The 114,886-nt window shown below is 39.0% G+C and overlaps 10 protein-coding genes, 2 long non-coding RNA genes and 3 pseudogenes across 14 annotated transcripts; 11 read left to right on the forward strand and 4 right to left on the reverse strand.

Moving 5' to 3' along the window:
• Positions 1-7,694: 7,694 nt before the first annotated feature.
• On the forward strand, positions 7,695-21,627 carry si:ch1073-220m6.1 (uncharacterized). 2 transcript variants are annotated; one of them, XM_058783308.1, is made up of 7 exons: positions 7,695-7,820; positions 8,700-8,779; positions 9,895-10,194; positions 10,303-10,572; positions 20,400-20,551; positions 20,642-20,779; positions 20,907-21,627. In XM_058783308.1, the coding sequence occupies exons 1-7, from the start codon at positions 7,726-7,728 to the stop codon at positions 21,069-21,071; spliced, it is 1,200 nt and encodes a 399-aa protein (XP_058639291.1). In that variant the 5' UTR covers positions 7,695-7,725; the 3' UTR covers positions 21,072-21,627. The 2 variants fall into 2 exon arrangements, with proteins under 2 accessions (XP_058639291.1, XP_058639292.1); XM_058783309.1 differs by having other exon boundaries at positions 20,854-20,980.
• A 2,908-nt stretch (positions 21,628-24,535) lies between these two features.
• LOC131544823 (low affinity immunoglobulin gamma Fc region receptor II-like) lies at positions 24,536-30,252 on the reverse strand. 2 transcript variants are annotated; one of them, XM_058783318.1, is made up of 9 exons: positions 30,221-30,252; positions 29,309-29,344; positions 28,483-28,725; positions 28,103-28,375; positions 27,756-27,884; positions 27,490-27,588; positions 27,093-27,182; positions 26,938-26,982; positions 24,537-26,831 (listed from the first exon to the last, which is right to left on the reverse strand). In XM_058783318.1, the coding sequence occupies exons 1-8, from the start codon at positions 30,249-30,251 to the stop codon at positions 26,939-26,941; spliced, it is 945 nt and encodes a 314-aa protein (XP_058639301.1). In that variant the 5' UTR covers position 30,252; the 3' UTR covers positions 24,537-26,831; position 26,938. The 2 variants fall into 2 exon arrangements, with proteins under 2 accessions (XP_058639300.1, XP_058639301.1); XM_058783317.1 differs by having other exon boundaries at positions 24,536-27,182.
• Positions 30,253-33,291: 3,039 nt separating this feature from the next.
• Positions 33,292-34,349, forward strand: LOC131544849 (histone H1-like). Its single transcript, XM_058783346.1, has one exon. It carries the CDS (start codon positions 33,296-33,298, stop codon positions 33,911-33,913), a length of 618 nt encoding a protein of 205 aa, XP_058639329.1. The 5' UTR covers positions 33,292-33,295; the 3' UTR covers positions 33,914-34,349.
• A 919-nt stretch (positions 34,350-35,268) lies between these two features.
• On the forward strand, positions 35,269-49,901 carry LOC131544850 (histone H2AX-like; annotated as a pseudogene).
• Positions 36,411-36,893, forward strand: LOC131544837 (histone H3-like). Its single transcript, XM_058783334.1, has one exon. The coding sequence runs from the start codon at positions 36,432-36,434 to the stop codon at positions 36,840-36,842; it is 411 nt and encodes a 136-aa protein (XP_058639317.1). The 5' UTR covers positions 36,411-36,431; the 3' UTR covers positions 36,843-36,893.
• Positions 37,425-39,020, forward strand: LOC131544844 (histone H4). The gene has a single exon (XM_058783341.1). The coding sequence runs from the start codon at positions 37,631-37,633 to the stop codon at positions 37,940-37,942; it is 312 nt and encodes a 103-aa protein (XP_058639324.1). The 5' UTR covers positions 37,425-37,630; the 3' UTR covers positions 37,943-39,020.
• Positions 39,442-44,076, forward strand: LOC131544839 (histone H2B-like). Its single transcript, XM_058783337.1, has 2 exons — positions 39,442-39,847; positions 43,958-44,076. Exons 1-2 carry the CDS (start codon positions 39,477-39,479, stop codon positions 43,992-43,994), a joined length of 408 nt encoding a protein of 135 aa, XP_058639320.1. The 5' UTR covers positions 39,442-39,476; the 3' UTR covers positions 43,995-44,076.
• On the reverse strand, positions 42,447-47,013 carry LOC131544867 (uncharacterized). The gene is made up of 3 exons (XR_009272257.1): positions 46,528-47,013; positions 43,908-44,153; positions 42,447-43,462 (listed from the first exon to the last, which is right to left on the reverse strand). It is a non-coding gene; the product is annotated as an uncharacterized LOC131544867 (long non-coding RNA).
• On the forward strand, positions 47,597-49,029 carry LOC131544829 (histone H1-like). The gene has a single exon (XM_058783325.1). The coding sequence runs from the start codon at positions 48,165-48,167 to the stop codon at positions 48,780-48,782; it is 618 nt and encodes a 205-aa protein (XP_058639308.1). The 5' UTR covers positions 47,597-48,164; the 3' UTR covers positions 48,783-49,029.
• Positions 49,902-50,449: 548 nt separating the features above from the next.
• Positions 50,450-50,937, forward strand: LOC131544836 (histone H3-like). Its single transcript, XM_058783333.1, has one exon. The coding sequence runs from the start codon at positions 50,477-50,479 to the stop codon at positions 50,885-50,887; it is 411 nt and encodes a 136-aa protein (XP_058639316.1). The 5' UTR covers positions 50,450-50,476; the 3' UTR covers positions 50,888-50,937.
• Positions 50,938-52,011: 1,074 nt separating this feature from the next.
• On the forward strand, positions 52,012-54,655 carry LOC131544868 (uncharacterized). Its single transcript, XR_009272258.1, has 3 exons — positions 52,012-52,048; positions 52,301-52,408; positions 54,606-54,655. It is a non-coding gene; the product is annotated as an uncharacterized LOC131544868 (long non-coding RNA).
• A 1,573-nt stretch (positions 54,656-56,228) lies between these two features.
• Positions 56,229-56,613, forward strand: LOC131544846 (histone H4-like; annotated as a pseudogene).
• A 363-nt stretch (positions 56,614-56,976) lies between these two features.
• LOC131544843 (histone H2B) lies at positions 56,977-57,381 on the forward strand. Its single transcript, XM_058783340.1, has one exon. The coding sequence runs from the start codon at positions 56,983-56,985 to the stop codon at positions 57,355-57,357; it is 375 nt and encodes a 124-aa protein (XP_058639323.1). The 5' UTR covers positions 56,977-56,982; the 3' UTR covers positions 57,358-57,381.
• A 281-nt stretch (positions 57,382-57,662) lies between these two features.
• Positions 57,663-68,974, reverse strand: LOC131543880 (carcinoembryonic antigen-related cell adhesion molecule 5-like; annotated as a pseudogene).
• A 15,787-nt stretch (positions 68,975-84,761) lies between these two features.
• On the reverse strand, positions 84,762-113,271 carry LOC131543881 (Fc receptor-like protein 5). Its single transcript, XM_058781690.1, has 12 exons — positions 113,239-113,271; positions 109,425-109,647; positions 108,866-109,144; positions 107,892-108,167; positions 92,434-92,709; positions 89,785-90,057; positions 89,337-89,681; positions 88,984-89,262; positions 87,908-88,171; positions 86,053-86,298; positions 85,320-85,424; positions 84,762-85,179 (listed from the first exon to the last, which is right to left on the reverse strand). The coding sequence occupies exons 1-12, from the start codon at positions 113,269-113,271 to the stop codon at positions 85,124-85,126; spliced, it is 2,655 nt and encodes an 884-aa protein (XP_058637673.1). The 3' UTR covers positions 84,762-85,123.
• Between the last annotated feature and the right edge of the window lie 1,615 nt (positions 113,272-114,886).

Here is a 114,886-nt window from a genome sequence, read left to right on the forward strand (position 1 = left end):
TTGTACTTGATCTAATTTTGGCAACAGGCTACGAACATTTAAGTGTACAATGCCAAGGCCTGATCTATTTGAGAAATCCAAAGGAGTTGAAACAATTCCAACTGGACCCGGATTTGGATTAATACCGGCCATTAAGAGCAGCAACATTATTAGATATCGCTGCCTTAGATTTTTTTTGGTGGAGAACTACATTGTTCATTACAAGAGTCCAATATAGAGTTCGACAAGAAAAGAGGATTCTTAGGGATGAAAATAAAGATGAGTGAGTTCTTTATCCCTGTATCCATTAACACGGAATTAATAACAACCCGAAATATGAAGGTAGTGTCCGTATGTTTTGATGGGAGATGCATATGGAGACGCGACAATTGAATCGCTTTGTCTTCCGTCATCCTTGGTATGTCCCATAGTCCGAGCATGTAGATTACCGCACAGAAAAGCAGCACCTTCATGATACCAGCGTTGAAGTGAAAATCGCACAGACAAGCTCCGAAACAAGCTTGCACAGACAGCTCCACGACCCCAACAGAAGAGCAGACAGCAGAACGATAGTGTGGAAGATGCAGGCCTTGTTTACGGGCGAGCCACAGCTGGAGAGATCAGACAAGGCGAGAAAAACATCACCGACCTTAACTGCAAGTATCCCCACCGCCGCGATGGTCTGTGAGCTCCAGTTAGTTTAATATCCGGGGGTTTCTTCAAGGAACAGCCGTGAATTTCCGATCGCCGTTATTAACGCAAACGCTTTCCAAAGCGAAAACGTAGTGATGGATGGCGACCCAGGATAGTGCAACAGGTAAGCACGCTTCACCCAACACAGAACAGGTTGTAGGTAATTAAAAGTCCGTTAAAACAGGTCTGACTTTATTCCAGACTCGATACAGGATAGAGCCCAATTTTAAAACACTTTCTGAAAATAAAACACGCAACATTTAAATGTACAAAAAAAGACTGCAGTTCAGCAGATCAGACAAGACAAACACAGTGCTGCCATCTTGGATTCCGTGTCTAATCGATATAGAGCGTTGTCGCCGTTTCCTAGAATGCGGATCGACTGTTTTAATCCACGACGGTCCAGGCCTTGTGCAATTCCAATTTCGGCTTCAATTTCCGGTTTATGGTTCAGATCCACCGAAGCCTTGTTAATTGAAAAATTGCAGAGTGCTCAGACAAATTGGATTGTTGGAGCTGATTCTGTTGGTCCATATACTGTAGATAATGTTTTGATCAACAAGATGTTGCAGTAGCTCCGTTGACCGTGCTGTCAGGATCTACGAAAGTACACGATAACTGTAGAGTTTATCCAGAACAGCAGCTCTTCGCACACAGGGGTCGCGATGTAGTATAGCCGTAGTATAGCCTTTTAGCGAAATAAATTGTTGGGGATGAGGTTTTTACGTTTCGGCTGTTGGTGGGTTGGTTGTTGAGATGGGGGTGTTGCCCTCAAGGGGCCTGTTTAGGGATTTGCTTCGATCGGCGAAACCTCACAATTTTACAAATATATATTTTTTAAATAAATTAAATAAAAATAATTTTATGAGATAACTCGGTCATTTATTAGGATTTTTGTTGGTATTGGTATTGTGGCTTGGGAAAACTCAACCCAATAGCCAATTATTAAACAATTAAACATACAGCAAGGAACACATAGATGGGTGAGTAAACGCTGAAAAAGAAACATTACAATATCATAGTTCAGCTTTTGATTATACCGAATACACAATTATACTGAATACCCAGCCTGATTATTCGGTTTAAAATAAATTTAACTTGACTGAAACAGCTCGTCTATCTTTGAAAAAATGGTGTTTAACACAGGTACGTCGCTTTGCTCGAAATATAGACTCTTTTTGCAGCATTCGAAAGGGTTGACCTCAGGAAGAGGCCAGTCTCGATCATACTCATCAGAGTCAGACTCATCGCTGCTTTGAGACAAAACGCTTGTTTCCGAGTCCTCCGACGCTTATTTACCAGCATAAGATAATTTTGGTCATGAAGTGTTTTGTTCCAACAGGATGATATGGATATGTAGTCTGGCGGCTTGCTCGCATTATACCTCATGCCAGGCATTGAACCATCCCACTGGAAATTGTACCAAATTTTTTAATCCATAACAAAGTTGCTCCAAATTTGATTGTAGAAGTATGTCCAGTCTATGGCGGTCAAAAGCATGTAGGAGCATTCGGGTGTATATTCATCGTAAGATTCCAAAACGTAGAGTTTCACAATCTGCAACTCTTTGTCAAACACAAATTTCCCCACACGATCGCAAGACACGGTGAAATCTTGTTTCACAATATCTTCATCTTCAATGAGAACCTTTCTTAGGCTCTTCCCTTGATTTTTCCTTGGTGCTAAAGTCAGCTCCTCTCTCATTTCAACAGAACTTCTTGGCGGTGTTACACACATCATTCTTCTAGATGTTTCAGGACTGTTTGGAGCAGCAGCAGCCATTGTAACAGGAGACTGCAATGTCTTCTCCGGTTAACTATGTGGCCGCTAAACCTTATTTAAATACCAAATTCTGAATGTATGCATTAAAATCAGCATTAAAACTTTAACAAATTTAGAAGAGAGGATTTCAGCATTAGGTATTTGTTATACTGATACATATTTCTGTTGTGCAAACATATTTCCTGTATAAACGACTATGTCTATAACCTTTTCAAAGGGGATGTAGTGTAATGTTATGGTTCTTAATAGCCGTCACATTACCTATGCTTTAATGTCGAGCGGAAATGTTGAAACGAGTACGACGAATAAAATGTGCACATCTGAGCAAGAACTCTAGATGTAGTGGCGTAAGAAAAAAGTAATTTAAAACAACATTTACAAAAATATACCCAGATGATCACGAGTGTGTTTTCTGTATTCATATGATATTTACTTAGTGACTCTTGAGTTACATAGCGAGCACTAAAAAATGCCTTGATATTTTGTGTCTGTAGCCTTTTCAAGACCTCAAACTTTACTGAATGTGTAGCTTTGAGCACAATGGTAAGATATGTCAATTCAGTTGTAAGTGTAAAACAGCACGCCTTAATTTTTGTGTCGATACTTAATGGGGTCTCACATCAAATAGATGAATAATCGTCCTAAAAAGAAATAACGACTTAGTCAAACACCCAAGTAGACATTTTCATTTATTTATATAAACAGTGAATGCTGATGGCTCTCAGAGAGAGAGAGAGAGAGAGAGAGAAGGCCTCACCTACAGTACAGTCATAGTAGTGACATAAACGGTCCAACAAACAAAATGTGTACAGTATCATCCGTAATCCTGATCATTTGACGAAGTAAAACGCCGGTCATAATAGATCGAGAGGGGGGTTTCTGTATTCTGAATGCATTGTGGCGCTTTTATTAAATGGTGCTAACTAGGTCTCTTGAATTTACAATTGTGCATGGTGGTCTGTAAAGGGGAAAAGCATGGATGATAAGGTTATTCTACACCTATTCTATATGCGAATAAAATAATAACCTAAGAAAATGGTAATAAACAGCTGAAACAACTGATACAACTCTTTAATTTCATGTTGGATACTGAAAAAAATCCACATTCTGATGCGTCTAAAGCGTCAGACAAGCCTTTAAAAAAAAAAAAGGCATGAACCCATGGTACTCGTGCAAAATATAAAAAAAATGTTGAATGAATGTGAAAAATATGTTTTCTTTGTTCGGTTAAGAAGCTGCATCTGTAGCCCTGTATTGGAACTTAGAAAATAAGAGCTATTCCGCTGGATGTGAAACGCCTCAGGGCAAATTACTTGAAACGTAGGTTTGTAAAAAGAAAAACTAATCCGTCGTCTGGTTTAGTTGTATTTTAAAACATCCCTTTCTTAAAAACATTGTGTAAAACTTATTTGGTACCACGATTATTGTTTCATCATGTATTGACCGCATATTTATTAGACTGATAAAAGTACTGTAGCATGAACCTTTGTAGAAATAATAAAAGTAAATCTTATAAATTAAAGAGAATCGGTTGATGACATTGTGTCAAAACAAAACGGTTATGAAGATACATTTGTCAACCTTTTATTCAAATGTCCAAGCTACATTAAAAAGTATAAAATGGACAATATATGATTTTGGGGAGATGGAGCACTTGAAAAATTTGGAAAACTAGCTTTTAGCGCTCAGTGCATACCTAGACTGTTGACCTTTCTGAATGGTGTCAGTGTGTGTGTGTGTGTGTGTGTGCTGTGTCTGTACTTGTTTATATGATTTATCAAGACAATTGTATGATTATATGTGTTTAAAATGCTATAATTACATAAATGCAGTTTATGAGGATATTTCTTGAGTCATTATAATTAAAATATTTACAAACATACTAAACAATGTTTTATTTAAAATGGGGTCTTTGGGGAATTGGGTAAGTTTTGACATACCCTGACATTTGTGTTTTTCAGTATCTTAAAAATATAATAATGGCTAAAGTCTGATTATACTGTATTTGCCACAAACTGGGCTACAATAATATGTGAGCAGCATGAATCTACATGTTTGTGTTTTTGTTATTGAGAAAACAACGTTTATGTGTGGTTAGTGAAAAACTAAAATTTGTGTTTAAAATGTATGATAAATGGCTTGCTTTGCTCGAGTAACATGTTTGTTACTATGATGTCATATATAAATCTATATTTTATTTATTTCCATATTCTTTAAAATAGAGATAAGTCTCTTTTTAGCTTGAAATGTTTATGTATGTGTGTACTTGTTTATATGATTTCTCAGAACACAAATTTGTATAATAACATGGGTATTAGACTGATATAACATTGCAAATGTGGTTTGAAATTTCTCTTAAAAAATGGAATCGTGTGCAGAAATTTTTGTGTGATGGGTAGGTTTAGAATCTGTAAAGTAAAAAAACAAAACAAAACAAAACATTAATTACGTCTGTATGGAGTGTCCCCCAAACCATATGTGTAGTAATAGTCCAAATGATTGACCTCTGCAAAATTTGTCTCCATGAGCATAACGACTTTTTAAATGATAAATTATACAAAATGATGTTTTTGAACATTTTAATGAAAAATAAATGTAGAAAGTTTACTGTGATGGATAGGTTTACTGTAGGTAATGATGGAGAATTAAAATCACTACATCTATGGCAAGTCCAGACATGTCCGGGACAATAGCTCTTATCCTTTGGCCTACTTATATATATATATATATTATTTTATTTTTATTTTATTTTTTGCCATTTGGTGTTTATAATCTATAAATTTATAATTGATCCTAACCCTAACACGACAATCTCTTTTCCCGCTCCTGGAAAAATGTACATTTTTATATTTTTAGCGTCGCCTAAAACTAGTGTAAGTGTTTGAACCTCTATAATTAATCAAGGAGTAAGCCAAGCAGCTGCCAGATGACCGGTGATGTTTTTCAAATATTTTTTATCCCCAACGTTACTCAATATTTTCCATATTTGACTCTTGGTTCCTATAGTCTGGTATAGTTTGCCTGAGCGTGTGTGTGTGTGTGTGTGTGTGTGTGTGTGACGGCTGGTCCACCTCCCCCTCACCTGCCTCTCATTTCACTGAACGATGGGAAAGTACTCTGCACTCAGATAATTTCTAATTTAGCTTTCTAATTTCTAACTATCTGCAAGCCTTTTATTTGAGGATCTGCTGTCAATGTGTAAAGACGTAATTTCAACCTCCTGAAAATGTAAGTCATTTTCATTGTACTCAAAGTTTTTATTGCAATATTTATTTTATTCCTTAAGCTAAGTTTTTAATTCTTTATTATAATGCTGAGAATACAAACAATAGAATGTGTGTGTGTGTGTGTGTGTGTGTGTTTGTGTGTTTGTGTGTTTGTGAGAGAGAGAGGACCCCTGGTTCCTCTAGTCTGGTATATCTGCCTGAGTGTGTGTGTGTGTGTGTGTGTGTGTGTGAGAGAGAGAGAGAGAGAGGATCCCCTGCTTCCTCTAGTCTGGTATATCTGCCTGAGTGTGTGTGTGTGTGTGTGTGTGTGTGTGTGTGAGAGAGAGAGAGAGAGAGGATCCCCTGCTTCCTCTAGTCTGGTATATCTGCCTGTGTGTGTGTGTGTGTGTGTGTGAGAGAGTTATTTTCCTCTCATTATTACTCAATTATTGACCCCTTTAGTGATGTAATTTTATTTTAGACATCTAAAATGTATTGTCAGCACTGTCCATAACAATAAATCACATTGAATTTTAAGAACTATCTCTTGTCCTTATATCTTGTCCTTAAACCAATATCTCTTTCTCACATCCATGCAGGCTGACCGAAACCTATGGGATGGCGTGACACCACATAAGAGCACCTGCTGCCCCATCAGTCCGATTTAAACACATGTCGCGTTACAAACCGGAGGTCTATACCACAAACAACAGCTGTACATTAACAAGCAATGTAACCGCTGTCTTATTTCAGGATACATAAACAGGATATATTACAAACACATGTTGCGTTACAAATCGGAGGTCCGGCATGCTATATCCCAAACAGCTGCTCCGCATTAACAAACAATGTAACCGCTCTCTTATTTCACAGATGAGGATACATAAATATAATATATTACAAACACGTGTCATACCACCTGTCATAACACATGTCATAACACAGCTGCGATCATTAAAAGGTCATAAAGTTAATCCCTAAGGTCAAAGGTCAACAGCTGTCGGTCATCAATCAAAATCGTTGACATTGTGTGGCTTCCCATTACTACTATGGCAACACAAGAAGTGTCAGTCAATGCATGGGAAACGAAGTAACTGGTGTTACTTATTTGAAAAAGTAACTTTACTTTACTAGTTACTTAAAAAAAGTAATCTGATTACGTAACTCCCGTTACTTGTAATGCGTTACTCCCAACACTGCCAATGACACATTATTATTATTATTATTATTATTATTATTATTATTCAGATGGTTTATGTTGTTGAAAAAGAATGAATTTGGTTTTGTCTTTAGCACATTTTGCCTGTCTTCAACTGTGGCTGTAAGGAAACATCTGTTTCATGAATTTCCTTTTGTGTTTCATAAGTGGACTTTCACTTTACCTTCTAATGATCTCAAATGACTGTTTTTAAGAAATTTGGAAGCAGTTGCACAGTAATTTTATCAATGTGTTCAATGAACAGTGTTAAAATCAGGTTTCATAACACCTGGTGTGATTTTGTGGTGAGTGTTAAAAACACCCGGCGTTTATTCCCTAGAATTCCCAGCATCATGAAAATGAAAGATGAAATTGTGATGCAGATCCATCTGTGATGAATTCAGCCTTCAGAGGCACTCTACAGTATATACAGTATTTTACTTTGAGTTACTGTATGCAGTCACATACACACACAGAGAATCAAAACACTCAAGATTGTAGTAGTTCTCTACTGAATATTTATTACTTTATTGTCCTGGCAGCGCTTATTGAATTATGTGTGCCGATGACTAGGACCTTTCAAAAGGTACTAATATGTACACTTTAGGGTACAAATATGTTCTTTTAAGGTACTATGCACTTATAAAGTACTAATACGCACTTCAGGGTAGTATGAAGTAATATGTACACTTTAGGTACTATAATGGGAAAAATAAAGTTAAAAAATTTACCTTTAAGCATTTGAGTACCTCAGTGACAGCTTGATAGGTAGATAGATAGATAGATAGATATGATCTATTAATCATAGTTTCCATATGACATCACTTGGGTTAAAACTAAAACTAAACCGTGTCACTTGTTTCCAACATGCAAATGAACAGGAAGACTTTACTTTTGAGTTTGAGAGTGGAAACCGTTGCATCTCATCCTGTTCAAGACATTTACTACAACAGATCTTGCAGGTAAGGACTTAGGCTCTAGTATGTGATCAATTTCTTGCTTTTATACATTTGACATGTAATGAGTGATACGTTAATGCATGCATATTCTGTTTCATTTGAATTCATATTGAAATAGACTGAGTTTTGTGTGCACAGCTGTTGCTATCTGAATGTACAATGTCTGCAGCTCTGCAATTTTGGATTTAATATGCACTTTCGACAATATGCCAGTTGTTTTGTGGTTACATTAAAGTTAAAATGACTGGATAAAGCAAGTGTTCCCTCGTCAGGCAGGTTTAGCTGCTTGTGGATTACTCTGATTATTTCTGTGTAAAAAGGTGGACACGCAATTACGAGAGCATACATTTCCATTGTAATCTTTAGGATTTCATTTAGAACGTATAATATGTGCATGTGGAGTACATATAGGCAAGACTTTAATTCTGAAATTCCATTTGAATTAATTTCAGACTTGTTTGTTAGAGTGTGTGTGTTGGTGGAGATGACCTTTTCTGTTGTCTGTGACTCATTGTGAAAAAACACTGAAATATTTTGTCAAGCTCAGAGGAGATTCAAACTTTCCACCAGATTGGGTGAAATGTTACGCTGATATGCTCTGCTAACTGCATAACTAAACACACATGCGCACCCACCCATCCACAAACACCCACATATATTTACAGTAATCACTCATATTCTATTTTGTTGAGCTTTACAGAAGTACAGAAGTCTGAGCCTATTGTGAAAATAAGTTATTAGTGGACATAAGAAAGTTGGTCTTAAACAGTTGGTTGAGGTAGACTTATTCACTCATTTAGCTCTGTACGTAAAACTTGTTTTGCAGAAGAATTGCACTGCTGACATTCACTTTTCTGTTTCTTTCATGTTTCCGGCCTGCAGGTGCTCGACAGGAAATCTGATGTGTTTCGAGCTGACAGCTATGAAACTCATTTTGCAGTGGTATTTTTTCTTCAGTTTTGGTACGTATCTTTTTTCCAGCTCAAAACATAATCTAAAGATTCCCTTGCAGGCTCTTGTTAAGCATTGAAAAAGTATATTTCTCACAAAACACCCTTGTGGTATTCCAAACTCATATGATTTTCTATTATCTTTGGTACAAAAAGAAGATATTTGAAAGAATTCCCAGGCTTATTTTTCTTTAATTTGAAAACAGACAGCATCAGAACCCTATAAAAGTAGTCCATACAACTTGTGCACTATATTTCACGGGCCGTATTCACAATGCATCTCAAAGGGATAGTTGAAAAATGAAAATTCTGTCATTAATTACACACCCTCATGTCGTTCCAAACCCGTAAGACCTTCGTTCATCTTCGGAACACAAATGAAGATATTTTTGATAAAATCTTAGCGCTTTCTGATTTTACAAAGCTACGAAGCTTCAAAGCCACCATACAAGCGAATGCCAAAATCCAGAATGGCATCTGACATATTAATCCACTTCGTCATTGCTTGAAGACTACTGTATTGTTTTGCTAATGTTTTTTGCAAATTTTGTTTTAGGATGACAAAAAATACACAAAAACGCATACGAAAATTTCGGACTCAGTGTGCAAGGACCTTTAAGGTTGCACACAGAGTCAGAAATTTTTGCACGTTAAAAAATAAATACGACCTCACATTGTGTCAATCACGTTAACACACTGCCTCCGAAACTTTCGTCTGTCATAAAAAAAAAAAAATCGGATCGGGTTACATTTTCTGTGTTTTTCGCATCCATAGCACTCTCCTTCCTCTCTAAACTATCTCAGGATTGGATGGACCCAACATTTACTCTTTCTTTTTCTCTTTCTAAGAGAGAGACAGGACAACAAAACCCTCCTCACTGCCTGAAGACTCCATTTTGTATTGTTTTGTGAATTTCATCACAACGGATTAATTAATATGCATCGGACTGAGTGTGCAAGGTTTCTGCGTGTTACAAATATTTAGGATGACGAATACGAAAAAACGCATACGAAAATTTCAGACTCTAAAATAAAATGCTTTGCGTATATGGCCCCTGATCTTCAACATATTGAAAGGTTATGTATGACCATAATAATATGACTCATAACATTTTTTTTTAATGCAGGTTTTGTCATTGATTGCCAAGAGAATCGTTATGGATTGAAAGGAAGCTCAATCCAACTGAGTATCAGTCCCAGAAATCAGTCACATCAGCAAGGTAATGTTAAATGGCGACGATTCAATAGGAGAGACTATCTCGGAGACAAAGATGGAGTTCCCCCTAGATTTAAGAAAAGAATGAGCTTAAACAACTCCGACTGGTCTTTGACCATACAAGACCTGCAGGAAGATGACGGTGGACTATATGAGGCCCTTTCAAAACATGAGGATGTAATTTTGGCTGCATTCACACTTATAGTGGAGAGTAAGCTCTAGCCACCTATCTCATTTAACACTGTATGCTTATAACATGATATATATAATTCAGTATCTCAGCTCAGATGTTGATAACTTATCTGTGCTCCTTTTTCAGACACTGTCTCTAAGCCTATAATCAAAGTGAATCAATATGATTTTAATTCATCTGCTGCATGTCGGGCCACAGTGAACTGTTCGGCTGATGGGAGCTGGGCCACATATGACTGTGACCAAAATTTCTGTGCGGCAGCACAAGCCTCTCAATCCTCCCAATCCTCCCAATCCTCCATTAACATCACTGTCACTGCAGTGGACAGCAGCGGCATCAAATGTAATGCGAAAAACCACGTGAGCAAGAATCACTCTACAGCTCCTAACATTAGGTGTAAGCATGAATTTTTTTTAATACTCATCTTGTGTCATGAACACTGTTTGTACTTAACCCATGTAATCATTCATCCATTCATCATCAAGTCAAGTTTGGGACTGTACACACTGTATATTCGTAAACCCAGAGTTAAAGTGCCCCTATTATGGGTAATGAAAGGTTCATATTTTGGTTTTGGGAGTCCCCAACAACAGGTTGACTTGCATGTGTAACACTCCAATAAAAATCAAAGGAGAGAGCAAAAGGGTCCGGACTGGACAACGTAATTTATTTGGGCACCAATAGCAAGAAGATTCAACCACACAACATTAGTGGATACAAAAATACAACACTTTTATCCTCATACAATAAGACAAATATTAAAACCTCAAGAGGGCAAAGCAGCAGGTTGAGATGATTGTCACATATGTATTTCAATTAGTAATGTATTTGACAAATGACAAGTTACTCAGGACAAATAAGCAACGTGCAGCAAGGTATTCAGCAGAGGGTTTCAACACATTCAAGTTAATTCATGTGCCCACCAATTATACACAGTTTCATTACACAGCAAACACTAAAGGTACAACAAGTCATAGGTGCATTAAATACCACACGTCAATACACACTAAAAGAAAAATCACTCAATACATGCCAAAACCACTCTGGCTAACTACTTAGCCATCCTCAAGATAAAATAGAGGATGGCACATGAAGGACAACCTGCACTACCCAACACTGCACTCCCAAACGATTCGCTCAATGATTCATTTTTCCAAACCCCTCCTTTGCGTGACACTAATCTGCGGTGATTGGTCTCATTTTCATTACATCATGCCTGTAATGCCTGATAAAGCAGCATTTATGAGTGCAGTGCTGCTTTGTGTACAGCGTTACCGGGAAACCGCTATTTTACCGCTCCAAAAGTGGCACCTATTGGCAAAGAATGAATTTGCATTTTCATTCAGTCCAATGCAAAAAGACCAACAAGTGGGCGGGCAATATGCTAATATTTCATGTTGATGTCAACATGAAATGGCTTGGGATTCATTTTAAAAACGACTCGTTTCAATGAATCAGAGTTGACTCTTTTTTTTTCAGAGACAATAACTTTATACACGGTGCACTTTCAGATTTAAAACTTTGCAGGATGTTTTCATTCACTTAGAGCTGTGTTACACATTGCATGAAAATCCATAATAGGGACACTTTAATGTTCTTATTTGCATATTTATGCGATTAATAACGTTAATTGGATGAGTGTAGTGTGCATCGAGCCTATGTTTTATTAGCTGTTACATCTGTGGGTATGTGGTCATGAAAATCCCCTCTGGTTTCTTATGAAAGAAAAACAGAAGGAAGGAACACAAAATAGGGGTTGAACGACTTCTGATTTTTTAAAGTCGACCTTTATGGGATTGAAAGTCGATTCGAAGTCGACTAGTCGCTGATGACGTCATTAATGAACAAATAAGTCTGGAGCCAGTGGCGGTTCTACATTGAATTACTCCCCGGGCGAGACCCCCTCTGAGCGCCCATCCCCCATCCGAGAAAAAAAAAAAGATAGTTTTTTTTGCTAAAAAATTTTGCACAAACAGTTTTACTATAACAATATAAGTGTAAGACAAGCTTATATTTCTCAATTCCACAAATCCTTCAACATGAAAAACACAATTCTGCACAAAACAGTATAAGTTATCAGAACTTAAATAAATATACTCTATATACATAATAAACACTCTGTGTTTATTTGGCACTCGACAATCAACAGATTTCCCATCCCCCAACACTGTCACTCACCACCAGAAGTCAAGACTAAACCACAAAGTGAAAATAGCAGTATTCTTTAGTGATATGTTATTTACACAATGCAAATGGCTTTAGATTCTATTTATTCTATGTTAAAATAAAATAAAAACATTATTAGAGAAAAACATTACTTATTGCTAAAATAGTGGTAATTATCTGCACTTCTGCATTATAATACATTATAAAATAGTATGCAATAACTTATTGAGTGTAATTTTTTTTATTTTATTTCTAATTATTAAATGGATGCCACCTTATTGGGACAAAAGCCCTCTCTACACCTACCCTAACCCTACCCGATACTTTATGTTCAACGTTTTGATTATTTCCTTCATTTTTATTAAAAAATAAATGCTTTTCTGATGTGATTTGAAATTTAAAAAGGGAGAAAAAAAGTTCGCCAAAAGGCAGATTCGAACCCCGGTCGATCGTGTCAAAAGAAGTGTATTGCAAACTTTACCACCTGCGCCACTGAATCTGACAACTAGTAACCGTCTTTTGCATATTTGACTATCCCAATCATACATTTGTGGGTGGAGTTAATGTAAATAGCCTCTGCCAGCAACATAGCTATTTGCACTTAAATAGACACTCCGATTTTTTTTTTTTTTAATATATATTCCCAACAATTAAACAGTTGCCCACATAAAAAAAACAGGGGGTGCTACAGCACCCTCAGCACCCCCACTTCCCGCGCCCCTGGGTGTGACTGACTTTAGCCCACTTGTCCCACTAATTTGGGAGAGGTGAACTGTCCCCCGCGGCCGCACCCCCCTCCCTTTTCCACTTCTCACACAGCTTCTGTGCTCGGTACCTTCTCAACAAGCAGGGGCGCCAATTTGCCAATTCCCCGCACAGTTATATGATAGATAATATGATAGATAATAGAAAACCGCTTAGCGGCGCAGATGAATTTTTTTTTTTTCCAAGTGCTTGTGCCGCCCCCCACGTGTCATGAAAAAATGCCGCCCCGGGCGTCTGCCCCGTTCGCCCATGCCTAAAACCGCCACTGTCTGGAGCTGTGACAAACACCTTGTGCACAGCTATGGTATATGACACAGTGCTGCCCACATGGCTATTGCTCCTAAAACAGCTCATTTTTATCAGTTCTTTTGTCTTTATATTCGTTATATTTCTCACAGATTTCTGCTCGTTCTAAATCAGATACAGATAAAGTTGCACAGTAAAGATTACATTCATATGAATGCATTAGAGAGCGATTGCGTGTGTGTGAATTAATTCTACCTGGCAGCTATCTACTAGTAATGAGGCTGTGGGATTTAGTTAATAAGAAATATATGCTTGAACTTTTCAGTTTCTAAGCTATTTTATTGAGATATCGCAGAACAGTGTTGACAATTTCCTCGCTGAACGTTTCTGTGCACGCGCGATCCGCGCATGATGTACACGCATTCTCCCTTTCAATTTCGAGCATCCAGTAATATAATCACAAATGTATGCATTTATTTGTCATTTTAACTGTTTGGTAAAGGAGCTTAAATGTGGAAGTCCTTCAGAGATTTCTTACACTGTTGCACCCTCTACAGGACCAGCGACTAGTCGACGTCAAGCTTAAAGCGTCATGGCAGAGCATTAAAGTCAACTAGTCGACTAGTCGATTAGTTGGTGCAACCCCTAACACAAACTAGTGTTTACGTCGCTGTTTGAAGTTTAGAACTGTTTCCTGCAGACGCTGAAAACATATGAACATTTCTGTGGTTTTACCAAGTGCATGCATATTTAATAAGGCAAACAGAGGCTGTTGATTGCTTAACTATTGCCCTTGTGTTTGGCACCAAAAACTGCATTAGCCTATTTTTTTATATCAGGGGTAGGCAACCTTTTCGGTGTGAAGTGCCATTTTTAAATTTTTCTGGTTAACCACTGTGCCAATAACACTCCCACCTTTTTAAATGCATGCCGTTTTTATACAGAACATAAGCATTTTTAAATGATCAGATAAAAATCTATATTTTATTAATATGCAAATAGCTTCTGAAGCATTTCTTTAAAAAAAAAATTGTATTAAAAAAACAAAAAAGTTTCTTTCTTTTATAAATATACAGTTGGGAAAAACATTATTTGATCCCCTGCTGATTTTGTACGTTTGCCCACTGACAAAGAAATGATCAGTCTATAATTTTAAAGGTAGGTTTATTTTAACAGTGAGAGACAGAATTACAACAAAATTCCAGAAAAACGCATTTCAAAAAAGTTGTAAATTGATTTGCATTTTAATGAGTCAAATAATTATTTGATCCCCTATCAATCAGCAAGGTTTCTGGCTCTCAGGTGTCTTTTATACAGGTAAGGAGCTGAGATTAGGAGCACTCTCTTAAAGGGAGTCTCAGCCTATAAAAAACACCTGTCCACAGAAGCAAACTGTTACATCCTCTGTCGTGTCTGTCATGTGTTCCCGCCACTTGTTTCCATATTTGGTATTGTTCCTGTCCTTGTTACGTGTGTGATTATTAGTTAAGTCTTGTCCAGCCGTGTTTCAGTAATTATCAGTGATTGTCATGTGTATTTAGTTCCTGCCTGTTTAGTTAGTGTTTGTCTGGTCTACTCGTTATTCCCCAGTGTTCCTGTCTGTGTGAACCTTGCCTTGTCTTGCCCTGTCCTGATGTCCTCATTAAAGACTGTTATTTTGAAGTTACTCCTCGTCTCCGTGTTCCTCGTCCCTCCCTGCTGTGTGCACCGTGACAGAAGACCAGACAACAAAGTAAGCGGCGCCCCTTCACCACGTTTTGTGTTCCATTTTTCTTAAGTCTTTTGGTTTTGGTTTGTTCCTGTCTGTCCCGCGGCATGGAAGTCGCCGCTCGTCCTTCCCGCTCTAGCCCACGGAAAGGCGTGGGAGTTCGGCGGGATCGCCGCGAGTCCGTTGGCCGCGATCCCATCCGGTCTGCCGCCGTCCGCGGCTTTCTTCAGCCCGCCGTTCGCGGGGAGTTCATCGCCGCCGTCCGCGGCTTTCTTCAGCCCGCCGTTCGCGGGAGAATCGTCGCCGCCGTCCTCAGTCCTGTTCACGGGCGGCCGCTCGTGCACGCCGCCGACTTCGGGGAAAGCCAACCCGAACGTCGGCGGCTCCCTCCCTTCACGCCACCGTCCGCGGCTCACCCTAGCCCGCCTGGAAGCGCATATGGCTAGCCCGCCTGGGGTGTGGCAAGCCCGCCAGGAGTGCGTATGGCAAGCCCTGACTCCAGCCCGCCGGCCGCCGCTGACTCCAGCCCGCCGGCCGCCGCTGACTCCAGCCCGCCGGCCGCCGCTGACTCCAGCCCGCCGGCCGCCGCTGACTCCAGCCCGCCGGCCGCCGCTGACTCCAGCCCGCCGCCGCTGACTCCAGCCCAGACCCGGGTCCCAGTGGAGCAAGTCCACCTGTGATGGCCAGGAGTGCCGTCTTGTCGTGCCCACAGGAACATTTTAATTACCTTGTCTTGTCTAGTCCATGGAGACTCGTCGAGGGCAGGCGGCTCCTGGAGTAGTGCTGCTGTGTGCTGCTGTGTGCACCGTGACACAATCAGTCAATCAGATTCCAAACTCTCCACCATGACCAAGACCAAAGAGCTGTCCAAGGATGTCAGGGACAAGACTGTAGACCTACACAAGGCTGGAATGGGCTACAAGACCATCGCCAAGCAGCTTGGTGAAAGGTGACAACAGTTGGAGTGATTATTCGCAAATGGAAGAAACAGAAAATAACTGTCGATCTCCCTCGGTCTGGGGCTCCATGCAAGATCTCATCTCGTGGGGCTTCAATGATCATGAGAACGGTGAGGAATCAGCCCAGAACTACACGAGAGGATCTTGTCAATGATCTCAAGGCAGCTGGGACCATAGTCACCAAGAAAACAATTAGTAACACACTACACCATGAAGGACTGAAATCCTGCAGCGCCCGCAAGGTCCCCTGCTCAAGAAAGCACATGTACAGGCCGTCTGAAGTCTGCCAATGAACATCTGAATGATTCAGAGGAGAACTGGGTGAAAGTGTTGTGGTCAGATGAGACGAAAATATAGTTCTTTAGCATCAATTAAACTCGCTGTGTTTGGAGGAGGAGGAATGCTGCCAATGACCCCAAGAACACCATCCCCACCGTCAAACATGGAGGTGGAAACATTATGCTTTGGGGTGTTTTTTTGCTAAGGGGACAGGACAACTGCACTGCATCAAAGGGATGATGGACGGGGCCATGTACCGTCAGGCCCAGGGCATTGAAAATGGGTCGTGGATGGGTATTCCAGCAGCATGACAATGACCCAAAACACATGGCCAAGGCAACAAAGGAGTGGCTCAAGAAGAAGCACATTAAGGTCCTGGAGTGGCGTAGCCAGTCTCCAGACCTTAATCCCATCGAAAATCTGTGGAGGGAGCTGAAGGTTCGAGTTGCCAAACATCAGCCTCAAAACCTTAATGACTTGGAGAGGATCTGCAAAGAGGAGTGGGACAAAATCCCTCCTGAGATGTGTGCAAACCTGGTGACCGACTACAAGAAACGTCTGACCTCTGTGATTGCCAACAAGGGTTTTGCCGCCAAATATTAAGTCATGTTTTGCGAAGGGGTCAAATACTTTATTTGACCCATTAAAATATAACTTTTTTGAAATGCATTTTTCTGAATTTTTGTTTTGTTTTTATTCTGTCTCTCACTGTTCTGTTTCATTTTAATTATAAGTATAAATTGAGTCATTTAATTAATCAATTTATATATTTGAAACATTAATCTCATAACATTGATATTATGAGATGCATTAATGCCACCTCTGAGTCTTTAAAAAATAAGAAATAATTTTTCTGAGAAATGATTTTTATTTTTTTATTTCTGTAAATATTACTTAATGCCACATTTGTGCTCTTCTGTGCCATGCAAAGATGAATTGTTGATGCTGATTTCAGCTGACTGGAAACTTATTCTTCCTGATTGTTATTGTTATATCTAATTATTTTAATTGAATTTATTTAGTTAAAATTCTTTGATAAAATTTATAAATCAAATTTTTTTAAATTTTATAAAGTTAGAGAAATGGCACTACAAAGGTTAAAAACAAACAAAAAAAACCTTTGAGTCAAATATCAATAGGAAGGTTAATTTTCGGTAATATTTCAGTCCCCCAGAGTTTCTAAAGTGGTTCACCGAAATGAATTGTTAGAAGCTTTTCACAAAACTTTGGGATGCCCATTATAATTAATAAAAATAATTATTGCATTTTTATATTTTTAGCATAAAATAATGTCTTATATCGATCTTGAACCAAGCATTTTGTAATGTCCCTGAGTTTGTACTTAGAAAATTATTAACAAAATGTGCATAGTGTCTGTGATTTTTGGCAACAATATAAGCATTTACTTGAGTTCCTTTCCTGTAAAAAAATATTTTCTAAAAAAAAACAGACTCTCTCAGTCTGAACTCAACCCCGTCACACTAACCATTCTTCGCCCATAATAATTTAGTCGCCACTCATATGTGACTTCATTCAGGTCTCTTTAATAGTGCTGCACAAAATGGTTAGTAGTATCATACTTTTTATTCACGTCACGGTCAGGGAGGATACGGTCAAGCTTAACAACTCAACCCCGTCATATAAAATTAAGATGGAAAATTATTACTTTTACAATATTTTATTTTCGTTCATAAGTATTGTGACGGGAGGAGCCAACGAGAGACAGTGGGTGTGGCGTCAGGCCTCGGAGAGGCTTTTATTAAACAAAAAAAATAAATAAAATAAAGTGTCCAAGGGGGAAGAGTGTCCAAAAGAAACAGGGGGGTCTGGTGTCCTCGTCGTGCTGCGGGGCTTGTGAAGGAGGGCAGTGTTCTGGAAGGGAGGGTCCAGGTAAGGGGCGGAGTCCGGCGGCCGCACGCGCTCCCGCTCGGGTCCGGGGCGCGAGGGGCGGCGGCTTCATCCTAGCGGCGGCCCAGTGTTGCCAACTTAGCAATTTTGTTGCTAAATTTAGCAACTTTTCACACTACCCTAGCAACCTTTTCTTCCATAAGCACCTAGCAACAAATGTAGCTATTTTTAACATTTATTTGGCAATTTTTTAGCAACTTTTGATAAAACCTCAAATGATGAAAAGGCACACAATTTCCATCTAAATAACACAAAATGAGTAAACCAAAGATGCATAGCATTACACACGTGACATGAATTAAGTTGCAATTAAAAAAAAAAAAAAGTAAAAAAAGAATTCCTTAATATTAACATAGTAGATTGTGCCCTATTTTTGCAGACTTTTCTTAGATTGTAGCACACTAACTACTAATACAACTGTTCAGAATGTGTAGTTTCGTAAGTTCACAAGCTAATAAAATAAAAAAACATTTAATTGTTCAAAACTGTGTAAGTGTTCAATAATTCAGTGTTGTATTTAAAAATACAGTTATTTATATTATATTAGGCATTTATATTATTTTACAAACTAACCTAAATTAACATTGACAAATTAAATTAATGACTTTTTTTTTGCTGTGATTTGCCGTAGTGACACATTTTTGCGTCGTAATTACGCAATGATGTCATCACGCAATGACGTCACAGCTTCATTTAGCAACTTTTAGCAACAAATCCACCTTCCTTTAGCAACTTCCCCTGAAAATTAGTTGGCAACACTGGCGGCGTCGGCGGCTCTTCCTCTTCTTCCGCGGAGTCCGGCGGGACTTGTTCGGCCCGGCATCCTGGCCCGACGACCCTCTACGCTCCCTTCCTGGACCCACAAGGACACCAGGGTGAATGCACGGGGGAAGAGACCGGTCTCTCGAGGAGAGGCGCGCTTGGCATTTAAACAGCGGCGGTAATGAGGCTTCATTCAGTTCAGCTGTGCCTCATCACACGCCTCCAGCCCTCGCTGTTTCCACGCCCCTCCTCTCTCACACACCCACTCCAGTCTGGAGCCTGGTGAAGGGCGGCGAATAAGGGACGGGGTGGTGATGACAATAAGGGGGATGGCAACCGACTCGTCACAGTATATACAATGTGTTTTTTTATTGCTGCCATATATGGTCTACTCTCCTATGCTACATGAGCAGCAGTGGCCATATTGTGTGAAAAACCACAACCCCGTCACACTCAAACCCATCACAAATATACATATTTCTCATTGTTACAGGGTTGTAAATTTGTGACAGGGTTGAGTTATTTGCTTCATTTATTAATAATTTTAATGAAAAAATATAAAATAGTCATGATTTCAGTAAATATATATACTCCAAAATCATGACAACTCATAATTTTGTTTTAAATAGATTTTTTGACATAATATGTCCACTTAAACGTGGACAAGCATCATACATCAGAAACTGTGCTCACATTTGCAGCAGAAAGACAATGTTGGCCATGCAGATATGTTGACCCAGAAACAATGGGACAATATGAGAGAGAAACAAAACCAAAAATTTTAATTTAAGGCAATGTATCCCTTCAAATGTGTTACAGCCTTCAACCCCATCACACCTTGTCACATTAATATTTTTAGAAAAATATAGGGAAGACAATTAAGAACAAAAGTATTTCTTGCTGATTACCATCTGACATGTTAAGGGCTAAAACAATAAAATTGTGGTTTTAGTTAAAATTTTAAATTAAAAATATTTTTTTTTACAAAAATAAAGAGACTGTAGACACAATTTGTGTATTTTTAGCTTCAGTCCTATAAAAATGTGAAAATGATGATAAATGTTATATTTGTTATCATTAAATTGTTATCAGGGACACAAGAGCAGTGGTTAGATGTTTGTTTTATAAATATTTCTGTGTAAAATCTTTTTTAAACCAATCCCATTTTGTCCGTTACAGGGTTGAGAAAAAAAAAGCTGGACTATTTGCTATATTGTTTAACCTATACATATAAGCACATCAGGCCTTCAAATTTTATTTTATTTTATTTTATTTTTAAAATGTTGTTTTTCTAGTTTGTTTAAAAAAACAAAAACAAAAAAACAACAACTAAATAATAAACTAACAAGAGTAAATAAAATAAAAAATAAAAAAGATGTTTTGTTGTTTCTTTTTCTAAAATGTGTTTCAATATTTTTATTTATTTTCAGGCCTTCAAAAGCAGCAAGATGATTTTCACTCTTCACCACCACTCATCGTTTGGATCATTGTCACCGTTATTGGTGGTGTTTTTTTGGGTTTGGTTATGGGTGTGATTGTAGTATTTGTCAAGAGAAGAAAATGTTCCAAAGTTCATCCACAGGTATAATTCAGTCAAACTGTCTCTCAGAAGTTAATTATTTGTTATGACTCTTTTTAAAAAAAAAAACTCTGTTCTTTGTCTCTGTATCAGTCCAGTCGTGTTGTGATTGAACAGCATCATGAAACAATTTACTGCACAGTTGAAAAGCCGGCTGCGTCCCAGACATCTCCAGTAAACAACGCTGCCAGTAACAAAGTAGAAACCATCTACGACACTCCATCACGACATGTATGTAATATCTTACTGAATCACATCTGAACAGTGAGATTGTAATTTGAATCAATGTCCTTTGATCTGTTTAGATGCAGTGAAACTCTGCGTGACCTGTTTCTTTGTTGGTTTGTGTCTTGCTCAGACCAAGGCTTGTCAAGTAGACAGTGTGGAGGTGATGAGAGACAAACAGGAGCAACAGCATTCTGGACAAGACAGCACTATTCAAGTGAAAGCTACAGTTCACCAGGCAGCAGAACCCGATTCAGATCCAATAAACACAGTTTACTGCAAACTGGGAGAGATATGACATGGACACATACTGTACATATCTGAGATGTCACTTCAGTGGAGATTTAAACCACAGAAGGTCTTTGTGAGAAATAATTTTTTTTTACTTTAATGTAAATTCTGTGTGTTTTCACTAGTGAAGATGGGTTTAAGCATCATTGATGATACAATACTGTATGCTGCCTGCTATTTTGTGAAACAGTATATGCAATACATTCTTAAAAATAAATGTTCAAAAAGAGTTTTTGTATAGTGATGCAATGGAAGGACCATATTTTGTTTCCCTAAAGAACCTTTAAAAAAAAAAAAAAAAAAAAAAGATATTGTGAAGAATATTTTAAGAACCTTTCAGGAATGATGGCAATAAAGAACCTTTATTTTTAAGAGTGTATGCAATGATTTACCTTTCAAACAGTCCTATATTGTTGTCCTGTGACTTCATTGTGTAGCATAGTTTAATTATGCAAGTAGCATTGAGTTGAGTTGTCATCTCTGAAAAGTGTTTAACAAAAAACAGTCCAAGAGCACACATCCAATAGGCAAAAAGCTCAATGTGCCTCCACCACACAAGAATATGAACCAAAAATTCAAAGTGGGCACACCATAGCTCCAGAAATAGAAAAATATTTATTTATGTTCTCCCAAATGGTGAGAACATAAATATTTTTCTATTTCTGGAGCTATGGTGTGCCCACTTTGAATTTTTGGTCCATCTCTGAAAAGTGTGTCATTTTGCATGTTTAATTTCATTTTGTTTAGAAATGTCATAATTTTGAAATGTTGATGTTAAAAATTACAGCACATATCATGTCTAGTTCATTCCTTACACTGGAAATGAAGAATCAAGTTGAGCGCAATTACATGATTATCCCATACATCCCTGTGGTTGCACTTTTTGAAGAAAATAGCGTGCAACATAATTGTCTGCTGTATTACACATTTTCTCGATCACACTGATGCTGATGCATGAAGTTTTTTTTTTTTGGTGCTCAGGTTTAAATTAATCTCATTTGCTCATTACAGTATATGAATCTGTGCTGACAACTCATAGTTGTAATTGTTCAACTCATAATTGTTTTATTTATTTACTGCACGCTCTCCATTTCATTTAGGTCATAATGAAGATAAACTGACATATTCAGGTTCAAATAACATTAGTTCTAGATTGTAATGTATTTAGCGCTAACGGTTTCCGCATGTGGTTTTTACTGGCAGCACAAACAGGAAGCTCACATTTTTCTTTGGTGAACAAAATAAGAAAAAAACAACAAAAAAACAACAGCATAGAGAAAATTCAAAGATACATAAATACAAAAATAATACAAAAACTTTTTAAGTTTCTGCTACATCTTTATGTCACTGAAGATGCTTTAAGACATGCATTTCCAAACAAACACAGCAAATAATGTTATTATAAAATTATTGCTCAGTGTGTCCACACTAAAGAAACACTGACACAGTCTTGGAATTAATGAGATAATTAAGTGAATTAAGTGAGGAATCGACTGAAGTTTGATCATTAGTGATGAACACCTGCTGTTAACAAGCAGAATCACCGAAGGAAAGAAAACCAACAACAACAGAAAAAAAAGAGATGAGCAGAAACACAACTATTACAACTGTCTCCCAGCCACAGTCAACTGAAATAAAAGACTCTCAAGATCTCAGCAGAAGAGGATTAAACAACTCCACAAACAGCATTACCAGCTTCACGCATTACTAACCAGTTTGACTTTATTTCTGGCATATGTCTACAGACATTTTACTGAGAATTAACAGATGTTTAGATGTTTTATTGAAATTTTTTGATTTTGATTTTTTTTTTTTTGTGTTGAAAACATATTTATAATGGCAATAAAACCAAGAAACAAATCTGCTCGGGTGCTGAGTATTATATAATCATTATGAAGTAACCTGATTAACTCTGTTCTGATTATATCAGGGTTGTAGTTTTATGGCATCGATTACAGAAACCCTGTGATTCTACAGCTTGAGATTCAGCAGTGCTTTGACAATCAGATAATCTAGACAAAGTGCAAAAAAAAATAAAATAAAATAAAGAGTCTGCATCATTCAGACACACAGACACATCAAAAATCAGTGTATGAATCTCAACAGTGCAGGTGACAGTCAAATGAAAGACTTCATGCTGCAGTGCATGATGGGAGACACAAACAAACAACAACAAAATAAACCTCAACCATGAATCCCAGCATTCCGACATGAATAAATTATACAGATGAATCGTCTCTATTTATTATTCTCACTATTTGCTTTTATTTTTCCTGTTTTGTGACTTTAGTTGCTTGTTTTGTGATGATCAGAGATTATCTATGTTTTATTGATTGTTGAGATTCATACGCTGATTCTTGATGTCTGTGTATCTGATGCTGCAGGAGTTGAAAAAGGTTAGTGCAAATTGTTTTTGATGTTCAGATTAGCTGATTGTCACAACTCAGGTAAATCTCTGAGAAAGTGTAGCCTACTATCACAAGGTTCAGCCATAAAATAAACATCACCCACAAAATAAGAGCGTTACCTGAATGTGTTATCTGTATGCTCATCAATGTATAACAATCTGATCCTGATTATATTTCTCTTGGCTTTTCTTGCTATAATAAACATCTTATAAACAGTTATTACAGCCAGAAAAACAAAAAACAAACAAAAAAAACACATTAGTCAAAGATCAGGAGCCCGAGTGAAGCAAACACTAATCGCTATAATGGTGATTTCAACTGAAATACAATAAAACATCAGCATCTCTGTTAATTCTCAGTAAGAACTTCTGTAGATGACAGAAAACCCAAGTCGAACTGGTTAGTAATAAGTGAAGCTGGTAATGCTGTTTGTAGATGTCACGGTGTGGTGCGGGAGAGAAGCACGACGATGAAGGGTAATGAGAAACAGTCTTTAATAATCCACATAGATAATCCAATACGAGAGGATAGACACCACAAGCATACATAGACGAGGTCAGACCAACAAGCACAGAACTGAATGCAACTTATAAGGGGAACGTAATCAAGGATAATGAGGAGACACACCTGAACATAATGATATCATTAGTGGGAGACAGAAACTAGGTCACACATGGGGAATGAAAACACAAACAAAAGTCCATAACTGTGACAGTAGAGTTGTTTAATCAAATATGTATAAATAGTACGCCAAATAAAAATGAAAACTCGTGGTATTGATACGCAAATATGGACTTTGGCGTACATATGATACAAATGTTTTTGGCATGCATATAATATGCAGTTTTTGCGTACATATGATTCACATCTACACTGTAAAAAGTGATAAGTTGACTTTACTTTAAAAAATGTAGGAAACCCATTGCCTATTAAGTAAATAATAATAATAATAATAATAAAAAGTTAAGTGAATTGTCAAGTCAACAGGTTTCCTCAATTTTTTTAAGTTAAGTCAACTTATCACTTTTTACAGTGTATCCCGCAAACCTAATCCTATCATAAACACGCCAAAGTCCATTTTTGCGTATCAGTACCACGAGTTTTCATTTTTATTTGGCGTACTATTTATATGCACTTTCATGAGATCAGGTAGCTTAATCATATAAACATAAAAACATAAAACAACAAACACATTCAATACAGTAATATTTATACATATCCTATCAGAGCCAAAAAAGAACAATAAAGATAACGTCCAGTTAAACCACAACCATGTCAGTGTTTACAGAGTTGAGTTGAGTTGATTTGAAATAGGATTTCAGTTTCAATTTAAAAAAATGTCAATAGATGTGCACATCCTTATGTCTTCTAGAGTGTTCCAATGAATAATAGCTCTCACTGAGAAAGACGATAATCCAAAGGCAGAGTGACAAAAAGGAACAACACAATCACTAGTAGATGATTATGGAGACTGTAGAGCGAAAATGCACAGAATCACGAAGTAAAATTTACAAATTTGAAGAAGAAAAGTCTAAAATGATCAAAGCTCAAAAAATTGTAATTCTCCAAAACCCTACAGTGGTGATATTGTTTAGGCTTTTTGTCCAGAGTTTTTAAAGTCTGTTTATAAAGAGATTTTAAAGGTTTAATAACAGTTTCTCCTGCTTGATCCCAACATGTCAGACAGTATGACAGATGAGAAAAGATTGTTGCATGCATACATCAGTGGGTAGACATTTATTTGAAATTTATCAAGTTATATTTCCTCACCAATTTCTTTACATGTTTTTTTTTTTTTTTAACTAAGATTTGGATCCAGTGTTAAACCAAGATAATTAAACTCAGTAACAATTTTAATCTTTTCACAATTTATAAAAAAAATCTGCATTGGAAGAACACACATTCATTTTAGAAAAAAAAAAAAAAAAGCATCCTTTTTGTTTTACCAGTGTTCAAGGTGAGACGCAATTGCTCTAAGCACTTTGTAATGCTTTCCATAGCAACTTGTTGGATTGGTCTTGGTGGTCTGGACAGATGTTGGAGTTTTCTCAGTGTGCTGCTGTACATTGCCATCCCCGTTGCTATATGTGAGTATATTAAAAGAAAAACAAATGTAAATGTACATATAGCCTGTCCTTTCATTGGCCCAGGGGACTGACCCATTCAGCGAAATCAGTCAATGAGTCAAAATCAATTTACTTTATTTAGAGCAGTCAGTCTAACTCCAGTAGTCTAACAGGGCTGGTCAAATGTCAAATTGCTTGAGATGTCAGAAGTTCTCAGAAGCTCGAGCTTCTGTAAAATGATAATGCGTAGTGGATGATGCATAGAGAATGTGTCTTTGTGCATGACATAAATGCCAATAAACAACATGTAAAAGACAGTCATGCTGGTCAACTCCTGCACTGTAAAAATAAATCCGTAAAATAATAGAAAAAGTACTGGCAGCTCATTACACATTACACAACATTATCCATAATTTTATGGATATTTCAAAATACTGGTAAAACACATGTAAAAAATTAAAAATACGGAAAAATTCCTTCAAATTATACAGTATATTGTGCCCTATTTTTACAGATTTTTTGTTAGAGTGTGGAAAACTCTGGGTCGGATGTATATGGGATGCTTGAGAAAACCCACTACACAAGCCTTCACCTGCACACCCAGTGAAGCTAAGCTGACCTTCTGGGTCTCCCATCCAGGCTGCTGCTGAAGAGGTGTTAGTGAGACCAGCAGGGGGTGCTCATCCAGTGGACTGAATGGGTCCTAATGCCCCAGTGTCAATAAACTGTACTGTACTGTACTGTGTGGTTAATACAAACCTCAGAGTCAGAAAGACTAGGGGTGTGACCCTGGTGTAAAACAGTTATCACATCACATCCAGTTCCCACAGAGAATCATTAGTTAGTTTCACTTCACAAGTGATATAGTACTTTATTTAGATTTTGAAACTCATGTGAAAAATACATTTGATTAACTTACATGATTAAAGTAGCCTACAAGCAGTGCAGGTATGAAAGCAAGAGGACTAACACACAGTAAATAAATACCATAAGAATGCACAAGTGCAAATCATAAACTGTCACACAATAAAATGTGGATGAAACAACCAAATCGTCTATATGATGACATCTAGTGGACAACTAGAGGATAGATTAATACATGAACACAGGCTTATTGATATTTTCTTATAATATTCATAATTCTGTAATACATGTTAGAAATGTAACAGTAAATGCAGTACTGTATCAGTGGTCAGAATCACGTTTTAAAATGTCACAGATTATGAACATATGCATGATCAATCATTTTTGAAAGTTGTCTGAGCATTCATCATATTGATCCAGCGACAGCACCTGAAATTATGCAAATTAATTCACAAGTATAAAACATTTTGTATGTATGTATTTTTTGTAATTGCTTTATATTGTGATATTTTGCATTGTTTTTAGTTTATTTCACCTTAAATCTTCACTTTGGAGTAAACAGTGTCAGAACTCTCATTTTCTAACAGATGACAAGAGTTTATCATATATTTATTATACATGCATTTATCTTAATGTGTTATGTTACAGCAAACAACTGCAAAAGACACTTCAGCAGGGTTGTTGTCATACCTTTATTTTCTTTCTTTTTCTTCATCATTTCCTTCATTGATTTCAGGTCAATTTTAACATAGGTCACACACGAAGGCCCAATTACAGTGTCTGCATTAAAAAAAAAAAAAAATTACAGAGTAAGACATTTTCTTCTCTTTTTCTGGTTTTAGTCTTTCAGTTGTTTTATTTACTGAGTTTATGTTTTGTTCAAAACTGTTGATGGCTACTATTTTGTTGTCTATGATAAAATTAAATTAATTAAACCAAACTACATGATTCTATACAGGTCAGATACACAAAGATCATCTATCCATCCATCCATCCATGCATGCCACCGTTGCGCATCTAGTCACACATTAATATTTTAAAATTGAATCATTGCAATTAACGTAAAGACATTAAGAGTGGGACTGACTGGAACATGATGGTGTTTGTCCATTCTTCCTCTGATGATCTGATGTGTGACTGGTGTTTTGCAGCTGATGGTCAGTAGAGGGAGACGGAGATCCTCCACCTACTCAAACACAGAGAAACTTCAGGAATGATTCACAAAAGGCTTTCCAGCTTGAGTTTAGGACATATATTTATATAAAATCATCTTTAACCATAAAATGCTTCCAAAGATCAAGTTAAGACTGTCTGTATAAATAGTCTATTTTGATTTGAAGAGATGAGATGAACCTTTCTTGCGTTTGCAGCAGAACAACAGGACCAGTAATAAAATGAGCAGAAATGCGCCACTCAGTCCTGAAATCACTCCAATGATCAGGGCGTTAAACGGACCTTTTGGAAATTCTGGTACTGAAGATCCTGATGTTTTAAAATAAAAGGTCAGCAGGTCAAATTAATCAAGTCGGTTAATGCCATGTTTTAACCTAAATTGAACCCATTTATTTATTAAAATAGCTTTTGTTAAAGTTATTTATCTGCAGAGCTACTATATATTATATACAGCAATTAAGTAGCAGAGGTTTATAGACATTTTTACTCATGCAGTCAGAGTGATAAACAGATATAAAGACTCTCACCTGATACGGTCAGTGTAACTTTATCACTGGTGTGTGAGTATCGTGATCCTCGGGTCTCGTTTCCAGAACAGCTGTAATGACCCGTGTGAGATTCATTAACAGAACTGATTCGGTATTCCTGTGATTGACTGACATGAATCAGTGAATCATCTTTATTCCAGCTGTAGCTCCAGCTGCTGACGTCTGTCTCCTGTATGTGACATGTGAGAGTGACCGTCTGTCCTCTGAACACACGTCCATCAGGCTGAACACGCACTACAGGCTTGGGTCTCTCTGTGTGAAATTAATTTAAGACAGCACATGATACTGTTGATGCATGATCATTTTCATAATTGTACAGTAAACTCAAAATCAGATTGCTCTGTAAAAACAGCACTTACTTCTTACTGTCAGCACGAGCCCTGGGCTTTGTGTGGTCTCTCTTGCTACAGCACATGCATATGTTCCTCCATCAGAGACTCTCACATCTCTCAGTGTATTTGTTACATCACTAGTTTCTGTTCTCTTAAAGTCTTTGTACCAGATAATCGTTGGTCCAGTTAACTGTCCCACATCACAGCTCAGAGTAACTGTGTCTCCAGTGAACACCGAACTCTGCGGCTTTACAGTTAATTTGGGTTTGTCTGTAAATATTTCATGATACAATCTTGAGTTAATAGTCTTTAGTGATCATCTATTGCTGCTTATGGTTTATATGAAAGGTTTCCTTATTTTGCCTTAACCTTCAGCTTATTTTCTTTGTCATTATGAATAATGTAATTGTTTAGCTGTTTTATGCTCTTCTAACACAAGAGGTCTCATGAAGATGACACAAGAAGATACAAATCCTGTGAGACGTGGCTCTTCAAATTGGGTGCTTTTTTCTCAGTTGGAGTTAATTAATTGTTTATGTACCATTTGATTGGTGGCTCTTTAAGAACCGAAAAAAAAAAGAAAAGAATAAAAAAAGAAAAGAAGTTATGGTAAAACATCTAAAGAAGCCACAATAATCTACACATGTGGCAGTGTTTATTCTGTGTCTAAGTTCAGGAATGGTGCAATTAATGCAGATATTAATTTCATACAGAGCTCATATCATTTAGCACCCAATAAATGACATAAACAACAAACACAACACGCACTGCACACGACGACACACATGCTACAAACACATTCTCTTTCTGTTCCACTGTTATATGTGCGAAGATTTTAAGAAATATAACTCACCTTGACTTTGTCCAGGGTGGATGTTTGAAATCAGCACTAAAAACCAAAAAGAGACAATTACATTGATTGATTAATTATTCGATTTTTTGCTTCTAAATAGAATTAAATGAATATCTTTTAAACTTTTAAAAGGAATTCCACAAGAGAAGCATAGTTTAAATCACCATTTGAATAATTTACACTGATTAGCGTGTGAGAGAAATGAGCTGAATTATAGAAGAATTCAAAATAACAAACCCAGTGACAATGGTATTTTGCAACTGATTACATTGCAATTGATTTTAGGTAAATTTTATACTGTTATTGAACCGAATTGCTCAGCTCAACTCTTTCTATCATCTATATTCTATAAAATCGACTCAATATATCTCTATTCTTTCTGATCTATCAACAATGGAGTGAGTCAATAATGAGTGACAGAGGGTGAAAGAGGAAGTGACGTGAAGACAAAATCTTTGTGGCTTGCTAAGAATATCTTCGTGATGCTGTCATGATGCAGAGTGAAGGGAAGCTCACAACACTGGGTTTTATTTTATATGCCAACACTACACACGGGAAGAGGCATCATTGTGGTCAATAACATCACCACATCACACCACAAGCAAAGACTATACGTGCTGACTGCTAGTCAAGATCTACTGAAGAAAACAAACTTCCAAAAAGCACAGAACATGATGAACGATAAATACACTGATCTCACTCAGCACATGTGAGTATAGCTTTCACAAAAAAAAAAGATATCAGATGGAGTATCTGCAGTATTTGATATAGATGGATTTGATATTAAGATTAATAGCAGCATGAATGAAAGCATAAATTAAATACATAAGATGATGAAATACAGATGAACGCTGATTCACTATCATTATACAAAATAAGAAATTAATGCGTAAATCAGAAAATGATACTCACAAAGCATTAGAGGAAGTAGACTGGGGTCCATACTGATCTATTAATGACACACTGTCAAACACACAGGATGTTTTATAGACTCAACACTTCCTGTTCAAACACAAGGAAGAAAATGACTCCCACTGTCTTTTGTCAATTTTTATTTTTTTTTGTGGATAATATGGAAGATTCTTTATTAAGTAATTTAATTTAGTTTCATTTCTTACAGAATTGAATAATCTTACACACAAAAACCTGATTATGGTTATGACTTTTTTTTATACTTAATACCCCTGACAGTCCGTATTTTGTTGGTATGTTGAATTTTGTACATGATTAATAAGCACATCAATGATTCATTGTTTCTGTAGAAATTCTAAGAACATACAAAACTCGCATGTTCATACATGTACTTTATACTGATAATTTGTTAGGAAGGGACACAAAGTTCAGACTGAATGAGAAGGGATTAATTTCAGCATCTAAATCGGGGTTTTATCCGGATCGTTTTAAGGCAAACATTATGAATTTGCGTCAGACTGGTCAAATAACAGCTTTGCCAAATGTTGATTGTCTCAGAACATGAGAAAAGGGAAGTGTGAAGACACAAAATGTATTTCTGGGTGATTTCACAACAAAATGTTTAAGAGTAATTGCAAAATGAGAATGTGAGATGTGTAAGAGTGAACCTTCTGCTGTTGTCTATCAGTGTGTGCATGAGGGCCTTTGTCTATGAACGTTTTATGCATGATAATATTAGATTAGATCTTTACAATGGAGGTCTTTCTGTATTACATATGAAACATTTATATGTCATTATTCAGTCTTAAATCTATAAGGTGCAGTCGTGGCCTAATGGTTAGAGAGTTGGACTCGGGTCACGGGTTTGAATCTCAGTTCTGGCAGGGATTGTGTGTGTGATTTCACTTGGATGGGTTAAATGCAGATCACAAATTCCAAGTATGGGACACTATACTTGGTCACATGTCACATCCTTTCATTTCCTGGGTGAGTCCATGATAAGGGTGGTTTCATTATACAGTGGTTCAGGCTGTAGGATTGCTGAGTGACTAAAGCAATGTTATCAGCATGATGGTGTAAAACCTGAATATATACCCACCCACTGCTACTAATACCAACAACAGGTATAAGTGCAATTAGAATAGCAAAATATGCTATATTGTATCGCAACAGGAATTCCAAATGGAAGATGGGTTTGGGACTGGAAAGCAAAAGTCTATGTTGGTATTCAACTCTAAAACAATAAATATTTTGATTGTCAAAACCATGACATTAATCTTATTTTGCCACTTGATTAGCGGGTGAATTGTTACACCCACAGAGCAGCAGTGAAAAACACGTCAAAGTACAACTGACAGACATTCTTCCACTCTCAGGCCTCTGACAGTCACTGTGGGCTCTGACATGGGTTGACGTGTGCCTTAAATAGAGAAATGACATTATGACCTCCATAAATAGAATTAGGATGACACAAGATAAGACACACATCTCTCCTTAATTTGGTCATATCAGTCAATATCAACATGTTTAAAGTATATTTCAGAGTAAAGTACTTGTTTAAAAAAAAAAAAATAGGCAGATACATCAACCATAATTTGATAACGTCATGTTTGCATGCCTTCTTGTTGTCTGATTTGTGATGCTGTTTGAATTTGTGAAATAATGATGTAATATTTGAAGTCTTATATGGAAAAAAATATTAATCATGCACAAAACCTCCAAAGGTCTTACATTTGTGAATATGTCTGTGAGTTATTATTTCCTAAAAAGGCAATAACTGAAAACTCCCTGAAGCAACTTGAATATTTCCAAACTATTTTTGCTGCTGTTGTTTCATATGCCTGTCTAATCATGCCATAACAACAAAACATTAGTATAAATATGTGACCCTGGACGACAAAACCAGTCTTAAGTGTCAATTTTTCGAAATTTAGATTTATACATCATCTGAAAGCTGAATAAATAAGCTTTCCATTTATGTATGGTCTGTTAGGATCAGACAATATTGGGCTGAGATACAACTATTTGAAAATCTGGAATCTGAGGGTGCAAACAAATCTAAATATTGAGAAAATCACCTTTAAAGTTGTCCAAATTAAGTTCTTAGCAATGCATATTACTAATCAAAAATTAAGTTTTGATACATATAAGGTAAGAAATGTACAAAATTTCTTCATGGAACGTGTTCTTTACTTAATATCCTAATGATTTTTGGCATAAAAGAAAAATTGATAATTTTGACCCATACAATGTATTTTTGGCTATTGCTACAAATATACCCCAGCGACTTTGAAAAAAAAAAAAGTGCATTTCCCTTCCAGCCAGTGAACGATATTATCTGCTTTCATTTATGTTATTGTAACAAACGCTTGCACGCAGTACCAACAAATGTATTAGTTTTATTCACCAGTTCAAAAAATAAAAAATACAAAATCTGGGTAAAAAACCCCATGTAATGACACATGCGATCAGGTGTTGAGTTTGAGCTTTAATCGGGGTTTTGTATCAATAAAGCAGCGAAACGTGGGAAGCAACAGTGACCGGAGATGAAGGACAGACTGGTGTGTCGTGTGCTTCAAGCTGACCGAAACAACGTCTGAATAAAACACTCCACAAGTCCCTCCGCGATATTTCTTTCATTAAAGACATTGTTAAAGTGTTTGTTAAAAACACGGATGACACATTCAAATATTCACCACTGTTAATACACAAAATTACATGAAAAGTACACGCAACCTTGTCCATAACCATGCACACGCCGTGGATTTGATCTGACGGTGTTAAAATAAATGTTCACTTGTCGCAATCTTTGGTCTCTAAAGAAAGTTCAGTACCTCTACTCGATGTATACGTTGGTTTTACTCGACTAAATTACTTAACAACTTCAATTTTATTCAAAATATGAAAGGAGAAAACACAAGCACCGGTCGCTCGTGGAGAAGCACAGACACTGAGCAGAGCTGGTTGAGTCTACACGGTTCTCATGCTGTGGTTAAGTGCGCAGCGCCGCCCAGCAGCCGCTCATTCATTGTTGTTTACAGTCAGTGTTTAAATCCAGAGTAGTTCAGAGAGATCATGGCAGAAACCGCTCCAGCAGCTGCCGCGACCAAAGCGGCCAAGAAGAAATCAGCAGCTAAACGCAAGAGAACGGGTCCGAGCGTCGGCGAGCTCATCGTCAAGGCTGTGTCCGCGTCTAAGGAGAGGAGCGGTGTGTCTCTCGCCGCCCTGAAGAAAGCGCTCGCTGCCGGTGGCTACGATGTGGAGAAAAACAACTCCCGCGTCAAGATCGCCGTTAAGAGTCTGGTGACTAAAGGCACCCTGGTCCAGACCAAAGGAACCGGCGCCTCAGGCTCGTTCAAGCTCAACAAAAAACAAGCCGAGACCAAGACAAAACCCGCCAAGAAAGCCGCTCCTAAAGCCAAGAAGCCTGCAGCCAAGAAGCCCGCAGCCAAGAAACCAGCCGCCGCCAAGAAGCCCAAAGCCGCAGCCGCAAAGAAGCCCGCCGCTAAGAAATCCCCGAAGAAGGCCAAGAAACCCGCTGCTAAAAAGGCAACGAAGAGCCCCAAAAAAGCAAAGAAACCAGCAACTCCCAAGAAAGCAGCCAAGAGCCCTAAAAAGGCCAAAGCAGCCAAACCCAAAACGGCGAAACCCAAAGCTGCCAAGCCTAAAAAGACAGCAGCCAAAAAGAAATAAACTGCATCTTTTTGAACGTTTTATCAAAACGGCTCTTTTAAGAGCCACCCATTAATTCAAAGTAGAGAGCATTATTTCCTCGGTTATCTGCCCAGTGATGTGTCCTTACGTAATTTGGACATTATTGATAAAATAATTTAAACTGCTTCAAGTCAAACTTTAAACTATTATTATTAAAACCAGACAAGTAAATATTAGTTAAGGTAGGGTTATTCCTATAGTACATCTTAAAAAAAAAAAAAATACACAAAACAATAAAATGCCATATAAATGTGCTTAATAATAAAAAATTATCGGAAACAAATTAAAAGAAATAAAGGTACACAAAAAGAAGCCAATACACGTTTAAACTACTGTAGCTATTGAGAGCTGTAAACAGTGTTGCCAAACCCCTCCCTCAGAAAATCTCTAGAACCACCCTCAAAAGTCTCCATTTTTCGAAAAAAAGTCGCCAAATATGAAAAGAAAGTAAATACAGGTAAATTTAGTAAAGGTAAAGGAAAGTGAATATATATCTACTTTACAAATGATGACAGTATAAAAAATATAACAAAAGATGTAGGCCTATAACAAAAAAATCTGAAGTGAAATTAGGAAATGCTTAGGCCTACTTGTAACTCTACAGGACACATTTGAATCAGTAAATTCTGAATCACAAATTCCAAGTATGGGTCACTTTCTTTTCTTTCTTTCTTCTTTTACTATTACTATTACTACAAAGTAAGTGCAAAATACTGCATCCCAGCACACATGACACGATGATGCACTGTCTCTCAGTATCTGGTTGACATGATTGTGCATGAATTGTGGCATAACTTTTGTGTCTGTGGTTAAAACAAGACGTTCATGCACTGATGTAGCTAATCATATTTTTTCTCCACCATCTTGATGTTTATAATGAAATGGTGGTGTGTGTCATCATGTCTGAATGGCAGATGTACTGATGTGTGTTCACTGCGCAGACTCATTATGCGCGTTCCACTTTAAGCGGCGCTGCGCAGAACGGTCAGTGACATCAAAGCACCGCGAGAGCGATAAGAGAGCAGACGGATCCTATGCATTCAAATCGCTCTCGCGGTACTTTGATGACACTGACCGTTCTGTGCAGCGCCGCTTAAAGTCGAACGCACCTATTGGCATGATTGAGAACAAACGTGAGAGGTCACGGGCCTTTTCTCCAAAAAAATCGCTATTTTTATTTAAATATAGCTAAAATAGCTCCTTGTCGCAAAAAAATCAATACAAGTCGCATCAACAATGAGAAAGTAGCTAAATTTGGCGACAAAATCCCCAAATTGCCAACACTGGCTGTAAACAGCGGAAGGGGGTTTGGAGGGAGGTTCACTGATTGGCTTAGAATCTGTTCAGACTCCAGCCAATAGGAGACTGGTACACTTTCTTTTAAAAGTCACATCGCAGTCTTCTATACGATCATTCTTTTCTTGAAACAGTCTTCCTTTATAATGAGTGGAAGAGGTAAAACCGGTGGAAAGGCCCGCGCTAAGGCCAAGACTCGCTCCTCCAGGGCGGGACTGCAGTTCCCCGTCGGCCGTGTTCACAGACTTCTCCGTAAAGGCAACTATGCCGAGCGCGTCGGTGCCGGTGCTCCGGTTTATCTGGCCGCTGTGCTCGAGTATCTCACCGCTGAGATCCTGGAGTTGGCTGGAAACGCCGCTCGGGACAACAAGAAGACCCGTATCATCCCCCGTCACCTGCAGCTGGCGGTGCGCAACGACGAGGAGCTGAACAAGCTTCTAGGCGGCGTGACCATCGCTCAGGGCGGCGTGCTGCCCAACATCCAGGCCGTGCTGCTGCCCAAGAAGACCGAGAAACCCGCCAAGACCAAATAAACTGAGTGCAGTTTCTCTTCAGACCCAAAGGCTCTTTTAAGAGCCACCTATTTTTTTCCATCAGAGAGTGATTGTTCTTTTATCCAGTCTTTGCGTTTGTATAAACACAGACCTCTCTCTCTGTGTGTGTGTGTGTGTGTTTTATATAAAATATAAAACTGTTTCTCATTTGTTTTCTTTTCCGAAGTTAAGTGAAAATACATGTGGTTCCCAAACTAGTAATGTCATGTTGCACTAATTTACAACACTACACAGTTAAAAATGTAGTGCATATTCTGAAAATACGCTCTTGACATGGCCAAGGGACATACTCGGGTAAACTTATAAATTATTTAGTAGTTTATGTAGTTCCAAATGTCTAACTCCACACATTCAGGAATGTTTAAAAAAACATTCACAGGATCTGATTTATTTCACTATTGTTATCTTATAAAACAGAACAAGAATACAGGACATTTTTAGGCGGGAACCACAAACTGTCGTCTCGTTTGAAAACATGAGACGCACATTCATTGGTCAACTGTCTTTTAGAGATGCCAGACAGTAACCAATCAAATACCTTTGAATGCCGTCCAATGAGCGCATGGCAGTCCTAGGCTTCAAATAAGCGTTGCGTTTTGTTCACTAGTTCATTTCATTCGCTCTATTTGAAGTGTTGCTGTGAAGTAATGGCGAGAACCAAGCAGACCGCACGTAAATCCACCGGAGGTAAAGCCCCGAGAAAACAGCTGGCTACTAAAGCCGCTCGTAAGAGCGCACCCGCCACCGGTGGCGTTAAGAAGCCCCATCGTTACAGGCCCGGTACCGTGGCTTTGAGGGAGATTCGTCGTTATCAGAAGTCCACTGAACTGCTGATTCGCAAACTACCTTTCCAGCGTCTGGTGAGAGAAATCGCTCAAGATTTCAAGACGGACCTGCGTTTCCAGAGCTCCGCTGTTATGGCCCTGCAGGAGTCTAGCGAGGCTTATTTGGTCGGTCTGTTTGAAGACACAAACTTGTGCGCCATCCACGCCAAGAGGGTCACCATCATGCCCAAAGACATCCAGCTGGCCCGCCGCATTCGTGGAGAGCGCGCTTAAATCCACAGCTGCTTCAGCCAGACAAACCCCAAAGGCTCTTTTAAGAGCCACTTCAATGTATCTTTGAGAGATGATTTTCATTGAATTACGTTCATGTGTTAAGTCGAAGTAATTTAGGTGTTTGGTTTAGACTACTTAAAAGTTTGATTTGGCTTTAATTTCATGTCAACTATACCAAAACATAGTAAATATGCGACGTATAATGAGAGGAAACGTCACTTCAACGTTTAAAAAACAGGCAGCGAGTCTCCAATCTGCATTCAAAACCATATCTTCCTCTGCTTTATTTATGGAGAAAGCCTAACTATGTTGGAAACGTTCTTAATTCAAAACACTTTACTTGCAAGTTTACGATCTAACTACTGTTTAATAAAAAAAAAAAAACCCTCGAAGAAGCTTGACCATAGAATGTCACTTATGTCTGCTTCATTTTTTTTTTCCCCCCCACCGGCCGTTTATTCCTGAGGGAGGGGCAAGTATCGGGGCGAAATTCTGAACCTTTCTAGTCTATTCAACAAATGTGTCAATATGTTTGTTTGGTGCTGCTAACAGAAGTGAACGTGCTCGAATTCGTGTTAAGAAGATTTTATATGAATTTATGCTTGAATGCGGAAAAATTTAAATAAGGCAGACGTGGATTTGTATAAGGTGACGTTTGGATGACGTTTAGTACCGCCCATGATTGTGGTTTCAACTAGGTCCTCTAGTCAACGATAAAACGTTCGGCTCTTAGGTCTTTCTCATACTGTTTTTTTTTTTTCGTTGTGAAGAGAACAAGCATATCAGAGATGTCTGGAAGAGGAAAAGGCGGTAAAGGGCTCGGAAAAGGAGGCGCTAAGCGTCACCGAAAGGTTCTTCGGGATAATATCCAGGGAATCACTAAACCCGCTATTCGGCGTCTTGCTCGCCGCGGCGGCGTCAAGCGTATTTCTGGGCTGATCTACGAGGAGACGCGCGGTGTGTTGAAGGTGTTTCTGGAGAACGTTATTCGTGATGCTGTGACCTACACCGAGCACGCTAAAAGAAAGACCGTCACCGCTATGGATGTTGTGTATGCTCTGAAACGACAGGGACGCACTCTGTACGGATTCGGAGGTTAAGAGATTTCTGAACAAAACTAAACCCCAACGGCTCTTTTAAGAGCCACCCACCTTTTCACAAAAGTCAAATTTCCAATTTGAGTGACCAAGTTTTTGAAGTCACTTTTTTTTTTTTTTTTTTTTTTTTTTTTTCATGTCTGAGAAATTTACTTAGTTTTAAGATACAGTAGAGAACTGGTCCTTTAAAATACCGTTTGAGCAATGTGGACTTGTAGATACTTAAAAGGAATAGTAGACTTATGTGTAATTCTATCGGCCCATGAGTGTTCTGGGTCAGTGCTGCGGTTTACTAGCGAATTCGTAAACCGTCTGTGTTCATGTGAAATGTAACTTCTGAAGTACCAAGATGGGTTTTGCCTGATATAATTTTAACTGTAACAGCCCAACAACACATTATTCTAACTGCATTGAATACATTTAAAAATTTAAGTTAAATGGGATATTCTGACACTTAGTATGTTTAAGTCCGTAAGTGTTGTAAAAAATGTTTTTTTTGTGTTGTGAAGTCAAGGGCCGCTTTTTAGTCTCAACCCGCCCGCTAAATACAGTAACAGAATCTGTATTGTATCTGTCTGTATTGTACAGTTACTTTTTGTGTTTGTGTCCAGTGGTGCCAACTAATTTTCAGAAAAAGTGGCTAAAGGAAGGTTCTCAACAATTATGCTTTAAGCAGTGCATTAGTAGTTAGTTAGTATGCTACACTCTAAAGTCTGTAAAAATAGGGCACAATCATACTATGTTAAAATGAAATAATTTTCCGTATTGGGTTTTTACCTGCATTTTAAATTATGCATTGTGTTTTGGGATGACAATGGATAATTTCCTGGACAATTACTAAATATCTTCAATTTTTCTGACAGTGTACTAACTGATCAACAATTGCAGGTAAGCTACTAACAAAGTGTATCATAAATGAACAATTATTCAATTATTATTATTATTATGTGTAACAATTGCAAATAGCAGCTAACTCAGTTCACATGATGTGTGTACAGGCGTCTTTAGTTTCCTCTTTTTGTGTAATTTGGATGGAAAATGTGCCTTTTTATTGTCTGAGTCACTTATCAAAAATTGCTAAAAGTTGCCAAATAAATTTTAAAAATTGCTGAATTTGTTGCTAGGTGTTTTTGGAAGAAAAAGTTGCTAGGGTAGTCTGAAAAGTTGCTAAATATAGCAACAAAATTGATAAATTGGCAACACTGTTGTGTCATGCAAACAACCCATGAAACTGTTCGCAATAGACATCTCCGCAAAAAGCGGGAAAATTAAACGAAGAAACCGAATCGGATGGGGGATGGTATTGTCAAGCATAAGGCGATGGGCGGGATTAACACTTTAAAGAAACTGATTGGCTTTACTGCATTTCATAGAAAGTTTAATGTAGCCAATCAAGACATTCTGTGGGTTGGTCCAATCGAGACACGCAATCACAGTCCAGCACTTTCCCTTTTGAAATTAGCATAGGGCAGTGCATAAAAAGCCATGTATTCCATCAACGCAGTTATTCACGTTCGGTTTTTCTGAAGTGAGCGTCATGCCTGAACCCGCGAAGTCCGCGCCTAAGAAGGGCTCAAAGAAGGCCGTCACTAAGACCGCCGGTAAAGGAGGAAAGAAGCGCAGAAAGTCCAGGAAGGAGAGCTATGCTATCTACGTGTATAAAGTGCTGAAGCAGGTTCATCCTGACACCGGGATCTCTTCTAAGGCGATGGGCATCATGAACTCTTTCGTCAACGACATCTTCGAGCGCATCGCCGGTGAATCGTCTCGTCTCGCTCACTACAACAAGCGCTCCACCATCACATCGAGAGAGATCCAGACCGCCGTGCGTCTGCTGCTGCCCGGGGAACTGGCCAAACACGCCGTGTCTGAGGGCACCAAGGCTGTCACCAAATACACCAGCTCGAAGTAAAGATCGTCTGATCTGATCAGCGACCTAAAGGCTCTTTTAAGAGCCACCCATGCTGTCTTTAAAAGAGCTTATTACAGAGTCTTAACACACACTTAATAATTATTTATTTTGTTTTCTGAATGTGAAGAATTATCATTAGCAGTTGTTTCGTATTGATTACCACTAAATAGTTCTTTCAATAATTCAAATGAGCTTTATTGGCATGACTTGCACAGTATCGCCACAGTATTGCCGAAGCATTACATGAATAAGGAACAATTCATAGGAAAAATAATAGATCTGTAAAATAATTAAGTAAATATGTACATGTGTACTTCATTTATTTTTCCCACAAACAAGAAAAATATTTAAAACCAAAAAAAAAAAAAAACTGTACAACATGCAAGAAATGATCTTGCTTCAGTTTTGTCCACTGGCTGATAGTCTTAGTTTGTGAGTTTAGGCAGTGAGTTTCCCCAAAACTCACTGCCATATAGTGCAATTGGTTCGATTTATTGCTTTTAGGATTTTTAGCCAGGTTTGAATTGGAATTTCATACTGAATTGTATTTTTGATCATGTAGAAGACTCTCAGTGCCTTTGCTTTCAGTGCATTCACAGCCAGATTGAAGTTTCCTGTTGAGCTGATTTTTAGTCCCAGATAGGTGTATTCATGAGTGTGTTGGAGGACCTGGTTTCCTGCTCTGAATGTGTATTTATTTTCCTTACACCTGGGCCTCTTTTGAAAAATCATTATTTTTGGTTTTGTTAGATTCATTTTAAGAGCCCATGTTTGACTAGATGTCTCTGATGTTGAGGAGCTGTTGTAGTCCCTCTTTTGTTTTTGACAGAATGACTAAATCATCTGCAAAGAGGAGACATTTGATTTCTGATTCAGTTAGGGTTGGGCCGGGGGCGGTCGAATTGTTTATTTCTTTGGCTAATTCATTTATATAAATGTTAAACAGAGTGGGGCTCAATGAGCAACCTTGTCTAACTCCTCATAGATGAGAGAAAAATTCTGTTCGTTTGTTCCCTATTTTTACAGCACATGTATTGTTTTTATAGATGGTGCTGATTAGATCGTAAGATCCCGTCTGATCCCGTTTTCCAGTCGTTTTAGAAAGAGTCCTTCATGCCAGATTGAATCAAAAGCTTTTTCAAAGTCAATAAAGCAAGCAAAGATTTTGGTTTTGTTTTGGTGTACGTGCTTATCAATGATAGTGTGGAGGATATACAGTGAGGAAAATAAGTATTTGAACACCCTGCTATTTTGCAAGTTCTCCCACTTAGAAATCATGGAGGGGTCTGAAATTGTCATCGTAGGTGCATGTCCACTGTGAGAGACATAATCTAAAAAAAAAAATCCAGAAATCACAATGTATGATTTTTTAACTATTTATTTGTATGATACAGCTGCAAATAAGTATTTGAACACCTGTCTATCAGCTAGAATTCTGACCCTCAAAGACCTGTTAGTCTGCCTTTAAAATGTCCACCTCCACTCCATTTATTATCCTAAATTAGATGCACCTGTTTGAGGTCGTTAGCTGCATAAAGACACCTGTCCCCCCCCTTAAAATCAGTAAGAATCCAACTACTAACATGGCCAAGACCAAAGAGCTGGCCAAAGACACTAGAGACAAAATTGTACACCTCCACAAGGCTGGAAAGGGCTACGGGGAAATTGCCAAGCAGCTTGGTGAAAAAAGGTCCACTGTTGGAGCAATCATTAGAAAATGGAAGAAGCTAAACATGACTGTCAATCTCCCTCGGACTGGGGCTCCATGCAAGATCTCACCTCGTGGGGTCTCAATGATCCTAAGAAAGGTGAGAAATCAGCCCAGAACTACACGGGAGGAGCTGGTCAATGACCTGAAAAGAGCTGGGACCACCGTTTCCAAGGTTACTGTTGGTAATACACTAAGACGTCATGGTTTGAAATCATGCATGGCACGGAAGGTTCCCCTGCTTAAACCAGGCCTGACTTGAGTTTGCCAATGACCATTTGGATGATCCAGAGGAGTCATGGGAGAAAGTCATGTGGTCAGATGAGACCAAAATAGAACTTTTTGGTCATAATTCCACTAAACGTGTTTGGAGGAAGAAGAATGATGAGTACCATCCCAAGAACACCATCCCTACTGTGAAGCATGGGGGTGGTAGCATCATGCTTTGGGGGTGTTTTTCTGCACATGGGACAGGGCGACTGCACTGTATTAAGGAGAGGATGACCGGGGCCATGTATCAAACTCCGTGTTTCTCAGCGACAGGCCAGAAACCTGACTGATCTAGAGAAGATCTGTGTGGAGGAGTGGGCCAAAATCCCTCCTGCAGTGTGTGCAAACCTGGTGAAAAACTACAGGAAACGTTTGACCTCTGTAATTGCAAACAAAGGCTACTGTACCAAATATTAACATTGATTTTCTCAGGTGTTCAAATACTTATTTGCAGCTGTATCATACAAATAAATAGTTAAAAAATCATACATTGTGATTTCTGGATTTTTTTTTTTAGATTATGTCTCTCACAGTGGACATGCACCTACGATGACAATTTCAGACCCCTCCATGATTTCTAAGTGGGAGAACTTGCAAAATAGCAGGGTGTTCAAATACTTATTTTCCTCACTGTAAATGTGGTCAGATGTTCTGTGTTTGGGCAGAAATCCAATTTGACTTTTCGAAGATTTTGTGGGTTTTTTGAGAGTTTTGTAATCGTATTTTAATATTTGAACAGAATATTTTCCTTGAATATTTAATCGTATGTTAATAATTTGAACAGAATATTTTTATAGATACATATGTACACACATACATCTTTCTTTCTTTTTCCACTAAGTCACTAACCCATTAGGTGATGTTTCTGAGGTCTCTGGATTGAGATGGACTGGGCCGGCTGTCGTCTGTGTTGGTGTTTGAGTGATCTGCTGGCTGCTTTGGTGTAGCTCTGGCTGCCTGGGTGCTGTTCCTGCTGATGTTCATGTGAATGATGGGGTGAAGGAGCTGCAGGCCTGGTGCTGCGGTGTGTTCCAGGGTGACGCATAGAGCCTGCCGTGTCCCTGTAGTGGCTCTATGGGGTGTCCACGGGGGCGCTGCAGTGCGCTGGAGCTGCGGCTCAGTGCGATGTCCTTTAGGGTCTTGGCAAAGATGGGAACCGCCCTTCTGTGGAGATGGACATGGCCGTAAAGGCTGTCGAGATTCAGGGTGGGGTGTTGAGCCAGGTAAACATTGGGTTTAAGGGCACAGTCACTCTTGCGTTTATATGCCTGATGGTGTCTGGGTGGAAATCAGAGCATAACAGCACGGGTGGAGAGGATGATTTTGGAGTTGGGGAAGTGGGAGGATGCTTTCTCTGCTACATTAACGAGAGCTGTAGCTACTCTTTCTTGTGGCTCTCAGGTGGTTGGTGCCGGTGTGGATGATAATATGGCTGGGGGAACCCAGCTGCTCTTCACACAAGAGCTCCAGGGCCTTCTGTGTGTTTGGGCACCATATTTTCGTGACGTTTCTTCTCGGGAACAGTTTCTTTCATCAACAAATTTGCGTCGAGTCCATCAGGAGTACGATTTGGGGCTGTGTTTGGCTATAGGAGTCAGGTGGAGGAGTGCTGCCGGGGTTGATGAACATGACACTGAAAAACAGAAACACAAAAACATTACTGAGAAACATACAGAGCCCCTGGCCTGAAGGCTTTCAAAAAGGAACCTAAATTTGTTTGAGTAAACACAAAAGCACTGACATATCATCTATAATGTCCCCTTAGCTCTGTATTAAGGGAATAGTTTACCCCACATAAAATAAAAAAACAAAATAAAATAATAACAAAGTTATTTGTTTGTGTTCCAAAGAAGAAAATACAGGATTGGTTACAATGTGAGTACATTTTATTCTAATCCTGCCTTCTTCATTAGGATGTTGGTTATGAGGTCTTGATGATTTCACTGTATTTCAGTATATGTGATATTTTTAGTTATACTTTTGTTAATGTGAGGTATAATAAACACAGCTGTCAGTAACTGATTGCTCATCAATAAAATCTCATCATCTGACAGAGACTGAGCTCCACTGACTCTCACCTCTGACTGAGATCCAGCTCTTGGGTGACGGTCCTCTCTCTGTTTTACAGGAGTAGAAACCCTCATGTGACTTTGAGACAGTCGTGATGTTCATCTCTCCTGTCGTCTGATTCTGGACGAGTGATCTGTCTTTATAGAAATCAGCTCTGAGGATCGGGGAGTTTGTAGATCGATGTAAACAGTGTAGAGTCAGAGTATCTCCCTCAATCACAGGATCAACAGAACTCCCCAGAATCACATCACCATCTACACAACACAAGAAACATCTGCATGTAAGAAGATGGTGATACAGATTGTACTTAACCAGAAACAAACATGTAAAAATAAATTTTTATATTATAATTCATTGGATACCTTGATAATTAGTACAAAGAATAGGTGAATATACCCTTCCAGAATCACAGGACAAGCCACAACTATTCAGAATTACAGCAGCTCATGTCTATGGTAGCCTACTTAAACACATAACTGAATTCATAAAGGGTTACTCCACCCCATAATGAAAATTTTGTCATTAATCACTTACCCCCATATCATTTCAAACCTGTAAAAGCTCTCTGACCCTCCCATAGACAGCAATGTAATAATCACGATCAACGTCCAAACGTAGCAAGGAGATTGGTTAAGTATGTGACATCAAGGGTTCGACCGTAATTTTACGAAGCTACGAAAATACTTTTTGTATGCAAAGAAAACAAAAATAACGACTTTATTCAACAGTTCGTCTCCTCTGTCAGCATAGCGCCATTTTGGTGAATATCCGCTGGATGGAAACTGCGTACACTCTTCTGTGTCAGCTATGTTTCTGGACGTTGATCGTGTTTATTACATTGCTGTCTATGTCTCCGTTCATTGTCTTTCATGCAAATCATCATCTGTCCCCAAAACTCAATTGTTAGTCCCTGTCTCCATTTGGAGGATGTTTGTTATGGTCTGAGTACTTAATGAAAAGTTACAAGAAGATCAGGCACAATTCTGTAATCAGTTGAGCCCATATTGTGTCCATACACTCCATAATATGTCTTTCTGAAGTCATGCATCTTTTACTCTTAGATTTACTTTTGAGTATTTGAAATCTTGTATTGATTATCTCTGAATTGACTGTGCAATTGGAATTATATTTACCTGACTGAAAATAAATTGTTACATTTGAATTGATTCTGTTTACTCTGAAATGATTGACTCTAGTACGTTATATCCTTGTTATCACATATCTGCGTCAGGTTAGTAACAGACTAAAGTCCAGTTGAGATTGAGTATGGGGAACGCCAACTGAGATTTTAGAGATCTGGATTACACTTGGCATTAGTTCAAGTGTACTTACATTGTAAAGGCCATACTCTGGCTAAGTGTACATGCGACACCATGGCATGACCTGTGACTGTGTGAGTGTGCGTGTGCAGCAAAATCCCCAGTGTTAATTTAACCATGCGGAAGTCGTGGCCTAATGGTTAGAGTCAGCCTCGTAACCCAAAGGTTTGAGTCTCAGGTCCGCCAGGGATTGTAGGTGGGGGAGTGAATGTACAGCGCTCTCTCTCCACCTTCAATACCACGACTGAGGTGCCCTTGAGCAAGGCACCAAACCCCAACTGTTCCCAGGGTGCCACAGAATAAATGGCTGCCCACTACTCCGGGTGTGTGTGTTCACGGTGTGTCAAGTCACCTTTATTTATATAGCGCTTTTAAAGGGGTCATATAATGGTACATGCACTTTTACAAGTTGATTGTACTAAAATGTGTGTTAGCAGTGCCTGTACACAACCATCATAAAATGATAAAAATCCATCCAGTGTTTTTTTTTTTATCTCCTTATTTGTTTTACCCTGTCTCAAATCAAGCCGTTCGGGACGCCCCTCCCACGATGGTTGATTGACAGCAGTGTTTCAACACAGACCCGCCCTTGCTCGTGAGCGAGCTGTCAATCATAGTCCGCGCGTCATTGTTGATATACGCTGGAGCTGTCTATGAGCAGAATGGCGTCTAAGCGATTGTGGTGTTCTGTTCTCGGGTGCAATAATGAACACAGCAGTCATTTTGATGTTCCTAAGTCCGAACCGCTGAAGACACAGTGGCTGAGTTTTGCTTTTGAAGGGAATATTCCCCACGAGCAACGTCAATGTTTTCATGTTTGCGCGAATCATTTTCACCAGACTGCTTTATAAATGAAGGTCAGTATAAAGCTGGTTTTGCTAAGAAGCTGCTCCTGAAAAAGAATCGGTACCAACTATTCGTGTTCCTGCTGAACCTCCAGAAGAAGTGAGTGTAACGTTTAATTAACCTTTATATTAATCTTTGTAAATCGCTAGCACGCTTCACGATGTATGTGGCTAATGTTTACATTCAGGGTACATGCATGTTTTCTATTTACGATGTTCTCAATATGAAAAATTCCTGCCGTGACCTCATATCAGTGTTTCCGCCCTGAGAGTTGTACCTAACACTGCATAGATAACGTTACGCATCACTGACAAGCCTACATTTACCGAATTTATTTTTCATGACCATTAGCTGTAACATCAATCTTTCAATGAACTAACGTATCAGTAAACACATAGCTATCTCACTACTCTACCTGACAGTACACACAAAAATAGATAAAAGTGACATTACGTTAACCAACCATTCAGAAACGTCCCGTTCGAGCCTTAATTGTCGAACTTCTTCGGGGCCGTCATCCTGTTCCGGGTCCGACTCCGGTTCGAATTGATAAGGTTGCACAGTATCCTCAGAGACTCCCGCTGCCATTCTTCAAAATATACCCTCAACTGTTGTCAAGGCAACACTCCACGTGTGTTGTGTCAAAAACGCCCCACAGAACAGAGGGGCGGGGCGAGCAAAGCTCATTAGCATTTAAAAACACACGCACTAAAACTGTGTGCTGAAAACAGAGCTGTTTTTGAGCAGGTAAAATGAGTGTTTTCTTACAATACTAATGAGAATTTTTAATTAAAGTATATTACAAACTTTCAATTTAGACCCTAAAGAATCATATTAGCTTGTACAAAAATGGCATTATATGACCCCTTTAATAATACGTGTGTGCGTTCACTGCTGTGCCTGTGCACGTGCACTTTGGATGGAATAAATGCAGAGCATTAATTACAAGTATGGGTTACCATACACTCTTAACACTCTGAGTATGGACTCATAAACACCGAGGCAGTGTTAAAAGTAATTTGAAGTAAAGTAAAATTTAAGGGTCAAGATCCCAACTAAAGCAGGCACTGAATGGTGACATACAACTTTTGATTTTCTCCTTTGGTGATTCTGTTTGTTAACATCAGGTGTCTTCAATAATGGTCAATTATCACTCAATTAATCACCTAATTATCTCATTAACTTTAACACTGCCTCAGTGTTTATATGAGTCAGCGTGTTAAATTAACACTGGAGATTTTGCTGTGTGTTTGTATATATATATATATATATATATATATATATATATATATATATATATATATATATATAAATAATAGTCTAGGGATAATGTTGTTTTATTCAAGTGTATACAGATCTATGGTAAAGCTGTTAAAAATAAATAAATAATAATATTGCCTTGTTGGAGGCAATAGTAAAAAAGGAGGTGTCATTTTGATCTGAGTTATAAACCTTTTTCATAATCAGGAAGACTTCAGAATCATAATCTCGCAGCAAAAATCAACTCATGATGACTGAACTTCATACTTCAGCAATAAAGGAGTGAAACACACGAGAAGCAGCAGTAACCTGAGATGAAGAGCAGTTACACCGACAGCCGTGTCTTGTGCTTCAAGCTGCTAAAACAACTTCTGAACGAACCCCTCCACAAGTCTCTCAGTGGTGTTTCTTTCATTAAAGCCATTGTGAAAATGCTTATTTAACACATGGAGAAAAGATTCCAGTCATCTGACACGATTATTACACAGAAATCACATGAAATATGTACGTAAAGTTGTCCATTCCCGCGTGCACGTCGAGGATATGAACTTACGTTGGTAAAATAAATGTTCACTTGTAACGTGTTTTGGGCAGTAAATAAAGTTCGGTATCTCCACTCAATGTGCACGGTGTTTTTACACCGCCAAACAATTTTACTGCTTTAGTTTTGCTCCAGATTTGAGAGAAGAAAACACAAGCACGAGCGGCTCATACAGGAGTACAGACACTGAGCAGAGCAGATTGAGTCTACACGGTTCTCATGCTGTGGTTAAGTGCGCAGCGCCGCCCAGCAGCCGCTCATTCATTGTTTACAGTCATAGTTTTGAGTTCAGAAACATTATGGCAGAAACCGCTCCAGCAGCTGCCGCGACCAAAGCGGCCAAGAAGAAACCAGCAGTTAAACGCAAGAGAACGGGTCCGAGCGTCGGCGAGCTCATCGTCAAGGCTGTGTCCGCGTCTAAGGAGAGGAGCGGTGTGTCTCTCGCCGCCCTGAAGAAAGCGCTCGCTGCCGGTGGCTACGATGTGGAGAAGAACAACTCCCGCGTCAAGATCGCCGTTAAGAGTCTGGTGACTAAAGGCACCCTGGTCCAGACCAAAGGAACCGGCGCCTCAGGCTCGTTCAAGCTCAACAAGAAACAAGCCGAGACCAAGACAAAACCCGCCAAGAAAGCCGCTCCTAAAGCCAAGAAGCCTGCAGCCAAGAAGCCCGCAGCCAAGAAACCAGCCGCCGCCAAGAAGCCCAAAGCCGCAGCCGCAAAGAAGCCCGCCGCTAAGAAATCCCCGAAGAAGGCCAAGAAACCCGCTGCTAAAAAGGCAACGAAGAGCCCCAAAAAGGCAAAGAAACCAGCAACTCCCAAGAAAGCAGCCAAGAGCCCTAAAAAGGCCAAAGCAACCAAACCCAAAACGGCGAAACCCAAAGCTGCCAAGCCTAAAAAGACAGCAGCCAAAAAGAAATAAACTGCATCTTTTTGAACGTTCTATCAAAACGGCTCTTTTAAGAGCCACCCATTAATTCAAAGTAGAGAGCATTATTTCCTCGGTTATCTGCCCAGTGATGTGTCCTTACGTAATTTGGACATTATTGATAAAATAATTTAAACTGCTTCAAGTCAAAGTTTAAACTATTATTATTAAAACCAGACAAGTAAATATCAGGTAAGGTAGGGTTATTCCTGTAGTACATCTTAAAAAAACAAAAACAAAACCCATAAAATGCCATATATATGTCCTTTAAAATAAAAAAATAATCAGAAACAAATTAAAAAGAAAACGAAATAAAGGTACACAAAAAGAAGCCAATACACGTTTAAACTATGTAACTAGAGCTGTAAACAGCGGAAGGGGGTTTGGAGGGAGGTTCACTGATTGGCTTAGAATCTGTTCAGACTCTAGCCAATAGGAGACTGGGACACTTTCATTTAAAAGTCACATCGCAATCATTCATTCTTTGAAACAGTCTTCCTTTATAATGAGTGGAAGAGGTAAAACCGGTGGAAAGGCCCGCGCTAAGGCCAAGACTCGCTCCTCCAGGGCGGGACTGCAGTTCCCCGTCGGCCGTGTTCACAGACTTCTCCGTAAAGGCAACTATGCCGAGCGCGTCGGAGCTGGTGCTCCGGTTTATCTGGCCGCTGTGCTCGAGTATCTCACCGCTGAGATCCTGGAGTTGGCTGGAAACGCCGCTCGGGACAACAAGAAGACCCGTATCATCCCCCGTCACCTGCAGCTGGCGGTGCGCAACGACGAGGAGCTGAACAAGCTTCTAGGCGGCGTGACCATCGCTCAGGGCGGCGTGCTGCCCAACATCCAGGCCGTGCTGCTGCCCAAGAAGACCGAGAAACCCGCCAAGACCAAATAAACTGAGTGCAGTTTCTCTTCAGACCCAAAGGCTCTTTTAAGAGCCACCCATTTTCTCCTTAAAAGAGCGTTTTCGTTTATTCGATCATTTAAATGGATTTTGAAATGTGTAATAAACAGTTTTTAATTATTATTTTGTGTGTGTGTGTGTGAGCATAGTACAAAATAAAATGGGTCTTTACTATATTGTTCCACAACGTGGTATAAAACTCGATAAGAAAGCGGGAGAGTGGTTTATTTTAACCCATTCATCTTTATAAAACAACTTTAGTGGAAGACGCAGTGTATTGTGTTTGTCTAATTACTGTGAACTTTTAAGTTGTGATGAACAATTAATCACAATGTGTATAAGATGTATAGCTTTACTGGCATAGTTACAAAGATTTACACTTGCAATATTAATGCATATTTCCAAATACAAACAAAATATTAATTGCGGCAAGAAATATCTGTTGTTTTTGTTTTAGTTTCATCAGTCCTACTCATTCAGTAAGAAATAAAGTAACAACGAATCTTTGTGCACAAATGTAATGTTTTGGCCTTTTTTGTCATTTCATGTAAACAAAGAGAAATAATAACCGAGATTTGGGCGGGAACCACAAGCTGTGGTCGCTTGAAAACATGAGACGCACAGTCATTGGTCAGTCATTTCGAAAGGCTATACAATAACCAATTAAATGCCTTGAAGCTACGCCATCCAATCAGCGCATGGCAGCCCTGGGCTTAAAAGCCTATGTCGCTGTCCTCACTTCATTTTTTGTTGTGTTGTTTTTGGCTTCGGTAATTCTTTCTGAATAATGGCGAGAACCAAGCAGACCGCTCGTAAATCCACCGGAGGTAAAGCCCCGAGAAAACAGCTGGCTACTAAAGCCGCTCGTAAGAGCGCACCCGCCACCGGTGGCGTTAAGAAGCCCCATCGTTACAGGCCCGGTACCGTGGCTTTAAGGGAGATTCGTCGTTATCAGAAGTCCACTGAACTACTGATTCGCAAACTACCTTTCCAGCGTCTGGTGAGAGAAATCGCTCAAGACTTCAAGACGGACCTGCGTTTCCAGAGCTCCGCTGTTATGGCCCTGCAGGAGTCTAGCGAGGCTTATTTGGTCGGTCTGTTTGAGGACACCAACTTGTGCGCCATCCACGCCAAGAGGGTCACCATCATGCCCAAAGACATCCAGCTGGCCCGCCGCATTCGTGGAGAGCGCGCTTAAATCCACAGCTGCTTCAGCCAGACAAACCCCAAAGGCTCTTTTAAGAGCCATTTCAATATTTCTATAAAAGCTTATTTCCTTTAATCAATTACTAATAAAATATGAACGACTGTAACTGGTCTTAAGTGTAATTTAGCTAACACACGACGTAACTGTTACGTAACCTATTGGTATTTTTTGGTAATTTCATGACTTACCAATAGGCAACGTAACCACGACGTCGTATGCACGTAATTCCATTGGTGGTCCATTACCATCTCATTACCAACTCACAACGTCGACAGTACGTCCTCGTAACATAACCAAGAACGTCCCAGATAGGTACTCTAATCGTAATATATTGGTAACGTCGTGATTTACTGGCAACGTAACTGCAACGTTGTATGCACGTAATTTCATTACCATAATTTTTGTACGTTCTTTATGCTCTGATTACCATAATGCTATTTAAAAAGTGTGATTAAACTTCAGACACAAGATTGAATGTTCCTTGAAGATAAAATGTGTTTCTTTTCACCAAGTCAGAATATGGACGATTGCTTTTAATATGCATTTATATAGCCCTATTAATAAATTCACATCAATTACACCCATACAGCACTGTTAAATGTTGAAATAACATCAAATTAAAAAATTGTTCCTCAAATTTTGACTTATTTCAAAAACATAAACTGACCACAAACTTTAATAACACAAGTGATTTGAATATTAATTCATTTATTATAATAAAATGCAAGAAGCTTTTAAAAATATTAACGTAAATAGTAATTTTTTCCTCTGGTGATTTGTATTGTATACCCATAATGCAATGCACAGTGCCGTAGATTCCCATTCTCTATCTCCAAGCTTCACGCTCTCACACCGTGTCTACAATGGATGCGACAAAGTGACTTAAAAATCATTTGAACTTTTTGTCAGTATGTCATAAATAGAACGAGGCATCAGATTACTGTCAGGGATTTGTTGTGTCGTGCCGCACTGCATCCAGTGTAGACAACATCATATAATAATAGGTTATATTGTATTTTGTTGCGCCGTCCGGTGTAGACACGGTGTTAGAAATCGTATTAAATATCGTTACATATGATGTATGTATGATGCCATCCATAACTGATAGAACGTTTCTATTTCAGAGACTGAAAATCATCAATAAACCAAAAGGTAATTATAACTTATTTCAAGAATAAGAATAAGAATAACAAGAATAAATAAAAATGCATCTGTGACTTAATATTGCTTCTTATTTTTCAGTGAAAGTTGAAAGTTCTCATTAAACACATTGCTTTCTTCTCATCTTTGTGCATTTTCAGATGTTGTGCATATTTATGAATCAAAATGTTTAACTTTATCTTTCTTTAACTTTTTAACATCAAATTAACATATTAATTGGTTGTCTTCTTTCTCTTTTTTTAGTTTGGTTTAGCTCCAACCCCAATTAAGCAGACCTGAGCAGCTGATCAAGTATCACCAGAAACTCTGCAGAAGGTTGGTCCTCCATGCCCAGGACTGGACACCAGTGTTGTAAGTCATCTATCTAGAAGTCATCCTGCCTCTCTGAATTGTCATGTTCAGAATAGATTGCATCAACATTGTCTCTCAAGGTCCACTTACATGCAGAGTTTTGCTCCAACATAGTGCAGTGCACCTGAACAAACTAATCAAGTTTTTCAGTTTTACTAACTATAAAGTCACAAACAGGTGAGTGTGATCAGGTGTGGACCTAAACTCTGGGTGTGAATCACTCAGGTCCCTTGCTCAGTAGTCAGTGGTTAAGGGCTGTCTCAGTCACAAAATTTAGTTTGCTCCCTAAAAAAATATGCAATATTTGACTCATATTCAACGATGCTATTATCTTTTTTCCCCTTTTGTTTGTGTGTCAATCACAGCTAAATAAAACCAAAGGCCATTCAGCCACAGGTCACTGCATCTTTTGCTGTGTAAGTTTTTTTTTGTTTGTTTTTTTAATGTCAAACACATTTTCAGTATTTATATTTGGTTTGGTTTGTATAACCATTTTAGAGTCACCGTTTCGGTACGGTTCTTATGTACTATCCTTTTAACATTTCAGCAGCTGACTTTTTTTAGTACTTGCACAGTAATTTTAATTGTACCACATTTGCAATGCATATTGCAACCAAAGACTTAAACTACTTCAGTCTATGTGCATTGAATTTATTTAATACACGAGTTTCACAATTTGAGTTGAATTACTGAAATAAATGAACTTTTCCACAACATTCTAATTTATTGAGATGCACCTGTATATAGCAGGGCTCCAGACTAACTTTTGAGAGCAGTGGCACCAGTTATACAGATGGTGGCGCCAGAAGCAGATTTGGTAAAGCTGGGGGTGGTGTGTTGGGGGTATTAAAAATAAAAATAATTAAATCATAAAATTATTATAATTTTGCGTTAATAAGTGTAGTTACTAGTAATATTACACATTTATTTCTTGGTAATGCACATTTGACAGTAAAGCACTGAGCTTGAATTGGGAAGCACAAAATTTACTTTTATTAACAACAGTAACGTGCAAAATGTAAGTTTTATATAGAAAATTAACATATTCTACTCTTATTAAATGTACCATTATTTGTTTGTAGTATTATATGGAACTGACCAACAACTTCAGTGATTATAAAAGGAGCTCTCTTGCTTTGTGTGATTCAGTCAGAGGAGTTTGTTTTTCAGTGCACTTTGTGACTTTTCTTACTTCATACACAAAAAAGAGCAAATATTTTACAAAATTTGATTTCTTGATGATTTAAAATTTTATAATAGTGATTTTATCATTTCAAAATATAAAGTAAAAAGTACAAATGAATAACTAATAAGCCTATAAGTGTTCCTCTGCCACCATCTACTGGTTATAGTGGTAATTTGATGCCCCTTTTTAATTTTTTATTTTACAAGTGTTTGTTTACCACAAAGTATATTTTGGTCATTCCTTTAAAAATAACATTTTAATTGTATGCTTTTTAAAGTTTTAAAGTGCTGTAAATAGTTGTGTAAAATACTTAAATGTGCTTGAATTTCTCTCTCAAAAGGATGTACAAACCCTAAAATGCATAATGTAATGAAATTCAACTATTTCTGCCACAACACCATGGTTATAGTTAGCATTACTACTTCTGGTTATATGTCAGCGTTGTTTGACCTGTTTATAACAGATTTCTGTGCAGAATTTGAATGCTTCTCACTGGATCTTGCAGCACTGTGCAGTAACAGTGTCGCGAAATCAACACTGCTTCCTGAGTAAACCTGTTCTGAGCTCGGAGAAGTTTGATTGCTCTGCGCTGATCCGAGCTGATAAATGGTCCGTGCTGCACAGCTCAAACGAGTAGCGCGGTTTCACTAGCTTTTGTTTCGCTTGATGTTTCTCATATGCAACAGAAATAGCAGCACTTATGAGGTGGGGCAACGTAGTGGTCATGCTAGTGTGATTGCTCACAAAATTTAGTCGCACCGGCAGACAAAGCGGTCACAAAATGCAACCATTTGGTTGCAGTCTGGAGCCCTGTATAGGAAGTGACCAAAAACTGTGTTGAAAATTCTAGAAAATTGTTCTTATCCTGTGAGTCTCCACTCTTTTGTGCCCTGAGGTGCCCAAACAGTAGGGAAAACTTGTATGTACTTTTACATTTTGGACAACCATTGTTTTTTTATTATTATTATTTTTACATTTACATTTTGGTTATTGTTTTCTTTCTCACTTTAGATGCTGGTGAAAAAACCGCCAGGCTAAAGCATTCAAAGTGGAAACTTCTGTTGTGGCTCAATAATCCAGGATTGTGACGGTGGAAGGAGCAGAAGAACCAGAGGATCAGAGATCAGGCAGAGATCTACCGGTGCGCCTGAGGAAACAGATCTACCTCATGTCTTAGTTAAACCAAAGATTCTCATCACTCACCTCCATGCCGTTCCAAACCTGTAAGACTTTTGTTCATCTTTGAAACATAAATGTATATCTTTTTAATGAAATCTGAGAAATTTCTGCCCCTCCATTTCACAGTTTATGCAACTACCACTTTCAAGCCTCAGAAAGGTAATAAATACATCATTGAAGTAAACCCATGTGACTCCAGTTGTTTAATCTCAATTTATGAAGTGATATGAATGTTTTGTGTGCACAAAAAACTTTGCATTTTTATTTACAAAATAACATGTTCACGAGAGCACCATGATGCATCACTGTTGGGTTGGCATGAGAGCTGGCCATCTCATGGTGCTTTTGTGAAAATGCTTTGGAGATTTGTGAATAAAGACATACTATTTTTGTTATTGCTGTTTTTTTGCGTACACATGGCATCTGTTAAAAATATCTTCATTTGTGTTCTGCACAAAAGGGTCTTATGGGTTTGGAGCGACATGAGGGTAAGTAATTAATGACATAATTTACATTTTTGGGTGAAATATGTTCTAATGTGGCTATAATTGGTCATTGTTATGTTTTATAAACATTTTCAATATTTTAAAGATTTATTGTTTTGAAAAATGATGTTTATACAGTCTACCTTTGTTGGTAACACTTTACAAAAAGGTGTCATTTGTTAACATTAGTTAATGTATTAACTAACATGAACAAACAATGAACAATGCATTTATTACACTATTTATTAATCTTTGTTAATGTTAGTTAATGAAAATACAGTTGTTCATTGTTTATTCATGTTAGTTCACAGTGCAGTGATGTTAACAAACACAACTTGTGATTTTAATAATGCATTAGTAAATGCTGAAATTAACATTAACTAAGATTAATAAATGCTGTAGAAGTATTGTTCATTCTTAGTTCATGTTTACTAATGTTATTAACTAATGAACCTTGTTGTAAAGTTTTACCCTTTTGTTAATATCAATACCTCTGTGATTATGACGTATACGCACCTTTCACTTTTCCGGTTGCCACGACGTAACTTTGGTCACCAGATTACGTTGCGGTTACGTAACAGTTACGTATTTTTGTTAGCTGGGATTACTATAATTCAGAATATATTATAGTATTAGAGCATGTTAAAATAACAAGGTTGACGGTTCTAGGTTTTAAATTAGTGCTGTTAACGGAATTAAGGACAGTTCAAGAGGTCAGAAATACTTTTATTGTTGTGCTATTAAATATTTAATTTAAAAAATGTAATTATTTAAACCCATTTATTTCCAAGTTTCTGCAATGAGCGTTGTACAGTACTCTACTCGGATTAGATGTAACGAGTGACGTTTAGTAGAACCGCCCATGGTCGTGGTTTCACCTAGGTCCTGTAGCGAAGTATAAACTACCCTTCTTTTCAGTTGATTTTTACAGATTTATTTCGTTCGTGTGAACTTCTAAACAGTTGTCGACATGTCTGGAAGAGGAAAAGGCGGTAAAGGGCTCGGAAAGGAGGCGCTAAGCGTCACCGAAAGGTTCTTCGGGATAATATCCAGGGAATCACTAAACCCGCTATTCGGCGTCTTGCTCGCCGCGGCGGCGTCAAGCGTATTTCTGGGCTGATCTACGAGGAGACGCGCGGTGTGTTGAAGGTGTTTCTGGAGAACGTTATTCGTGATGCTGTGACCTACACCGAGCACGCTAAAAGAAAGACCGTCACCGCTATGGATGTTGTGTATGCGCTGAAACGACAGGGACGCACTCTGTACGGATTCGGAGGTTAAGAGATTTCTGAACAAAGCTAAACCCCAACGGCTCTTTTAAGAGCCACCCACCTTTTCACTCAAAGAACAAATTTCCAAATGGTAAAACCATTCGTCTTTTCTGCAGCTTAAGTCTGTTTATAATAGTTGGACTATCGTTTTTAGTGTTCATATTGTTCAAATTGTTCAAATGACAATATTTCAGTCACATTGTAACGAAAAATGCGGGAAAATCAAACAAAGAAACGGAAACGATTGATGATGAGGCGATGGGAGGGATTTACACTTTAAAGAAACTGATTGGCTTTAATGTGGCCAATGAAATTATTCTGTGGGTTGGTCCATTGGAGATACCAATCACAGTTCGCCATTTTCCTTTTAGGAATTAGCATAGGACAGTGCATTAAAAACCCACGTGGTATAACGTAAATCTGTTCTAATCGAGTAATTCTGAAGTGAGCATCATGCCTGAACCCGCGAAGTCCGCGCCTAAGAAGGGCTCAAAGAAGGCCGTCACGAAGACCGCCGGTAAAGGAGGAAAGAAGCGCAGGAAGTCCAGGAAGGAGAGCTATGCTATCTACGTGTATAAAGTGCTGAAGCAGGTTCATCCTGATACCGGGATCTCTTCTAAGGCGATGGGCATCATGAACTCTTTCGTCAACGACATCTTCGAGCGCATCGCCGGTGAATCGTCTCGTCTCGCTCACTACAACAAGCGCTCCACCATCACATCGAGAGAGATCCAGACCGCCGTGCGTCTGCTGCTGCCCGGGGAACTGGCCAAACACGCCGTGTCTGAGGGCACCAAGGCTGTCACCAAATACACCAGCTCGAAGTAAAGATCGTCTGATCTGATCAGCGACCTAAAGGCTCTTTTAAGAGCCACCCATGCTGTCTTTAAAAGAGCTTTGCAGCATTTTAATCGAGATGACTCGAAATTCGAAAAAAAAAGGGTTAACATATTAGATACAAGTAAAGTAATAGACTTGATCTGAAAGTCACTTTTTATTTATTTTTTTATTTGTCAGCACAGGGTCAGGAGACTATAAAAGCAGAATAACACACTAAAATAGTTGTTTAATGAAAGGATAAATTATATAAGGTAAATCAAACATATTGACACATTTTTAAAAACATGTTAATATTAGATTGAAGTTTCTTCGGTCACTGCATACTGGCTTTGGTCTTCTGCAGATTGAACTGTGAAAAACAAAAAAAATATATATTTTTTTTAGTTTGTAAAAAAGACAGATAGAGGGGGAGAGATCAGACAGAAGTTGTACCTCTCGCTCTGCAGCATTTGAACAGCAGCACGACTGTTGACAGCAGATACGGACAAGCTGCCAGAAGAAAACTGAGGATGCTGAAGACAGAAATCTGGCGTTCTGACAGTGAAAAACAGATAGACAAGCAAATGGAAACACATTACTAAACAATATAGCTGCATATTAAAGGCCTAGTGTACATAAATATAACTTTTCCACAAACTAAATTAGCATAACATTGTTTACACATGCATCCTCAGTGTTTATGTGCTTTAATCAAAAAATCTCTTCCTCAACGGTAACAGACATGCTGAAGAATGAAATGTAGGCCAGGTTTTGCCTTGTATGCATTGATGGTAATTTAATTCAATGTTTTAAGGGGATACACCAATCTCCTCACACCAAAATGCTGTGCTTTACACTAACCACATATGAGCACATTCAGCTGATTTTAAAAGAAAAACAATTCATTTATTTACAGTCATATCTTGACAGGAACACCACTAAAATGCTTGAACTGATTTTAATGCTGTTGAGTGAGTGTAATTACAGCACTCTTAATATTATTAAATAATAGCTACATTGGTTATGATGATTTCACTTGTAGTTGGCTACTATAACAGCACAATATGCAGTATGTTCGACATGATTTGATACTTTTGTTCATGCTCTCTAAGAGTGCTTACAGACCTGTAGATTGTTTTGCTTTGTTTCGAAACAACGATTAATTTGTTACATTGTTGAATTTTCTTCTTGGTTCGGTTCGCTTTCACAAGGCAACATTGCAAAGCGTACCAAACTGTGTTTATGCAAGTCACATATGAGTAAAGCCAGTGCTCAATTTGAGCCGGATCCTACTGGATCCTGTTCTGGAAAATGTCAGATTTTGGATTTTTGCGTTCCGGTATTTTTTTTTAAAGATCCGGCATTAACAAGTGCATTAGATTGTGACAGTGCTTGCATGCGTGCATACGAGACAGAGCGTTTGCGGTCACAGTTGCCAACTCTCGTGAGACAAATAAGCAACCGCAGCTTCAAAAATAAGCCCAAAACAAGCCCAATATATTTTTTTCCGATAATTTATTATCATCAATATGATTTATTATCAATACATGAGCCTGCAACATATTAAACTGAAACCACTATTTTTATCTGAAAAGCAAAATCAGAAGCTAGTTTACAAAAATCAGCAAACTGCAACAAAAGTGGGAACAAAACTCATCTCCAATCACCTGTGAGCAGAATAGGATTGGAGAGATGGAAAAGGAGAAAAACACAAGAGCTTCAAAGGGGAGCTGTAACATAGCCACATATTTAAAGCCTAAAATATATAGGGGTCATTCTATGGTCTACAGAAATATTACACTTGAAAAAAAAACTTGGTTACAATTTGTTTCATATTTTAAAAAGAAACAATGTGTTATTTTAACAATTACACCTTCTTGAGCCATCAATGTGGCAATATTTGTTTTTAATTAATTATAAAGAATTCCAAGCACCACAAAACTGCTCGTCCCCACAGCCATGTACAGAGGGAAAGTGCTTTATTTTCAGGTCAAAAACATTTAAAATACAATAATGTATACATGACTATCAAATAAATGACATAAAAAACAAAACAAAATGCCAAATAAATATTATAGAAAAATATATTATATGAAATTATATATTAAATTATAATATATTTTATATTAAAAAGAAATTATTATATTATAAAATAATAATTAAGCTGTAATTTATGTGTATTCATGAAGTCAAAAGGTAATATAATGTGGTCTAAGTTTAAATGTAAAAAAAAAAAGAAATACATTTTAAGACATCTTGCCATACCAGTCTATTCGAATCAAATGTATTTACTCTTAGTATTAGGATATGACTACTTGTTTTTATTACAGTTTTGATAATTAATACATTACAAAAATATTGTAAAAATTAGGCTAAAAGAAAGTCATCCCACTCCTCTACGTCTACTTCTATCATCTCTTGGATTACAGCGTCACACATCTTCTTTTTGAATGTGATTTTTCTCCAATGAAGGGGCAGAACATATAGCAAATTACGCTATGGCACTTATATTATTGCCCTGGTTGGCTATTAACTGCGAGCAGACAGAGTGTCAATCAATGCATTGGAGAATATGGCGAACATAAATAAAGAAACAAAGTTGCTTGTCAGATTTCCCTAACAAGCAACCATATTTTTTTAAATAAACCAAAAAAACCGCAACCCGCGAACAGGGATTTCTTCACGCAACTTTACAAAAAAAAAGGCCCAAATTCGCGAACAATATGCGGATTTGGCAACTGTGTTTGCACGTTTATGTAGATGCATTTGGAGCATGATTTGTAGATTATGTATTGGTCCTCAACATATTATTGACCAATCAGGTTTCTTAAATTCAAAATTGCTCTCGTTGATTGGTGCTACTGCTTAACCCACTCTCTCCAAAAGTTCCATTGCTCAAAAAACATTTGTTTTGTGAGCAGCGGAACGTTTGGAGAGAGTTTAATAATACCAGAAATAATACCAAATAAAGTGAAATATTATAATGTATAAACACTGTAAATAATCATAGCCTAGTTCCCCTCACTCCAAAACAAATTTAAATGTAATGGTATGCAGAACAGATCAAGTATGAAAAAAATATAAAGCTAAAGAAACCAAAACAAAGCGAAACGTCTCGGTTACGTATGTAACCCTCGTTCCCCGAAGGAGGGAACGGAGACGTCACGTCATAGTGACTGACGTACATGGGATCTCGCCTGAGAGCCCAATCACCTTCGAGTGTTAACAAAACAAGCCAACGCATGGGCACCTAGCCCAGCACCTAGCCCAGGGCTGACCTTGGGCAAACACACGAGTGCTGGACCTGGCGTCTGGCGCTCCGCCACGCCTGACTGCCGAGGGTGCGGGAGGAAATTCAACAGGGTTCGCCAAGGGGAACTGAACTGAGAAGCAGTAAAAGCGCACGTATCCGGTTCGGGAATGGCTCAGCAAGCGTGATCGACACCAAGCGGGTCCGGTGTTACTGGCCACCTGAGGCGAGTACACAGGAAAACACAGGCTCTACACGGAGATTATAGAGAATCTCGCAAACATGTTAGGTGTCGCTCAGCCGGCTGCTCTACAGATGTCTGCTATCGTGGCGCTAGGACTATAGCCTCCACTATCCAGTGGGCAAGTCTTTGTTTGGAGACAGCCTTTCCCTTCTGCTGTCCTCTGAAACAGACAAAGAGCTGTTCTGAGGTCCTGAATGCGGCCCACGTAAACGCGCAAGCGCGGACGGGACAGAGCAGATCAATGGCTGGGTCTGCCTCCTCCTGGGGCAGCGCTCGCAAGTTCACCACCTGATCCCTAAAGGGCGTAGTGGGCATAGGCGGGGGAAGTGGGGGTGCTGAGGGTGCTGCAGCACCCCCTGTTTTTTTCTGTGGGCAACTGTTTAACTGTTGGGAGGGGAAAAAAATCAGAGTGTCTATTTAAATCAGCCTCTACACTAAGTGCAAATAGTTCGCTGTGTTTGGCAGAGGCTATTTACACTAACTCCACTCACCAACGTGTAATTGGACTAGTCAACATTAAAAAAGACGGAGCTCAGTCGTTAACTCCAGTGGCGCAGGTGGTCAAGTGTGTTTAATACTCTTTTTGACGCGATTGACCCGGGTTTGAATCCGCCCTTTGGCAAACTTTTTTTCTCCCTTTTCACATTTCAAATCACATCAGAAAAACATTTATTTTTATTAAAAATAGGAAATAGATTAGGAAATAATAAAAAAGTTGAAAATAAAGTATCAGGTAGGGTTAGGATAGGTGTAGGGAGGGCTTTTGTCCCAACCAAGGTGTCATCCATTTAATAATTTGAATTAAAATTAAGATTTACACTGAATAAGTCATTATTGCATAATGTTTTATAATGTATTACAATACTGAGGTGCAGATAATTCCCACTATTTGCAATAAGTAATTAGCAGAATATCCTGTTATTTTAACATGGTATAAATAGAATCTATAGCTATTTGCACTTAGTGTAAATAGCATATCACTAAAAAATACTGCTATTTTCACTTAGTGTAGCATCTATTGTATTAAACTGATGCATACTTGATGCGCACATTGCGTGCATTCTGTCATGCCAAATCATGCATGCAGCACTGCCTATACTTGCTTTTATGTTTGTGAATGTTATGTTTGTGTTGTGGGATCTATAGGTTGTGGCTAAGTGATATGTCTTAAAAGTGTAACAGAAATCTCATGGATGTAATGAAAAAAACAAGGCGACAGGGATAGGCCGAAGGGGAGGACCTTGTACTGATATGCTTGCCCTTCGAACGCCAATCGAAGAAACGGTCTGTGTCGAGGGAGGATCGAGACATGAAAGTAAGCGTCCTTCAGGTCGATCGCTGTGAACCAATCGAAAGGACGGATGCACTGAAGATGCATTTCTGCGTCAACATCCTGAACAGGAGCTTGTGAAGGGCCCGGTTCAGAACTCGCAGGTTCAAGATTGGTCGTAACCCACCACCTTTCTTGGGTACAATGAAGTAAAACCCCGACCTCCGACGTCCGACGGACTGTATCGCGTCCTTCACCAGCAGGACCGCGATCTCTGCACGCAAGACAGGAGCATCTTTGTCCAGCACAGAGGTGAACCGAATGTCCCTGAACTTGGGAGGGCGCTGGGCGAACTGAATCGCATAGCCGAGTCTGATGGTTCTTGTGAGCCAGCGAAACTCGGGAGTGCTAGCCAGGCCCCCAGAAACCAAACAAGCGGAACCACCGATGTACACGCAGTGGGGCAGGGAAGTGGAACACAGGGACCCGACCCGGAAGACAGTGCGTCCCAGGGTGGGGTCTGAGTGTGCGGTGCGACACTTACCAGACTCCACAGCTGGGCAGGGGGCGCGTGAGGAGGCATCGCGTCCTGGAACCAGACCTTGCTGCCCACTGGCGAAAGGAGAGGGGGACGGGAGTGCGGGGACTGTGTCTCGTGCACTGCCATCTTCGCCCTCTTGGGACCCGGAGAGAAAGGAAACTGTTCTTTTTTTGAGGTTTTGGGTACCAGCCAGTGGTGGAACAGAACAAAAAGGAAAGAAAAGATTCTCCACGCGGCCCTTCTCCGGGGAAAGAAGTGGTGCGGTCACCATCTCCTGAAGAGCAGGATCCAAGGACTCCGGGTAACCCGTCTCAGGGACACCACCTGCCCTGGTGCTTCACGGGCCCTCGGCGACGAGCAGACGGAGCGACTGCAGCCAGCGGTGGGGTGGAGACAGCAGCAGAACACCGGGGCAGGATATGACGGAACGTCTGCCTCTGTGCGGCGGGGAACTGTTGGGCAAAGCCCTCCACCGCTTCGCCAAATAGGCCGGCCTCAGAGATCAGGGAGTCCAAGAAGCAATGCTTGTCATTCTCCCTCATATCTGCCAAGGTCAGCCATAGGTGGCGCTCCCGGACCACTAATGTGGACATTGTCTGACCCGGGCCATCGCTGCGCGCAGTTCCTGCAACACACCTGGGTCAGCACCACCCTCGTGCAGCTGCTTTAACGCCTTGGCCTGGTGGACCTGCAGGAGGGCCATGGCATGCAGAGCGGAAGCGGCCTGTCCAGCAGCACTGCAAGCCTTGGCCAGCAGAGTGGACGAGAACTTACAGGCCCTGGACGGAAGGTGTGGATTACCCCTCCAAGCAGCGGCGCTTTGCGGACAGAGCTGCATGGCAATAGTGCGCTCGACCGGGGGGGATCTCCACATACCCATGGGCCGCCCCACTGTCGAGGGTGGTGAAGACGGAGGAGGCACTAAGCCTGTTTCGGGCAGAAAAAGGTGCCCTCCAAGACCTAGTCACCTCCAGGAAGAATGGAACTGGAGGAGGCTGCTGGCGATCGGCCTGCGCCCCCAGGAACCAATCCTCCAGTCTCGAGTGATCGGGAGAAGGACGAGGCCTCCAGTGCAGCCCGACGCTCTCGGCGGCCTGGGAAAGCATAGCAGTCAGCTCTGGATCTGACTCGGGCAACGCCACTTTTCCTGACGGAGGCAGCACAGCCGAATCATCATCTCCAGAGTCTAGCTCGTCCTCCGATGCAGCGATCGACATCCTGTCATCCGCTGGCGTTCTGAAGGAGATGCTGGGCCCTGCCCTGTCCGAGGATCCAGCGAGCTCGTCCGGAAACACCAGATGGTGCGATGTGTTGGAGGAATGAGAGGCCTGCGGAGACGCACTTGACGGGGAAGCTCTCACCGTGATCCTCAGATCACCCACCTGAGAGACGGAGGAACTAGAACGGGGAATGGCGAGGGGGATATCCCCTCATTTGACAAGGAGGTATCTGGATCGCAACATCGCAATGGTCATGTTCCCGCAATGAGAACATGACTCATCCATGAGCGCGGCTTCAGCGTGCTGATAGCCCAAGCACTAGACACAGCGATCGTAACCGTTAGATGAAGCCAGGAAACTACCACATCCAGAAACACACGAGTGGGAAGCCATCTTCAAAAAGACGCCTGTCGCTCGTGGAGCTCTTTTAGATATTGCTCTTTTAGAAAGGAAAAATGTTGAAGTGCCCAGGAGAGGTCGCAGCGCGACCGCAGAATGAGATCTGCAGCACACTCAGATAAAGCAGCAGCACTGGGCAGCAACCTCCACTTACGCGCCATCACACCAACACTGCGAAACGCTGTCTTGCAGACACTATCGGAGATTCGCAGAAGGTTGATATGCATCTGCACACGCTCTCTTTTTATACCTGCGCTGCAGGGAGCGGTGCGCGTGGCAAAGCACGCACACCAACTGTCATTGGCTCGTTTTGTTAACACTCGAAGGTGATTGGGCTCTCGGGCGAGATCCCATTTACATCAGTCATTATGACGTAACGTAGAACGTGACTGACTGAAAGGTAACTGAAAGCACAAATCCAAATGTTTCCATATCCGCAATGTTTTTCAATGTTAAACTATTATTTATAATGTAGACTTGGCTTCATGCGCGTTCGTATATCGACGGAAAAAAATCATCCTCTTCACATATGCGCAAACATGTTCTTGGCATAACAGCAGCTGTAGACCGGTTATACTGTGGAATCTTTATTGATATGTTTGGCTGAATGTATTTTATTTTGACAATGAACAGACTGCGATGGCAAGTTTGAATTGCTAGAAGGTGGTGTGTGTGTTGACCCAAATTGACCCCCAACTTGGGTCAATTTGGGTTAAAAAAAATTAAAAAAATTAAAAACCCAGGTGTAACCCAGTGTGTTATGTGAAATAATAAACATAGCTGTCAGTAACTGATTGCTCTTCAATAAAATCTCAATAAGATCCAGCTGTTTGGTGACTGTCTTCTCTCTTTTTTACAGTAGTAGAAACCCTCATGTGACTTTGAGACAGTTATGATGTGTCTCTCCTGTCGTCAGGATCATTGGACTATAAATAACATGATCTTCCCAAGGATCCTAATGCTAGGAAAGTGCTTTTTTATCTTCAACTATGTGGATGTCTCAGTAGAACATTATTTGTTTATTCAGTTCACAGTGGATTCTTTGGAACATCAGTTGCAGTTTTGGCGCAGGTTTTGCAAACAGAATTTTACTGTAAGATATGGACCTGACAGTAATACCACAACATGTAAGTAACCGTGTTCATTCTTGCCTAATCTTAAATTATATTCAGAATGCGATCAAAGAATGCTCCCTTTATAATCAGTGGAGTTTATTATCAATGACATAGTCTACACTGCAAAATGAATCTCTTATTTACATTGTGTTTGCACTGTTAGTTATGACGAAGTCATTTGTGAAAGTTCAAAACTCAACGAGATCACTGCAATTATGCGCTCAGCAGTCTGTCATCGGCTACATTGCTCATCACTGTAACTTTTCATGCGACAGGAGAATAACAGATATGAATGGATAAAATCAATTAATCATGTAGTGATCAGAAACAGGACTCACCATGATGTTGTACAGTGATGTTGAGAGGATGAGCTTTAACATTTACCCACAGTGCATCACTGTATTGTGTGTAGTAGACTGGTTTTCCTCTTCCAGCTCTACACCAGTACTGGCCTCCATCAGACACTGAATCAATCTTCACTCTGTAGGAGTTTGTTTCTGTCTTTGTCTCAGAGTTCAGTGTGTGTTTTTCCAGTAAAAGTCCCATCCAGCGGCCGGATCCATGCGACAGGTCAAAGTCACTGCGTTTCCTGTCAGCGCAGCTCCTGCAGGATATGATGTGAGTTCAGGCTTTGGCTTCAAATCTGCAAGAGAACAAGAACATATTCAGATCCTGAAGAGTCAGAGTTAGAAAAATCATTGATTATTTGTCTGCCTCAGAAAAATTATTCAGACATTTATGCATCCTGCACATTGAACAATAAGATTATTCTGTATAAAAACAGGCATGTTTGCCCAGAAAATAACAACTTAAATGAACATGGTTACGTTTTACTTGTTTGTGCATAAAGTGAACTTGCAACTAAGGTTTCATATGCATGCAGTTCTGCATCTGCATGTATAAGTGCTTCAGCCCTTTAATAAGAACAGAAGTGGTTGTTACAGAAGAGTATAAGAAAAGTGTTGAGCCACAAATACTGTTTTAATTAAGCATTAAACAGATGTGAACATGAACACTCACCTGATACAGTCAGTGTAACAGCATCACTGATGTCTGATCTCTCTCCTCTACAGCTGTATTCACCACTGTAAGACACATAATCAGCTCTGAATCTGTACTCTGCTGCTGTTTGATATGGATAGAAAGTGTTTCCATCTTTAAACCAGCTGTATCTCCACTGAATGTGTCCTGCTCGCTGTATGTCACATGTGAGAGTGACTGTCTCTCCGCTGAACACACGCTGATCTGGAGTCATCTTCACTACAGGTTTTTGTCTTGCTGTATTAATACATTTTTAGTTTGCTTTAGTTTGCTCATAGTTTGAATTGATTACATTAAAAAAATGTTTCCATATATTGGTTGAACATATTGATCAGACACTACTGAATTAATAGGCAGTGTCATGAGGTCATGTGACAGCAATGTCAAATACTACTATTACAATCATTTATCATTGCATAATGTATTCCAAACACTAAAATATTAAAAACAGTAGGAAATATACAGTATGAACTGTACTGTGTAAGCAGCAAGTATTTAATTCTGAACAAAACTACATTCTCTCAACTGGTTGTGTTATCATAATTCAGTGAGTTTATGAGGACAGTGATATTCAACTCACCCCTCACAGAGAGATAAGCAGAGACTAATTGTGATGAGTTTGGTCTTTCATCTCGCTGTCCTCTACACCGGTAATAATCCTCATCAGATGTAATTACTCCTCTGATAGTGAGAGTGTCTCTGTTTACAGTGTAACGACCAAACGTCTGTAACACTGGATTGTTTGTGCTGTATTTATACCACTCATATCTCCACTCAGGTATCCAGTCATATCTCCAGCTATATGTCAGGCCATTTCTCCTTCTCCAGTTACTGTGAGGCTCAATCATACACTTCAGAGTGACTGTCTCTCCAGTGAATACAGGACTGTCTGGTGTCACAATCAGTCTAGATCTGGGTAAATCTGTGAAGAAAGACAAAAACATGAAGTGACTCAAACAGCTCTTTCTGAGAAAAATATTTTGTTAATGTGTAATTAAAATCTAATTCATAATTTTGTCTTATGTTTCATGAGATTTGTTGTGTATTGCTTTTGTCGTGTCATTATTTTTCTGATCTGAGTGTTTTTGAGGAGGCTCTGGCTCCGTCTCGTCCTCAGACAAACGCCTCATCATAGAAAGCAGAATGAAGCTCCTGCTGAAGTAGAGCTGTTGCCCAGTGCTGTTTCATTTACGCAGCACAGGTTTTAGTTTTCTAAAAGTAAATTTCATATTTTTGATTTGCTAAAAGCTCATTTTTTCCCCATGTTTTATTATTATTATTATTATTATTATAGATATTGAGACCCCTTTGATCAGTGCCATTCTATCTCTCTAACTGTTTTAAACACAAGACTACAGCCTGTGTGAATGATGCTTTAGCATGTTAAATAAGATAATTAAACAATTAAACCCTTAAATGTAGTGTGATCATTTTAATTATCAATAGCATTGTAGGACCTCAACAAACGGACACACAAAATTAGTGCGAAAACAGCACAGTCCTTAAAAGAAGTCCTCTACCAGCCGTCTGCGGTCATGAGACTAGTTAACGATTAATCTCAGACCACGGTTTGACCCGTTTCCTGTCAGCGTTTTCTCATCCACTCAGAGGGATGATAATGACTAACTTAATCAGGAAAAACAAAGCTCCTGTGTTTTAAAGAACTGCAAGAGTCTTTCTTGCAACCCGTGGAGCAACCGCGTGATTTAGTCAAGATATAGGGATCCATACATTTCAAACAGGAAAAGGACCATTAAAGGAACTTAAAGCCCTCAGGCCGTCAAAACCACGAGATCTGTAACATGACCATCTGGATGACTCCCGCGTGCTCTGTCTCCAACTTTTCTCTTGCAACAAAAGAAACACTAACTTACACAAATGATCACTAAAGACAATCATTTATTTCCATTGCCATTGATGCAAGTGTATCAACAAATAACATGTTTGATGTCTTACATATATGCTTGATGTTTTATGTTATGCGCGGTGTGCTATATTTCGACCTTATAACTTTCTTTTGAATAGATTGCCGTGTGTAGTATAATATTAGAGCGTATTTAAAATGCAGGAAGTTGGAATTAATGTTATGTCGATGTTCAGTTTCATATGAAGGGTGAATACTTTTATAACCATTTATTCGAAATATCCCTCACATGATGGACGAAGCATTATTTTAATATATGCACGGAAAGAAGCCGTGCGGGGCGTGGCTTCGCCCTGTACAGACAATCTGGTTGGAAGATACCTTTAGTGGGTGGACAGAATCCACCCATTAAAACTCTGTGACACAAAGCTGCTGGAGCTGCTAAAAAAAGAACTGGGCTGCTGCTGCTGCTAACAACTGGGCCGCTGGAAGATCTTTGTGGCTGGAAAACCTTTGCTGCTGGAAAGCCTACAACCTTAACATCAGGTTGACCATCCAAGACTTCAACACTATCAACTTGCAAAGCCTGCAGCATAAGGACTTCAAAGCCTTGCCAGTTGCGCGCGGCCAGGAAGCCACCAATCCAAAAGGATTCCCGAGTGACGTCACGCAACAACGACATCGCAGCCGCAAAATCAGCTCCGGGATTCCCTCAAGCAACCATACAGAGAGCCAGCTCAGCCTTCAAGTCAACTTAATGCAAGTAACCAAACAAAACCATCTCTATTTGCTGAGCTGATGTGAATTAATCTTTAACAGTAAAGTCAAAGCCTCTGTTTGTGACTCCATCAGGTCTGAGAACCTTAAACTTTCTTCAAATCGCAACCCTCTTGCCCGAACGTGTGTATGTGTGTGTGTGTGTATGTTTTGTGTTAGTATTGTATCATAGAATAGTAAATAACTCTCGTTTCATTTATGATGAATGGTTTGGTGCTGTGTTTTTCAAGTTTGAAACTATTTTTCAAATAGTTGCTCAAATAGTTGCTGTTGCTCAAAATTACCCAACAAATTCTGTATTATTATCGGGGCCACGAGATAAACAGAATTGCTAAAATATACTGGTTTAATGCTCGCTGGCTCGAGTCGTTAAGAAAGTATAAATTATACGTTTTGATTAATACCAATTAATCAGATCCAGCAAATCTCTATGATTCGATTCCCTAAAGCTAAAATTCAAATTAAAAGCTTCAATAAAGAGCTAAAATTATTACAGCATGAATGTAACATCTGAATGAAAGTCTCTGACATCAGATCAGTCTCTGTAGCATGTAGCAAAGACAGTTTAGGAGCACTTCGACCTCGGCGCAGTAATATCATCACTCATCAGCTCTTCTGCCATACATTATAGTTATCATTTTTTATCCGCTTAGAAAAACGCCACGATTTATACTCGTGTAACTACTCATGTAACCGTCTTTAAATAGGGAAAACATGGAAGTGTTTGGTGGCTTCTAAATTCACCCCTTTTTGGATCCTAAGGAATGAATGGTGCTAAGCTAAACGCATAGCATAGTTGCGCCGTGCGCTAGAGCGATTAAGTGCACACAGTGAAATGGGAGAGGTACGTATCAACTCGTCTAAGTTGAGGGAAGAACATATTAGAATATGGAAAAACGGTGGTGTTTTCCTTTAAGCTGGTCTTGTGCTGGTCCTAAGATGGTCCTGAGCAGGAGATAGTTGCTTGGGACCAGCACTTGACCAGCTTAAACCAGCTCATGACCAGCTTAAACCAACGAGCATAGTCCGTCTTCGGCACACAAATTAAGATATTTTTGATGCATTCTGACAGCTTTCTGGCCCTCTCATAGACAGCAATGTAAAAATCACGATCAACGTCCAGAAACGTAGCAAGGAGATTGGTAAAATAATTCATGTGACATCAGGGGTTCAAACGTAATTTTACGAAGCTATGAGAATCCTTTTTGTATGCAAAGAAAAAAAAAAAAACTCACTCTAGCACCATTTTGGAGAGTATCCACTAAACACAAACAGCGTACGCTGTTTTGTGTCAGCTGTGCCATGCGGATACATTTTGTACATTATTTACGCTTTGATTTGAACAAAAACAATGCATCCGTGCAGTGCAGCTGACACAGAACAGCATATGTTGTTTGCATTCGGTGGATACTCTCCAAAATGGCGCTAGAGTGATGCGGAGGAGACGAATTATTGAATAAAGTCATCTTTTTTTTTTTTTTTTTGTGTACAAAAAGTATTCTCGTAGCTTCATAAAATTACAGTTGAACCCCTGATGTCACATGGATTATTTTACCAATCTCCTTGCTATATTTCTGGACCTTGATCGTGTTAGGTACATTGCTGTCTATGGGAGGGTCAGAGAGCTGTCAGAATGCATCAAAAATATCTTAATTTGTGTTCCAGAGACGAACAAAGCTTTTACGGGTTTGGAGCGACATGGGGGTAAGTGATTAATGACAAAATTTTCATTATGGGGTGAAGTAACCCTTTAAGTCATTTTAAATGCAGCTTACTTGCGTTGTCAGGTTACTCATGTGCATGCAAAGGGGAAAAGTGGTTATTTTAATGAGCTAATATTTGTGAGTTATCAGCTTACTTGTGTGCATGTAAATGTGAGAGTGACCGTCTCTCCTCTGAACACACGCTGATCTGGCCTCACCTTCACTGTTTTGCTTCCACTGAGTTAATACATATACAAGTAAATATCAATAGATTAAAAATCAAGCATATGCAGTTGTCATTATTTTTGGTTTGTTTTCAGTTTGTGGGTGAACACAGATGTTAGCAGGGGCGTCGTAATGGGGGAAGGTTAGGACGATACTAAGGGCCCTGGCTAGAGAGGGGGACCCAAGTCAATATGCTATTCAGGGGCCCAGAAACCATAGTGGCACACTTTGATTTCAGAAATCATCTCTGGTCATTATTAGAGACAGGATAGATGATTTTACACCAGGCTGTGATCTGCTCCAATTCATCTCTACACTCTGATATATTATAGTGCTGAAACGCATCACTACAATAATAAGTTATTTTGTGAGCTTTAGATAGTAGATATTAGATAATATTTGGGGTCCATATGACTGTATTCACATTCATATATATATATATATATATATAGTTGTTATGCTTAAAACTGAGGGATGTGATGATATAAGAAAAAAACAAATTGACGTACCTTGAGTAAGTCCAGAGTGGCTGCATAACAGCATCAGCACTAAACACAGCACAAAAACAGAAATGAAGCATTTATCATAAAAACATAATGAAACAATACATGGTTGGATGGTTGTTAAATGCAAAATCATGAAAAGTTTAGTAGAGTTTAGTTCGGTTCACTTTTTATTTATGATTAAACTGTAAACGATTATTCTATAAGATAACTGGTTATTGGAATGCACAATACAGATTTATTACACACTTGCCCTATAGGGTCTGCCGTGCTCCCACAATGCTGCACCATTCTTTGTTTCAGTGATTTAACTTAGGCAATAGTGATATGACAAATGTTGTCAACATTTGCAAATACTTGACATACAGTGCCCTCCAAAAGTATTGGAACAGTAAAGACAAAATTGCTCTGTTGGCTGTGGAGTCAACACATTGACAAATATGATTAAAAGATGAATATGAGAAAAAACTACAGAATGTCACATTTTATTATTGGGTGATTCAACACAGAGATGTTTTACCAGCTAAGAAGTTCAGAACTTTTAGAGTTTCATCCCTCTATCTGATGTGAGCATAAGTATCGGAACAGTTGCCTCACAGGTCTTTCTAAGTGGAGAGCAATAGACAGACGGGGAGCATGGCGCGATAAAAATAACGACATAGCTGGTCTCATGGTGCAGACACATCAGCTGTGTCCTGTTGCATTAATTCTTCAGATATTAAAAGCAGGGAATGTCGTATCAGTTATATCCATTACTTCTGCATTCTGAATCTTGCATTCGATGATGACACACACAAACCAGGATGAAGATGAGGGAGCTGACTTTGAGAGAAAAGCAAGCAATTTGGATGCTAAAAGAAAAGAGGAAGTCAATTATAGCTATAGCAAAAACAAAGGGCATGGAGAAATCAAGAGTTTGGAAAACACCAGCGACACCAGCAACCAAAAACGACCTGATCGGCTGAGAAAACAACAGTAGTTGATGACAGACAAATCATAAAAGCTGTTAAAATGAACCCTAAAAGATGTGTCTGTAAAATCACCAACAACTTCCAGAAAGCTGGGTGATGCTCTGACAATCTACTGTCCTCAGGAGACTTTGACACAGAATTACAGATGCTACACAGCAAGATGCAAACCTCTGACCAAAAATAGAAAGGCAAGATTAGAGTTTGCAAAAAAGCACAAAGGTGAGCCAGAAGAGTTTTGGAACTATGTTTACAGATGAGACAAAGATGAACCTTTATATAAGTGATGGGAAAACAAAAATGTGGAGAAAAAAAGGGAACTGCAATGATCCCAAGCACACAGCCTCATCTGTAAAGCATGGTGGCATGCATGGCTGCCTCTGGAACAGACCCTCTCAACTTTACTGATGACTTAATGTATGATGACAGTAGCAGAATGAATTTGGAAGAGTACAAAACCATCTTTCCTACCAATATTCAAGAAAATGCCACCAGATTCATTAGGAAGTGCTTCATATTGCATCAGGACAATGATCCAAAACACCTGCCAGTTCAGTCAAGGAATTTATAAGGGCGAAGAAATGGAAAGAATTAGATTGCCCAAGTCAGTCTCCAGATTTAAATCCGATTGAACATCAATTTCACCAGCTGAAAAGGAGAGTAAAGGCAGAAACTTCCCAAAACAAGCAACAATTGGAAATGGCTGCAGTAAAGGCTGGGAAAAGTATTTCAAAGGATGAGAGCAAGAGTCTGGTGATGTCTATGGGTCACAGACTCACTGCTGTGATTGTGCACAAGGGATCTGCAACTAAATAATAGCTTTTAATCTTTTATATCTGCCTTATGTTCAACTGTCCCAATACTTATGCTCACATCAACGAGTGGGATGAACTCTAAAAGTGCTGTTCTTTCTATTTGGTAAAACGTGTATGTGTTGAAACGGTTAATAATAAAATGTGACATTCTGTAGTTTTGTCTCGTATTCATCTTTTCATCATATCTGCAAATGTCTTGACTCCACAGCCAACAGAACAATTTTGTCTTCACTGTTCCAATACTTTTGGAGGGCACTATAGCAAGATATTTTTCAGTGGCATTTAAGTGGATGATTTAAAATAACCACTTCAACAAACGATGAAACAAACAACAACAACAACAACAAAAAAAAAAACCTTAGTACCTCTCCAGTATAAGAATTCTGGTCACACTTTATATTAGGTGGCCTCAACTACTATGTACTTACATCAAAAAATAAGTACAATGTACTTATTGTGGTCATATTGTATTGCAAAACACTTTTGCTGCTATTGAGGTGGGATACGGGTAGGTTAAGGACAGGTTTGGTGGTATGGGTAAATTTAAGGGTGGGTTAAGGTGTAAGGGATGGGTCAACAGTGTAATTATAAATGTAATTACAGAAATTAATTACAGATGTAATTACATATAGGTATTTTTTTAAAATATAAGTACAATGTAAAAACATGTATGTACACAATAAATGCATTGTACCAAATTATTAATTTAAATGTAAGTACACAGTAGTTAAGGCCACCTAATATAAAGTGGGACCGAATTCTCTATATTACCACAGTACCTTTGGAGTTACATTGTTAGTAGGCTACAGGTTGTAGCCCTGTTGTACCCTACACGTGTGACAATCTCTCTCGCTCTACTTTTCATTTTAACCAGACCAGGGAGGGGCGCATTTCCCAAAAGCATTGTTAGCTAACTACGGTCGTTTGTTCCTTTGAACTATATTGGTAACGACATAACTTGCAACCATAGTTGCTTTTGGGAAATGCACCCCAGAACAGCACTCTCAACTCGCCTTTCCAGCCAATTTCAACCAGATCAGTCAGAAACCAGGGATAATCTTTAGTGATGATGAATCTTAAATGACATTCAGGCCCTTCCTAACTGAGCTGCTCACGTCCTCATCCAGGCCCCTGCAGTCTCTAGACTATTGTAACGCTTTTCTGGCTGGACTTCCAGAATGTGGAATTAGACTCTCTCCTCTACAAAAGATACAGAATGCAGGAGCAACAAGAAAAGCCCTTGTTACACCTCACTATATCTCTCCTCAGTGGTTAACGGTTACCGCACTCATCAAGTTCAGCACACTGATGAAAAAAACAACAACAAAAAAACACACACTCAAAAACAATTATTGGGGGAGACAACAAATAGAGAAACTGTAAACAAAAAATATCCTGCTTGTGTTCATCCTTAAAATGACATAAAACGTGCATAGTGACAACAGTTTGCCTAAATTCTGATTTATTTCGGCAAACTCTCCAGAACACACTGAAAATACGGTGTGCATTTCAATGTATCATTCTGTGGTACTTTTGTATCCTATTTTTAAGTTTGAGGCTGGTCGCTATACACTGCCATTAAATGGACGAGCACAAGCAGGACATTTTTTACAGCTTCTCATTTTGTGGTCCGAACAAAAAAGAAAGGTATACGGCATTAGAACAACACCAGGGTGAGTAAACACTGGCTGAATTTTCATTTTTGGGTGAACTATTCCTTTATCTGCTCCTCTCTGGTGGAATTGTCACATTTCTTACTGTAATTAGGAATATTCAGTTCAATATTTAAACAATTCAGCAACTGCTAAAAACTCAGCTTTTCTCTGTGAACTTTATCTAAATCATTTTGTAAACTCTGTTCCAGCCTGTACTCAGATGTATCGAAACTGTGATGCAAAACAGTATTTGCAACTTTGTATTAGCTAATAGCAAATAACTTATTAGCTAATAAGCAAATAACTTTGTGTCACTTCTCATGTTATGGCCTCCTTGGGATTAATCACTTTGTGTTATTTTGCATTTGTAAATTGCTTTCAAAAAATTGAATTTAAAAAAATGTATCAATGTAAAATAAAATACAATCAAATACTCACAGAGGGCGAGGGACAGTGCACTGGACTCCATGTTGCCACAATGCTGTGTGTTCAAAACCAGATACTTCCTGTGCTTTAATGGTAATTTCTTATTTCAAGGAAGAGGGAGGGTCTAGAGGCAGAGATGGAAAAAAGGATCTATTTCGAGAGATATATTTAAAGGGGACCTTTTATGCAAAAATAAATTTTATAAGGTGTTTGAGCACAGTTGGGTGGCCGCAGTGTGAAAACAACCAGCCTATAATTGTAAAAATCCACCCACTAATTTTTTTTATAATCCCAATAAACCATTAACAGCCTCTCAGAACGAGCGGTTTCAGATTCTCCCTAGGTACACGTCACCATAGCGAAAAAGTCTTGTCCATTTTTTGATGCTGCCCTATTAGCATAGACACAGCCCTGAGTGAGAAGCAGCAGTTTGACTCTGTCATTACTGTTTTCTTGCTGTAGCTGCTGGAGATATACAATGTCAGAGCCAAAGAGGCATTTCAAGTGTTGTGTTTTGGGATGCACCAACGAACGAGTCTCCATAGACTCCCTCCATCTAAACCACTGAGGACACTGTGGTTAAGTTTCATGTCTAAGGAAATGTCCTGGAAAAAATCGGTAAAGTCCCCAATATGTGTAGGGTTTAATACTAATGTTTCATGTGCGAATGTCAGGTCCAGACAAAGTAAGAATCACACGTTTTCCAAATTGCCCTTCTGAAAGAGCTTCTTGGCACTCTGTAAGGCTAATGATGCTAAAGCTACCTTTGTCTCTGTCTGTTTTCACTGGTGCTGCCTTCATGAATGATTGTGAATAGGAATGTGGTTGTTAAAAGTTGCATATGAAAGCAATGTGAGTCGATCGCTTGAGATTGTTAAGCTCATAATCACAAGTGGGACTTATAAAGTTAGTGATAGCATTCGATAGCACCATGAGACAAGCTATGTTGTTATTTTTATCGCGCAGTGCTCCCCGTCTGTGTAATTCATAAACGCAAATTTATTATGCACAGTATAATCAGATGACTGACTTTGTAACAGAGTATGTTTTCTGTAAAAATAACAGGCTTATAATAATAGTGGAATGTTTATTTCCAAAGGCTAGCACTTCTATTGCCCGAGTTTGAGCTCTTGAAGCTCCGCCCTCTTTTCTGGGAGCACCAGCTCATTTGCATTTAAAGTGACATACTCAAAAACGGCACAGTTTGGCTTATACCCTAAAAGTGGCAATTTTAACAAGCTATAAATAATTATCTGTGGGGTATTTTGAGCTAAAACTTCACGTACACACTCTGGGGATATCAGAGGCTTATTGTAAAAAGGAGCATAATAGGTCCCCTTTAACCTTTCTTTTAGTACATTCACACATTAAATGCAACAGCCCCGTACACAGCAGATATCAACAGTATTTCGATCGGAATGGCACACCTGATTAAACTAGAAGAAGAGCACCATGTTCCATCTTCACCACCCTCATCTTCAGTTTGTTCAGGTCTTCTCTTACAGATTCCTGTAAAAGCTGAAAATCATGTTTGTTTAATAGAATTCACCATCTAGTAAATATTAAATAGCAATTCAATTTTAAAATATACATTTATGATACATTTGAAGATACATTTAGTTGTTTTCCTTAAATACACACACACACACACACACACACACAATTAAGATCAGGCACTCCATCACACATGGATGACTGCTGTCTGAAGTTGATTTATCCAGATTTATGATTGACAACAAGAAGTTATAAAACATGTTCATTGGTTTTCCACTTGTGTATTAGTAATGCAGTGAGAAGTGCAGTTTGAGCCTTTCAGAACAAAAACAGAATAACTAGAAACAGAGCAAAAGTCGAACCACAATAATCAGCTCAACTTTTTCTCAGGCCTCACACCGTTTTCATATTTCAAGTAGACTAGCATAACAGCTAGCTGTTATTATTGAAGTTATTATATATTCTATGAAAACAGACCTTGATGCAATTTATAGATCTGCTCACACTGTCAGAAGGTATTACACTATTTATTGAGACACACAGAAGCAAAACTGGTTAAACCCACCAAGTTATTGTTGGCTCTTTGACGAAATAGCCTACATTTTGTTCCTCTTTTGTAAGTTTCTTTAAACGTAAACCTCTGCTAATATAATAGAAATGAGAGCGCATCTGCAATTCCAAATATGAACATTTCCAGATATAAGAGATGATGCAGCTAACTAAACTCCTAAATATTCTCAGTATCCAAAATGGAAACCCAGATTTCAAGAACATGCAGAAAATCTGAGCAATCTAACAACCAGACCTGCTTTTGCAACATGTTTTTCGCAATATGTAACCTGTGAACAAAACTATTAAAAATAGAAACGCTGTGACAACAGGACGAAAATGTGCCCTGCTCTGCTGTTAAAAACAGCTAAAATTGGCTGTTTGGCTCGTCTGAGCTGGTCTCCCCGTGTGGTTTACAGTTACTGGAAGTGTAGATCAGTCACACACACGTGCGCTTCAAGCTGCCCAAGTCCACAAGTTCCTCAGAGATGTCATCAAGGCCATTGTCAAAGTGCACTGTAAAAAAAATCCAATTAACAAAATGTTGGAAGGGCAAAAATATTTAAGTTTAACTAATTTTATTGTTCGGGCTTAGATGAGAAGACATACAGTATATTAAGTCTGCACAAATATATATTAAAAACATTAAATGAATGGTTATTTTCAAATACAGTTAACATTCAGAATCCTAAATGTTGACTAAACTAATAAAAACAAATCCAGCCAACCCTGAGATCATTCTGCACGTGCACAGGCCCGAGTGACTTTGCAGGAGAAACAGTGCCGCCATCTTGTCAAATTCACACGTCAGGTAAGAGCCACTAAATAAATGTAATTTTTTTTAGACTAAATGTCACAAGATAATCATGCAACATATTTGATTTTTTCAGGCGTCAGGTAAGTCAAGTGGCACTGAGTAAATATTTGTAACGTTACTTAACGTTAGACTGACAAAACTATACAAAACGTATATTAAAAAGGTGTAAATGTTTTATTTAAAATGTATATATTTATTCTCAATGTACAATATATTTAAAAACATCGAATAAGCGTTGTATGATATGTCTGAGGGGAATTTAAGTTAAGGGAATGTGGTCTTTCACCTTGTTTAATCCATAAAACACTTAATGTCAAAAGCTGTGTTACTATAATGAATTTTAGCTGATTTTAACGTGTTGTATGATATTTTTGTGTTTCCGTGCCGTGAAAAGATATAAAGAGTTTGCGCAGTCTTTCTCTCTTTAATAAACCATTAACCGAAATCTTATGAAACGTGTAACTTAATGTAAACCACAGTAATGCGCTCATTTGAAGTTAACATGGGCGTGTTGAATGGGTTTTTGCGTGTGTAAACTTTTGCAATTATCCCATGAAGTAAAAAGACAACATTAAACATGAACACAACAAGCCAGAATCCGCAGTGAAATGTTGCTCTTTCCAAACGAGGCGGATTAACATTACACAGCATTTCTGGTCTCGTTAAGACGCTTCTGAAGAGAAGTTCGATGTTCCAAATGAAAATTAACAACTGAATCATTTCACAAGGCCATTCAAAGCATCTCAGTCAGTTCCCTAGGTAGTGAATCACTAGATCATGCACAAGTTCGTGCACAAAGACCGTTGCTCAGTAAACAATAGAGTGGTGGAACCATGATGTAACTTTGTAGGCAAAAAGCCGGAAGCGAATTAGCATTTTAGCACTTCCAGTTCATCGTCCCAGAGTCAATGAGTTTTTTTGAATGGGAGTTTGGTTAAATCCCCTAAAATAGCTCAAGATACTTTCATGTTTTATTCTCGACATAAAACACACCAGTTACACCCCACTCTTGATTTTTTTGAAAACTGTTACTTTCTTTAAAAAGACGGTGGCTAACAAGATGTTAAATGGGACTACAGGCACTGTCGGAAACATTAAACGTCATCACGCCGAACAGTTGATCAATTTACAGTATTTTCCAATCGTAGTGTATAATTTATAGTACAATTAATAGTTGAATAACCAATTAATATTTTATCGCATTTTATATTGTTGTTCAACAATGTTTTTTTGCTTTCCCCCGAAATGTCACAAGCCTTCAGATGGAAGATGCTCGTTTTATCGCTTACTGATACGGAGACTCTCGTACCATAAGGTAAACTCATATTACAATTATTACATGTAAACATCACATTTACCGGCTTAGTCATGGTGAAAGTCAAACTTTAACGATGTATAGTGCTTAAAGCCACGTTAAAATGAAATGTTTATGGCCACAAGAAGCTGTAAGAAAGCATATAGATTGAGAATTTTCTAGAAGCAAGGATAGAATAATATTTTGTGTAACCATCCTAACAAAACAATAGCTGACACGTGGTACTTTATTCACTAAAATAAGTTTAATCTTACCATATCCAAAACTCGCTCACTCTGCTGCTATTTAATAGATTAAATGCACTAGAATTTTATTGAATAGTACGTGGAGACACATTTTTAATTAAAATATTAATATTAATCAAGGATTTATTGACTTTTAATGCCTTATTTCAAAATGTACAGCAATACATGCTTTCATATGTCCTTTAGTCGTGATTATTTCATTTATTCACTATACTATTTGTTACAAATGGCTCTAGTTTTGTATTTATTCCAGTATATATGAAAAGGTTCATGTAGCGTGGATTAAAATTCATATACAGGGTAAATCCTTTTCACTGAACGTTAAAAGTAAGTTTGAAAAAGTTGTTGGGAGTGTGATGGTGGTGACTTTGAAGGCGAGCGTGTTGGTGTAGTTTGTTTATAGCCTACGTTAAATTCTGGCGCTTTTATTGTGGCTTCAAAATTCATAAAAGTTATATTATTTTGTGAAGCCCTTTACACAATCTGACATGGCTGCGGTTGGAATTGAACTGCAGGTTTCATCTGGCCAGAGGAGAACTGGCCCCCCGACTAAGCCTGGTTTCTCCCAAGGCTTATGCAAAGAGCTTATTTTTTGCGATAATCCAAAAGCCTATGGAAAAATCCCATTGGCTTTTTGTCGAGGGAACCAGTTTCTCGTTAACAGCCGATCCACCTACAAAGTGGCGTCATAGTTCCCCCACTCTATTGGGACAATTGATCAATTAATTTGTAAAACATCACTATTGGTATTTATCAACAACAACAGGCAGGACCGCTATATTTTGATATTATTTGTATGCTATTTAAGGTAACTTAGTCCTATAATATGAAATGTACACTTCTATTACAAATCCAGTAAGCATCAGTGCTCCCTGTTGTGCAATGGATCATGGAATGAATTTGAGCTCCAGAGACAGATCCCTTTTTCCATCGGGACAAGACCGCGAACCAGACAATCCTCTGCTCAATCTGACCTGTGTTGTAGCCTAGAATTAAATCACACCATGCTGGTTTCATCTGGCTAGAGGAAAACTGCCCCCCGACTGAGACTGGTTGCTCCCAAGGTTTTCTACTCAATCTCTGTCACCGATGGAGTTTTGTGTCCTTGCCACTGTCGCCTTTGGCTTGCTTATTTGGGGACTTGACTGATTGCACAGACATTATTGGAAGAGAGCTGAATTGGATGATGTCAACACTGAATCACCAATGAACTGACTTTAACTGGAAAAAATGACTTGTTATTGTCCTCTTATATTACTGACACACTATTTTCCTGTTTGACTCTGTAAAGCTGCTTTGACACAATCAGTATTGTATAAAGCGCTATATAAATAAAGGTGATTTGACTTTATATACTTCTGCCTCATTTTAAAGATGTAATTGTGAACAGTAGAAATATTTGTAAATGTTTGTTTGCTAACATTTTCTTTAGCTTGTTTAGTTTTTTCTTAGTTCATTAAACAAAGTTTAAACTGAATTTTGTAGTTGTATTACAGATGTAATGTCAACTGGAGCTAGTTCACCCAAAAATGAAAAAAATGCTGTTAATTTACTGACCCTTAGGCCATTCAAGATGTAGGTGACTTTTTTCTTTTCTTTATTACTGTATGTTTAGTCTGTATGAAAAATGCTATAAATAGAGATTGTTTTTAAATAAAGGCTATTATGTGTGGTAATGTGTGTGTTTTTAGTGATTGATAAACACCAGTTAATAATTGTTAATATTTTTGTTAAACTATAAAAATATGTTAATGTAGTTCCCTAGCAATTTTTTATGATGCCCAAATAATAAATCTTAGTTGAGGTAACATATAAAACACATGGAGTAAATGTTTAAATTGTAATTGACATAACTTGCTTTCTAAATGTTTGACCAATTAAAACATTTTAGTTGAATGGACTATACAACTAGTTCAGTAAAGGTTGAGCCAACTAAAAAATAAGAATTTAGGCAACACTTTTAAAGTCAGAAATTGACTGAATGTAAAATTTCTGTGGAACTTCTTACTAAATAATAATTAGTTGAAACTGCTTGAAATTGTTTCTATTCATACACATGTGAACACAAATACAAACACACACAAGAACACACACCCTCCCAGCACACACTCGAACACATGCACACATATACTGTATATACATATAATCTGACATTTTTTTTTTTTTTTTTTTACAGAAATTCTGAGCTGCTGCATGACCTTATGCATGAACATTCATCAAACATAAGTTGCGAATTCTGGGTCTGGTCCTAATGATTGTAAAAAAGCTGTAATGCTTAAGATTTAATAATTACCGTACAATATATATTTATACATATATTTCAAGGCTGCAATTTGGAAAAACGTTTAAGCTAATGCTGCTGAAATGGAGGTTAAAGGGAATATGAAGAGGTGGCTCCAGCTGGCAGATCAAAAGGGCGGATTTCAGGAGGCAGACACACTCTGTGAGTTTAAATGTCCCATCTCTTTAACCTTCCACATTACATCACATTTCTATAATTCAAATCCATTAAATTATTTTCATGCTGCACCAATTAGTGTAAGCAACAACACTTGGCAACACTTCTCATAATATCTAATGTACTTGCTATCTTGCTATAGCTCTAAGGGCGTGGAATGTCCTATAGGGGTTCGGGCCCACTCAACCCGCGGACTCGCGTCCTCGTGGGCCTGGGCAAATGGCATATCTATTCAGGACATTTGTTGGGGGTGGGCGTATCGATCCTAAAATCGATAGTATCGATACCAATGTTGGTATTGGTATTGGATCGATACTAGCCTGATAAGATCGATATTTTAGGTAAATGTTTTCTCCTATACACTTAATACATTGTTTAATATGTTCAACAAAGTGTAGACGTGTCTGTGGGTGTATATTCCGCTCTTTTCACATCTCGTATGCAAACATCGCTGCTGCTCCCCTGCTATGCTGTTTTGTTGTCATGCCATCACGTGACCCAGCGGCTCAAGCGCAAGCGGATACAGCGCGAGATGGAACGGCAGAACTCCGAGCTACAGAGGAAATGAAAAGGGGAGGAAGGAAATCCTTCACATAGTGCATATTGTATATAATTGTATACCGAATTTGTCCTTTTTATGCAGTATCACCGTAAGGTGTACACTGAGTTTGGCCTTTTAATATTATTTCTTAATGCATTTAGCCACTTTAAATGTTTTCATTATAACGGTTTTCTATGGGAGTAAAATGCTTAACATGTAATTTAACTTGTTTGCATATATATTCTGGGCTCAGCTGCTTGCCACATATTATATTTTATTAACGAACTGTATACCGAATTTAGTCTATTTATTTATTTGGTCTTTAGCACTGTCTTCCTCCATTGCACCATATTAAATGTTTTTATATTGCAATGAGAAAAAATGAAATTCAGCGTGTTGCATTCATGTTCTGGGTTCATCTGCTTACCTGTACATACAGTACATAGTAGGCCTATATATTTTTATAAACTATACCGAATTTGGCCTTTTCATATCACAGTTTTTTATTGCAATAATAACAAACAAATATTACAGTATGTATAAAACAAAGAGAAAATACAGTACATACATAACATCCGAAAATCCATTCAGTACTAAACGAGTTATGGTTTAATAGGCCTAGTTCTTTTTCATATCACTGTCTTCATTCAATAAGTCAATTAAGTTAAACTTTTCTTTATAATGGTTTTCTATGGGAGGAAAATGCATAATGTGAAAACTTTGAGAGTTGCTTTCATATTCTGGACATATGCTAACTTGTAGGCCTATATCTAGTTTGCAACATTAATAAGGTGTATACTGAGTTTTGTCTTTTAATATCACGTTCTTAATTTATTAAGCCACGTTAATTATTTTTATAACTCTTTTCTATGGGAGGAAATACTTAACATGAAACTGTGCATTGCTTTCATGTTCTGGGCTCCTCTGCTTGCAAAGTCCTTTTAGAAAGGCAAATAATATCCACGTAGCTTTAAAGTGAATATAATATTAGTCACATCAACATTAGTATTGTTTTTTTTTAATTATTTTTAATTGTTGTTGGTCATTTAAATGTATGTTTTTTTTTTTTAAATGACAAGCATCGGTATCGGAATCGGTATCGGCAATACTGTCCCTGTATTTACTCGGTATCGGATCGATACCAAAATTTGCAGTATCGCACACCCCTAACATTTGTCCTCACCCAGCACTTTCGCGAGGTTTTACATCTCAGGTTTTATAACCTAGATGTGTCCTCGCTTGCCTCTCATGTGCTGTCAGTGCGAGCAGCGCACGCGCCTAATCAGCCTGAGATGTGTATCAGTGGTTTCGACTAGGTCGTATACACCCTACTGGCATAAAGTTGGCTAGACGTTGGACGTTCGATATTCGCATATTTAGGGACCGTCTCTAAAGTTACATGCTATATTGGTATACATTTTTCTATCTTCAATAGCATATGAGCAGAATGACTTACAGTCATAAAACAATCTGTAAACTGTTCATCTAGATGTCAACTATAATGCACACCTTTTACAGTTTTGATATTTTTTAAAATCTACTGTAAATCATATGTAAAAAGTGCTATTTTTCAGTACGATTGGGCTCAAACGCAAATTTAAAGCTCAATAGCATTTACATTTAGTCATTTTGCAGACGCTTTTATCCAAAGCGACTTACAACTGGGGAATACATAAAGCAATTCATCTTGAAGAGGCAATCAGACAGACGAAGTGCTTGTAACACCAGGTCTCAGGCGTTATTTAAATAAGTACAAGCTAGCAAGGGAAGGAATAAATAAAGAGAAAGAAACGAAGTATTCTTTCATAACAGCAAGTAATTAATTTAAACAACAGATCTACGAACAAGTATTAAAACACTTACGCGCTGCCTTCCGTCTCTTCTGGAGACTAGTCGACTTCTCCTCAAATTGCGTTTCAATATTTAAGACAGTTACATTGTTTTTTGGATTGATGGATTACAATGATGATACACATGCAAGACAAACCAAGATATTTATTTACTCATAATGTTACAGTTTTTGGAATAGACACATTAATTTAAACAGTTCATACAGAGTAAAACTTTGGTCTCTATAGGTAACTAAATAAGTAAAACAGGCAACTGGTGACCAAAACCAACAAAATCATTGCCAAGTGTTCACTACTGGAAAAACAGACAAACACCACGTGAATATATCACGAACTGCCGTGAGACTGGGTTGTAGCATCACTAAACCTTTTTTTTTTTTTTTGACAAGGAGCATATAAAAGCGGAATAACACACTAAAACAGTTGTTTAATGAAAGAATAAATGATATAAGGTAAATCAAATACACACATTTTTAAAAACATGTTAATATCAGGTTGAAGTTTCTTCTGTCACTGCGTACTGGCTTTGGTCTTCAGCAGATGGAACTGTGAAATACACAAAAAAATAAAATTGTGTGTGTATATATATATATACACATATACATACATACATACATACATATATATATATATATATTAGTTTTGTTATAAAAGGAGGAGGGGGAGAGATCAGACAGAAGTTGTACCTCTCGCTCTGTAGCATTTGAACAGCAGCACGACTGTCGACAGCAGATACGGACAAGCTGCCAGAAGAAAACTGAGGATGCTGAAGAAAATCTGAACTTCTGGCACTGAAAAACAGATGTACAAGCACATTACTAAACAGCTGTATATCGAAGGCCTAGTGTACATAAGCATAACTTTTCCACAAACTAAATTAGCTTAACATTGTCAACATATGCAACCTCAGTGTTTATGTGCTTTAATCAAAAACTAGGTTCCTTAACGATAACAGACATGCTGAAGAATGAAATAGGCCATATTTTGCATTTATGATAATTTAATTCAATTTTCTTAAGGGGAAACAAGAATCTACTCCTCACACCAAAATGCTGTACTCGACACTAACCATATATGAGCACATTTAGATTAATTCTTAGCTGATTTTAAAAGAAAAATAATTAATTTATTTACAGTCATATCTTGACAGGAACACCACTAAAATGCTTGAACTGATTTGAATGCTGTTGAGTGAGTGTAATTACAGCACTCTTCATATTACTGAATGATGCGATGCTGGTTATAAAGTGATGATTTCACTTGTAGTTGGCTACTATAACAGCACAATATGCAGTATTTTCGACATGATTTGATACTTTTGTTCATGTTATGTGAAATAATAAACACAGCTGTCAGTAACTGATTGTTCATGAATAAAATCTCATCATCTGACAGAGACGGAGCTCCACTGACTCTCACCTCTGACTGAGATCCAGCTCTTGGGTGACGCTCCTCTCTCTGTTTTACAGGAGTAGAAACCCTCATGTGACTTTGAGACAGTCGTGATGTTCATCTCTCCTGTCGTCTGATTCTGGACGAGTGATCCGTCTTTATAGAAATCAGCTCCGAGGATCGGGGAGTTTGTAGATCGATGTAAACAGTGTAGAGTCAGAGTATCTCCCTCAATCACAGGATCAACAGAACTCCCCAGAATCACATCACCATCTACACAAAAAATAAACAAATGTGTGCTTATTGCAAAAAAAGTATGTATATATCAAAATAATTCATAAGTAAAAATGCAAAAAAATGATTTTTTTGAGAAATCAAATTTCCCTTGATGTAAGAGTTCACTGTAAAAACATTCTGTGAGTTTCAGTGCTCAATAGTTCAAAAACAGCTTTTATTGAAACCAAGCTCATAAAATGACTTCATATTTTGTCACATTATGACATAATAGTGCAACAAAATGCCTACTTCTATCACGTCTTTGGCACCGCCCACTGATGCGAAGGAGAGAAGAGCAATACAGGATCATTGGACTATAAATGACATTATCTTCCCAAGGATCCTAATGCTAGGAAAGTGTTTTTTTTTTTTTAAATCTTCAACTATGTGGATGTCTCAGTAGAGCATTATTTGTTTGTTCAGTTCACTGTGGATTCTTTGGTAAATCAGTTGCAGTTTTGGCGCAGGTTTAACAAACAGCCTTTTACTGTAAGTTATGGACCTGACAGTAATACCACAACATGTAAGTAACCGTGTTCATTCTAATGCCTAATCTTAAATTATATTCAGAAAGCGATCAAAGAATGCTGCCTTTATAATCAGTGGAGTTTATTATCAATGACGTAGTCTGCACTGCAAAATGAATCTCTTATTTACATTGTGTTTGCACTGTTAGTTATGATGAAGGCATTTGTGAAAGTTCAAAACTAATTGCAATGATGAGATCACTGCATTTATGCGCTCAACAGTCGGTCATCGGATACATTGCTCATCACTGTAATCTTTCATGCGGCAGGAGTATAACAGATACGAATGGATAAACTAAATTAGTCATTAGTCAAATTAGTCAGGAGAAACTTGTTCATGCCTTTATCACCAGCAGGGTGGATTATTGTAATGGTCTCCTTCCAAAGAAGACCATTAGACAGCTGCAGCTCATCCAGAACGCTGCTGCCAGGATTCTGACTAGAACCAGAAAATCTGAGCATATCACACCAGTCCTCAGGTCCTTACACTGGCTTCCAGTTACATTTAGGATTGATTTCAAAGTAATTTTACTCGTTTATAAATCTGTCAATGGCCTAGGACCTAAATGCATTGGAGATATGCTCACTGAATATAAACCTAACAGACCACTCAGATCATTAGGATCGAGTCAGTTAGAAATACCAAGGGTTCACACAAAACAAGGGGAGTCCACTTTTAGCTATTATGCCACCCGCAGTTGGAACCAGCTTCCAGAAGAGATCAGATGTGCTAAAACATTAGCCACTTTTAAATCCAGACTCAAAACTCATCTGTTTAGCTGTGCATTTGTTAAATGAGCACTGTGTCCGAACTAATTGCTCTATGTATAATCATTTTCTATTCTTAAATGTTTTAAATTATTTTTAAATCAATTTTTAAATCACTTTGTTTTTATTGTTGTGATTATTGCTCTGCGCTTTGCTCCCTATTTATGTACTTTTCTCAGATTTCTCTAAGATTTTAACTTAATGACTATTTCACTTCCTTTTATGTAAAGCACTGTGAATTACCACTGTGTATGAAATGTGCTATATAAATAAACTTGCCTTGCCATGTTGTGATTGGAAACAGGACTCACCGTGTACAGTGATGTTGAGAGGATGGCGTTTCTCTCCAGATTCAGACTGACACCAGTAAACTCCAGAGTCAGATGTGCTGAGAGAGAAGATTCGACATGTAGATCCTGTTTGTTTTGAACAATCTTCTGTGTTTCTGTCTGTGTATCTTCTCACCGTCCATCCAGCAGAGTTCCTCTGATCCTCACAGCTCAGAGAGAGAGAGTCAGACGAGAAGTGTTGACTTCTGCTGGGACTGACCTCCAGAGACACTGAAGGAGAAACACCTGAGACAGAGATGAAATTCAGTTAAACATGCTGCTTGCATCATTTAAGATGCACTTACAAATACATTTCAGATTTTCAGTATTACAACAATTGTAAATTGAATGTGAATGTGTATTATCATACTCTGAGTAGGTTAGGTTAAACAAAAAGTATTTATAAAAGAGGACAACATACATGCACACGTGAACAATTTATAAGTTTGGAGTCGGTATGATTATTGAATGTTTTTGTACCAAGACTGCACGTATTTGATACAGAAAATACAGTAAAATCAGCAAAATTCTGAAATATTATTATAATTTTAATGAAATTGTTTTCTATTTGAATACTTTTCATATAATTTGAAAAATTATGTAATTTGTAATCATGTAATTTGTAATCATGTAATTTGTAATCATGTAATTTGTCACATGATCCTTCAGAAACCTTTCTAATATGCTGATGTACCTCTCAGCAAACATTTCAAATTATTATTAATGTTGAAAACAGTTATGCTGCTTCATATTTTTTGGGAAACCATGAAGCGTTCTCCATTGAAAGTTCAAAAGAACAGCATTTATTTGGAATAGAAATCTTTAACATTATAAATGTCTTTACTAAACAATCAATTTGCTAAAAAATCCATTGCATTCAGTCTAAAGATTATGAGAAGTTTATTGAAGATCAAATGTCTCATACCAGGAATCTATGCATTTTAGTTGTCTGGTCACTAAACACCCTCAGACACTGGCAAGAAAACATGTTCTGATGATCGTTTTATTACATATCAAATAAACTTAAAATCGAGATGTTGAAAGATGATTTGACTCACCAGTGATCCACAGTGTCTGTGTGTTACTGTTCTCTGTGTAATAGGGCGGTCGTCCTCTCTCTGCTCTGCACGTATAAACTCCTGTGTGCTGTAGAGCAGCAGGACTGAGAGTGTAAGAGCCTCCAGCTCCTCTGCTGCTGTCTGACAGACGATCATCATCTCTGAACCAGCTGAACGTCCAGCCTGTAGAGGAGCCTGTAACCTCACAGATCAGAGTCACTGAGTCTCCTTCAGTCAGCCACGGCTGTGGAGACACTCGCACTGCTGCCCGAGCTTCAGCTGAACAAAACATGACGAGTTATAGAGAGAGAAGCTGTTCACACTGATGATAATCAACAAACACACAAACTCACCCGATACAGTCAGAGTAACAGCATCACTGCGCTGAGAGCATTGTGTGTTTTTCTGTCCTCTGCAGGTGTATTTACCGCTGTGAACGTGATCAACACTGCTGATGTTCAACTCTTGTGTTAAACACCAGCCGACAGCATTTCTGTTTTTCTGATTATCAGTTTCACTGGTGCTGCACTCTTTTGTACATCGGTCAGCAGAGTTTTTATACCAGTTTGTTCCCTCTATTTCCCATCTGTACGTCCACTCAGTGTCTCCTCCCCACTTTATATCACATCTGAGAGCGACTGTTTCTCCTCTGAACACTCGTTCATCAGGCCGGACCGTCACCACAGCTTTAGAACTCACTGTTCAAACACAAATTAATGCATTTATTTTTGATTCAAAGTCTTAAAAGTTAGATATCGTCTCTGATCTGTATGTTGTGTCTCATACTATATTCTCTCTCACCTGTAACATTTACCCACAGTGCATCACTGTATTGTGTGTAGTAGACTGGTTTTCCTCTTCCAGCTCTACACCAGTACTGGCCTCCATCAGACACTGAATCAATCTTCACTCTGTAGGAGTTTGTTTCTGTCTTTGTCTCAGAGTTCAGTGTGTGTTTGTTCCAGTAAAAGTCCCATCCAGCGGCCGGATCCATGCGACAGGTCAAAGTCACTGTGTTTCCTGTCAGCGCAGCTCCTGCAGGATATGATGAGAGTTCAGGCTTTGGCTTCAGATCTGCAGGAGAACAAGAACACATTCAGATCCAGAAGAGTCCAGGGGCCTCATTTATAAAGCGTGTGTACGCTTAGATTTGATGTTAGAGTGTGCATAGGCTTAAATCCACGTGTCGCCAACGCTCATTTTGTAAAAACTGGCTTTGACTTAGAAAAGTGCTTAGCGTTTTTGAAAATGTAAGCTGTTCTTGCAGCTCGCTGTTCTAAATTTAAGAATTTGGATGATGAGTGGTGATCTTTTACATGTTAATGACATTAATTAGGAGTCGTTTGCAAGGCAGAGAGCTGAAACTATTCATTTGCGCACAAGTTCAAGATCATTTGCTATTCATAGAGTTCACATCTGAAAGAGACACGTACGTTCATTTTATGAATCACATGTACGCATATTTGAGAAATTATCGTAAGATCAATTTTAGGATGATTTCTGGGCAACATTTTATAAATGAGGCCCCAGATGTGTCAGATAAATCATTGATTATTTGTCTGCATCAGAAAAATAATTCTGACATTTATGCATCCTGCACATTTAACAATAAACTTGATTTGTATAAAAACAGGCATGTTTGCTCAGAAAATAAATAAATAAATGATCATAGTTACATATATTTGTTTGTGTATGAAATACTGAATAGTGAACTTGCTACTGAGGCTCAGAGGTGGACAGTAACGAAGTAAATTTACTTGAGTATTGTACTTAAGTACACTTTTTGAGTATCTGTACTTTACTCGAGTATTATTTTTTCTGGAAACTTCCGACTTTAACTTCACTACATTTGAAAGACAAATATCGTACTTTTTACTCAACTACATTTATATCAAGGTCCCCAAGTAGAAAGTCGTTATATGTAGCAGTTTTTACAGCGTGTGCATTTTCAGATTCACTGAACCCTTTTTTTTCTGCGAAAATCCGGCCTGCGATCTGCCAGGACCTTCCTGTGTTGCCAAGTCTTACAGTATTCCTAAGCCTGCAGTTTTCCGCCTAGCTTTGAATGGACATTTGGCTGATATTCTTTACGCAAATCTGGCAACCTCGGGATCTTCCCCGCTAAACTAATGTAAACGTCCGCGCTACTGCAAGCTAAAAGCGCTCTTAAAAGGCATTTGTAAAATTAACCATGTTTTTACTATAGTAACCATAACTATGGTATTTGCAGTAAAATCACAGTATCCACAAATGTACTATTATCTCACTATAGTAACCATAATTATGCTATTTGTAGTAACTTCAGTAACCACAAATTTACCATAGTTTCATTATAGTCAGTTTAATTTTTGTAGTTAAACTATGGCAATACAAATGGTAGGCTAATATATCTGTCAAAAATGACTGCCCTCACTTTACCACATATATATATATATATATATACACAACTTAGGCCTACTGGTAAATTGCTGCTAAAAATTGGTCAGGGAAGTATATAAATCTGAACATTATTTTATTGTCAAAACACTGCACATAAATACATATATTGTATACATAATTTTGCAAAGAAATTATCAAAAAGTAGGCTAAATGAAAACTTTAGAACCTAAACTGGGAATCAATAAGAATTTAAATCAATAAGCAGAACCAGAATGGATAAAATTCAAACAATACCCAACCCTAGCCACATGTTGTGAAGTTCACTGATTTTTGAGCATTTTATGAACACTGATCAGTTGATGGCAAAAAATTCAAAAAGACGGTTCTTTGGTGCAACCTGCACACCCATGGCCATACTGAGAGAATATGATCCAGTTTTCTGAAGAGATTAAAGGTTTGTTTTCTATTCAATGTTTGCCTAAAATGAACCATATCATAGATTTCAATATCTCTTTGAAAAAGAACTTTGTAACTCTTAAACAAGTATTAAAATGAGTTCAATGTAGCTGTAGGAGTGTTAGATAAAAAATAAAGATAATTATCTTCATTCAGTTGTTCCATTTCAGTATGTTTTGTAACATAAAAGCTCTTAATTCCAAAGATAATATAAGCTAATCAGTGTATTCAGTAGGTTGCATTAGTGGCATATGGTATTGTAAATATACAACAATGTGACAATAAAACAATGCATTTAATTTTACTTTTGATACTTAAGTACTTTTAAAAACATGTACTTCCGTACTTTCACTTAAGTAAAAATCTGTCTTTACAACTTTCACTTGTAGTGGAGTAGTATTTGACCAGTAGTATCTGTACTTTCACTCAAGTAAGGAAGTTGTGTACTTTGTCCGCCTCTGCTGAGGCTTCATATGCATATGCAGTTTTGCATCATCTAAAAGTGCTTCAGCCCTTTAAGAAGAACAGATGTGGCTGATACAGAAGATTATAAGTGTTGAGTCACAACTATTGATGTTAAATGAGTATTAAACAGATGTGAATATGATCACTCACCTGATACAGTCAGTGTAACAGCAGCACTGATGTCTGATCTCTGTGAGTCTGATCTCTCTCCTCTACAGCTGTATTCACCATCAGACACATAATCAGCTGTGAAACTGTACTCTGCTGTTGTTGTTGTTGTGTATGGATTGCGAGTGTCTCCATCTTTAAACCAGCTGTATCTCCACTGAATGTGTCCTGCTCGCTGTATGTCACATGTGAGAGTGACTGTCTCTCCTCTGAACACACGCTGATCTGGAGTCACCTTCAATACAGGTTTTGGTCTCGCTGTATTAATACACATAAGAGTAAATATTGATGAAACAGCATCACAGTATCAGGATCACTGTTCTGAACATGTTAATGAGAAAAACACTGCATTAAATAAATCTAGTTTGCTTGTAGTTTGTATTGATTATATCAAAAATCTTTCCAATTATTGATTAAAAATCAAGTGAATCATTAATATTTTGCATGTCTACACATTATTTTTGTATTCTTCAAGATGAATACCAGAAATTTCACATATCACACAATTAAACATTTGTAATATTAACAATATATTACATAAACGATGTAAATATTTACATCATTTAAGACTGCAATAAACCTTCAGCATAATTAGCCAAGCAGTCTTAAGGTAAGTGTGCAAATTTATCCTCAATCTTAAATCAGACTCTTAAATCAGATCTTTTATTTAATTGATAATTATGTTGTGCTGATCATTGGACATTAATCACTGAATTAACATGCGTTGAGGTCTTGTGACAACAATGACTACGTTTACATGGGCATCAGTAATCTAATTATTGACCTTATTCTGAATAAAACAATATTATGATTAAGGTGTTTACATGAGTTGCTTTTAGAATAATCCTTTAATGTTCCCATTTTACATGTTAGAGTACATAGATCGATTAATGGTATGCGTGTGGGGCGCTTCAAGATGGCGTCGGTGTAGGTCGCGTTTGTGTTTGCTCTTACTTGTATTTTGAGCAAAACTTGATTTTTCTTTGCCCCTGTAGATTTAATTTGTTTTCATGCGTTGAGTTTATACACTTTATGCTCTCCATATATTTAACGTACTGCGTTTAGTGAGTTTGTATATTTTTGAGAGCTTTTTCCTCTTTTCGGCAACGACGTAGGCCTACGTGTTTGGATCCTTGAATTGCGGTGTGGCGTCATAATGGAGGTGGATGACAGCTTGAGATCGGAGAGTGTTAAACGTATGCATACTTATGCCAAATCTGCTAATGTTGAGGACTCACTGGACACATGCTTTCCCGAGTCTCCTGGAGCAAACCCTTTGCCGAAAATGCGGCGCCCAACCTCAGATCCTTCAAATGCGGTTCTGCTTGAAGCAATAGAGAGATTGGGTAAGAAGCAGGATGACTTCATGGAGAAACTTTTGGAGATCGAGAATTCTGTCGCGTCCAATTCCGTCCTTATATCTGACCTTGCTGCGAGGATTGACGTTGTTGCTAAAACCTCAGAGGATACAGCCGTTAAATCTAATAAACTGGACTCTCAGATGTCTACTTTGGCTGCAGAAAACAAACGCCTATGGGATAAAGTGGATGAGCTGGACGCTGAGAATAAGAGACGATGGAATTTAAGGATCGCAGGTGTTCCAGAAGTCGAAGGGGAGAATGTCAAAATGGTCATAATGGACATTTTTCTTCAGGTGTCCCCATGCTTAGCGGATGTTCTGCAAACTTCGATTGATGTTGCGCATAGGCCCTAAATTGGGCAATGCGCGTCCTCGCACGATAATTGTACAGTTCCTTTCGCGGTCTCACCGTGATCGTGTCTGGGCTGACGCAAAAAAATCAGAAGTGCTCAAACAGAAAAAAAAATGAGGATAACAGAGGACCTGACGCAGAGAACGAAGGAAGCCCGGAATAAACTGTGGCCTTTGGTGGAGAAAGCTCGAAAAGAGGGTCGTCGTGCTGGTTTCAAGGGTCCATTTGCTATTGTTGATGAAAATAAGATTTGTGCGGACGATATCTGACTTCTAATGAACATTAGAGGTTAAGTGCTATTATGCCAGTTATGGTTCTTACCATTTTCACTGCGGAAATGTTAACTGGCAAAGTATGGAAACTGACAAGCAGTTGATAAATACGCAGTATTGTTGTAATATGTTAAGGTAAGCAGAGTCAGTTTAAAATAAGTTGTTTACGCTCTTAAAGAGGGGTTTGAATAAGTTTCAAGTTTTGCACTTTATTGTATTACATTTTATATATTCTTTATTACTGTAGCGGTTAAAAGTTTTTCTCGTTCTCTTATTGTTCGTATGTTAGTTAAACTTTCTTGTTTTTCTCTTAATGTACGGGGATTCGTGATTTATCTAAACGCAAGGCTTTATTTTTTCATTTTGTATGTCACAGAAAAGACAGATTTATTTTCTTCAAGAAACACATTCTTCTTTAAAAGATGAAACTTTTTGGCGCAATCAATGGGGAGGTAATATTTTATTCTCTCATGGTACTAACCACTCCGCTGGAGTTCTTATTTTGTTTGATCGTAATTTTAGCGGCTCTATTCTTCAGTCCTTTTCTTCTTCTGAGGGCAGATGGATTATTGTCTTGTTTATCTTGGCCAATGTTTACGGTTTTAACAATCATACGCAAAACAGCAGTTTTTTTCATGATCTTTCTTCTAAGATCTTTGATTTAAAAAGTAAATATCCTTCTGCTGCAGTAATAGTCGGAGGAGATTTTAACGAAGCTTCTGATTTATGTATGGATAGATTTCCTTCAAAACAAGAATCGCGCAGATGTAATACCATTATTAATGATTTTTGTAACTTCCTTTCTCTATTGGATGCTTACAGGTTTATGCATGCTGATGCTTGTTCATATTCTTGGTTTAGTGCAGATCTCTTAAAAAAAATCGCGCATAGATTATTTGCTTATATTTGATCTCATGTCTCGTTTTATTAAATCCAGTGATATCTGTACAGATCATGCTTTTATCGATCTCATTTTATCTGATTCTGGTGCTGGTTGTCATAGAAATTCTGGATACTGGAAACTAAATTGTTCTTTATTAGAACTTTCCTAGGTATTAAGAATTTAAAGGAAAACCACCAGTTTCAATATCTTCTAATTGGGAGTTGTTCAAATATGAATGCAGAAAATTCTCTATTCAATTTAGTAAACAGTTGGCAAAGACAAAATCTTTAAGGTATACCTCTATATTAAACGAAATGAGTCAAATTCTAGGAAAACAACAAACAGAAGAAGATGATAAAGTAAAACTACACAACCTAAAAGAAGAATTAGATAACATTTATACAGTAAAGGCTAAGGGTGCATTTATTAGATCGAGGGTGAAATGGCTAGAATTCAGGGAGAAAAATTCAGCATATTTTTTTAATTTAGAAAAAAGAAGAGGAAAAGTTAAAAAAAATCTTCTCTATATATTGAGGGTAGTTTAGTTACAGATGAAGCCAGTGTTTCTAATTTTGTTTCCAGTTTTTATTCACAACTTTATACTTCCACATTTAATCCACACATTTCCGATAGCTTTTTTGAGAGGGTTCAGGCATTCACACCCATTATAAGTAATGATAATATGTCGTCTTGTGAGATGGATTTGTCGTTGGAAGAGTTGGATGTTATTATTCATAAATCCCCTCTTAATAAAAGTCCAGGTCCTGATGGACTGCCTTTTGAATTCTACAGGACCTTTTGGCAAGACATAAAAGAGTTTCTTTTAGATGTGTTTAAAGACTGTGTACAGAAAGGTGAATTGACTGAGTCCATGAAGCAGGGGCTAATTACTTTAATTCCAAAACCCAACAAAGATTCCCTGTATTTAGATAATTGGCGCCCGATTACTTTACTTAATTCAGACTATAAATTGTTAGCTTCCCTTTATGCAAACAGGCTGAAACCATGTTTAGAAGAAATTGTTTCTGTTTCCCAGTCTGGCTTTATGAAAGGCAGACACATAGCAAATAATATACGGTTAGTGTTAGATATTTTAGACTATAAGGAATTGATAAACGATAAAGCAATTATTTTATTTTTAGACTTTTATAAGGCCTTTGATATGGTTGAACACGAATTTATGTTTGAATCTTTGCGTAGGTTTGGTTTTGGTCATTCTTTCATTAAAATAGTACAGACTTTTTACAAAAATATTAATAGCAATGTGTCTTTGGTTAATGGTGTTTCTCCTCGGTTTGTGATTAGTAGGGGTATCAGACAAGGGTGTCCCATATCACCTTTTTTATTTTTATTGGTCGCTGAGTTTCTTAATATTTGTATTACTCACTGCTTAGATGTTCAGGGTATTCTAGTAGAGGAACATACTTTTCTAATTAGTCAACTGGCGGATGACACCTGTCTATTTTTAAAAGATGAGAAGCAGGTTCCTGTTATTTTGGATGCTTTGAATTTATTTTCTAATGCTTCTGGTCTCAGTCAATCGAAATAAGAGTGAAATTATGCCTGTTCACAGTTTGGATAAAGATCAGATAGAAGGTATTGTGGTCAAAAATTCTGTAATATATTTAGGTATTTTAATCAGTAAATCTCCGACTGATAGAATTGTAGATAATTTTTCGCAACGGATAGAAAAATTTAAGAATACTTTCAATTGTTGGTTACAAAGAAACTTAACCATTTATGGTCGTGTTTTGATATCTAAAGCGGAAGGTATTTCTAGGATTGTTTACCTCTTTGGAGGGAGGTGTGAATGCTTTGGACTTTAGTACTCTCAATCAAGTTTTTAAAATTGGTTGGATTAAACGTTGCCTGAATGCTGACCCTAATTTGTTATGGTTTTATATTCCTAAATTGATCTTTGAAAAATGTGGAGGTTTAAATTTTTTATTAACTTGCTACTTTAGTTGCAATAAACTCCCAATTATGTATTATGTATTCTATGGAATAATCAGAATGTGCTGCGTGGAAAAAAATCTTATCTTTATTAAAAATTGGTTTGACAAAGGTGTCATTTTTGTTTTAGATTTGTTAAAAAAGGATGGTAACTTCTGTTCGTATTCAGAATTTTCAGAACTCTTTGAAGTGGATACCTCATCTAGAGTGTATGAATGGGTTATTAATTCCATTTCACCCAAATTGTTACAATTCTTTAAAATGTGAAATCCCAAAAATGTTTATTGGAGGTCTGGAGCTTGGTAATATTAAATGTAACAATTTCTGGATTAGAAAAACCCTTATTCAGAAATTTAGTTGTCATCCTAAAGCATTTTATAAGTGGAAATTAAATTACCCTTTTCTTCCTGCTATTAAAATTTGGGCTGGTATTAAGTTTCTGTTACCTAACAAGATGAAAGAACTTCACTATAAAATTCTTCATATGTACTATCCCTGCAATTCTTTACTCTCAAAATTTAAGTTGGACATCTCTTCACAATGCACATTCTGTAATTCTAATTTGGAAACAATATCACACTTATTTTTTGAATGTGACTATGCAAAGGATTTATGGAAAGAAATGTCTTGGCTTGTTTTCTCAGCTTACAACAAACTTTTTAGTTTTGAAATAAGTGATGTCCTGTTTTTGATTTGGGAATCAGGATCAAAGGAGCTGGATGATATGTTAAAACTCTTGACTCTTTGTGGCCTATTTCATCTTCACAAATGTAAAGTTACTGATTCTATGCCCAATTTTAGGATCTTTTGTATTGATTTGAAATTATTTTATGAATCTCTCTGCTCATCGCGTAATAAGAAAGCTATTAAAACAACCGTTTTGATGGAAAAAATAATGACTGTGTTGTAAGGGTTACCTCCTGAGTATTCTTTGAAGTTGATATTTTATGTGTAACTTATTTAATTATTATTATTTTATTTTTTATTTTATTTATTTTTGTTACTACTTTTGTTTAGGTAAATAATTTGTATTTTGACTTGTGTATGTTTTTTGTTTGTTTGTTTGTTTGTTTTTTGTTTTGTTTTTTTGCCTTGACTGTATCCCCTGTGAATGTTATTTGTTTAATAAAAAAAATAAAAAATAATAATAATAATGGTATGTGTCATTACGTCACCACACTACGCCATCCGACGTCCCTACAGAATTTCACATATAAACATATAGTTCGTCTTCGTGATGATGCCATACACAGTTTTGGGTGTTTCATTTTTAATTTTATGAAAAAGTCCAGTTAATTATTTGTACGTGCATACAGACGACGGCAGTGTTGAAGCTCTTTTATTTGCCGTCAAACGGTTGACCGCTGCCATGTGTATCCTGTCGCAAAATGCAGCGAAAAGTCCTACACGATGGTAATAGTTTGATTAAGGTGTTTACATGTCTGTACTGCACTTCAATAATGCGACTAAAATAGGAATACTCCACATGTGAATGACTACGTTTACATGGACATCAATACTCCGATTTTAATACGATTAAGACAATACTCTGATTAAGAGTCTACCATGTAAACAGAGTTCCCTATCAAGTTCGGTCTCTCCACACTGCGTAGCTTACGCTTGGGGGGTAATCCCCCTCCTCCCGAAATACTGAAGTCTTATTGCATCACGCCGGTAAATCTTACCGGCCAATGACGCTCGAGCGCTCGAGCTAGGGGCGGAGCCACCCACTATATAGGTCGACGTCCAGCGTCATTACCCCAGAATCTTTCTCCTTCACGAAGCAAGCATTGAAGACTTGAAAGAATTTACTCACTGCCGTAAGAGGACGCCATTCGTTTTTAGTTCCCCTTTGGCGATCCGGCAAGAAGACAAGATGTCACTTAAGGAGTGCTGTGCATGCGGGGGCCCAGTTGAGCTCCCTGATGCACACGACGTGTGTGTCTTCTGTCTGGGCCGAGCCCACGCAGAGGCCGCGCGGATGGGCCTGACTGTCCTTCCTGTGAAGAAATGTCAGTCAAAACCCTCCGGGCCAGGATTTCCGTTATCCTAAACTGCGCACCGGCTAATCCATTGCCTCCACCCCCCGTCGCCGCCGAGCCGCGGGAGGAAAGGCCGAGGCAGCCACGTGCAGTAGGCCCCTCCGATGAACGCATGTCGACTCAGTTCCTGCATGCTCATCACTCAAGAGAGCCACCTGTTGCGCGGGACCTGGTCTCGTTTGGTGCTGCAGAGGATGAAATGGACGTCGATGACGACGCTATGTCAACTGCAGCCTCTGGTTCAGGTGACTGGTCTGCCTGCCAGGAGTCAGAGGCTTCACACAGCGAGGTGCACGATCCCTCGGCTCCGATCGATGAGGAGCTGGTGAAGATCCTGTCTGAGGCTGTACAGGACCTGGGTCTGGATTGGTTGCCCCCTGAGCAACCAGCTAAGAACAGGTTGGACATGCGGTATCTGCAGTCGGGCCGCCAGATTGCCGCCCCCCAGAGACCAGCTCCCTTTTTCCCAGAGGTCCACGAGGAGGTCTCGCGGTCTTGGCGCGCCCCCTATTCGGCCCGAGCCCAAGCCGCGGGATCACGTATGCTCTCCTCTGTCGACGGAGCCGACCGCTGGGGCTATACTAAGCCGCCGCCCGTCGAAGAGGCAGTTTCAGCACACCTTTGTCTGTCTGCACGTGGGTGGAAATCTGCGCCATCGCTTCCATCGAAGCCGTGCCGTACCACAATCCACATCGCGGATAAGGCTTACATAGCAGCCGGCCAAGCAGCGTCTGCGATCCACACTATGGCCGTTCTCCAGGCTTTCCAAGCCAAAATGCTGCAGACGCTGGATGAAGAGGGGCCGGACTCTGCCGCCTTCAAAAAGCTGCGTTCGGCCACTGACTTGGCGCTCAGAGCCACGAAAAAGACGGCCCAAGGAATCGGCCGTTGTATGGGCAATCTCGTCACGCTTCAGCGGCATCTTTGGCTGACGTTGACCGACATGAGGGAGTCGGAGAGAGCTCAGCTGTTGGACGTGCCCATATCCCCGCTCGGCCTGTTTGGTGATGCTGTGGGCTCGTTTTCTGAGAAGTTTCTGGAGGCCCAGAAGCAGTCGAAGGCGATGAGCCATTTCTTGCCGAAGAGAGATCGGTCCGCGCCGCCTCCGCCACGTTCCAGGTCCTCTTCTTTACAGCGTCCAAAAAGGCGGGAATGACCGCCGCCTACTCCTTCCCATACGAGGGCGAGGGTGGACCCGTAGCCGGCCGTGAGACCCAAAGCGAGGCAGTTCCAGTATCCAAAGTAGATGGAACTAGGCCGGGCCAGATCCACAGCAGCGTTCCTGACGGGATTGGTCCGAGGGGGAAGCGGCCGTCCGGGGAGATGGACGACAGGCCGCTTCGCAAGGGAGTTCGTCTTGCTGTTTTTCACCTACCTGTCCCCTCGCATGTTGCAGGCGACAGGGGGAAATGTTTGTTGTCAATAAAATTTGCACAAAAAAAGCACAAAACAAACACTGTTCAGCAAAAGAGCTCTTTTTCCCCTCAGAATTTTCCCCAATCGCGCGTTATGAGCAGAGTCCCGTTTCTGAGCGGTGCTCTGCAGGGCGCAAGCCCCACGCGCCCTCTCAGTCTAAGCACGAGTGTTCCCCTGGCTCATACTGGCGGTCCAACCGGTGCGGAAGACGTATACGATGCCCCTCGAGTGGTGGGCGGCTTCCTATCATCAGATGACGAGCCGTTCCAGACGCGTCACGGGGCGATTCTACCCCTTTCTCACTATTTAGACGCGTGGCGCATGCTTCCAGGAGTGTCAGAATGGGTGCTGAACACAGTTTCAAACGGGTATACGCTTCAGTTCGCACGCAGACCACCCCGCTTCAGCTATTCAGCAATTCTCTCTCTCCTTGTAAAACAGGCAATAGAAGAAGTTCCACCGGGAAATACGGAGTGTGGCCTTTACAGTCGCTACTTCCTAGTCCCCAAAAAGGACGGGGGCTTCGACCTATTCTGGATTTGAGACCACTGAACCGCGCGCTTGCAAAGTGCTCTTTCAAGATGATAACAGTGAAACAGATCCTCGCGCACATTCAGCCCGGGGACTGGTTTATCTCGGTGGACTTGAAAGACGCCTATTTCCACATTCAGATAGTCCCTCGTCACAGGCGCTTTCTAAGATTCACGTTCGAGGACAGAGCTTATCAATTCAAAGTTCTTCCGTTCGGCTTGGCTTTGGCCCCGAGGTCTTTTACGAAGTGTATCAATGCAGCGCTTTCCCCTCTCAGGCAGAGTGGAATTCGCATCCTGAATTATCTGGACAACTGGCTTGTTATAACCCAGTCACGGGATACACTGGAAAGCCACAAATGTCAGCTTCTAGAGCATCTGAAGCACCTTGGTCTGACGATCGATATGCAGAAGAGCAAGCTTCGCCCCACACAGGCCATCGCATTCTTAGGAATGGATTTGGACTCGCAATCGATGAGAGCGCGTCTCTCTCAAGAGCGAATGCGAGCTTTGACCAGCGCTCTCACCTCGTTCAAGCCAGGGAGAGTGGTGACTCTGAAATGCTTTCAGAGATTGTTGGGGCGTATGGCAGCAGCGGCTGTGGTGTGTCAACTCGGGCTTCTGCATATGAGACCACTTCAGCTATGGCTGAAATCCCGGGTGCCAAGCAACATGTGGAAGAACGGTCAGTTGCGTGTCTTGGTGACTCGCGAATGCATGCAGACGTTAGCCCCCTTGTTCAACACAAGGATGTTCAAGCGGGGAGTCTCGATGGGCAGAGTGGTCAGCAGAAAAATTGTCACTACGGATGCATCATTGACGGGCTGGGGAGCCCTTTGCGATGGCAGACCGGCTTATGGCACTTGGACGAGTGCGCAAGCGAGGTGGCATATTAATTGCCTAGAACTGAAGGCAGTATTTTTAGCTTTGCAGGGCTGTCTTCCACTGGTAAAGGATCGACACGTCCTGGTTCGGACGGACAACACGACGGTGGTATCCTATATCAACCATCAGGGAGGTATTCGTTCATGCTCGCTTCAAAGGCTGGCGGAACATTTCCTCCTTTGGGCGAACAGAAATCTTCTGCACCCACGGACCATCCAGCTGATTTGGAGCCTGTTCGGAGAGGCGGAGATCGACTTGTAAACGTATCTCAGCGAGTCTTGGATACAATTGCTGAAGCCAGAGCCCCGTCTACCAGGCGTCTGTACAATCTGAAATGGAAAGTTTTCACTTCATGGTGCATGTCGAAGGATGAGGACCCAGTCAGCTGTGATGTGTCTGTTATTCTATCGTTTCTGCAGGACTGCTTGGATGCTGGACGCATGCCATCTACTCTAAAAGTGTATGTGGCTGCTATTTCAGCTTTCCATTCACCTATTTTGGATCGTTCAGTCGGTAGGCATCATCTGGTGGCCAGCTTTTTAAGAGGAGCGCGGAGGTTGCACCCCTTTCGTTCTAATTTGGTACCAGTGTGGGATCTGTCCTTAGTGCTTAGTGCACTTTCTGAGTCACCCTTTGAGCCGCTGTTTTCGGCAGAGTTGAAAGTGCTCTCGTTTAAGACAGCGCTCTTGCTTGCCTTGGCATGTGGTAAAAGGGTGGGTGACTTACATGCACTGTCTACGAACACTGCGTGTATGGAATTTGGTAAGGATGCCAAGGGACTGACAGTGTCAAAGCAGCGGCTGTCACATTGTGGAAGCGATCATGTTGGCGTATGCTTCTAAGAATGAGGCCTGTCCGTGGGGAGTACACGCCCACTCCACAAGAAAAATGGCTTCGTCGTGGGCTTGGGCAAAAGGTATGTCGATTCAGGATATTTGTCTGGCAGCAGGATGGTCTTCACAAGACACTTTTGCTAGATTTTACAACCTGGAGATTCCGTCATTCGCACCGCTCGTTCTGTCTGTGCAGTGATGTGTCTACAGCTTGGCAGTTGGCTGCAGCTTGCACCGGGCCACGCCCCCCAAATGATCAGAGTGGTTTAGACTAGGTACGGTGGCCTTAGACATACCTATAATAGATATAGTCAGCGACTTCTACATGCTTTCGAGCTGTTGTCAACTGCGGTAGGTGCACTGATTTTCTACATAAATCAAGTGGTAAATGCTGTATATGTACGTGGCTCCAGCAGCGCTGCGGCCAGTCCATGTGTGGTGTTGTGCTTTATTACTATGCTTAGTCCCGCTCTGCAGGAGCTGGAGGGCGTTGGTTTCCCTGAGTATCCGATGAAGCAGTTAACGGGCTCGGCTCTATTGGGCCCGGCTCTTTAGACTCTTCCTACCAGATGTGTGGAATGCAACACAGCGGGATTTTACGCGTTCCCCAAGCATAAGCTACGCAGTGTCGAGAGACCGAACTTGATAGGGAACTTCTCCGGTTACATGCGTAACCTCGGTTCCCTGAAAGGAGGGAACGAGACACTGCACGCGCTGCTGTGTTGTAATCCTCAGAGTCTTGTGCCAGTTCGAACAGTCGAAAGATTCTGGGGCAATGCCGCTGGACATCGACCTATATAGTGGGTGGCTCCGCCCCTAGCTCGAATGCTCGAGCGTCATTGGCCGGTAAGATTTACCGGTGTGATGCAATAAGGCTTCAGTATTTCGGGAGGAGGGGGATTACCCCCCAAGCGTAAGCTACGCAGTGTCTCGTTCCCTCCTTTCAGGGAACCGAGGTTACGCATGTAACCGGAGACGATTTTTGATGACCTTAATCCGGCTAAAGTCATAATCGAAGTAAACACAAATCAAATTAAGACATGGAGTATTCCTATTTTAGTCACATTACTGAAGTGCAGTACAGACATGTACACACCTTAATCACATTATACTCACAACCGGCGCAACGTCATAGAATGTCTCTGAACAGATTAATGCCCACTTTTAGGGGAAAACAAACCACCATACAGTATCGGATTGAGGAAGTGGACTAACCTTACAACATGCCAAAGAGTTCTTGTGTGTTTGGGTGCACCAATAATGTTTGTAAAAACCCAAATTTATCCCAGGCTACCTGCCATCATCAACCATATCTTGCTGTTATGGAAATATCATGAATTACGGATGATGCTATCAAAAGCTAAGCCAGGCTAGTTGTATGGCTTGACAGAAAAGTGCACTCAGTACTCTAAATATAAGGACATAATATATACATTTAAAGATTATTTACTTTCAAATACGAAGTAAAATCAGTCACTGGCTTACCTGGTGATTCGATTAGGTACAAGTAAATGTCCGGTAAGACACCTCTGGCCACTGGGTGGGGTTGTTACACCAATTTGACGCTGGGATAATGAGTTTTTAAATTAAGTTTCACGCTCTATGGCAGGCAGGGTGGACATATAATTACTTGACATGTTTAATCTTAGTGATTTCTTAAGTTATTCATGCCTGCCGGCTGTGTACGGACGTTTCTTTGTGCCGCTATTTTGTATTGAAGTCTATGGGAAGTCTAGTTTATTTTCCCCTAAAAAGGGGCAGTGACGAAATTGACAGTTAAGTTCCCGGATGTGCCGGTAGTACGTATTACCATAGACATAATATACGTAGACGCCTCATAGACTGACACTGCCTATTGGAGCTGACGTATCAGCGCAGCCGCCATCTTGGATGGGTCCCCAATGTGCCCCCCTGCATTTATTTCTACTGAGGAAAGTGTATCCCCAACTACAATAATCATAACTCCACGAATTTTTACTGGATTTTCACACGGTTTGGTTTGTTACAAACGGCACAGATTTAGTTATGATACAGGACGCTGTCACACATTGAAAAATACGTGCTTCCATGCTAAAATACTTTGTATTATGCTCTTTAACAAAGACATATGGTAGGCTATGGCATATTGATAAATGTATAAATTAATTAATTTTATATTTTAATAAAGAAACATGTTTGATTGTTCATTTGAATTTATTTCTCTCTCTCACTCGCACACACACACACGCTCACACGACCCTTCTGTAACACATATACATACACGCTCCCATATATACTGTACCAGCTCAGTACATTTTACTGGAAAAGTAAGCATTATAATTCCAGGTCATTCCAGCATCTTACACCACCCTGTCAGGCTTGCAACTGGGGCTGGGGAGCTAAAACCCTTGAAGAAGAACTGTTTTGCACAGCTTCTTGCGTATGCTGGCACTCTGTAACTCCAGGGTAGTTAATTTTGCGATGTGGTGCACCTTACTTTGTGAAATACAGACACCACAAATGACACAAACTTGAATTGATAGTTCTCAATTCCGAATTGGGTTTCTGCAATGTTTCTGCAATGTGCTCCCCGAGTAAGAACACATCCTCTGAACCAATCTCCACCCGAACAAACCAGTTGATGAAGGACACACTGACACCTTGTTCTTTTGAGTTTTGTCAAATCACACGCTCTGCTGCTCTGACCACCTTCACTGATGAATCAGGTAATCCCACGCAATCTGGTATCAATACTGCGCCGGTTATTACAACCGTAAACTTCACAAAATATGGGAATAGTTGCTCGCTCTCCATTGACTCTGGTGCTAGCGTAGAGTGAGGAGACCCAACCAATATGGCGGCGACGATGGATTACGTTCCAGCACGTCATGAGGCGTCTACGTACAGGGGCGGACTTAACCAATAAGCGAGGTAAGCGGCCGCTTAGGGCCCTGGGGAATCAGGGGGCCCCATCTGATATTAGCGAAACATATTTGCAGCGTTGAGCAATGTAGCCGTTCACAGTCATATCCGCTGATTTCTTGAACGCAGTGACCAGAAGTGTTTAAGTTAGAATCCACTCACCGATCAAAATACCGAGTTTTTGTCAAGTGCTGCGTTCTGCAAGTTCGGGAATCATCTCATTATAACAAAGTGTAGATACGATGTAAATAAGAGATTCATTGTGCAGGGAGCTTATTAATGGAACGTCGTGAGATCGCAATGAATTGAAGTGAGAGACAGCTATAGTGATTATGAGGGAGCGTTCTTGGCGCGCATTCTAGGCTGTCTGACTGTCTCAGAACAGATATATTCACCCCAGTAAAGAAAGCATTGTGTTTCAAGTCACAATTTTATTTATCTTGATGTTTCTAAATGACTCTCTTGTGTGCTTCTCCAAGGCGCACCGGCGCGAACTGCCGCGTACTCGTATAAATCCACAAATGCAGTGACTGGAGATTTTCCCTTAATTAGGCCTATAGGTTTCATTTTCGATTTGTTTCTTGGCAAACCCTACAGTATGCCTTCAGAACACTTGGACTATGGAGTGAGTTGCCTGGGATAATTTTATGTTTGTAAAAAGACTGGAAAAGTTTACAATTTATTAAATGGACAAGTGCAAGGTTTTTAAAAAATTTTTTTTTTTTTTTTTTTTATGTCTTCATTTGTGATCTCCAAAAAAAATAAGGTAGCCAAATTTGGCTGTAGAACAGCATCAGGTTGACTAATTACTGGTTATGAAGGTACAAATAAACTATAAACTAGAGCGAGCAAGCAAAATAAGAGTTAAGCATAAACACTTGGAATATGGAATGAGTTGCATGCGTAGTTTTATGTTTGTAAAAAGATTTATTTGTATTTTTTGAACTTCCTTTTGTGATCCGAACAAAATAAGGTAGCCTAATTTGGCTTTAGAACTATGAAAGCCCGTTTCTGCCACTGAATAAAAAAAAAAAAAAAAAGGTAATTGCGACTTTTTATCTCACAATTCTGACTTTTTTTCTCATAATTGCGCAATATAAACTCACAATTGTGAGATATAAAGTCGCAATTCTGAGAACATATCAGTCCCCCCTCAAAACTGGACTTTAACTCAATTTTGTGAAAGAAGTCAGAATTGTGCGATAAAATATCACAATAAAATTTTTTTATTTTTTATTCAGTGGTGGAAACGGGCTTCCACATAGTTATTGTGTGGGGGCCCCATACCTGGAATTTGCTTAGGGCCCCCAAATCACTAAGTCCGCCCCTGTCTACGCATATTATGTCTACGCGTATTACCGCCTTGCAGGACCTTTCGCCACATTTTGCGACAGGATACACAGTGATCAACCGTTTGACGGCAAATAAAATAGCTTCAACACCGCCGTCGTCTGTATGCACGTACAAATAATTAACTGCACTTGAAGCTTTCATAAAATTAAAAATGAAACACCCAAAACTGTATATGGCATCATCACGAAGACGAACTATATGTTTATATGTGAAATTCTGGAGGAGACGTCTGATGTCGTCGTGTGGTGAAGTAATGACACATACCATTAATCGATCTGTGTGCTATAACATGTAAAACGGGAACATGAAAGGATTATTCTAAAAGCAACTCATGTAAACACCTTAATCATAATATTGTCTTATTCAGAATAAGGTAAATAATTTGATAACTGATGTCCATGTAAACGTAGTCAATGTCAAATACTACTACTGTATATGAATCATTTAATCACTGCATACTGCATTCCAAACACTCAAATAATATACAATATAAAAATAAAGAGTATGTAAAATACTGTGCTGAATTTAAAATTACAGAATAAAAAACAAAAAATGCATTGTATTTGGTAAACAGTAAGCATTTAATTTTGAACAAAACCACAGTGTCTTGATTAGACATGTGGACATAGAGTGAGTTTAGAAGAATGGTATTCAACTCACCCTTCACAGAGAGAGAAACAGCAGATCTTGATTGTGATGAGACTGATCTTATCTGTCCTCTACACCAGTACTGACCCTGATCAGACTCAGTAGCTCCTCTGATAGTGAGAGTGTCTCTGTTTACAGTGTAACGATCAGACATCTGTAACATTACACTGTCTTTAAACCACTCATATCTCCAGTTACTGTGAGACACAATCACACACTTCAGAGTGACTGTCTCTCCAGTGAATACAGGTCTGTCTGGTGTCACAGTCAGAGTAGATCTGGGTGAATCTGTAAAGACAAAAAAAAAAAAAAAAACACGGTGACTCAAACAGCAAAAATAACTACATTTTGAAAATGTGTTACAAAAGTCTAATATAGTTAATTTTTTCTGTTTTGCTTTTGTCGTGTCATTATTTTTCTGATCTGAGTGTTTTTGAGGAGGCTCTGGCTCTGTCTCATCCTCAGACAAACGCCTCTGACTCGTCATAGAAAGCAGAATGAAGCTCCTGCTGAAGGAGAGCTGAAGACCTCCAACTACAACCTCATATGAGGAGCAACTGAACCTCAATCAACTTCAGCAGATATCTGAAGACTTCATGAACTCATTTCACATCATTATCTGTAATTTACATTATTCTCTCTGACTTCAGGGCAAAACTCATCTGTATTGAAGTCTCTCACTCGAGTGCTTTTCTATTCTCACAGTAGTTGTGAATATCATCTGCAGTGGCAGTGATGAAAGTTAAATATATGTTGATACCCATAACAATGAAAAGTCTTGTCAAAATTTACATGATATTTTACTAAACTAGGACCTCCACAAAAACCCACAAAAGGTGTGTGCATCTGAACAGAATAATGACTAAAAGTGCTCCATTGATCTTATAAGTACAGATGTTGCTGCTACAGATGAGTATAAGAGAAGTGCTGAGCCAGAAATATTGATGTTAAATGAGCATTAAACAGCTGTGAATATGATCACTCACCTGATACAGTCAGTGTAACAGCAGCACTGATGTCTGATCTCTGTGAGTCTGATCTCTCTCCTCTACAGCTGTATTCACCGCTATTAGACACATAATCAGCTGTGAAACTGAACTCTGCTGTTGTTGTTGTTGTGTATGGATTGTGAGTGTCTCCATCTTTAAACCAGCTGTATCTCCACTGAATGTGTCCAGCTCGCTGTATGTCACATGTGAGAGTGACTGTCTCTCCTCTGAACACACGCTGATCTGGAGTCACCTTCACTACAGGTTTTGGTCTCGCTGTATTAATACACATACAAGTAGATATTGTTCACGAGTTCACACTTACATATAATAAATAGAATAGAGTTTATGCGTATTTGGCGTGCTGTCTGAGGGGAGGGCTCCGAGCTCAGAACTTTGGCCCGAACCCTGTACATAGTATTCCAAAGCTATACATTGGCAGTGTTTAGTAACTTGCATAATTATTCATCTTATACATGGTCTAATCGATTGAGTGGTGCTTTTTCGAAATTTTGATTTAAATGAGCATTAAACAGATTTGTCCATGAAAACTCACCTGATACACTCAGTGTAACAGCGTCGCTGATGCTCTTTACTTCACAACTGTATTTACCACTGTAAGACTCATCAGGTGTGATGCTGTAGACTCTCTCAGTGACGTCTCTGGTGACTGAACCATCTTTAAACCAGCTGTATCTCCACTGAATGTTTCCTGCTCCCTGTATGTCACATGTGAGAGTGACTGTCTCTCCTCTGAACACACGCTGATCTGGAATCACCTTCAATACAGGTTTTGCTTCCACTGAGTTAACGCATATAAAAGTAAATATTCATAGATTAAAATTCAAGCAATGTAATTGTCTTTTTTGTTGGTGTTGTTTCTTTTCAGTTTGTGGGTAAACACAGACTGATGTCAGCAGGGGCGCTGTAACGAGGGAAGGTTAGGATGATTCCAAACCTTTATAGTCAGAGAGAGGGCCCTAGAATGTGATTTCTGCCGAGGGAGACCCAAGTTAATATGCTATTCAGGGGTCCAGAAACCATAGCACCCATAGCGCCCCTGCATGTCAATAATAATCTCTGGTCATTATTAGAGAAAGGATTGTTGAATTTACACTAGGCTGCACCCTGCTCCATTTCATCTACACTGATGTATTATGCATCACTATAATAATAAACGCATCACTGCAATAATACATGGTATCATGAGCTTATTAGATAATATTTTAGGGCCCATGACTGTATTTATATTCATATGTTTACCTGTTATGCTGAAAACTGAGGGATGTGATAATATATGTATGGATTAATTATTTACCTTGAGTGAGTCCAGAGTGGCTGTATAGCATCAGCACTAAAAACAACAAAACAAACAAACAAATAAAATGAAGCATTATAATAACACAATGAAAAAATACATGACATGAATGGTTGTTAAATGCAAACATATGAACATTTGTATTAGTTTAGTTTTTTTTTTTTTTAGGATTAAACTAGTTGACCATATCATTATTCTATAATATTACTGGAATGCACAATAGAGATTTATTACAAACGTGGCCTATTGAGTCTGCTGTGCTTCTGCAGTGCTCCACCATTCTTTACTGATATACAGGTGCTGGTCATATAATTAGAATATCATCAAAAAAGTTTATTTATTTCACTAATACCATTCAAAAAGTGAAACTTGTATATTATATTCATTCATTACACACAGACTGATATATTTCAAATGTTTATTTCTTTTAATTTTGATGATTAGAGCTTACAGCTCATGAAAGTCAAAAATCAGTATCTCAAAATGTTAGAATATTACTTAAGATCAATACAAAGAAAGGATTTTTAGAAATCTTGGCCAACTGAAAAGTATGAAAATGAAAAGTATGAGCATGTACAGCACTCAATACTTAGTTGGGGCTCCTTTTGCCTGAATTACTGCAGCAATGCGGCGTGGCATGGAGTCGATCAGTCTGTGGCACTGCTCAGGTGTTATGAGAGCCCAGGTTGCTCTGATAGTGGCCTTCAGCTCTTCTGCATTGTTGGGTCTGGTGTCTCTCATCTTCCTCTTGACAATACCCCATAGATTCTCTATGGGGTTCAGGTCAGGCGAGTTTGCTGGCCAATCAAGCACAGTAACACTATGGTCATTGAACCAGCTTTTGGTACCTTTGGCAGTGTGGGCAGGTGCCAAGTCCTGCTGGAAAATGAAATCAGCCTCTCCATAAAGCTTGTCAACAGAAGGAAGCATGAAGTGCTCTAAAATTTCCTGGTAGATGGCTGCGTTGACTGTGGACATCAGAAAACACAGTGGACCAACACCAGCAGATGACATGGCAGCCCAAATCATCACTGACTGTGGAAACTTCACACTGGACTTCAAGCAACATGGATTCTGTGCCTCTCCACTCTTCCTTCAGACTCTGGGACCTTGATTTCCAAATTAATGTAAAATTTACTTTCATCTGAAAAGAGGACTTTGGACCACTGAGCAACAGTCCAGTTCTTTTTCTCCACAGCCCAGTTAAGATGCTTCTGACGTTGTCTCTGGTTCAGAAGTGGCTTGGTAGCCCTTTTCCTGAAGACGTCTGAGCGTGGTGACTCTTGATGCACTGACTCCAGCTTCAGTTCTATCCTTGTGAAGCTCTCCGAAGTGTTTGAATCGGCTTTGCTTGACTGTATTCTCAAGCTTGCGGTCATCCCTGTTGCTTGTGCACCTTTTCCTACCCAAATTCTTCCTTCCAGTCAACTTTGCATTTAATATGCTTTGATACAGCACTCTGTAAACAGCCACACCTTTCAGTAATGACCCTCTGTGACTTACCCTCTTTGTGGAGGGTGTCAATGTTCGTCTTCTGGATCATTGCCAAGTCAGCAGTCTTCCCCATTATTGTGGTTTCAAAGAACAAAAGATACCCAGAATTTATACTGTAGGGATGGTCATTTATTCAAACTCAAATGTAAATATTCTAATATTTTGAGATACTGATTTTTGACTTTCATAAGCTGTAAGCTCTAATCATCAAAATTAAAAGAAATAAACATTTGAAATATATCAGTCTGTGTGTAATGAATGAATATAATATACAAGTTTCACTTTTTGAATGGAATTAGTAACTTTTTGATGATATTCTAATTATATGACCAGCACCTGTATATTAGGCAATAGTGATATTGCAAATTTTGTCAACATTTGCAAATACTTTTGATATAGCAAGATATTTTTCAGTTGCATTATTTAAAATAACCACTTCAGCAAACAATGAAAAAAAAAAAAAAAAAGAAAAAAGTTACGTCTCCATTAGCACAGTACCTTTGGAGTTACGCTCTCTCGCTCTCTCTCTCTCTCTCTCTTCATTTCAAAAAGATCAGAACAGCACTCTCAACTCAATTTGTCTTCCCAGCTATTCCAACTGTCCAGCACAATTTCAACATGCAGCTACACTGCAGGCTTGTCAACAGTAATTTCAAACAGATTGGTCAGAAACCAGGGATGGTCTTTAATTTTTTACTGAGCTGCACAACTTCTCATCCAGGCCCTTGAAATATCTAAACTATATTGTAAAGCTCTTCTGGCTGGACTTCCAGAATATTGTAGCTATTGTAGTGGATAGCACATTCCAGGGGGCCCTCTCTGACCACAATAGTGGACAAAGGTTTGCTACATTTTGATTGGATCTTGGTGGACTACCATAAGCAAACTGTCCAACACCATCAGATAAAGATGACAGGACAACAGCCAGACACCTCTTAGAGTGCAAGAAGAAGACCTTTGGTGCCAAGCCCAGGAAGGAAAGGACTTCCTATTGGTCAAAATGCAGTTTTTGCCCTTCACCCACCAACAGACTGATTCCTAAGGTTTGGCCTGTGACGGCCATAAAAATTCCTTAGGACCTCTGGATGCAGCAGCAGTGGGTGAAACAAAGAGACATCACAGAGTTCCATCCAAATCCATTCATAACTATGTTCTCAAACCTTAAACTGATGAAACTACAACACACACATCTTAAACTTATTCAGAGAAATACGTATTCTCAGTGACAGCCATGTGTAGTGCAACATCTTACACAAACTCAGCTGTTAATGGACAAATGAATGCATGCATGACAGTTCAATCTCCTTCCCTAATGTTTGGACTCAGTGTGTTCGTCATTACCAAAGGTATTCTGGTTGTGGTTTGGTAAGTGAATAATGCATTGGTAAAACTTTAGTGACACTTTTCTAAATATGTTTGGACTATGCAAATACGTTCCACAGGAGGAAGGAAGGGTGGGCCACACCATGTCCTCCCACTCTGATGGAAAAAACAATCACAACCTGGAAATGGAGAAGCGCCATGCAATCTCCTCCTCATCAGAAAGAGATAAAGTTACCTTCCCAAAAGACACTCCTTGAGTCTCCGGCATGTCAAGAGAGACACTAACAGAAATCACAGAAGTTTTGAGTTTTGAATTGGGCTACTTTATCAGTGTTGCCATGGGTTGTTTTTCATGGCCACGGATTGAAGCGACCCCAATAACGTGTATTTTAGCCCCCGGAATGTGATTTTTACCAGGGGAACCCCTGGAAACACAGTTAGTTTGGACTAGTTTTGAGTAGCAATTGGACCTACTCCAGGGCCACATCTAGTAAACATTTAAGGACCCTTTGGTGCTCCAGGAGATCAGCATCCTACAGTGCTTCGTGTTCAAGATTGTTGAAACTGATTCCTGCTACTTTCCACAGCACTGCCAGTGGAAGAAGTCACCACCACCGGACTGCTCACTCAATTGGAGTAGGGAGGTCAAGAAACAGGAGAAGAAGGAACGTCGCAGAGCACATCTCATTGCATCATTCTGTGATACTTTTGTATCCAAATTTATTTATTTTTATTTTTTCATAATTTTAAGTTGGTCGCTATACAATGCCATTATATGGACGAGCACAAGCAGGACTTTTTTTTTATTATTTATTTATTTTTAACAACTTTACCTTTCTTTCTTATTTGGACCACAAACGAGAAGGCATTAGAACAACACCAGGGTGAGTGAATAATGACTGAATTTAAATTTTGGGTGAACTATTCCTTTAACTGTTCCTCTCTGGTGAAATGCCCTTCCTAACCCTACCAGCCAAATTTCTTATTGTATTTAGGGGCAGTGCCTGACAGAATTGTCTGACTAATTCTCTCATCAGAAACAATGAAGAGAAGATGTACGAATGTAAGTAGTGAGATATTAATTTCACAGTGTAAACAGCTTTAGATATTATTATGGCAGTTTTTGAGAGTGCTCGAACTCGCTGGACTGAAGTGAAAATGCTCTTTGATAATGTAAACGTTCTTTGCTCTGTTTTGTACAATGAAAGTTTTATGCTAATTAGTAACTCACAATGTTTTTATTAAATTCACATTCAGTTGTATTAAAAGTATTTTATGGTGTGACACCCATGTCTGGTACTTAAGTAAAAAGACAGGCTTTTAGGCTATGCGTAGTTAATAGATTACAGTATTAGACTTTGCCCATCGCCCATTATAGATCAACTAACATATGGTAGCTAATCTATAAGGGTGCAAAATGCATTTACTTACACATATTTGAGAATCGAGATATTGCATAATATATTTTGGGGATATATCGAATTTAAAAAAAAATAAATAAAATTATAAAACCCCTGCTGAAAAAAAACAAAACAAAACAATAGACCATTACAAAATTAGTAATGGTTTTACTGGAAACTGTAATGGACCCTGTTGGTCTCTACTGGTAATTGGTTGCCTCCTATTGGTGGCTTGTTAAAACCAATAAATCCTAATGTAAATGTATTACTGTCACGGTGCACACAGCAGGGAGGAACGAGGAACACGCAGACGAGGAGATACTTCAAAATAATAGACTTTAATCAGGACATCAGGACATCAGGGCAAGACAAGGCAAGGTTGACAGAAACAGGAACACCGGGGAATAACGAATAGACCAGACAAACACTAACTGAACAGACAGGACCTTATATACACACACAAGACAATTACTGATAAATACA

Source organism: Onychostoma macrolepis, chromosome 07 (assembly GCF_012432095.1).
Source record: "Onychostoma macrolepis isolate SWU-2019 chromosome 07, ASM1243209v1, whole genome shotgun sequence".
Taxonomy (NCBI): domain Eukaryota; kingdom Metazoa; phylum Chordata; class Actinopteri; order Cypriniformes; family Cyprinidae; genus Onychostoma; species Onychostoma macrolepis.

Bases quoted from the DNA above. Each gene is read 5' to 3' on its own strand.
- si:ch1073-220m6.1 (XM_058783308.1), top strand. From the start codon at position 7,726: ATGCAAATGAACAGGAAGACTTTACTTTTGAGTTTGAGAGTGGAAACC. The intron at 8,780-9,894 runs GTACGTATCTTT...TTTTTAATGCAG, and splicing joins GTATTTTTTCTTCAGTTTTG to GTTTTGTCATTGATTGCCAA. The intron at 20,552-20,641 runs GTATAATTCAGT...TCTCTGTATCAG, and splicing joins GTTCCAAAGTTCATCCACAG to TCCAGTCGTGTTGTGATTGA.
- LOC131544844 (XM_058783341.1), top strand. From the start codon at position 37,631: ATGTCTGGAAGAGGAAAAGGCGGTAAAGGGCTCGGAAAAGGAGGCGCT.
- LOC131544849 (XM_058783346.1), top strand. From the start codon at position 33,296: ATGGCAGAAACCGCTCCAGCAGCTGCCGCGACCAAAGCGGCCAAGAAG.
- LOC131544843 (XM_058783340.1), top strand. From the start codon at position 56,983: ATGCCTGAACCCGCGAAGTCCGCGCCTAAGAAGGGCTCAAAGAAGGCC.
- LOC131544836 (XM_058783333.1), top strand. From the start codon at position 50,477: ATGGCGAGAACCAAGCAGACCGCTCGTAAATCCACCGGAGGTAAAGCC.
- LOC131544837 (XM_058783334.1), top strand. From the start codon at position 36,432: ATGGCGAGAACCAAGCAGACCGCACGTAAATCCACCGGAGGTAAAGCC.
- LOC131543881 (XM_058781690.1), bottom strand. From the start codon at position 113,271: ATGCCGGAGACTCAAGGAGTGTCTTTTGGGAAG. The intron at 109,648-113,238 runs GTAACTTTATCT...CCTGTATTGAAG, and splicing joins AAGGAGTGTCTTTTGGGAAG to GTGATTCCAGATCAGCGTGT. The intron at 85,425-86,052 runs GTGAGAGTCAGT...TCTGTTTTTCAG, and splicing joins GAGCTGGATCTCAGTCAGAG to TGCCAGAAGTTCAGATTTTC.
- LOC131544823 (XM_058783317.1), bottom strand. From the start codon at position 30,251: ATGGACCCCAGTCTACTTCCTCTAATGCTTT. The intron at 28,726-29,308 runs GTGAGTTATATT...AAATATTTACAG, and splicing joins CCACCCTGGACAAAGTCAAG to ACAAACCCAAATTAACTGTA. The intron at 27,885-28,102 runs GTGAGAGTCTTT...TTAAAACATCAG, and splicing joins AGTTACACTGACCGTATCAG to GATCTTCAGTACCAGAATTT.
- LOC131544839 (XM_058783337.1), top strand. From the start codon at position 39,477: ATGCCTGAACCCGCGAAGTCCGCGCCTAAGAAGGGCTCAAAGAAGGCC. The intron at 39,848-43,957 runs GTAAAGATCGTC...TCTGTTTTACAG, and splicing joins ACCAAATACACCAGCTCGAA to GAGTAGAAACCCTCATGTGA.
- LOC131544829 (XM_058783325.1), top strand. From the start codon at position 48,165: ATGGCAGAAACCGCTCCAGCAGCTGCCGCGACCAAAGCGGCCAAGAAG.